This window comes from Hippopotamus amphibius, chromosome 6 (genome assembly GCF_030028045.1).
Source record: "Hippopotamus amphibius kiboko isolate mHipAmp2 chromosome 6, mHipAmp2.hap2, whole genome shotgun sequence".
Lineage (NCBI taxonomy): Eukaryota > Metazoa > Chordata > Mammalia > Artiodactyla > Hippopotamidae > Hippopotamus > Hippopotamus amphibius.
In genome coordinates this window covers 128354503-128476803 of record NC_080191.1, presented here as the reverse complement: position 1 = coordinate 128476803, position 122301 = coordinate 128354503, and the positions used below count along the sequence as shown (strand labels likewise).

Sequence of the window (122301 nt, the reverse complement as noted above, 5' to 3'; positions counted from 1 at the left end):
CAGATAATTCATAGAAGATGAAATACAAAGGACTATTGAACCTATAAAGATATGCTTATAACTAAATCACTTAAAATTGCATTTAAACAGTAAGATACTTTTTGAATGAGAAAACCATCAATTTGGCAAAGTTTTTTTTTTTTTCTTTTCAGTGACAGTATCAATAACAGTGTGGTGAGAGGGTGCATTGCACATACTTTGGTGGAAGTATATACTGTTTCCACAACTCTGGAAAGAAACTAAATAACAATTCTAATAATTTTATTTTCACATTCAGGGGACATTTTATTTCCTCTAATTCCCATCTCCCCTCTCTCCAATACATTTTGTTAGCAACTTCAGTGTGAAAATAGTCTTTGTTACTGAGATTTTCATCAGTTCCTTAGTTATTTAGACTATTCAAAAGACTTTGGTCTTTTGACAGAATGATTCTAATATCTTGACTCAGTAATTTTACCTGACAGTTGATCTCAGAAAATTATCAGCAATGCTGAAAAATATTTGTCACTATGTTATTTTGTGTTGGTGGAAAACTGAAAACAAGGAAATGATCTACTACAAGTCTTGCTACGTTTATCATCTATTATCCCACTTTAAAAATCATGCCTTAAAATTTTAATGGGAAAATGCTTATAATACAATGCTACGTGATCAAAAAAGCAGTCAACAAAATAGTATTTGAAATATAATCCAAATTACTTATATATATATAAATTAAATATATATAGTGTATATATATATATATATATATAATTAGAGAGAGGAGAGAGAGACTAAACAGAAATTTACTGAAATGTTAATTGTGACTCTAGGTGGTGAAATTATAAGTGAGGTTTATTGTCTACTTGTATGTTACTGTTTCTGCTGAGGTTACTGTAAAGTTTAAATTACTTTTAAAATCAGGAAAACTATTGAACATAACATGTCATACACTATTTAAAATATGCTGTGCCACTCTCAAATTCTGTGGATATTTTTTTTGTGGGGTCCTCTCTGAATTAAGCACCACATTTTTCGCAAAACCAAAAACATATTAGCCCCCAAATATAATTTCTACCTGCAATATCATACTAATACCAAGAATAATATTATTAACACAGTAATGGTAAGTATTACTCTTATTCTTATAATCATTCATATTCATTCTTTTTTTAAAATTGAAGTATAGTTGATTTACAATGTTGTGCTAGTTTCAGGTGACACAGCAAAGTGATTCAGAGATGTGTATATATATATATATATATATACACACACACACACATACACACATACACATATTTTTTTTCAGATTCTTTCCCTTATAGGTTACTACAGAATATTGTGTATAGTTCTCAGTGCTATACACTAGGTTCTTGTTGGTTATCTACTTTCTTTATTTTATTTCATTTTTTTTTTTTTGGTTGCACTGTGAGGCTTGTGGGATCTTAGTTCCCCAACTAGGGATCAAACCTGTGCCACCTGCAGTGAACGTGCAGAATCTTAACCACCGGACTGCCAGGGAAGTCCTGGTTATCTATTCTACGTATAATAATGTATACATGTTAATCCCAAACTCCTAACACATTCATTCTTAATGAAAGAGATTTTGGTGCGCTGTCCAAGAAATAAATCCCCACCTTATAACATGGTTTCTCTGGGAAACTAGATTTTTGTGTTACACTCTAAAGCAAAACTTGGCTGGGTCTTCAGGTCTTCTGTCCACATGGCAAAGTTAAAGTGATGTTGCTATCAATTTAGTAAGTAAAATTTTCTTGCAAAAGCACTGGTAGTCATTTTAACTATGTTCTTATATAAACTTTATATTTTTTCCTTAAAGGTATGTAACCATTTTAATTTAATATTCCAACCTTGAACTTCATGAAACTTTCTTTCCTACAGCATAAATATCTGCCTGCTATGAATGTTGACAAGTCCAGGAGCAGAGCTAAAGTTGTTGAAGAAGAAAATCTTCGAGGATGAAGGAGCATAGGAGGGGCTATCTAAGGATTTTCATGGTAATGTCCCAAGAAAACTAGCTTGAAATAAAAGTTTTGGTAAATTTCATCTGTGAACTGCTTCTTCTTTCTGTAAAGTGTGTCCGTGGAGTAGAGTCTATGGGGTATAACAAGGCTTTTAACAAATGGCAGAGGGGGTGGGCAAGAAGGACAAAAAGAGCAGGTGCAAACAGATGGCTAGCTTGGTAAAAAAAAAAAAATACACCATCCAAGATTTTACCCTAAACTAGCACATTTGCATACATTTGAAAAATGAAATTCTCATATCATGGGTGAGTATTTCAATCAGTCTTTAAAATGTAAATCCATATACTGTATTGTGCCTAAGGCTTGGAAGGTTTCAGTTTTCAGAATCTATAATCTCCCGTTTTCCAGGACCAAAATAAGGACGCATGCTCTGTCCTTGTATCTAGCAATATTAACAGTTGAGATGTCTTCTGCTAACAGAAAATCCAGCTAAGAGGGGATTATCAATGGTGTTTGCCTTAAATTTTTTTAAAAAGTTAGGAGATAGGTGCCTGCCAGGGTTGGTTCAACAACTTGGTGATATGAGGGCCAGTGTCCCTAATGCCCTTGGCATTTTCCTTCTGACTGTCACCTCATGGTTGCAAGATGGTTGCTGCAGCTCCCAATATTACTTCCAGGTTGAAGGCAGAGAAGAAGAAAAAAAGAGTAGCACCAACCATATCTTTTCATTTTATCGAGAAAGCAGAAAGTCTTCCAAGGAGACACAGCCAACTTCTGCTTATGTCTCATTGGTCATAAATATTATCTGGCTACTCCTAACTGCAAAGAAGGCTGGAAACAAGCTTTTGTATCCTCTACAGTAGAAATAACAGGGAGAAGGAATTAGAAATGTCTTGTTGGTTGGTTAACAAGCCTCTGCCTTAGACAATAAGTAAGAATATTCGAAAGCAGGAATTGGTTAAGCAAAAGTGTTCAACGTGAGAATTGAAACCAAAATCAGTCTTTTCATTCTTTTCACTTTTTTACCTCTGAGTTTCATAAGGAATGCATGAATACCTGGAGTGTTATCAAGCAAACACCTGACATCATATTATTTCACCCTAACTACTCCAATATGTGCCTCCAGAAGAGGACTTTTAAAAATTAATATGCTAATGATGTTATTGTAACATGGGACAAAATTAACAGTACTATTTCACTCTTTGATATTGAAACTAGTAAGAACCTATAAAATATAGATGCAACTAGCGCCGCCACCCACCCCAAGAAACATCCAAGTCTGAGAGTTCTTAAAAGTAGAATACTCTTTAAGAAACTGCAAAAGATGTTGCCCAAATCTCACCAAGAATGATGCCTAATTCATCCACTCATTCATTTATTTAAGAACACAATCTTAGGCTTTGGGATTTAGAGATGGACAGGAATCATAGTCTATTAAAATAAAACCTGATTTAATGGATATGTGAAGTGTGATTTAGTGAACGGAGCTGAGTGGAAGGGTAGCCATCTGCATGCATTCTTAACAGGGAAGCGTCAAAGACGAAGAATGCATCAGTGGGATGTGTCTCCTGCACAACTATTGGCAGGTGCTCTTATTCTAACAACGAGTACCCACTATCTAAACAGAAATACTCTTAGTACAAAAAAATTAAAAATAAAAAAAAACTAAAGGGATATTCTTTAAGAAAATACACTCGGGGATTCCCTGGCGTTCCAGTGGTTAAGATTCGGTATTTTCACTGCCATGGGCCCAGGTAAGATCACTGGTGGGGGAACTAAGATCCCACAAGCTGCAAGGTGAGCCCCCCCCCCCCAAAAAAGGAAAAGAAAATATACTCTTTTGCTCAAATTCTATATTTACCAAGACAATATTTTTCCAAAATATTTTCTGAGTAGGTCTATAAACAAAGTATTTAAGAGGCTGATAACATATGCCCATCCTCCTTTACTTTCAATGAATAAAGTATTATATTGATTTATTCTCCAAATTTGTTTAAAATCAATTAGCCCTCTACACCTGGTCATTTTTTTGTAAACTGACAAAAAGAAGGTTCTGAATCTGTCAACTGCCAACCAAACCCTGGACAGAATTCTTCCAAAGGGCAAAGAGACTTGGAGGCCCAGCCTAACATGGTCCAGAGTCATGCTCTGATGCCCTCAGGCCCACAGTGCATCTCTGCGAGGCAGGCCTGTAACTGAATTCCAGCTGCTCCACTCACTAGCTGTGGAGTCTTGGACAAGATATAAAATGTCTCTCATCCATAGCGTCTTATCTGTAAAATGAAGTTATCCACGGTGTTTAAAAAAAGAGAGAGACAATAGTCCCCCAAATGACTTACATATGCTAAGCCCCATGTCACCAAACTGGGATTTAATCCTTAAAGTTACAGTTTTAGCTTTTCGCAGGAGTGGAACTTTAAACCAGTCAATCCGGAATTACCTGGTCAGTACCAGTGAGGTCGTCTGCCTGATAGACCCCTGCCATGACCTTGCCACAACAATCCTCTCTTTGCTAGTATAACCTCATTGTAGCACTCCGTTCGGCCTGTAACAGACTTCCATTTTGCACGGCTTCTTGGAGCTCCTTTCTGTTCGCTAGATGGGAGGTTGCCCTATTCATGAATCATTGAATAAAGCCGATAAGATCTTCAAAATTTACTCAACCGAATTTTTTTTTTTTAGTAATGGTATTCTGTAGGCAAAATAATGTCTCCCACAAAGCTGTCCACATCCTAATCCCTGGAACCTGTGAGTATGTTATCTTATATGGCAATGGTGAATTAAGGTTGCAGATGGAATTAAAGTTAACTGATCAACTACCCCTGAGATAAGGAGATTATGCAGGATTATCATGGTGGGTCCTTAATGGTAGAAGAGGAGGCAAAAGAGGTCAGAGTGATGCAATATAAGAAAGACTCAACCTGCCTTTGCTGGCTTTGGAAATGGGAGCGAGCCATTAACCAAGGACTGTGGGCAGACTGTAGAAACTGGAACAGGCAGAAAATAATTTCTCCCCTAGAACTTCCAAAAAGAAACACAGCCCCACTGACACCTTGGTTTTAGCCCAGTGACACACGTCAGATTTCTGGCACACAGAACTGTAAGATAATAAATTTATGTTGTTTTAAGCCACTAAGTTTGTGGCCATTTGTGACAGCAGCAATCAAAAACTAATACATCTATCTAATCGGTTGCCGTGTGAATTAAAGGAGATAAAATTTATAAGGCTTTCACACTGTGCTGGCATATAGTAACCACCTAATAATTATGAATGACTTATTATAATTAGCATTCATTCGTTCTCTCAATATTTATTAAGCTATGTGTCAAGCACTATGCTAAGTGCTTGGGAGTCAGTAGAAAACAAGGCATAGTTATTTGTCCCAAGGAAGCCCAGACTAACTGAAGAGACAGTCGCATAAACAGAAAATTCTGATTTGAAACATGTATTAATTATGTTTTAAATTTTCGATATTTTATGCTGCTTTGACATCTTTGTGGGACCTTACTAGCTGGGGAGGGACTGCTGCTTCCAGAGCTAGTTAATTCCGAGAGATTGTAAACAACTTGTTGGTGAGCCAGACTTTTATACACAAACCAAGCAATCCCAAGTCCATATCCCCAACAGCCTCCTTTATCTAACTTTCACTCACCAAGCCAATACCTCCCTTGCCCTAAATCAACCTGAACCAAGTACCAGACAAATACCGTCCCTGTGCCCCTAAAGCCTTCTGGAATTGTTCAAAGTAGCCAATCCTAAACTCTTTATTGTACCGTCTTGCCTTTTTCACAGAAACCCCAATAAACACTGTGGCCACCTATGCTTTCCCCTGGTTCCTGCTTCTGAACAATTTTGGTGCCTCCCCACGTGGCCATGTGACACGTGTGCCTCTCGTTTCTAGGGGAACTGTGAGTCACAATGAACTTTTCTTTCAGTGGCATTGGCCTCTTCATGTTATCGCTCAGTCACCTTTTATAAATCAAGACCGGGCACAAATCCAAGTGCTCTGCGCTGAGTATATTAGCCCAGCACGGGATAGAAGTAGGAGGGAATGCGGTCAGGCAAGGCAAGGGAGGAAGACATTTCAAGAAAGTCACCCAGCGATGTTCCATGCAATCAAACCTTGTGCATGTTCTTCTCTAATGTTTTGTAAAAATAATTCTAGTATTGTGGTTCTCGTTCACTGTTAATGAACCACATGCTTTGATTTCTATATCATTCAAGAGAGGAAGAGAACAAGAATGAAGGAGTAATTGAAATCCTTATGCCATTAAAAAAAAATCCCCTCTCCCGTAATGCTGTAGACATCAATACCATCGAGGCTTTTGCTACATTAGAGTTTTGGCTTTCTCTCTTCCACTGCCTATGATCCCTTTACCAGGCAGAAGGTGATGAGCAGGACCTTGACCCACTAATGGGCAGCCAAAGGGGATGGGACAATCAAAGATCTATCTGTGTAATCATTCCCTACACAGTCCGGAACTGATCAATAGTGGAGAAGAGGCTCAGCCATGCTCGCACTGTGCCAGGTCAAGGCAGGGACTCACTCTCAGACCACACTCACTGATGAAATTCCCGAGTTACACAACATCCTGTGAAAAAGCTCCATGGTGCTCTGACTGGTCATGGCCAGAATAACCTGCTATTTTATATTCAGTGTCTCCTGCGGTCACAACGTGGAGCACTGTCCTTTGTGGCTGCTTTGTTAAAAATTCTGATGTCATGGAGTCGAGGTTTAGAGCAGTTCTCATGGGTCAGCAAGAAGCAAATTAGAGCGTATAAGCAGCAATAGTGGAGATGACAAGAGACTGTATCTTGCCAGAGAGAAATAAGGCTGGATCTATGTTCTGGAAAGAAGACTGTTTCCCTGATTTTACCAATCATCGGCCATTTAGAATCTCAATTGCTAAATGCAGAGATGACCCACCCAATCCAGAAATCTTTAAGTCGACAAGAAAAGAAACTGTGGGAAATGATTAAAATTTGTGATATGTAGGAGTTCCTGGTGGTCCGGGGATTAGGACTCCACGATTTCACTGTTGTGACCTGGGCTCAAACCCTGGTCGGGGAACTGAAATCCTGCAAGCCGTGTGGCACAGTCAGGGTGGAAAAAAAAACCCCACAAGTTGTGATATGTAACTCTACTTGGGTTACTAAACAGTTAACTCAGGCATACAGTAATTATTTATAACAAGCTACAAAGTTATACCCTGGGGTTCTGAGGTAAAAACCTACTGACAGACACAAGTAAGAGGACCGGCCGGCTGTTTGGTCCAGTCTAGATTCCTCTCTTCTCTTTCTCAAAATGCTCTAAGTCGGTTGAGCCTCTCCTGGTTGTCCCTCTGTCTTTTGGCCTCACCTCAGCCTATGCTGAGTGCAGATATTCTCAATTGCAACATTATCCAAAGTTCACTTTTAAGTATCAATTCTGAGATCGCTATAAAGGTTTGCAAACTTAACGACTGGTCACTTATTAGCCTCCCATGACCTTTCCCGTCTTATTTAGACAGTTCTGAGGCTCACAGCCCTCTCCCCACTTCCTGCCACACAGCAGCTATTGAAATACATGCCTTTTAACGGGAAGGTCAACTGTCTTAAAACAGGACAGAAATATAAATTCATGACCCTTCCTGTATTACACCATAAAATGTTTACTTGCAGTGGTCAGGGTGTTTACCATTTAACCATTTCGTTTCATCATAAATATGAGTGCTATAAGTATATATTCTGGAGCCCTCAGCTCAGTAACTATCTGAGCAGTGGCCCGGGGGGGTGAGAATTTTCTGGAAGATGTGACTTCGGGGGTGGTTGCTGTGCTCTGATTACTATCCTTACATCTCACGGGGCTGAGTTTGAACATGGATAGAAAGTGAATAAGAAGAAAATGCCTGGGAACTTGCTGGCTGTTGGATGACAGAGGGAATGAAAAGTGCCCACGTCACTCAGAAGGTACCTTGAGACCGAAAAACGAGGCAGGCAGCTCCAATCAGTGGATCTGTTAGTACAGAATAATTTACTCACCGGGTAAGCTTAGGCGGACAAGGATCCAGAAGCATTTGCAGCTGCTCTCAGCACTGCCGAGGGGCCATTGGGACAATTTTGTAGTTAACCTAGGCTATGGCGGTAGGTGCTCGGAAACAGGACGTACATTCCTAAGTCAAGATTTATGAATCAGAAACCAGTCTCATGGCTCGCCAGGGATATGTCAGCCAAGGTCTTCATTACTGGAGGCTAAGAGAGCGCAGAGGCCACCTGAACCTAACAGTCATTAAATGATATCTATTCACTACAAAACCCTTGATGACAGAGAAGTGATTTCCCACATACTACAGTCCCGGGTAGGGTCAGTGGAAGAACAGGAGGAATTATATGAGCCCAAGATGGCGTCAGTTATGCCAATAGCCATACACTCCACCCCTGACATCTTGATGGCCCCACAACCTTATCCGTCATTCCTCCCCGTAGAGCCTAGGGCCAGACATCCAGAGATGGCTGGAACTCCGAACCCACAGCAACAATATAAGCAGCAGTGAGGACAAAGGATTCCTACTAAACATAAAAGAATACTAAGAACTACGCTTCCCCGTTTATCTAGGAGAGAAGTAAGCCAGCATTAAAAGCATTAGCAAAGGAAACTATTGGATTACTGACTGTTTTCATACAGGAGAGTAAATCAGTTAAGTTGGATTCCTATAAGGTATATCTGTACAGTATTCCTGTCCCATTAAGGCACAAGTTCCTCCCTGTGCAGCTGTCCACATATCTAAAGCCATAGGCTTTGCAGCACCACCTTTCTCATTCAAGTGATTCCCTGGTTGAATAGAAAGATGCTCTGGTGGGAGTCATTCAAAGCTGACCTGATAAAGTGTGATAATGCCTGGATTTCTAGTTTAGCACTTATAACTATGTATTGGAGAAGGAACATAGATGTCAGCCATTCTCACCGTGACATACTATGATGGGCTCGCCACCTGGACTTAATAGTGGGATGGTTGTGGGGCATTACCATCAAGGAGGAATATATTTAAATATATATATATATATTCCTCTTTCCCTCCCAGGCCATGTATTTATATATATGTATATGTAGCTGCATTGGCTATCCTTCCATAGGGCAGATCAGGTCATAAACAGGTTCCACATAACCAGATTCCTTGTTTGGGAGCCACAAATGCACCTACTATGTAGAAAGCTGCTTCTTTTCCTATCCATGCAGTATATACTATCTTGTGAGTTACTCAGCAGACTTCAGCGGGAAGCCACCCCATGTGTCTAAGATTTGTTTGGATATGGTTGGTCCTTTCTGTGTAAATGGGGGCAATTGACCTCAAGATTCTGTGTTCAGCTCCAAACCACTCTAAGCCATCGCAAATATGATAAGCCCTGAGAACCCAGGAATGATTTGACCAATTTCACTAGGAGAAAAAATATGTTATTTAGATCACTATAATCAAACATAGAACTTTCATCAATAGGATTCAGGTCACCAGGGGGATTTTTGTCACCAATCCAAGGCATTATTCCCATTCTGTGTGGTTGAACAGGTGACCTGTCCACGACATCCCCTTTGGCACTGGAGATAGGCAACAGGCCTCAGAACCAGCAGTCAGAAGGATTGTGGATCTCGTGGATGTTGAGGCCAGAAGAAAGACAGGAGCAGGGTGTCCATGAGGCAAACACTATGGGTGATAAGACAAATGTTTTAGGGATAAAAGATCAGGTAAATCCTCATTCATAGGTAGCATTGTAGCCATATGATCACCACCAGCCCAAACCACCTCCCAGCCCCATTTTGGCATTTATCCCAGTGGGTGATATCATACATTCTGTCCCTTAATATCTTCAGTAGATAAAGTTACACACGGGGGCCTCAGTGGGAACCCACAAATGCAAACCCATTTCAGCTCCTTGTCCTAATGCTTCAGGAAAGGTGATTTGGCAGGAGAGGTGATTTGGGTCTGTGTGGGGCCCATTCTCATATAGAAGACTGGATTGAAAGTGATCCCCGAGGGATTAGGATGCCAAGCCACCTGGGAGGGAGAGGCTAATTTAAATGCCAATAAATTACAGTAACACCAGGTGGGAGGTTCTGTGGCAGCCAGAAAAATGAGACCTTCACCGCCCATAAACCTAAAACCTCCCTTTTGTCCTTAATTCATCCGCCCACACGCAGGGCAGCCTGTGTACTGATGCTGATGGGTAAGTCAGTGGTCAGCCCCTCAATTTGTTGTAAGGCTAGGTAAACTGATAACCATTGTTTCTCTGTAAGACCACGAGGCAGGAGACAGATGCGCTCCCAGGGCAAACAGTCTGAGCTCATTCCCTGTGGACAGATACTCTGAGACAGGAGTAACAGGACAATTGGGAGAGGAGGCTGGGCCCTGCCCAGACAGAAAATGAGACCACATATTCCTCATTCTCCAAGTCAGCAGAGCCCCCCCCACCCGCCCCCGACCACACATGTGCAGAAAGCCTCCTTGGAGGTCAAAAGGGGAGTGATGCCAAGTGGCCAAACCTACCCATAGACCTCTTCGGTGGAATCCATCTTGGCTACGAGATGTGCACGCACACGTGGAAAAATCGTGATACACCAAAGTCCAAATATGGACTTTGAACCAGGCAAGTCAAAATGATTGGTCAAAGGAAACACGGAAGAAATGCCCCATATAAGTGATTTAAACAGCCACGAGGGCGCAACTCTCCCTGAGCTCGCCCGTGTGTCTATCCACACATATTCTGCTCCTTTTTTTTCCCTAATAAGTACTTTACTTGTTTCACTACTTTCCATCTTTGTGGAAATTCTTTTCTGCAAAGCCGTAGGGCCAGGGCCTTGTCACTGACAACTGGTCTGGTGACTGGTGCTCTCACCACCACCACCCAACCTCAGTCACTGACCGGGAGCTGAAACCCCGCTTCAAGCCACCTGAGATCAACCATATCGCTTACCTGCCCCTTTTCATAATTGAGACCAAAATCCTAGTGAAACTCATTTCCCATTTTGCTGCTGCCACAGTCAGCACCCAAACCCTTCCGGGTATATATTTACTTCCAATTCACAACCTGCATCTGACATCAACACTCCCAGTCCTGGAACTTGTTTGACAACCAACTTGACCTTTTCAAAGTTTTCTTGTTGTGGGATATTCCAGTCCCAGACTGTTCCCTTTTCCACAGAAGCATATAGGGGTCTTAATATCTGGGCAAGGTGGGGAATAAAAGGCCACCAGTACCCTAGCAGACCTATAAAGGCTTGTAGTTCTTTTACACTGCAGGGCACGCGACAGGCCTGTACCGTAAGTCCCCGACATACAAATGAGTTCTGTTCTGAGAGCGTGTTCATAAGACCAATTTTGTTTGTAAGTCCAACGAAGTTAGCCTAGGTACCCAGCTAACACAATCTGCTATATAGTACTGTACTGTCATAGGTTTATAATACTTTTCACACAAACAATAAATAAAAAACAAACACAAAAAACATAAAGAAAACATTTTAAATCTTACAGTACGGTACCTTGAAAAGTACAGTAGTACAGTAGAACAGCTGACATGCGGGGGCTGGCACTGAGTAAACAGGCAAGAAGAGTTCCTGACTGGAGGAGGGGGAGGAGGTGGGAGATGGCAGAGCTGAAGGCTCGTCAGCAATAGGAGACGGAGGACAAGCTGCAGTGTCACTCACGCCTGACGTGGATGGCACAGGTTCTGGTTCCTTGCGGAAACCAGGTGCATGTTCGCATCTTTGAAAGTTTGCATCTTGAGGGTTCGTATGTAAGGAACTTACTTACTATATTTTATCAATAACAGCCTCAAGTATCACTTTAGTCTTACCAGATCACATAAGTCTGCAGAACTTCTACTGACTGTCCTGGTTCTTGCACCTTGTCGGCATTTACCTCCGATCCCCTTGCTTTTAAATATCCCTGAAGCGACTCAGTGGCTTGGGAAAGAGAAAGCAAGTCTTCACAGGTTAACATGACATCATCAATGTAATGACAGAGAGAAAAAGAGGGAAAGAGAGCACGTTTCTCCAAGTTCTGGGCCACCATCCCATGACATATAGTGGATCTGTGCAGATAACCTTAGGGTAAGACAGTAAAAGTCCAATGCGTCCCTTTCCACGTGAAGGCTAACTGGTCCTGTACCACTTATCTAAGGGTATGCTGGGAAAGGCATTAGACAAACATAAGACTCAGTGATTTGTCTTGAGAGAAAAGGAGATTGTATCCAACAGTTGGGCTATGTTTGGAACTGCTGCATAGATATGAGATGTTACCTTGTCTCATACTGTCATGAGCCAGGTGGCGTTTGTTTTTTTTCCACCGGCAACATAGAGCTATAGAACAGGCTTTGTGCCAGTCTTATAACTCCTACCTTCTCTAATCCCCTGATGGTAACCCTTCTTCCTTCTTGTCACCCCTGGTAGGCAATATGGTTTTATTGCCACCACTGTCCCAGGGATGGGCAACTTTCCAAGGTCCCATTTAGCATCGCCCACCATTACAGGCTTGACCACTCAGATTCGTAAGCAGAGGTCACTGGTGGTGGTTGTGAGGTCCAGGTCATGTAGGACATCCACATTCAAAATAAATCCAGGTATGGGTGAAATATAAACCAGGAAGGGATGAGGAGGCAATCTTCCAATTTGTAAATACAAGCTCACGTGTTTCACCTGTACTGTTTGGCCTCCATATCCATCAATGGCTCATGTTTTCCCTTGGAACTTGGATGGATTCCCATAAATCAGGGTGCACTGGGCACTGGTATCTACTAAAGCCAGAGCAGTCTTTTTATTGGTGCAGGACCAATAAACAGTTCAACATGGGGCCTTCAGTCACCCCCTATGGCCCACACCAAGGAGCAACCTTCACCTCAGCCCCAATCCCTAGAACTGTGGGTATCCACCCCTGTTCTTCATCTTCCCACAGTGGTAGAGTGCAGGCTTGTGCCCCTTCCTCTAGCTGTCAGGGGAGTAAACTGTTTTTCTTTGGGTAATGCTTTCCATAAGGTTAAAAGGACCGAATTAGGTTGTTTATTTATATTCTCTTTAGGGATCCTGGTTAATACAAGGTCTTGCTTGTGGGAAATTTTAGTTGGGCCCCTTTAATTTCCTCACTATTTGTTTTGTTTGTTGTTTGTTTGTTTGTTTCCTTTCTCTCTCTTTGGCTTTATCTACTCATCTATTTCCCCTGTGTCAGATATTTTCAGTCTCACTTAAATCAGCTATCATGGCCACCATCGTCTGAATGGGTTGATTAACCACTGAGGTCAAGACTGAAACTAAGGTCCCTAACCAAGTTCCTGGAGCAGTCTGCAGGATATGATCCTTCAGACCTGCTGTAAATAACTTCTCATCAGGTCCTTGGAAATTAGGAGCAATGATCGCATGCTTTATTCCTAATTCCCTCATGATTTCTTGTAACTCTTTGATAGATGCCATCCTAGGGGTGGCAAAGGCATGTGTCACTCATTTGGCTCAGCCAGGATGTATACTAGCATCCAATCAACCAAGTTGGCTAGGTGCCCTCGGCCATATGCAAACGTTGCCAGAGGCCAGGCTGCACTATAACTGAGGCCGTTTTAGACATTTCTGACCCATTTAACATGATGCCATCTCCCCCAGTATTCCATAAATGGAGCATTTCAGGCTGCTACTCCTTCCCTACTCTTTTGGTTAAATCTGCCGGTTAATTCTATTAACTCAGTGGAGGAATATTCTGGGACGGTAGTTTTGGGGCTTGTAGAGAATCTCCTCTCAGTTATCTCCTGGTTCCCTAGTGGCCTGTGTTTTAGTTTGGTTCAGAGGCCGTGCTTCCTTTTCCTCCTCTATAATTATGTCCTCATCTTCTGACAAGTCTTTATCCCAAGGATCATACCTCTTGGTGTTCCAGTTATGCTGTGAAATAGCAGTCCTCACCTTTGAATGGGGCAGCCTATGTCCTGCATTTTAGCTATGTTACATGCCATCACTTCAGTATGCTCTTCCTGTTGTAATTTCTTTGACATGAGGTCAGAAGTGGCAGAACATGCCCTCTGGACATCATTCTCTAACAACAAAATCTCTTTAGTCTTCTTCAGTTTCCTGCTGAGCTATAATCCCTTTTCTGTGCTAATCCTTAGAGCACGTAACAAAGGCCATGCAACAGCTGAGGTAGCTTGCTCACTTTCTTTTTTTCTACTTTCAATTTCTCGCCACTTCAGTTAATATATCTAGAAAGCCCTTTGGCATTTTCCAGGCATCCTGTACCTGCACAGTGGCTCAAAAAGTCCCACAAACCTAGCCAGGTCACCCCACAGGGAAAAGGCTGGCCAGCCTGGGATTTCCCCCACCACAGCAGACTTTCCCCCAGCATGACCCCTTTACCCATTCCTGTGTCATTTTGTCTCCTGGCTGGCTCACCAGCTGTTGGAGGATGGAGGGGATGAAAAGTACCCACGAACTGAGAAGGTATCTTGAGACCAAAAAAAATGAGGAGGGCAACTCATATAATCAATGGATTCATTTATTATAGAATAACTTACTCACAGAGTAGCATTGGCTGACAAGGATACAGAGATCCAGAAGCATTCACAGCTGCTCTCCGCACCACCCAGGGGCCATTGGGATAATTTTATAGTTAACCTAGGGTATGGATGTAGGTACTTGGAAACAGGAGGCACATTCCTAAGAAGATTTATGAATGGGTACCTAGTCTCATGGGCACTGGAAATACATCAGTGGTCTTTATCATTGTTTGGAGACTAACAGAGCATAGAGGCCACCTGGACCTAAAGATCATTAAACAATATCTATTAACTACAAAGCCCTTGATGACCAATAAGTGATTTCCCATGTAGTACAGTCCTAGGTGAGGTCAGTGAAAGGACAGGAGGAACTGGAGAGTCCCAAGAGGGCATCATTTACACCATTAGCCATACACTGGCTCATACAGGGGCTTTGTGCCAATTAAAAAGTGCCCCCTTTAGAAGAATAACCTACTAAAACATGCTTCCTCTGTGTGGACCATTTGGAAAAAAGGAGGTTTTCTGGGCACCAATTTTTAAAAGGAACAACACCTTCCAAGGCACAGGGGTTGGCCAGTAGAGTCTAGGCAAGATTTTAGCTCCTCTCAGATCCTCTCAGTGGGCATGAGGACACAATTGTTTAAGGTGGCTCTAGAAGGAGGTCTTGGGACATCTGGGGCACTGTGACTCAATTTTCTGTATGAGGACAATTAATCAAGATTATTGCTAGCTAGTGAAAGGAACATCTCCTCTACATGACCCAATGTGGTCCATTTCAATTAATTTGGACAACAGCCCTCTGAGGCTGAGATTTTAAAGATAAGGAAAATGAGGCTCAGGTCAATTATATATCTTGCCTGGGGTCCCATGGTATCATCAGATTTTGATCTTCAATCTGCTGTTTTCCTTGGCACTCAGTCTCCTTCCCTGATTTATTTTTCTCTGTAGCACTTGCAGCTTATACTAGATATTTCACTCTTCATTTGTATATTATTGGTTTCTCCCCAGTAGAATATAAGTTAACAAGGTTGGGGTGTCGTGTCTGTTTTATTCACTGCTGTATCCCTACAGTGCTTAGAACAGTGTCTGGCACACAGGGGGCTCATTCAGTAATACTTATTAAATGAATAAATTGTTCAAACATTGGTATGCTTTCTCTTATACCAATCCATTTCTATAAACACCTTTTGGTAAATACATAATGACTGAGATATTCTAGAGAAAAAAAACTACATCAGCACAAAATGTGTGCTGTTATCATCAGGATTTTCTTCAAATAAAAACTAAAAAGTCTTTTACCCCCAAATTCATGTCCACATCAAAGAGAGAATTCCCAAGTTAATAAACTAGGGCTCTTTCTTCTTACTAAAATCAACTTTTGCCTTTGAAGACAGGTTTATTTATGTGTGATTTCTTTGATAATTAAAACAGGATCATCAACCCCTGTTATCCTCTGCTAGTTATTTGCATATAGCAATGCACAATAACCTGATAAACTTTCTATGCAGATGTGTTTGGAGCGTACAAAATAAATTCTTTTTTGAGGGTACTTCAATCTGGCATGCTAAATATCACGTTTTGTAGCTTAAAGTTGTAATTAGGTATCATTAGGCTTTTCGAAAGTAAAGAGCTACGTATTTTGATTCATTTTGCATAATTTTCACCCTGATTTATTAAAAGTTCACTGTGTGCAGGGCATTGTACTGTAGCATATTGTTGGAAGAACAAAAGAAGCATTTAGACAGGATCTCTGCCCTGCTGGAATTCACACAATGAATGGTAGAAGCACTGAGTCGTGCACTCTCCAATGCCTCCAACAATAACTGTTGACTTTTTATTTGTAATCAGAGAATCCTGGCAATGGACAACTAAGTTTTTCCTGGGTTTACGAGAAATGAACCAAAGTGGAAAATGTTATTTGCTTTAACGAAATAATTTCGTCTTGTGCAATTTAAAATTCTGTCAATCAAGCAAATAAAGGAAGAAAGCCTTATTTATAAAGTTGCCTGCTTCTGATTTCATTCCATTGCTCCTCCGCCTCCAAGAGGGAAAAACAATGAAGATTTCCTTGCTCTGTATTTTTCTAATTTTATGTAGTACCTCAGCCTGGGCAAAAGATAAGCATTATTACATTGGAATTATTGAAACAACTTGGAACTATGCCTCTGACCATGGGGAAAAGAAACTTATTTCAGTTGACACGTAAGTCGCTATTTTTTCTTGCTTATAAACCAAACATAAATTATCAATTAAAAAAATAAGGTCAATAAGGTGAAATATTTCCTTAATTTGTTATATACAAAAAGTACAAAATATGGACTTGAAACCCTAAACACTTTAATAAACCTCTAATTCCTGGGATTTTGTTTGTTTGTTTTTTGAGAGGCTGCCTTACTCCTTTCCACTTGGTCCTGAGGAATGTGTGGGCTTCCTATTACCCCCTCTGGTTGTCATATGTCCCATCAGGGTTGTCTTTTTGTTCCGTCTTTAGATGCAGAAGGTCTTTCATCTAAATAATGTGTATAAAATTTTATGTTTACTATACCATTTACTGATGACTAGTGGTAAAAATAAAAAGTTTTGAATCCTTCAAAGAATCGTTTATAGAAATCAAATACAATTTTATATGACTCTGCCTAATACTTGTTGGCTTACACTGGACAGTTAATTACATTTATCTTTCTGAGACTCAGCATCCTAATCTGTAAAATGAAGATAATTAGGATACATCATAGGGTTGTTTAAAGAGTTGGTACATATGAAGCTCTTCGTGCAGTGTTTGGCACATCATACACGTGCAAAAAAATGTGAGATGCCTATGATAATGGCCCCTCAAAAAGCGCTATGTAACTTAAAGGTTTTCTTGTTTCAGCTGAAAGTCCTTTATCTCAAGCAATATTCACCACATGAAAAAACAAGGGTAGTGTTCTCCTTTTGCAATTGAAGTTTGTCTATACAGAGGTCACCACTTTTAATAATGTTAATTAAACATTTAACACCAAATTGAAATTTGTTACTCAAAACCAGTGTTCACTACATTTAAAGATGTATTTTAATGGTGAAAATGTATTTTAAAGGTGATAAATGTATTTTAATAGTGATACTTAAAAATGTATGTTAATGGTGACAAATGAACCCAATGACCGTTAACAACTAAGACTGTATCTTTAAAAATTCACTAAAAAAGTGTGCCAAATTTCATAATGTTGACTCTATTGATGGGTATACACTAATCTCATTAGTTTTATGTACGTTTAAAATTTTTCAAATTAAAAAAATAAATGTATGGCTGATAATAACACCTAATTAAGTTATTAATTTAGTAATATGCAGCAAGGAAAGTTTCTGACCTAAAGATAACTAGTTGTAAATAAAACTAGTATATCTTACAATTATTTTTTTAAGGCTGGTTTTGGGCTGGTGTTCTCTTCTTAGGGATATAACATTTTTTTGGCTTCATATAGACCATTATTTTGTATGCATTCAGCATTTTCCCTAACTAAACATAAGTTATATACACTTTTTAATAGGAAAACTAGACACAATTTTCAAAAGGTCAGACACATTAGGGAAGAAAAGTACTCTCCTACTCCACACCCTCACCCACCATCCTTCTGCCATTATTCATGGTCAAAAATCAACTCAGTTTTATTGGGCATCAACTAAGCACAAGACATTGCCCTGAGAATTCTTTAGTAAAGTCTTCTCTAATTCTAGAAATTTAGAAGAGAAAAGGGCTTGGGCTTCCTAGGTGGTGCAGTGGTTGAGAATCCACCTGCCAATGCAGGAGACACAGGTTCTATCCCTGCTCCAGGAAGATCCCACATGTTGCAGAGCAACTAAGCCTGTGCACCACAACTATTAAGCCTGCATTTTAGAGCCCATGAGCCACAACTATTGAGCCCATGTGCTGCAACTACTGAAGCCCACGTGCCTAGAGCCTGTGCCCCGCAACAAGAGAAACCACGGCCATGAGGAGCCCACGCACCACAATGAAGAGTAGCCCCCACTCACCACAACTAAAAAGAAAGCCTGCGCAGAGCAAAAAAGACCCAACACAGCCAATAAAATCAATCAGTAAATAAATTTATGTATATATAAAAAAGAAATATACATTTAAGAAGAGAAAAGGGCTTTGTCAAGAAATTTTTTGCAGGAAGGGAAGAGAATTCCTTTATTTTTAAATACTCTAAGGATTTCCCTGGTGGTCCAGTGGTTACAACTCGGCACCAAAGCAGAGGGGTGGGTTCCATCCCTGGTAGGAGAAATGAGATCCCACATGCCACGCAGTGCAGTAAAAAAAAAAAAAAATTAAAGTGTTCAAGGGTTCTGTGTGTTCTGGGGAGGTTATACAAAATTGGCTTGATCATCTCCTTTTGCTCAACAACAGCCTAGAGTTGTGCAAACTCTAGATAGCAGTGCTCACTCTGTGAAATTTTTAATACATTTGAACAGCAAATATTGAATAGACTTTCAGCAATTTTGCCAATACTATGTTAACCTTTTTGTATAGATGAGTTTAGGTAGCAAATTTTTGCTTCCTCTTTGTCTCAGATCTGCAGAATGTCCAGCTGCTTAATCCATTCAGCCTTCTATAACAAAATACTCCAGACTGGGTAGCTTATCTACAATAGAAATTCATTTCTCACAGTTCGAGAGGCTGGGAAGTCCAAGGTGCCATGTTCTAGTAAGATCTCTCTTCTGAGTTCATGGCCTTTTCACTGTGTCCTCCCTTGGTGGAAGGGACTAAGGATCTCTTTGGAACTTCTTTTATAAGGCACTCACCCCATTCCTGAGAGCTCCACCCTCATGACCTAAGCAACCTCCCAAAGGCCTCACCTCAAAATACAATCACATTAGGGACTGGGATTTCAACATGTGAATTGGTGGGGGGTGGGGCATAATTATGGCAAAGGATGATGTGATATCACCAGACGTGATTACTGACACTCCTTGTGCGAAGGCTCAAAAGGAGTGGAGACAGGCTGAGAAATAGGTTTAAAGAGTGCAAGATTATTGTTAGGCAGTGAATTAGGTTTAAGCTGATGTTGACCTTGAAGATCTGGAACAATGAAGATGAAAGTACATATTGAGATGGCAGAAACTCCATCTGTTTCATTCACTGGTGATCACTAGTACATAGAACACAGGAGACACTAAATAAATATTTTTGAATAAAAGAAAGTGAATGAATAAAAGGTATATAGGAAGCTAGACAAAATTATAGGCTGTGTTGTAAAAATTTTCCCTTGCTCCTAGTGTGGACTGATTCACACTGCAAAATAAATCAGAAGATACAACGAAATAGGAAAAGTCAGTTTATGGAGTTATATGTGGGTTAGTGGAACTGAAAACATTGGCAGATATAAAAGAGAAAGTGTATGGATTTCTTTGTTTTTTTTAAGCTCTTTACTGGAATATAATTGCTTTACACTGTGTGCCACTTTTTGCTGTACAACAAAGTGAATCATCTGTATTTATACATATATCTCCATATTCCCTCCCTCCCGCGACTCCTTCCCACCTTCCCTATCCCAGCCCTCTAAGTCATCACCCTTCATCGAGTTGATCTCCCTGTGAGATCAGCTCAGTTCCCTGTGAGATCAACTCAGCTCCTTGTGAGATCAACAGCAGCTTCCCCCTAGCTATCTATTTTACATTTGGTAGTGTATATATGTCAATGCTACTCTCTCACTTCGTCCCACCTTCCCATTCACCCCCCGACCCAGTGTCCTCAAGGTCGTTCTCTACATCTGCATCTCCACTCTTGCCCTGTCACTGGGTTCATCAGTACCACTTTTTTAGATTCCATATATATGAGTTAACATACGGTATTTGTTTTTCTCTTTCTGGCTTACTTGGCTCTGTATGACAGTCTCTAAGTCCATCCACCTCACTAGAAATAACTCAATTTCATTCCTTTTTATGGCTGAGTAATATTCCATTGTATATATATGCCACATCTTCTTTATCCATTCATCTGTTGATGGGCATTTAGGTTGCTTCCATGTCCTGGCTACTGTAAATAGTACTGCAATGAACGTTATGGTACATGTTTCTTTTGGGATTATGGTTTTCTTTGGGTATATGCCCAGGAGTGGGATTACTGGATCATATGGTAGTTCTATTTGTAGTTTTTTAAGGAACCTCCAAACTGTTTTCTATACTGGCTGTACCAACTTACATTCCCAACAACAGTGCAGGAGAGTTCCCTTTTCTCCACACCCTCTCCAACATTGATTGTTTCTAGATGTTTTGATGATGGCCATTCTGACAGGTGTGAGGTGATACTTCATTGTGGCTTTGACTTGTATTTCTCTAATGATTAGTGATGTTGAGCATCTTTTCATGTGTTTGTTGATCATCTGTATGTCTTCTTTGGAGAAATGTCTATTTAGTGCTTCCGCCCATTTGTGGACTGGGTTATTTGCTTTTTTGGTATTAAGCTGCATGAGCTGCTTGTATATTTTGGAGATTAATCCTTTGTCAGTTGTTTCACTGGCAAGCATTTTCTCCCATTCTAAGGGTTGTCTTCTAGTCTTGTTTATGGTTTCTTTTGCTGTGCAAAAGCTTTTAAGTTTCATTAGGTCCCCTTTGTTTATTCTTGATTTTATTTCCATTACTCTAGGAGGTGGGTCAAAAAGGATCTTGCTTTGATGTATGTCATAGAGTGTTCTGCCTGTGTTTTCCTCTAGGAGTTTTATAGTGTCTGGTCTTACATTTAGGTCTTGAATCCATTTTGAGTTTATTTTTGTGTATGGTGTTAGGATGTGTTCTAATTTCATTTTCTTACATGTAGCTGTCCAATTTTCCCAGCACCACTTATTGAAGAGGCTGTCTTTTTTCCATTGTATATTCTTGCCTCCTTTGTCAAAGATAAGGTGCCCATATGTGCGTGGGTTGATCTCTGGGCTCTGTTCTGTTCCATTGATCTATATTTCTATTTTTGTGCCAGTACCATACTGTCTTAGTCACTGTAGACTTGTAGTATAGTTTGAAGTCAGGGAGCCTGATTCCACCAACTGGATTTCTTTTAAATAGAAAAATAGAGTTTACTTCTTTTTTATAATATCAGTAATATTTATTTCTAATGGGGTGAGGTTGAAAGTAACTTCCTTATGCTCAGCACTGCCATTTACTTAGGTCAGTGCCTTGTCTGTCATTTCAACAAATCAATAACTAAAGATCTATAAAATATAGCTCCTGCTTCTAAGTTATTTGTACTTAAATAAGAATAAAAGACATACATGTAAAAACAATTAGCAAATGCAATACTGTGTTCAGAGCCCACAGTAGACACTAATTAAATATGTATTGATTTTGTTGGCTACATAGTAGCAATAAGTAACAATACTCCTGTTTTCTTCAGGTTACTTTTTTCCTGGTGACCTATAGGAAGCTAGAAGTAAGTGAAAAAATTCTTAAACACAACAAGAGCCATCCCAAAACCCTTTTACACTAACTTCATAGACTCTCACCCAGGCTTGGTGACTCTTAATTAACATAAAGTTCTTACAAACATTGTAACCTAGTTTTCCAGCCCATTGTAGGTTTGAGAAATAAATCAGAAGTACTATAATGAAGATGTCATCATAAGCAGACCCAATGACCAAGGAGAAATAACAGCTCAAATTTTGGCCAAAGACATAGAGAACAAACCAAGGATATTCCACCCTATAATACAATAAGTATTATAATTATAATATTGAGAGATCAGGATACCATAAATATTCAATAAATGTTAATATTTACTATTAATTCCTTGTGATTCCTTTGTGTAGTAGGCATAATTTTTTAATGGCTTCCAAAGATATCCTACCTTAAAACTCCAGAATATGATGAAATATCACTCCCACAATTTATTTTACATTCAATGATACAGTTGACTTTAAAATAGGGACATGATCTGGATGGGTCTACTCTAGAGCAGAGAAATCTCTAGTGGAAGAAAAGGAAGTCAGAGAGATTCAAAGAGGTTTGAGGGGGATTCAACAAACTGTTGCTAACTTGAAGATGGAAGGAGCCACTTGGGAAGGAATATAGGTGGCCTTAAAGAACTGGGAGAGGTCCTCAGCTAACAGGAAAGCAGGAATTTCAGTCCTACAACCACAATGAACTGATCTTGTGGTAACCTGGGTGATCTTGGCAGTGGATTTCTCCTCAGATCCTCCAGACAAGTACTCAGCCCAGGCAAAACCTTAATGCCAGCTGTGATAACCTGAGCAGAGAACCCAGTAATGCCATGCCAGACTTCTGATCCATGGAACTGTGAAATAACAAATGGGTGCTGTTTTAAGTTGCTTTGTGATCATTTGTTACACAGCAATAGGAAACTAATATACTATGTCTTAATTAATGAATCCAAGAATCCAGAAACTTTTCACATATATTACCCACATTTTAGTAACCATAAACCAAGACCCCCCAAGTGCATTCTGAATTTATGGGAGGGAGATAGCATTATTATTATCTTACTAAGGCAGCACAAAAAAATATTTTAATTCCCCTACAGTTAAAAACTCACTTCTGGGGACTTCCCTGGTGGCACAATGGTTAAGAATCCACCCACCAATGCAGGGGACATGGGTTCGAGCCCTGGTCCAGGAAGATCCCACATGCCTTGGAGCAATCAAGCCCGTGCACCACAGCTACTGAGCCCGTGCTCTAAAGCCCACAAGCCTGAGCCCATGTGCTGCAACTACTTGGCTCATGTGCTCTAGCACCCATGCTCTGCAACAAGAGAAGCCACCTCAATGAGAAGCCCACACACTGCAACAAAGAGTAGCACCCACTCGCCACAACCAGAGAAAGCCTGCGTGCAGCAAGAAGGACCCAACACAGCTAAAAATAAATAAATAAATATAAAAACAAACAAACAAACAAAAAACACTTCACTTCTGGGTCTGACTCTACCCTAAATTAGAGGAATTGCTATAGGATTATAGGAATTGGGGACAGAGGACTAAAAAGGAGCAATGTGATTACTGATAGAGGGACATAACTATTGTAATGAGTAGAAAAGGGCATGTTACAATTGCCAACAGGAAGAACGATGATTAATGTGAATTTTTGTTTGGGTAAAAGAACAGCCATAATAGATTTTTTTTGACTAGATATCTGCCTGGCAAACTTCCTGCAAGCTTCCAGTAACTGACCTTTTGTCCCCAAAGCTGTGCTCTTAAAGTTAAATAGACATTCCCTAATGACACTTTAATGTTCCTTTGGAGACAGAACATAAGCCAACAGACCTCCCCCAAGATATCACATCATGTGAAATATTTCCCAATTTGGTTAATTTTGTTTCAGAAAAAAAGACTAGATGGGAAACACATTTTGCATATTGCTATGTGTATAAAAGGAATTCCAAATGTTAAAAATCCTGGCTAGATTATAACCTCAGATCAATTATTTTTTAAGTAATTGTCAAACTCCTACCCAAAAAATCTTTGTATACAAATAAATGAATCCCAAAGCTAAGGCAATGCTCCTCCTATTTCAGGAAATGATTAATACAGGAAGATTTCCATGCAATAAAAGCATTTTGACAAAGTCCTCTGCAGTTTATTGAAATGGGATGTGACATATTCCTTAATACTTTGGAGGCACATTTAGGAAATATAAATACACATTATATCTAAATGAAGCCTTAAGAATTTGAGGGCTATTTTTAAATTTTGGTTTTATTTAAGATGTGAATCAACAGGGCATGGTAGAACACAGATTAGAATCTCTATTTAAATATCAGGGGGCCAATCTCCTAGCAATAAGAGTGTGTACAGACACTGAAGAGGCTTAAATGGGCCTGTGTGGGACTGAGTGGCACAGGTTCTCCTGGAATGACCCGAGAGGAATTCCATCTTTGCACTGTGAGCTTTGCAGCTGCTGCTGCATGCCTGACTGAACCGCTTTCCTCCTGACCTCCTCTCAGCAGTGTGGATGGGATGAATCTGCCTTTAATCTCAGTGGCCTTCGGTGCCTCAGAATTTTGCTGTTATGAAAATATCTATTTGTTAAGATTACTCCTATCCATACTAATGCTGCAGTTTCTGGGGAAGAATGTTTTTTCATATATTTTGATGTCCTCTAAGCCTCTCAGAGCCTTTCTCCACTTTTTTTCTGTTTTGTTCTAACAAAATGGAAACTGCAACAAACAATTAGAAAATGAAACCAAATACAAGAAATAAAGGCCTAAGCATGGATTTGCCATACTAGATACAAAAGATGTCACTTCTTAATTTTTCTAACTTCCAGGTTGGCCCTTCTCCCACCACAATAGGGGAAGGGAACCCCATGTCATTCATCTATCAGTGAACAAGTTGAGAATCCTGGGCTTTAAACAATCCAGGATTTTAAAAATTGGGGTCCCCAGTATGACAACTATGAGATGCTCATTGTTGAAGCCCTCTGGTCAATTTAGAACACGGGGGCTCTGTGTTTTCCAAAGCCTGTTCCCACTGTCCAAACACAGCCCCCAAGACGACTGCCAAGTGGCCCTGCTCCCTGGTATTTGTTAGTAATTGCAGATGCCTGAACCCACCTCAGCAGAGAAGCAGAGTCAGTGGGGCTGGGTCCCAGGAACTTGCATTTTATCAAGGTCCTCAGTAGATTCCTATGCACATGAAAACTTAAGAAACATTAGGCCAGAGCCCTAGATTTTAAAACACTCAAAGCTTTAAACTTGGGCCTTGCAACAGAGAAAGTCCAGAGCTCCCAGACAAGCCCTGTTCTCATCTTGAAGAAAGAAAACTATCCCTCATTCTTTCCAATGAGCTCACCAGTGAGGAAACAAGACAAAATTTTTTCCTCCTCAGTCAGGTCATCCGGCCTCATGTGGGTTGAGTGTAAAATGGTAAGGCGGCAAAAGTCACCGGCATCAAAGTAGGCAAAACACACACACACACACACACACACACACACACACACACACACACACACACGAAAAAAAACAAACCCCAGACCATCAGCCAGACTGTTAGCAGTTTTTATTCTAGTGGAGGAGACCTCGGGTGTGGCGGGGCTTGCCAAAGTCCAGGTTTTAAGTGGGTTCCCCTGAATGGCTAGATAGCATTGCCCACAAAGAGATCCCACTGAGCTATCCGGGCTTCCATTAAGGACAATAACTTAAGAATCAGTTCAAAAGTTTGAATATCAAACTTGCTTTTTTCTTTTCTTTTCTTTTCTTCTTTCTTTTTTCCTTTCCTTTCCTTTTCTCTTTTCTTTTTTTTTCGTGGCTACTATTCACTTTGCTGATTTTTTAGGAAAGTTTTAAGCAGCTATTAATCAGCCATTAACCAGAATATAAACATTCAACGTTCAAGCACTTTTGGTAGCAAGGGATTAAGAAAACCACAGGGGTAATTGGAATGCAAAGGTAATTTAAAAACCCACACACATTGCAGGCATCAATTCCAACTCTGATTTAGTTTTGCTAAAATAAATTAAAATGACAGAATTATTTTAGAATTATTAGTTATACTTTAGAAAAAATATATATACACACTTTGATATCTCACATATCCAGATCGATTGCTTATAAACTCAGATTTTTCCAGTGGCTGAAGGAGGTACATCATAAATGAGAAATATCTTAATTAACTGCTTTATTTTAATATTTCACTTTAATTTTATATTCTATTCTATAATGCCTCTGTGTTTTAACATGAAACTCTTGCAGGAAATACTCCGGTAAGATGCATTATATTTTCATGTCAGGTTCACACATGGTCGTCTGCCATATAGCTGATGTGGGGCACCTCACATAATTAAGATAACGGGGCTAAGTGCCAGCTCTCCTTTTCATTTTTTGGAGGCATTCCTACAACAGCAGGCAAACATTTAACGTGATATGGTCATTCATTTCTCTTTCATTATAATGTTATCCCCAGAAATTATGGCTTCCAATAGAGTTGTCTTCTTTTCTTTTTCAGGGAACATTCCAATATCTATCTTCAAAATGGCCCTGATAGAATTGGAAGAGTCTACAAGAAGGCCCTGTATCTTCAGTATACAGATGAAAACTTTAGTACAATTATAGAAAAACCTGTCTGGCTGGGGGTTTTAGGCCCTATTATCAAAGCTGAAACTGGAGATAGAGTTTATGTACATTTAAAAAACTTTGCTTCTAGGCCTTATACTTTTCATGCACATGGAATGACTTACTATAAGGAGCATGAGGGTAAGTTCAGCTCATATGCTAGCTGGAATTTCCTCTTCCTTTTCAGTAGGAGCACTTTTTAACTTCTGAGATCATGGAGTTTCCTCCTGGATAAGACCCGCGACTATGTTGTTTAGCTCTAAACTGTTTTATGAATAAGTCTTTTGGTTCAACCTAATAATGCTGTGTTTCTCTGGATTGGGCTTATTTGTCTGAAGTGTGAATGCGATAGGATTTCTGTGTGGACTCACGTAGTGAGAGTGGGTGAGAGTTGGGACTTCCTTCCCAGGGCCCAATGCCTTTCCAGACAAATAGTTGAAATAAGAGAAATAGGCAGTGTGCATTAAAGCCTGGAAAAGACACAAATCCAGAAGGAAGAAACAGGGCTCAAGGTGGGGATTATCTTATCTCTGAAGTCCCTACATGTGAACATACGCTGGCCATTGTCATCTTCCATCCTAACTTTGGATAAACTCTGCCCCAACTAAGCAGCATGAGCAGTCTCATACAGTAGCCAAATAGCACACGTGGCTGGATGGCCCCAGAGTCACATCTGAGACACAATTAACCAAAAGGTCATTTGAATGTAGGACCTGGAATCCTTAAAGATGGTACAGGAAGAACAAAGATTAGGTTTGGTGCTTGTGATCGCATTCTTAGTACATGATGATGGTGATGATGAGGGAAGATGGTGCTTTGTTCTGGTTAAGAGAAAGGGCTTCAAAATTAATAGACTGATGTTTGAGTGCAGTGTTGCCTTTTATTGGCTGAATGACATTGGACAAGTTACTTAAATTCTCTCTGTTTCAGTTTTCTCATCTATAAAATAGGGACAATGAGAGTACATAATAATAGCTCAATAAATGTCAGCTATTATCATAAGCAGAAATGCTGAGGCCATGCTATAGTTCATTGAAATTATAAGGATCAAGTTTGAAAATTGATTAAAATTAGTTTTAATTAATTATTGGCTTTCTGCTTAAAGGAAGTATTGCTTTACAAGACGAATATTTTGATCTTCTATATTTTTTTGTTCTTCTAAACCAAATAATTACATTCAAAGCATAAAAGACTACTATCTTATTTATTTTTTACAATTTCCTGGTATATTAGGGTCTTAATCATTTTTAAGGTATGATCACTGTATTGTGGCAATATTAGAAGAAAAAAGAGTTCTTTTAGAGACACATACTCAATTATTTATGAGTGCAATGATATGATGTCTGAGATTTGCTTTAGAATGATTCACTGATGATAAGAGTGGGTAAGGATATAGATGAAACAGGATTGACCTTGAGTTGATCATTGTTAAAGCTGGGTTGTTGGGCACAAGGAAGTTCATCATATTAGTCTCTCAACTTTTGCATATGTTTGGAAATTCACAAAATTAAAGTAAAACAATTCCATGGTTACTTCATAGGCAAAAGTCTGATGTCATACAATAAGCTTGAAGTGATAAGAGAGGGTAACCATTTTGCTCTTACTTCCATACCATCACCCCAGGGCAAAAGCGATTCTTTAAATTGCAAACCAAAAGTCACTATGCTGTTGACATATCTATTACTGCTCCTTGAAGACTCAGTCAAGTATAAAAATTGACAACATTTTCTGTGAAACTTCCAGACCCTGTAGGCATTTGCTTCGTATTCTTCTGTGTTCAAATAGAACATCACTGCATTCCCAAGGGGATACATACTAGATGTTGAATGACTGTTGAAAGAATTAACAAACCATCTATTTTCTCATTTAAGTTCAAACACATTCAATTTGTAATTTCAATGTATGTCATTTCCTAGGGGCCATCTACCCTGATAACACCACAGATTTTCAAAAAGCAGATGACAAAGTGCAGCCAGGTGAACGGTGTACATACATATTGCATGCCAACCCAGAACAAGGTCCTGGCGAGGAGGACAGCAATTGTGTGACCAGGATTTACCATTCCCACATTGATGCTCCAAGAGATATTGCCTCAGGACTCATTGGACCTTTAATACACTGTAAAAAAGGTAGATTTTCTCATTATTACTCACAACAGAAGACCAAAGACAACAGATAGGGAGGTTTGTTTTTTAAATATACTTTAAGTCTTCTGTGTTATGATTGAGTAAGTAAGGTAGAGAGGTGGTGAGTCTAGGAAAAAAGGAAAGGAAGAGCAGGGAAGGGTAAGGAGAAAAAGGGATACGTGGAGCAACATTCAGGTTACTGAACGTAAGTTCCCTAAATGTTTCCAAGTCTGTGAAACAGGAGTGACTGGTCTAGATTTCTGGTTTATTAGGAAAATAAATACTAAAATTTTTTAAAACTATAAATCACATGCTAAAAATTAAGTTCTGCTGAAATAGTAATTTTCACTTCAGATTCTCTGCATAAAGAAAAAGAAAAAAATGTTGACAAAGAATTTGTGGTGATGTTTTCTGTGGTGGATGAAAATCTCAGCTGGTACCTAGAAGACAACATTAAAACCTACTGCTCTGAACCAGAGAAGGTTGACAAAGACAACGAAGACTTCCAGGAGAGTAACAGAATGTATTGTAAGATTACACAAGATCTGTTAACTTTATCTTGTTTTTCTCCATCCATTAATTCTGCTAAGCTTATTCCCTCACATGAATAAGTAGTGTGTTTCTAATCTATGCCCTTGGTAACAAAGCATATTGGACGTGCAACTTGATATTCAGCTAAAGAGGGCCAGTCAAAACTCTGAGCCAGGTAAAGCCGGATACATCAAATTGTTTTCAAACCGGTAAGGATAAAACGTTATCAGTTATGGTTAAATGTATATGCGCGTTATATTTGTGTATTTTTATTCTCCCAACTAACTCTAAAAATTATTTGAGGCAGCCTAAAATTATGAAATTATATTGTAAAGCATTGCACTATAGTTAAGAAAATAGTTCAAACCATTAGTTCTAAAAGGTATTTCTTTTACATACATATTGTCCTTCACCCCCCCCCCCAACTTTGCATCATTTTTTCCTATATTGTAGTTTATTTCTTCTAGAAATATTTTCTTTACTACCTGGGCTTCTCCTTGATGTTCAGACACAAAACAATGGGTTTACTAAGAGAGTCTATCACTCAGAATTTGCATAAAAAATCAAATTCCTTAATACCAACTAGACCAATAAGTATAGATTTTTGTTAGTCTGTGTTTAGCTTCTTAAAAATAACCCTTACTCAGAAACTGAGAACACACAAATAACTGTACTATCAAAGCAGAAAAATAATTAACAAGGTACAGATTTCTATGTCCAACGTTTGCTTATTTCTGGCTGAAAGATCCTCTTTCCACATTTTAATCCAGCCTCTGTTATGTGCTAACCAAAATAGGTGTTAGAGACTCAAACTTCTCATCTGGCTAAGCCTGATTTGGTATTCCTGTTGCATATGGTTACCTCAGAGGACTTCCCAGAACTGATTTCTACCTTAACTCTAGGACCTCTCAGTTTGAGCAATGATACTTAGTTTCTTTGAAGACTCTCAAGCCATCCTGCTTTTGACCTTTTAGGTCTTTGTGTCTCTGGTCACTGGTTCCTACCGTCCTTCTCCTGCATTTCTTCTTTCCTCCTTCACATTTCTTCCAATTTTGCCTTTTAATCTTAAAAAAAAAAAAAAAAAGATTCTCTTGTGTTCTTATTACAAAAGCCATTCACATTCACTACAGAAAACTGGAAAAGTTCTGACAAATACAAAAAAAAAGAAAAAAGAAAACATTATCATCCATACCACCACCACCATGATACATGATTGTTTCCTAAACAACCTCAGTCTTTTTTCTATTTACTATATGTGTGTACATTTATATATCTGTATGTATATATGTACACATTTGTATTTACAAATAAACACATGAACCTACCAAGATGTATAGTTTGTAACACAGAGAACAAATGTTTCACCTTCAATGTTGTATTCATGTGCTAATATTGTGTTGACAAAAATTCTGAGGCTGAATTCAGGTCCAAAATGAAAGAATGCCGTGATTGATGAACAATGTCTGATGTGGGTATAGGAGGGAAGAAGAGCATGTGTGCCAGGTGTTTTCAATCCCAAGCTGATTTTATTTAGAGGTAACTATTAATAACCCCGGCACCAACGTCTGTTAGTCACAATCTCTGCTCTTGACTTACAGCTGTGAATGGATATGCTTTTGGAAGTCTCCCAGGACTCTCCATGTGTGCTGAGGACAAAGTAAAATGGTATCTTTTTGGTATGGGTAATGAAATTGACGTGCATGCAGCTTTCTTCCACGGGCAAGTGTTGACTAGTAAGAACTACCGTGTTGATACAATCAATCTCTTCCCTGCTACCCTCTTTGATGCTTTTATGGTGGCCCAGAACCCTGGAGAATGGATGCTTAGCTGTCAGAATCTAAACCATCTGAAAGGTAAGGCATCTTTATCTGAAATTAGCTGTCAGTTGAGAAAAGAGTCATGTCTCAGTTGCACTAATAATGGGGTGATTATTGGAAATCAGAATCTAAAAGCTGGATATTTTTGGAATGATCTGAGCTTTGAACTGGTAACAAATTTATTCCTCTGACAGTATGCATCATAATGTAATTTTTAAAAAAGACTAAAAGACTGGAACATTTATAAAGTAATTAAAACTGAAAATATGTTAATTTTTGGAAAAGAAAAAATTGGCCCTGATGTATAGTCCTACCCTAAAAATATGATACTGTATACAGCTTCTCAGATTTGTAAAATGCACAATATTTTAAACACCAGAAGATTTGTATATTGTGCTGAAAAGCAGCCTTTTTTTTGAGTTGATTCTATTAAATATAACCAACTCTGTTCTTTGTTTGAGCCCAGCTATTCCTTTGTTTAACATGCTAAATCTCTTCTTCCTTGAAGGCAATAAAATGTCCCCAGTTCTTGAAAAATATTAGTTTGTAATATTGCTCTCCTGAAGAAATTAAGGTTTAGTCTGGGTCTTTGAGTATGTTGCGTTGACTTTCAAACATCATCTAATTCATCAAATGTGTCCTTGGCTGCAGAAGGCCCAGCTCAGCAGCTGTACAGCCATTTTATCTAAGAGAACAATAATAACACGTGCTCATTCTAGTCCTCCTCCTGCACCCAACCCTATCCCTTAAAATATGGCAAAGCCTTTTTTCACTTATGTATTTTTTTCTTATTAAAGCATTACTTATTTCAACTGCTGACTCACTAATAAACTAAACCAGTCAGGGAATTCTCTGCTGTCCAGTGGTTAGGACTCTGTGTTTTCACTGCCAAGAGTGTGGGTTCAATCCCTATCAGGGAACTAAGATCCCACGTGGTGTGGCCAAAAAAAAAAAAAAGTGAAATTAAATAGTGAAAGTTCATTTCTCCCCAGATCACTTATCTATTAATGTGTCCCTTTTTTTCCCCTCATCAAAAGACCTCCCAAGCAAAACCCCACAGAAACTGGTTCCACATTTTTGAAAGCACTAGTAATATCACTTCTCTGTGCCATATAGAGAATTTTTTTCACTGCTGGAATTTTCCATGAGTGATTTATATACAACTGTTCAGTTTATAGTATTGTTTCTAGCTGTCTATGTCTTCGGTTTTCGTCTGCTTCACCAGCAGTGTTTACAGGGCAGTAGGAAGGACAAACATTGGTTTCATTAACTGGTGCCTCCTTTGGTGTGATTTTCAGCTGGTTTGCAGGCCTTTTTCTCGGTACAAGACTGTAAGAAGGCTTCATCTGAGGACAACATCCGTGGCAAACACGTTAGACACTACTACATTGCTGCTGAGGAAATCATCTGGAACTACGCACCCTCCGGCATAGACAGCTTCACCGGAGAAAGCTTAACAGCACCTGGAAGGTAATTCAGGAAAGAAAGATATTATTTCAAAATATGTCTTCCCTGCCAAAAACAAAACCAGGCTGATTCAGCTACTAAAATTTTAATTGGTACCTGAAATTGAGTAACTAGACTGCTACATATTTATTAAGGTGTTTGATAGTGAGTTTGAGAAATAGGACTACTGAGTCCATGAAAAAGAACAGATTTAAAAGTTTTCAAATGCTCAACAAAATTCTCAGAAAACATTGAATACAATTAGATCAATTCATCTGCTTTCCTTTTCTGAAAACATAGCATTGTAAAAACCCAGTAGCATTGAGTACATTCACAAGGTTGTATAATCATCTGCACTGTCCATTCCCAGAATTTTTCATCATTCCAAGCAGGAATTCTGTATCCACTCAACAAAAACCCCCATCCCCTGGTAACTTCTGTCCTACTTTCTGTCTCTATGAATTTGCCTATTCTAGGAAGCTTATGAAAGTAGAATCATGTAACATTGTCCTTTTTTGTCTGGCTTATTTTATTTAGTATAATGTTTTCAAGGTTCATCCATGCTGTAGCATATATCAGAATTTCATTCCTCTTTTAGGCTGAATAATATTCCATTGTATTTATATACCATGTTTTATTTATCCATCTGTCTGTTGATGGACATTTGGGTTGTTTCTACCTTTTGGCTATTGTGAATAATACCACTATGAACACTGGAGTACGAGTATGTGTTTAGGTCTCTGCTTTCAGTTCTTTTGGGCATACATCTAGGAGTGGAATTGCTTGATCATATAATAATTCTATTTTTAATTCTTTGAGGAACTACCACATGATTTTCCACAGTGGCTTCACCATTTTACATTTTCACCAGCAATGTTCAAGCGTTCCAATTTCTTCTTGCCAACATTTATTTTCCATTTTTTTTATAATAGCCATCTCAACAGGTGCCAAGAGGTATCTCATTGTGGTTTTGACTTGCATTTCCCTGATATGATACTGAGCATATTTTCATGTGCTTGTTGGCAATTTGGAGAAATGTCTGTACAAGTCCTTGGCCCATTTTCTAAATGGGTTGTTTGGGGTTTTTTGCTGTTGTTACGTTAAGAGTTCTTTTTATATTCTGGATATTAATCTCTTATCAGATAGATAGGCTTTGCAAATACTTCCACTTATTCTGTAGGTTTTCTTTTCACTCTCTTGATAGTGTCCTTTGATGCATACAAGCTACGTTTTATACACGTCTGATGACTTCCATGGCCCCCAGCTGTTCTTCCTGCCTCAGTTTTCCTTTCCTACTGTCCATTCTTCATAAAACAGCCAAAGTGATCTTTCAAAAATGTCAGTGAGATTATGCCATGCCCCTGCTCCAAGTCTCTGCTCAAACATCATCTCTTTAGAGAAGCTTTGTTTGCCACACATCTACTGATACTTGGAAAGGTTAAGTACTTTACTCAATGACAAACAAGTCAATAGCTGGGCCTGAAGCAGAGATTTAAGTCCCCGCTACACAGACATCCAGATGCAATGACTCCCAAAGCTGTATCTCCAGCCCAGAAGGCTCTTATAAATTGCAGATGTGCATTTTGAACTGCTTAGTGGATATCCCACTTGGATGAGGATTCTCCAAATCAGTATGTCTAAGTCTGAACCCATTGTCTTCCCCACAAATCTGATTCCCCTCTCTGCACGAATGGCAGCACCACCCATCCACCCCTCAAGCCCAAAGGCTGAGCACCACCCTTGACTCCCTCCCTCCTGCACCAGTCCCTCCTTCTCACCTCATTAAATCCTGCCTCATTTTGTCCTAAATATCTCGGAAAGTTGTTTGCTTCTCTCCAACCTCTTTGTTAATTCCTCTGAAGTCATCACTACCTCACACTGAGATTTTAAAAGCAGGCTACTGACCTCTCTCCCTACCACGATCTTGCAGCCGCCTGAGGAATCCTCCTAAAACATGAATCCTTAGCGCTTAAATATTTCAAAACTTTCTCACTGCCCTGAGAAGTACCGAAACCTCAACTAAGTCCTCCTGCCCATCCCCCATCTCTCCAAGCCTCACTCTAGACTCCTCTGCCCTACTCTGCATGCTACACTCCTGCCTTATTTTATAAGACATGTCATGCTTGCTGTCTTCTCTGAGCCTTCCCACAGGCTGTTTCCTCTTTGCAAATACCCGCCCCATTCTCCCAACCACACATACTCCATCTTTTAAACTCCACTTCTCCTCTAGATGGTTTTAGAGAATCTCTTCCTCTGGAAAGCCTTTGGGACCTCTCCCCACCACTTTCCCCAACCCCAGGAGAAATGTTTCATAACACTCTGTGCTTATGACATGTTATTACATTGATTGGTTTGTAGTTTGTCTTCTGGGACAGATGTAAAATCCATGTGGGCAGAGACGGGTCCAGCTTGCTTATAGGTATATATCATCAGCATATAACAGGGTTCCTGGCAAAGAGTAGTGTTCAGTACACTTGTCAAATGGGAGAAGAGATGAGTAGGGTGGCTTTCACAAGACAAATGCCTTTCTGAGATTTAATTTCTTCATTTGCAAAATGGGGAGAATGGGGAGTGATCAGGATGGCAGAGGAGTAAGACGTGGAGCGCACCTCCTCTCACAAATACAGTAAGAATACATCTATAGGAACTTCCCTTGTGGTCCAGTGAGTAAGACTCTGTGCTCCCAATGCAGGGGACCCAGGTTCGATCCCTGGTCAGGAAACTAGATCCCTCATACCGCAACTAAGACCCAGTGCAGTTAAATATATATATATATATATGTGTGTGTGTGTATATATATATATATATATATATATATATATGTATCTACATGTGGAACGATTCTCACAGAACATCTACTGAACGCTGGCAGAAGACCTCAGACTTCTGAAAGGGCAAGAAAATCTCCAAATAACTGGGTAGGACAAAAGAAGAAATTAAAAGAGAGAGAGAGAGAAAGGAATGAGGATGAGACCTGTGCCCCAGGGTGGGAGCTGTGAAAGAAGAAAAGGTCCTGCACCCTGGGAAGCCCCCTCACTGGCGGCAAGATCAGCTGGGACAGAGGGGAAGATCTGGAGCCTAGGAGGAGAGCACAGAAACCAGTTTGCAGGAGGCAAAATGGAGAGAAACCTGCACAGACAGTCGGTACCACTGCCCTAAGCTCCCCAGCCTGACAGGCTCATCTGCTGATGAGGGTGGGGTCTGGATGCTAAAGCTTGGGCTTTGAAGGTCAGACCCAGGGAGAGGACTAGGGTGGGCTCCAAGGAAACAGCCTGAAGGGGCTGGAGTGTGGTGTGGCTGAGGGTATACTTGCGGGAGACCTGGGCCCACCAGGGAAGCAGGCTGCCATTCTTGGGGGCTGCGCGAGGGGAGGTTGGGACCGCCATAGCATCTTCTTTCCCCGAGTGTGCTCTCAGGCAACAGGACACCCCCTACATGAGCTCCAGGGGCAGGCCTGAGCCGCTGCTACTGAGGGACCCACCAGCAAACACCAGTTGCTGCCCACCCTCCCCTCGCCATTGCAGGGCCCCAGGAGTGCACGCGCGCCTGGGCCACTGCATCTGCACACTTCCCATCAAGGGGATAACAGCCAGCACACACTGAGGAAAGAGGTGGAAGGCATCCAAACTAAAAGCAGCCCTCGCACCAAAAATATTAAACCCACACAAGCCACGCAGGGATGCTCCCGCATATAAATGACCTTCCAAGACTACAGTAGATGACTGTTTCTCCTAAACTCACAGAGTAAGAGAAACATAAGTAAAATAAAGAAGCAGAGGAACCACTCCCAGTGAAAAGACCAAGAGAATTCCCCTGAAGGAACAAACTGAAACAGACCTCTTCAGGCTAATAGACACCTAGTTCAAAAAGGAGGTCATGAAAATTCTGAAGGAATTAAGAAAGGCTATTGACAGAAATGCAGATTACTGTAAAATGGGGAGAATAATACCAACTTTGTTGCATTGTCATGTGAGTTTCAGACAATAAGTGAAAGCTTCTGAGTGCTAACATGCAATAAACAATAGTTACTGTATCTTTAGACATTTCACAATTTATTAAAAAGATTTTATTGCAGGACAATTTACTAACTGTCAGGGGTTGACATGGACCCTCTTGAAATTTTTTTCACTTCACTTTAAAAAATAAAATCTCTATGCCATGAGTCCCCACCCCTAAACTGAACATCCTTCTATAACGGGCCTAGTACTATCTGTTTCTGTTTGAGTACTTAGTAAATCATGGGTAATAATTCTAACCACTGGTCAAAATTCTTCTCTTCAATTAGTATCCTATGCGGCTACCTGGCTCTGTTCTGCTTTCAACTCCAGAATTAAACGCTTTTTCTTTTGGCAGTGATTCAGCAGTATTTTTTGAACATGGTTCTACAAGAATTGGAGGCTCATATAAAAAGCTGGTTTATCGTGAGTACACAGATGCCTCCTTTGCAAATCGAAAGGAGAGACGCCCTCAAGAGGAACATCTTGGCATTCTGGGTGAGTCTGTGCAGAATACATGTGACTAATGTGCTCTTCCCCTGAGCTACAACCAACCTCAGAAAGAACAGAAGCTTCAGAACCTGCAGCATGATTTCTATTTATATATAAACTATGGACACAGAAGACCAATCATCAATAAAATGTAGCAGCTAATCACTTTTCCAAATGTAAATTACCCATAGTAAATCTTCATCATTAAAAGCCAGGCTGACTTCAAATGATGACTTTTTTTTTCTTCAAAAAGGTAAGGGGTTTGTGTGACTTTGTTTAAATGGACAGTGAAGCTATTAGCTTCTGCTTTTAGCTAAAGGTACATTCCCTTAGAAATAAAATCCAGCTACTAATGAGACAGGTTGGGTTTGTTTTAGAGCCTCCTGCAGGCTGCCCTCAGGCAGAGCCCAGAGATCTGTTCTTGCTCAGGCACTTGGACAGAATAGCAAGTGAGTGGATTCAGACTGTCCTCACTCTTCCTCTATTAGCTGTGTCATCTTTGAAAGTACTCAACTTTCTGTGCTTGTTCCCTTCCTGTAAAATGGGAACAATAACAATAGCCCCTACTTCATAAAGCTGTTGTAAGGATTAAAGGAGTTAATTCACATAAACACTCAGAAAAGCACATAGAAAGCTCTCAATAAATGTCATTTCGTATATCACATAAAATATTTTTGTACTATATATCTGGTTTTTATTATACATTTGGTAATAATATTAATTTTGGTGATGGGATATCCACAACAGTGGTGTTACTTTTCACATTCAAGACAATTTAACTTACTCCCTTTGGGTGGTCAAGGTTTATGGCATTCTCTTGACTCTTGGGACAAATAACACACATCTGGTCAACAGAAAAATAGGGTTAGCAGAGTGTAGATACACTGAATAGTTTTTTTTTCTTTTAATAGATATATGAATCTTGTGAACTAACTTTGATAAAAATGGTAAAAAATTTCATTACCTGAAGTTAACTCAAAGAGCCCTTCTCATCTCTTTGCAGCCTTCCCATGTCAAATTGATAATGGAATTTTTAAAAACCAAGCTTTCCATTTGCCACAATAAGCTTGTTGCTTCCAGTGGTTCTTGCCATAGGACAAGGCAAAGAAAACAACTGTCTTTTGTATTCTGTATGTTGTATATCAGGGAGGACAATAATTCTCTCTTTGTCCCTAGGTCCTGTCATTGCGGCAGAGGTGGGAGACACCATCAGGGTCACCTTCCATAACAAAGGAGACTATCCCCTCAGTATTGAGCCGACTGGGGTGAGAGTCGATAAGAGCAACGAGGGCACATACTACAACCCAAGCAGGAGTGAGTACAACATACATTTAGAATACATTTTAGAATATTTTAAAAATATAGGGACTTCCCTGGTGGCGCAGTGGTTGGGAATCTGCCTGCCAATTCAGGGGACACGGGTTTGGTCCCTGCTTCAGGAGGATCCCACATGCCGCGGAGCAACTAAGCCCGTGTGCCACAACTATTGAGCCGGTGCTCTAGAGCCCATGAGCCACAGCTATTGAGGCCATGGGCCGCAATTACCGAAGCCCACGTGCCTGGAGCCTGTGCTCTGCAACAAGAGAAGCCACCGAAATACTCGCCGCAGCTAGAGAAAGCCCATGTGCAGCAATGAAGACCCAACGCAGCCAATAATAAATAAAATAAATTTATTAAATATATATATATAAAAACGTGTAGCCAAAAATATTATCCATAGTTCTATAGACAACCACTATTATATTTTTGTATAAGCCCTCCACTCTTTCATCTGTGTACATAGTAATATATACTTTACATGTGTTTGAGATAATATAAATATACTTGTCACTATAGCTTTGTACCCAGAGTTTGCTTTCTTAGCATTACGAACATTTTATAAATATAATTTTAATATACAAAATATTCCATTATAAGACAGTATTTAGGTATTTTTGTATGTCAAGGCTGATCAATGAAGACCCTCTTCTGGGTCTCAGACTTCTTGTATCCTCACATGGAGGAAAGGGCTAGGGAACTCTGGTGGGATCTCCCATCCAGAAGGGCTCCACTATCATGACGGTTACCTCCCAAACACCACCTCAAATGCTATCACATTGGGCATTAGGATTCCAGTATGTGAATTTTGGGGAGACATAAACATTCAAACCATAGCAGGTACCAATCTCAAATAGAGGTTTAGAGGAGACTTCCTGGAGGACATCATTCCCATTTGTGACCTGATACTGGTGCACAAGTAGGATTCCACCCTAATTCATAAAAGGAGCACGGAAGTGGGTTATCCTAGACTAAACCCTATCTACTCTGTGCCTCAAATGATGACATTATAAAGCATAGTTAACCTCTCCGATGTGACCTTTCTTACAGATGTGCCTCCTCCTTCAGCCTCCCATGTGGCACCCAAAGGAACATTCACCTATGAATGGACTGTCCCCAAAGAAGTGGGACCCACTTACAAAGATCCTGTCTGTCTAACTAAGATGTATTATTCTGCTGTGGATCCCACCAAAGATATATTTACTGGGCTTATCGGGCCAATGAAAATATGCAAGAAAGGAAGTTTACTTGCAAATGGGAAACTGGTGAGTCCAATGAGGGAAAATGAAAATAATTTTCCAATCCCTTTGAATTATCATTATTATAAGGAAATTATTATATTATATGGAAATTATCATTATTCTTAGGAAAATTCTGGGGTGTGAGGCAGTGAGGATTCCACACATAATGTTTATTATAATTTTTTCTTAGGCTTATACCTATATTGTGCAGTGATTCTCTGGCTAACATGATTGTTCCAAGATGAGTTGGAAACAAGATTTTCCTTGGAATCCAAAGTCTTTTATGATACCATTAGACTTCAACACACACATTTTTAAAAAATCACCTATGAATGATCATAAGTCACTCCATATTCACTGAGGAAATATTGCTTAAAATATTTTTTATGTGACAGCAAGGAAGGGAGAGGAGTTTGGGGGAGAATGGATACATGTGTATGTATGGCTGAGTTACTTTGCTGTGCACCTGAAACTATCACAACATTGTTAATTGGCTATACTCCAATATAAAACAAAAAGTTAAAAAAAAAAAGGAATGGGAAAATGACCTTTTGATCTAGAAATAGAAATCCCTAATCCCACCATTGTTTTTAGCTCTAAAATATATATTTTAATGTAAATTTTTAAAAGAGAAAGAGTCCTTTAAAAATGCATTCTATACAATTATCATATCTTAAAGCATCATCATAATAATTCCTTAATATCATCAAATTTTCAGAGCTCACATTCCCCAATTGTCTTTTTTTTTAAGCTCTGTATTGGAATATAATTGCTTTACACGCTTGTACCAGTTTTTGAGGTACACCAAAGTCAATCTGCTGTATTTATACGTTTATCCCCATATCCCCTCCCTCCCGTGACTCTCTCCCACCCTCCCTGTCCTGGCCCTCTAAGGCATCACCCATCATCAGTCCCCAATTGTGTTTTAATTGTTTCAAGTTTGTTGTGCAAATAGGCACTCAAATAATTACACACATTACAATCAGTTGATATGTTTCTCAAGATTATTTTCTTGCATTTTTTTCTGTTGCAAAAGTCTTTTATCCTGTAGAAGTTTTCATGTCTAGATTTTACTGATTGCATTCCTGTGGTGTCATTTAACATGTTTTTTCTCTTTTTCTCTATTTCCTATAAATCAGTGGCTAGATCTACAAGCTTGATCAGATTCAGGTTAGATTTTTTTTTTAATTTTTGCAATACTACTTTATGTGTGGTACTGGGTACCTAGATCAAGGAATATATAATACATAATTGTCTTTCAATTGGAGGTGTTATCAGCTACTGATAACCATTTCCTAGATTCATAAACTAATCAGGTGTTGCACGACAGTAATATTTTGATTCCATCATTCCTTCTGTGTTTATTAGCTACTATACTTGTATAAACAGAAACTTCTCTTAATGGACTATTTGGTTGCCTTGAGGTACATGTTATATAAGAAAGGAATGACAAGTGCTTGATTCTTTCCCTTTATTTACAAGTTTTTGAATGAATAGTTCTCCTCTAGCATACTTCAACTGTTTTTTTAATTAATTAATTAATTAATTTATTTATTTATTTATTTTCAAATGTTTTTAATAGTTTATTTTTAAGTACGATTGTGAACTTGTGGATTTCAGCATGTTTAGTATGCTTCAATTCATTGCTATTATACTTATTGATGCTCAGTATTTTTTGCCACTGGGGAACTTGCTCAGGTTGACTTCATTTTTACGTGAACTTAGTAGTCTTTGAAGCTTCTTTGATTTCTAGTATAAAAAGCTATTTCAGGTTCATATCGCACATTTTCTGAGCCAGACCTGAAATCAGTCATTTCTCCCCAAAAGCCCTGGTTCTTTTTAGTAAGAAATTATTTTTAGAACTACTACAATCAGGGCATTAGGGGTGCTCAGTGCTATTGGATTCAGTGCTACTGCATTGTTCCTAGGCCTTTTCAGTGGGCAGAACTGGAAAAAAATTTTTAATAAAATTCATCATGAGTTCATACTGATACTTTCTATTCAAATTCAAGTCTATGGATTTTGTTTGTTTGTTTACTTAACCTCATTGATCTTACATCTGTATCTCCCTTCAACTGCACTGAAAAGGCTGAGTTCTCAACAATCCCAGCATAAATATGCACTTATTGCATTCCACAATATACACACAGCAATCTCAGGATCACAATTACAACACTACAGCCAACAATACAATTACTAAAAAGTCTTGCAGCCCCTTTTTGTCTTTAGAGTGGATCCCACTAGGGATGTTCAGTCAAATTACAGACTTAAAGTCACTTGGAATAGTTCCTCCCTGTGGAGTTTTGCCACGCACCGGATACACGGGTTTGTTCGTTTATTTATTTATTTATTTGGGATTGCTTTTTAAACTGTAACATTATTTTATAATCATTTACCTGTCTCCAACATCATATCTACAAAAAGAAGTATGTCCAAAGAAGTCTAGCTTCTATCTTTTCTTCCCTCTCACCTATTCCCTCACTGTGGATAACTTTTTAAAACTTTATGCTTTTATTTATTTTTCATTGTTACTTTTATTAACTTTATCTTTTAGAGCACTTTAATGTTCACAGAAAAATTGAGGATAAAGTTCAAAGATTTCCCATATACCTCTCATGCACCCCCCCCCCACACACACACAGCCTCCCCCAATATCAATATTCCCAACAGAGTAGATCCATGTATCCATCATTATGGTATCATACAGAGTATTTTCACTGCCCTAAAAGTCCTCTGTGCTCCATCTATTTATCCCTTCCTCCCAGCCCCCAACTCCGGGCAATCCTGGTCTTTTTACGGTCGTCATACTTTTGCCTTTTCCAGAATGTCACATAGTTGGAATCACACAGTGTGTAGCCTTTCCAGATTGGCTTCTTTCACTTAGCAATATGCATTTAAGTTCCATCTAAGTCTTTTTATGACTCAATAGCTAATTTCTTTTTAACAATGAATAATACTCCATTGTTTGGATATATTATAGTTTATCTGTTCACCTACTGAAGAACATCTTGATTACTCCCAAGTTTTGGCAGTTATGAATAAAGATGCTTTATGAATAAGTATCCATGTGAAAGTTTTCATGTAGACATGAATTTTCAGTTCCTTTGGGGAAATACCAAGGAACCCCATTGTTGGATTATGTGGTAAGAGTATGTTTAGTTTTGTAAAAAAGAAAAAACAAAAACAAAAACAAAAATCTGCCAACTGTCTTCCAAAGTGGCTGTACCATTTTGCATTCCCGCCAGCAATGAATGTTACAGTTCCTGTTGCTCCACATTCTTGACAGAGTTTGGTGGTGTCATGTTCCAGATTGTGGCCATTCTAATAGGTGTGTAGTGGTACCTCGTTGTTTTAATGACATGAGATGTAGAGCATCTTTTCAAATGCTTGTTTGCCATCTGTACATTTGCTTTGATGAGGTGTCTGTTAAGGTCTTTTGCCCATTTGTTAACTGAGTTGTTTATTTTCTTAATGTTGAGTTTTAAGGGTTCTTTGTATGTTTTGATGAACAGTCCTTTATCAGATATGTCTTTTGCAAATATTTTTCTCCCAGTCTGTGGCTTGTCTTATTCTCTTGACATTATTTTTTTCAGAGCATAAAATTTAATTATAATAAATTCCAGTTTATCAATTCTTTCTTTCATAGGTTGTGCCCTTGGTGTTGTATCTAAAATGCTATTGCCATATCCAAAGTCATCCAGATTTTCTCGTATGTTATCTTTGAGGAGTTTTATAGTTTTGCACTTTACATTTAGGTCTGTGATCCATTGTGATTTAATTTTTGTGAGGAGTGTAAGGCTTATATCTAGATTCATTTTTTTGAATGTGGATATCCATTTGTTACAACACCATTTATTGAAAAAACTACCTTTGCTCCATCATGTTGTCTTAGCTCCTTTGTCAGAGATCAGTGGACTAAGTTTATGTGGCTGTTTCTTAGCTCTCTATTCTTTCTGTTGTTTTACTGATCTATTCTTTCACCAATAGCACACTGTCTTGATTACTGGGGTGTTATAGTAAGTTTTGAAGTTAGGGAGTGTCAGTCTTCCAACTTCATTCTTCTTCAATATTGTGTTGGCTATTTTGGGTCTTTTGCCTCTCCATATAAACTTTAGAACCAGTTTGTAGATGTCCACAAATAACTTGCCAGAATTTTGATTGGGACTGCATTAAATCTATAAATCAAGTTGGAAAGAACTGACACTTGGCAGTATTGAGTCTTCCTATCCACGAACATTTATTTAGTTCTTTAATTTCATTCACCAGAGTTTTTAGTTTTCCTCATAGAAGATCTTATGCATATTCTTTTAGATTTATAACTATGTCATTTAGGAGGATGCTAATGTAAATTGTATTGTTTTTACTTTCAAATTCTACTGGTTTATTGCTAGTATATATGAGCTTGATTGACTTTTGTATATTAACCATACATCCTATAACCTCGCTATAAATGCTAATTAGTTACAGAAGTTACTTTGTCAGACCTTTTGGATTTTCTGCATAGATGATCATGTGATCTGTGAACAAAGACAGTAACGTTCTTTCTTCCCAAGCTGCATATCTTTTATTTCCTTTTCTTGTTATATTGCACTAGCTAGAACTTCCAGTATGATATTGAAAAGGAGTAATAAGAAGGGACATCCTTGTTTTGTACCTGGTTTTAGTAGGAAAGCTTCTAGTTTCTCACCATTAAGTATAATGTTAGCAGTAATTTTTTGGTAGATATTCTTTATCAGGTTGAGATAGTTCCCTCTATTCCTAATTTTACTAACAGGTTTGTTTGTTTGTTTGTTTTAATCATGAATGGGTGTTGGATTTTGTCAAATGCTTTTTCTGTATCTGTTGATATGACCATGTGACTTATCTTCTTTAGCCTATTGATGTGATGGATCACATTAACTGATTTTTGAACGTTAAACCAGGCTTAAATACCTGGGATAAATCCCATGTGGTCATGGTATAACTCTTTGCATACATTTTTGGATTCTATTTGCTAATTTTTTTAGGTATTTTACATCTATGGTTGTTAGAGATATTGGTCTCTAGTTTTCTTGTAATGTCTTTGTCTGGTCTTAGTATTAGAGTAATGCTGGCCTGCTAGAATGAGATAAGAAGTCTTTTCTCTATTTTTGTCCTCTGATGGATTTAAAGAGAGTCGGTATAATTTCTTCCTTAAATGTTTGGTAGAATTCACCAATGAACACTTCTGAGCTGTTTTGGAAGGTTATTAACTATTGATTCAATTTCTTTAGTAGATATAGGCCTACTCAGAGTGTCTATTTCTTCTTGTGTGTTTTAGCAAATTGTATCTTTCAAGGAATTGATCCATTTCATGTAGGTTATCAAATTATGGGCATATAGTTGTTTATAGTATTCCTTTATTCTTCTTTTAATGTCTAAAGGATTTGTAGTGATGTCCTGTCTTTCATTTCTGATATCACTAACTTGTGTTCTCTTTTTCTTAGTTAACCTGACTAAAGACATTGATTTTATTCATCTTTTCAAATAATCAGCTTTTAGTTGCACTGATTTCTTCCTATTGATTTCCTGTTTTCAATGTCATTGATTTCTTCTCTAATTCTTAATCTCTTATTTTTAAAATAAATGTATGTGGGTATGTATTCATATTCTCACTTTCTTTTTTCACTTAACAATATGTCTTTATACTGTGATATATGGAAATATTCCTCATTCTTTTTTACAGTAGATATTACTCCCTGGTGTAGACATGCCACAGTTTGTACAATCAGTCCACTATTTGGCAGGGGTTTGGGTTCTTTCCAGTCTTTACTCTTACAAATACATTGTAACGGGTAGCCTTGTTCATATGTCTCTTTGTATTTTGACAACATATCTTTGGGATAAATTTGGTTTTGCTGGGACAAAGGATAAGTACATGTTCACTTTTGCTAGATATTGCCAAATTCCCTTCCATAGGAACTGTGCCATTTTATATTCTCACCAGGTATGAGACTAGAGTATCTGTTTTCCACAGCCCCACTACAAAGTGTATTGTTCAATTTGGGGATTTTTACCAGTCTGATAGGACATAAACAGTACCTCTGTTATTGTAATTTGTGTTTCTCTCATTATTAGTTGTTCAACATTTTTTCAAATAGTTAAGAACCATTTTCACTTCTTTTCCGTGAATTGTTCATATCTTTAGCCCATTTTTCTATAAGGGTATTTTTCTTCACTGATTTAGATGCTCTCTATATATTAGGGATAGAAAGCCTTTGTCTGAGACATTAGCTGTAAATATTTTTTATCTTAGTTTATTGTTTGCCTTTAGACTTTGCTTGTGGATGTTGTTGTTTGCCACGTAAAATTTTTAGTTCTATCATCTTTTCCTTTATTGTTAATGGATTCCAAGTCATAGTTAAGAAAGTTTTTGCAACTCTCAGGTTATAAAGCAATTCACCCATTCTGCCTTCAAGTACTTGTAGGATTTCATTCTTCACTTTTAAACCTCTTTTCCATTTAGAATTTATTCTGGTGTACAGTTAAGGAATGGATCAAATTTATCTTTTTCTAAATGGCTATCCAGTTATCTCGACATCATTTATTAAAAAGTCACACTTTAGCCCATTGATTTAAATTCTCCCTTAATCAGGTACTAAATTTTCATACACAATTGAGTCCATTTCTTGATTTTCTATTCTATTCCACTGGTCTCTATTCATGCACCAATATCATACTATTGTAATTATAGAGCCTTTATAATGTGTTTAAATGACTTGTAGCTATAACTCATCATAATTTTTTCAGTATTTTAATAGCCATTTTTGCTTACTTATTCTTTTTAATGAACCTTGTAAAAACATATCTGGCTCCAGAAAAAAAAATCCTGATAGTGTTTTATTGAGATTGTCTCAAATATACAAATTAAATTAGGAAAAACAGACATTATTATAAAGTTGAGTACCCCTACACAAGAACATATGTCTTTCAACTTGTTCAAGTGTACTTTTGTGTTTTTCAAGAGTATTTTATAGTTCCCCTTATATAGGTTTTGAATGTTTTTTAAATTTATGCCTAGATATTTTATTTTCATTTGGCTATTTTTTTTTCATTTTTAAATTTTATTTATTTATTTTTAAATTTTATTTTTGGCTGTGTTGGGTCTTCATTGCTGCCCGCAGGCTTTCTCTAGTTCTGGAGAGTGGGGGCTAGTCTCTGTTGCTGTGTGTGGGCCTCTCATTATGGTGGCTTCTCTTGTCGTGGAGCACAGGCTTTAGGTGAGCAGGCTTCAGTAGTTGTGGCACATGGGCTCAACAGTTGTGGCTCACGGGCTCCAGAGTGCAGGCTCAGTAGTTGTGGTGCACGGGCTTAGTTGCTCTGCAGCATGTGGGATCTTCCTGGACCAAAGCTCAAACCTGTGTCCCCTGCATTGGCATGTGGATTTTTAACCACTGCGCCACCAAGGAAGTCCTATTTGGCTATTTTAAATGGTAATGCGATCATTTAAAATTTTTAAATATGTTACTAAGTGAAAAAAAAAGGTTTTCTACCTTTAGATTCCATTCTTTTATTCTGTGCTTACCTTGGAAAGAAATAAAAGGAGACTAATTTTTATTGAACTCCGTTTAGGCACTTTTGCACATTTTACTTCATTTAACCTTCACAGGAACCCAAGAGGCTAAGTATTGTTATCCCCATTTTTACATAAGAGGAACTGATACTCAGTGAGTTGAGATTTAAAATGTGAGTTCTTTTTTCTCTACATGTTTTGTTATCTTCACTTGGCAAATGAAAGAGTCACAACACAGGAAGTTCTACAGGAACCATTAAAAGTCCTCATCCTATTTTTTTCACATATTAGCCATGTAGCTTTGGATTGGACAAAATATTCATAGTAATGTTAAATAGTACCTTGTTTAGTGTCTGAGCTTAATGAAAATATCTTTACTATTTTACCACTAAGTATGACATTGGCTATTAGTTGTTACATTTTATTCTATTTCTGGTTTACTGACACTGTTTTTGTTTTGTTTTTTCTGTTTAAAATCACTTGAGCTGCTCAAAAAAAAAAAAAAAGCACCATGCTAGGCATAGAATTCGTTGGTAAATAAGACCTGCTCTAATAGAGTTTATATTCTAGTGTGTGATGTAGCAGAGAGGAAGGGGCAAAGGGAGTGATGGCGTGGAAAGGACAGGAGATAAGCAGATAAAAAATAAAAATAGAAAACTTCAGAAAGTGTAAGTGCTTTATAAAAACAAAATAGAGTAATGTAATACTGAACAGAAATTATAGTTTAGATAAGGTGGAAGTATTATTTGAGGTGAGATCTAAATTTTAAAGAGGCAGCCTTGAAGAGATCTGAGGGAAAAGCAAAAGGAACAACTACTGCCAGAATGTCAAATTTTATAAAAACTTATTTTTAGATTTCCTTGAAATTATTACTATCTTTTCTCCTTTAACCAATAAGTGTGACCAAGTACATAAAAAATTTCCTATTGAATCATCCTTGTGCTTCTGGGGAAAATTACTTTGAGCATGGTGTTTTTTTCAATATATTTTTCCATTGAATTTGATAGTGTATTATTTAGAATTTCTCATCTAAGCTATAAATGATATTAGTTTAGATTCTGTGTGCTTTTTTTTCCCCCATTTTCTATTGTGTTTATATTATTTTAATAACTTTAAATTACCAATAATACATGGATTTCTTGTCCTTGCAAAATTTAAAATACTCCAGATAAGATGCAGTCTCCTTGAACAACCCAACCCATCCCCTTGCCTCTCCAAAAATGTGTTTTCTTTCAGTCTTCTCTAAGTATTTGCCTGAATGCAAATATTTTGTTACATGACTGCATATGAATTAGTTGACTTTTCCCCTATCAATGCATACTTTGCCTCTTCCCAATTTTTCCGTATAACAAGCATGTTGAAATGACATCGCAGACGAGAGGTCTTTTCAGGTTCTGTAGTAAAGTGGAAGTGCTGGGAGTGGTCCTTTCTGTCTATATCTATGGATATAGACAGACTCAGACTCCAAACCACCCAGGCCATGAGATTCTTGAGAGCAGAGACAACGTCTATTCCCTACTTACGCACTCTGCCTAACTCTGTCCCTAACTCCTCAGCTAGGCTAGGTGCCTCTGCTTTTAAGCAATTGTGGTGGCTATGTCTCCAAGATGGACTCCACCAGGAGTCCATCTGTGGTAGCTTCTGTGTGCTTTTTTAGTGATATATCATAGTTGTACTATCTTCATTAAATAAATTGGAAAGATTTTTAATATTTAAAAATTTTTTAAATTTCTGCTTTTGCTTTTAACTCCATTTTATTTTTCTAAAATATTCAGATATTTACAATATTTATTTTTATTTGACTTTGCCTAAAATAAACATTTCAGACTCTCAGTTTATATATTTAATTATATTCCACACATTATGACTTGTAGTATTCTCATGGACATTACTTACTAAATTCTTAGAAATTCATTTTTGTTTCTTCTTTGATCTAAGAATTATTTGGACCATGTATGATCTTTTAATTTTTTAACTTTTTGTCCTTTTATGAGTAATTATCAGTTTCGTTGCAATATAATTAGGAAATGTGACTTGTAAACTTTTCACTGAAGTTTTCTCTGCAGGTCAGTATGTAAGTGATTGTAGCAGTTTCCTGCTGGAATTCTGACACATCTGAAAATGTCACTTTGCTGTGCTTTGCCTGGTATAGAATTTTTCTATCGTAATCTTTTCCTCAAAATACATAATTGCTAACGTATCTTCCTCTGACATTTATTGTACTAGAGAAGTCCAATGCTCATGATAACTTTTAAAATGGATTATTGTAGAAATTTGTTTCTCTGAAATCCAAAATTTTTACCAGGACATTTTTAGGTATAGGTCTATATTACCAATTTTGTCTTGTTTTTAGTGAGCTTTTTGAATCTGAATACTCTAGTCTTCCCGCTTTATAGTGGTGAACATTTCCACTATTATTTATTATTATTGTGTCTCACCCTTTTGTAAATTCTCTCTAAAATCTTTACTATGTGTATATTTTTCATCTTTGAATCTTTTCTTCTGACTTATGGGAGATTTCTTAAGGCCATCTGCATCATTGATTCAGTTTTCTGCACGATCTAACCTTCAGGTCAGCTGGATTTTTAAAATTTGATAATCGTGTTTTTTATCTGAAAAAATGATCTCACAAAAAAGATATGCAACAATCGCTCAAGTTTTCTCTTCTTTAAGGGAGCAATTTGTTCTCAGGGACACATATGCTTTGATTCCTTAGACGAATTGCCTTCTTGTCAACTACTGAATCATGCCATAGACCAGACAGCATTTCTGCTTCCTTATTTTTCACCAGGGATGGGGGAGGGGAAGTGAGAATGTCCAGATGGATGGAGATTGTGTGAATTCTTCTTCCAACTCACTTGCAGGCTACTTCTTCACATAAGATGTATTTGCTTTCATCTGCTCTCCTTTACAGGAATTCTTTGAGCTTTCATGACTATGGATAGCACCTTCCTTAACTTCTAGCACAAGCACATATCCACCGCACCCCCCATTTTAACAATTTTGGGGTGGGTTCAAGTGGAATGGGAAGAGCTGACAGAAAGGTAGGGAGAGGAGAGTAAGAACTTTTAGGTACAGAGAGAGGCTTAGACTATTGTGTTGAGCCAAAAATCTACTACACAGATACCAATCAAAACTCTGGTGGTCGATGAGTATTTTGTGAGCTCCATTTACAAAGAGGAATGGAAACTTCAGTTCTTGTCCTTCCTTTAGCATGTCTGTGCATAAATAGTACAGTATATATGGAAGAATTTCTGCTTTACTTATTCTGTCTTCACCTCATTGTTCTTGTTTTGATTTACAGAAAGATGTACACAAGGAATTCTACTTGTTTCCTACAGTGTTTGATGAGAATGAGAGTTTACTCCTGGATGAAAATATTAGAATGTTTACAACAGCACCTGATCAGGTAGATAAGGAAAATGAAGACTTTCAGGAATCCAATAAGATGCACTGTAAGTACTGCATCATCCACCAATATCAAGTTATTTCAGTGCTGCATGTGTAATGCTTTTAATTAAACCAAAATACTAATAGTTTTGCCTATTGATTAATTTTCAATAAGTGATTAAATACCACAGTGCTCTAAGGGTAATATTGTTGATTATTTAATATATCAGTCAATTGAATCTTCATTTCACTTAATTCAGAATATTAAAGATATAATAATATATGTCCATTAGATGCATGGTCCTCAAAATGTGGTCCCTGGGTCAGCCACTTCAGCATCACCCGAGAACTTGTTAGAAATGCAATTTTTGGGCTCCAACCCTGACCTACTGAATCAGAAACTTTGGGTGTGGGGCTAGACGTCTGTGTTTAACAAATCCTCCAGGTTATTCTGATATATGCTTAAATTTGAGAGCTACTGGATTAGATGCTTTTCTCATCTGTGGCTTCATTAATGACAGGCTCCTATTGTGGTCTCTGCTCTAAATGACGTCAATGATTCTCAACCTTGACTACACATAAGAATCCCCTGAGAGTTTTTTTAAAAAAATTATTACAACTATTTTTTAAATGCTCAGGACAATCTCCAGAGATTTTTACTGAATTGAAACAGCTTCAGGTTTACTTTTCAGCTTCTAGTGTAATTCTAAAATATAGTTAGAGGGACTTCCCTAATGGTCCAGTGGTTAAGACGTCATGTTTCCACTGCAGGGGGCGCAAGTTTGATCGCTGGTAGGGGAATTAAGATTCCGTATGCTGGGGGCGTGGCCAAAAATACATAAATAAATAAATGGTTGACTTATATGGTATGTGAATTGTATTTCAATAAGGCTGTTAAAACTAAAATAAAAAAAAATACAGAGTTTAGAGATAGTGAGCTGATTGTTCATAATGTCCATGCCACTGATGACATGTGAAAATCACTGTAACTAGAATTAAAAAAAGTAAAGTTGTATTACAAACTGATGTTGTTGTTTTAAATTGGTTGATAATTGTCACACTACCCACAATCTTTAAAATGCTTCTTTTGATTTTGCATTTCTGCATTTTGGAGGAGTCAAGAATATTATCTATTAAAAATAGTGGTGAGAGGACACTTCCTGCATATACTCTTCCCTATTATTCAAGGTGAATCAGAGAATTTTCCATCTAGAGCAATGAGCATATTCCCAGCCTACAGCGCCCAGGAAGAACTGTTATTATTCATCCATTTGGGTGCTCACAAATATGGCCCTTGAGAGAACTGAGAGTCACTCACTGAGAAGAACAGTGAGATTCCCAGGGCCCAGAACTTCAAGAACATTGCATTCAGCTCTATACCTTTCAGGCAGAGCCTGCCTGGAAATGCTGGGTACAGCAAGGAGTTGCAGAGACACTCCTGACACAGAAAGGGGTGGACAGGCCTGAATGGGTCTTTTAAAAATTAAATAAACCCAGTTGACTCTGGAAAGTTTGGGAGGTTGTCATGAAGTAGGACATAAGATTAAACTACTTTCAAATATCATTTCCCAATTTTTACAGCCATGAATGGATTCATGTACGGGAATCAGCCTGGTCTCAATATGTGCCAAGGAGATTCGGTCGTGTGGTACTTATTCAGTGCTGGAAATGAGGTCGATGTACACGGGATATACTTTTCAGGAAACACTTATCTGTCAAGAGGAGAAAGAAGAGACACAGCAAACCTCTTCCCTCAAACAAGTCTGAGGCTCCTCATGCAGCCTGACACTGAAGGTATGGCTATATTCCTTTTTAAAGTCAAGACAAGTTTCTGTTGGATTGATTTGTGTGGATTTGGCTTAAAATTCCGTGTTGGAATAATAAGCTCATTCCTTCCCCAAGCCTCCCAACTACCCTTCCTTCCCTTGGAAGATGTCAGTCTGGGCTACTGTCAGCTAAGTATGTGCCGGAGAGGTCCATTTCCTGTTTGCTGGGGGGAGGGAAGGGAGTGACAAAAGTGGACTGAGGTACCTCCCATTTCCACCTAGTCAAATCCTCAAGATGGTCTCCTTTTCAGTTATGGTTCTTTAAAGATAGCTGGCAAATCAGACTAGAAAGGGAATGATTCCCGTAAAGGCTTCGCATCTAAATTTTTTGTCGTGTCTCTGTACCCTAGATGTAGTGTTGGCTTCTTAGTTGTCTACACTTGAATATCCTATACTAGAACTATAGCCATGCAAATTCAGAGACATTGACACCACTGGCTCTGAATATAAAACAAACTAAAACAAACAAGAATTTTAACCAAAAGATGAAAATATACCAACTTGCCTCAGGCTTTGTTTGGTTCATTAAATGCCACTAAAACACAAGAAAGACCCAACGCAGCCAAAAATAAATAAATAAATAAATATTTTTAAAAAATTTCTTAAAAAAAAAAATGGGTAGAAGATCGAAATAGACATTTCTCCAAAGAAGACATACAGATGACCAAAAAGCCCACGAGAAGATGCTCAACATCGCTAAGTATTAGAGAAATGCAAATCAAAACTACAATGTGGTGTCACCTCACACCAGCCAGAATGGTCATCATCAAAATCTACAAACAATAAATGCTGGAGAGGGTGTGGGAAAAAGGGAACCCTCCTACAGTGTTAGTGGGAATGTAAATTGGTACAGCCGCTATGGAGAACAGTATGGAGGTTCATTAAAAAACTAAAAATAGACCCACTGTATGATCCAGAAATCCCACTCCTGGGGATAAATCCAGAGAGAACCATACTTCAAAAAGACACATGCACCCCTATGTTCATTGCTGCACTATTTATGATAGCCAAGACATGGAAGCAACCTAAATGTCCATCAACAGATCCATGAATAAAGAAGATAAGGTACATGTGTACAATGGAATATTACTCAGCCATAAAAAAGGAATGAAATAATGCCATTTGCAGCAACATGGATGGACCTCGAGATTATCCTGCTAAGTGATGTCAGACAGAAAAAGACAAATATCATATGATACCACTTATATGTGGAATCTAAAAAAGTGATGCAAATGAACTTATTTACAAAACAGAAGCCAACTCACAGACTTAGACGATAAACTTATGGTTACCGTAGGGGAAACGTTGGGGGGAGGGATAAATTAGGAGATTGAGATTAACATATACACACTACTAGATATAAAATAGATAATCAACAAGGACCCACTGTATAGCACAAGGAACTCTATACTCTCTAATAACCTATGTGGGAAAAAAATCTGAAAAAAAATAGATATATATGTATGTATAATTAAGTCACTTTGCTGTACACCTGAAACTAACACAACATATACTCCAATATAAAAAAGTGAAAAATAAAACATACGATATGAGATTAAAAAAAAAAAAAGACACGTCCAGTGTCACCTTTTCCTTTATTAGGCAAACGTAAATACAACAGTAAACAAAAGAGATAAAGTGTCTGCTTTCACGGAGCTGAAATTCTAATGCAGAGAGAGAGACAGCAAGCAAGTGTATTAACATATGTAAATCAAGTGGTTATAAGTACCATGAAGGAAAATAGGGCAGGGGAAGGGGCTGATGGGGAAAGGTGGTTAAAAATACTCTGAGAAGGTGACCTGCCTTTTGTTTTACCATTCCAGGGACTTTTGATGTTGAGTGCCTCACAACTGATCATTACACAGGTGGCATGAAACAAAAATACACTGTGAACCAGTGCAGGCGTCCATCTAAGAGTTCATACCTCTACCTGGGAGAAAGGACCTACTACATCGCAGCGGTGGAGGTGGAATGGGATTATTCCCCAAGTAGGAAATGGGAAAAGGAGCTGCATCGTTTACAAGAACTAAAGTAATTCTCCAGACTCTGATTCCTATTTTTTTTAGCTTTCTCTTCCAGAGAAGTAAACCAATGAGCAATTGCATTAAACAATAACGAGAACAAAATGCTTCCTAGGGGAAATGAAGAGGTTCATTCATTCCTGCTTCTCTCAATTTTCTCACAGGAAAATTTTCATTGATCTCATTTGATTCTTTGCAGTTACTCATCTTACTTTCTTTTCTACTAGATTGTCTTCTCATATTTGAGTGCCCTTGTCACTGATTTTCAAACTTAAACCAAGATTAATGCCTACATTCAGAGCTAAAATAATTTTCTTTACCATTTGTTGCTTATCTTTGCTGCAAAGATTTCATTATGAGACTAGTAATCAGTTATTTCACACTCTTAAAACCATTTATTATATATGGAAGAGTACTTTAAATTCTTGAGGGCACTAGAGCAGATATAGTGTCTGCTCTCTAAGAACTTACAGGGAAGTATGCTTCAAAAACTACCAATAACACGTACGCTATGGAGATGTAAAAGTGAGTTCAGTGAACAAATGTAAGTAAAGGATGGTTATTGGAGCTTCAGAAACAATACATTTAGAGCAGCATCACCTGACACTTCCAGGTGTAGCTCTTTTTTACTATGCCAAGCACTCTCCTCTCTAGCATCTCACATTATGCATTAACCCTTCGGGGATATGATTTGAGAGCTCGGGGTGGGCTTGTGTTCAGATCTGGAGTGCAAGCATGACTGGTAATCTACAGCAAGGCAGATGGTTAGCTGGTTAGTTTGACAGCCATGGTGAGTATGATTTGTGGTGTAAGGGAGTAAAAGGTTATTTTAGGGGTCAGGCTATGAACTGTCAAAAGTATACAGAGCCATTAGGAGTCAATGAAAGCTTTAGGTAAAGGGAATTGGCTGGATCAAAGGGTCATTTCAGTTCCTACAGACCAGAAATACTGCACTAACCAGAGAACACTGCATTGATGAAATCTAAACTCATCACATTTTAGAGCCATAGAGAAACCTTAGAGAGGATCTCATCAATTACCTCATTTTTTGAGGGGGGGGGCGCACTGTGTGGCTTCCCCAACCAGGGATTGAACTGAGGCCCTCACAGTGAAAGCAGGGAGTCCTAACCACTGGACTGCCGGGGAATTCCCTTGAATACCTCATTTTAGGGGTGAAGAAACTGAGGCTCTGACAGGCAGTGATTAGCTAGAGGTCATTTTAGCTGGTGGCAGAGTGGGGCCAGAACTCCGATGGCTTCCCTCCTAGCTCAGTGCACGTTCTTCCACTCCTGTCTATTGTTAAAGTCTTATTCTTTCTTGCTCAAAGGGGACAGTGATATTAAAAACTAGCATAATTAAATAAAAACTATATTTTTATTCAAAATTTGAAACTCAGCTTCCACTTTCCTTAAGACAAATACTAATCTTAATTGTGTGTGTGCGTGTGTGTGTGTTTAGTCTTCCAAATGCATTTTTAGATAAGGAAGAATTTTACATAGGCTCAAAGTACAAGAAAGTTGTGTATCGGCAATTCACTGATAGCACGTTCCAAGTTCCTGTGGAGAGAAAAGCTGAAGAAGAACACCTGGGAATTCTAGGTACTGTCCCAGTTCCGATTCATCAGGTGTGGGGTGGTGATGTGGTACTTCATGCAGTGAGAGTCAGTACATATTTATGGGCTTCATTTTCTTGGTTCACTTATTAACGTTGTTCAAATAAAAATAAAAAACAAGTTATTTAATGAAATGAGAAGCCTATATTTACTAAAAATATAGCATAAGAGAACATTACTTATTTCTATCAGAAACAATGTATAATATCACATATACTAACAAAATTGTATATATTTGGTGTTTATCAAATTGATGCCTTTAGTTTTGATGAAATTGCTAGAAATTACTTTCTACTGAAATTCTTAACCAAATTCTCCCTGTTATTCTACTCCTCCAAAAAAAAAATCACAGCTATTACTTAAATTAAGATGTAATTGATTAACTCTAAGAAGAAATGTACATATAAACAAGGAAACAAGGAAAAGGAAAAAAGTGTTATGGTGCACAAGGCTAGGGAAAAGTTGACTTCAAGTTTTTGGGAATGACTTTAAGACAGAAAGTCCAAGAACTCCAACACTGGTCTTGGGAATTTTCTTGAAGATCATCCAGGGCAGGGCAAGCCACTCCCAAGCCCACTGTTCCTACACTAACAGAATTCCCTGGGGCTTGCTTATCCTCAGTCCCTGAAGTAAGACACCCAAGGGAGAGTGGCATTGTCACAGAAATTCTCTCAGGCAGGAGACAAGCAAAATTGGTTAGTGGGCAGGAATGGGAGGGGTAGCCCCAACCACCCTTTCAAATCTGATACTGTACTAGAAGGTCTAGAAGTCCAGATGTCGAGAAATGACTCCTGGCCAGGGTAGGGTCACAGCTGATGCACTATGATTAGGCCACTATCCTGCAGGGAACTTTGAGGCCAAAACCTCTGCTAGGACTCCTGATGAGAGATGCGCCCATAGTCTCCATCTCTAGAGACAGCCATAACGAGTGTTTTCATCCTGAATCCTCTGGGACCGGGAATCCATCCAAGAGCAACACAGCAGGAAGCTGGGCGGGGTGGGGGTGGGCTGACAAAGACAACGTCCTTACCAGTAAAGAAGTTACCTGATCTTTGCTTTTAGGAGTGAGCTAGAGCTTCCAATCTGACAGATATATAAGCCAGTCTTCCTTTTCACCCTTGCCAGGTCCACAACTTCATGCAGATGTTGGAGACAAGGTTAACATTGTCTTTAAAAACATGGCCACAAGGTCCTACTCCATACATGCCCATGGGGTGAAAACGGAGAGTTCTACAGTGACTCCAACCACACCAGGTATTCATGGTGTGGGGAGGGGTAGGTTTTAATAGACTTTACAGCCTTTCCACGAACAACCGTTATCCACATGAGTGTATCCTGAAGGAGTGAAGAAGGAGGTGGTTACGAGGACACACATGGAGGTATGTCTGTGTGGTGTATGCCTATATCCACATACCAATAATAATAATAATAATCCACAGAACTAAGGGAAAAAATCTGATGGTACTGGACACCTATGCATACTCAAGGTTGAGTCAGCGGAGATGATCTCCCCAGGCTCAGCTAGAACACATCCCAGACAGCACCTACCATGTGGCTGAATGTTTCCATGCCTGTATCCTCTGCCCTACGGGCAGAGGCTGCCACTTGGAATTTTAAATCCCTCGAATCTAGTCCAATATCTGGCATGTACTAGGAGCTCAATAAATGTCTCTTTAATTAATACAGAGTAAAAACTGCAATTAACACATAGATGTGTATTTTCTATAATAAAAACTGTATTTTTCTCCTATTTGTTGGAAAGTTGGCTTCCAGGAAAGGGCCATTTCTCAGTAATTTAGCAGTTCCCAAATATATCAAGTGAGATAAATTACTCTACAGAGTTTGTCTTGTCAATTTAGGGGAATAGAAATAAAAAGCCCTGTCCATGTGACCCTCACATTCTTCCATCATAAATGATAAAATAAATGTAGACATAATATCAAGTTACAGAAAGTGCTATGAAAAAGATGAAGGCGGATGAGAGAGAAAGTAATATGCTATTTTAGGTAGGGGGGTTGGGCAGGAGGGCTTCTTTGAGGAGATGCCACTGGTGAAGACACCTAAATGATGAGAAGTAAGGAGCCACAGGGAGTTGTAGAGGGAGAGCATTCCAAGTCCTGAGATGGAAGAGGACGTGATGTGTCTGAGGAATGGCATGGAGGCCGGAGGCCAGAGCAGAGCAAACAGGGGCAGAATGTGAGGAGATAAGACCCAGGCAGGGCAGGGAGCCGGATGTGGTAGGAGGGAGGGGGACCACAGAGGCCGTGGTTACAACCTTACATTTCATTCTGAAATGCCATGTGAGGGTTTGAGCTGGAGAGTGATGATCTGATGCACACTTCCTAAGGGACTGTTCTGGCTGGTGTGTGAATGACCACAGGGGACAAGGGCAGAAATCAAGGATCAGTTAGGAGACTATCGCAATAATCTGGGTAAAAAATGTCAGACCATGGACCAGGGTAGAAACAGCTGAAGTGGTGAATAGTATTCTGGTCCTATTTTAAAGGTGGTGCTAAAGGGACCCACTGAAGGGCTGGCTGTTCGGGAATGCTAGGGAAGGAGGAGTTAAGGACAAGCCCAAGGTTTGGGCATCAAACGCGGGTGGCAGAGTAGGCTGGGGTGGGGACTGGAGAAGAGAAGGAAATGTTGTTCTTTGGTTTATGAGAATAGGAGTTTAGATGAACAGACAAAAAGTTCAGGTGATGAATCTACTCTTTAAAGTTTCAGTAAAACATTCTGCTTACAAAAAGGGTGAGGACACAGGGGCAGGTAAGAGGGAGGACTTGAGGAAAAAGTCTACCACGTCCCCTGAGACCATCCCTCACGTCCTGCTTGATTCCCTAGTAAAGGTTTGTCAGATTCTAGCTAATTAAACTCTGACAGCAGGAATATATAATGGTGAGGTCTGCATAAATAGACAGTGAGTGGCCATGGCTGAAAGTCAAGGTCTTGTGAGCAGTTGTACAGGAAGCCATGAGGTGACTGGCAGCAAAGATCAGAATTGGAGAGGAGCCCAGAGCAAATGGAAGACAGTAAAGACCTTGGCAAGACAGGAGGGTGGAGCAACTGGCCATCTTCAAAGCGTGAAGGTCCAGGGTGTGGTTGTGTCCTGTGTGTGACAGAGTCGTGACAAAATGGTGTATGGCATGACAGATTGGGGCGGACAAGAGAGGTCACTGACCTGAGATCAAGAGGTTTAATGGTTCCTTGCCAGAAACTGTGAAATCACTGAGGATAATGGTGAAAAAGGAGAAAAGGCAGGCAGCGGTGAAGCTGTACAAATTACACAGGGTAGTCCAGATACACAGACAAGAGAAAAGATGGTGGGGAGGCAGCTAGCACTGGGGGGAAAATCGCTTGAGAGTTGAAATGAAAAAAGTGTATTAGAGTAGCAGACTTCAAACTAAGAAAAGATCCATTGCGAAGTATCTGCAAATTGTGATACTGAATTGCCATCTCCTGGCTGTGTGGTGTGGCCTGTGTGTCATGGCTAGTTAATTCAAAACGGACAAAGAATACTTAAAAGGGTGTCTCACAGTTGGTCTTAAAACTAAATTCTTTTTTTTTTTCAAATTCAGATAAAATTTACTTAGAGAAAAAAATTTTTTGAAGTTTTTCAATCGTTAGCTTTATCATCCTTTAGGTCAGAGGTATAACAAATTTCCTTTTTAATATTCCTCTCATCATTGGGGACAATGAAACTTCTGCCTGTTTTCTGAGAAGCAACAAATGTTAATGATCACAGGTCAGAGCATTGGGATGCCTGTGCTCTAAGCTGTACTTTTGCTATTTATTAGTTTTATAACTTAGAACATCTTGTGTACTCCTGACTTTCATCATCATCAAATAATGGAAGTTATTATGTTTCCTTCTAGTAAATATAATTCTAGTAAATAATTCTTGAAAACAACTTTGGGTACTGCTGCTTTTTAAAACTAATTACTGTGACATTTCCAGTTTCTGGGTCATTGGTTATCAAGGCTTTGATAACAATTTGACATACATATATCAAATACATACCAAATATAACCAGACACATTAACACTTGATTGATTTAGGTGAAACTCGCACTTACATATGGAAAATCCCAGAAAGATCTGGAGCTGGAAGAAATGATTCTCCTTGTATTCCATGGACTTACTATTCAACTGTGGATCGGGTGAAGGTAAACTTTAAATCATTTGTGTTTTGTGCAAATTCCCAAAATAGACACACAATTGAAGGAAGATGAGGTTAGAGTTTTCCTGTGGTCCAATTCTACGTTAAAATCACAGGAAAGTAAGCTGCTCTGCAATTCACTTTGGTTTCTTTTTGTTTTCTTTTTTCCCTTTTTCTGGTTTTTTTTTTTTTTTTTTTTTGGTTTGTTTAAGGATATAGTTATAAATGTATCAACTCTATAACCGCTGATTATGGGTACTACAGAATTAAATATTAATACAGTATTTGATTTCCCTTTTGATATGAAAATACCTTAAACTCAAAGAACTGAGGTACATGATTTCAGAGCTCTATTATTACATGATAATAAAAATGCTGATCTCAGCAGTCAATTACAGCACAGCTAAAGCTGCTGTTTGATTAAATATTTCAAAGCCAAAAAAGCACTCAACAACTATAAATCAGAACACATACCAAGACTCTTTTGTAGAATTAAACCTCTAGTCCAAATCTCTCTCCTGAGTTCCAGACCTATCTTTATACCTGCCTATTGAATATCTCTACCAGCATGTCCCACAGGCACAGAAACTCAACAACTCTGTGGTGGAAACTGAGATCTTCCTCCACCTCCTTCTGTATTCCCAGTTGTGATAAATAGCACAAATACTAAACCTAGTCATTTGTTCAAGCTAGAACCCTGGAGATAGAGTATCTAATTCTCACCCAGGCAATTCACCCACCTACACAGAGCTCAGTCCATTCCTTCTATCACCACAGAGCAGGTGCTAGTAATTTGCCTCAACTACTGCAGTGGCCTCCTAGTCTCCAGTCTCTTTCCCATCCAAGCCTTCCTTCACTCTCCCACCAGGATCATTGGTCTAAAATGCAAACATGCTGCCATTCCATGTTCAATTTTTCAATGGCTACTTATAACCCACAAGACAAAATCTAAAATTCCAGAACATAATACAGCTCAAAGGCCCTTCAAGATCTAATCTGCAATTACTGACACCCAGCCAAACCAAATATCTTATAGATTTAAGTCCATTGCAGTCTTCCCCATGTTCATTAGCACTTTATGTACCTCCATTGCAGCAAGTGGTTCATTTCTTCTATTCCTCTATTTTCCCTACTAGATTGAGTTCCTGGAGGCAAGGGCTTTGTTTGATTCATCTCTGGATTTTTAGTGACTGGCAGAGTGCGTGGCTTATGGACTAGGCAAACCAGCATTGTTCATTTGGGGTTCTTTTCAATTGCTTCATTAGCTGAGCCAGTATTTGGCCTCTGCAACACATTTCTGTTACTTAAACATCACCTACACAAACTCACCATTGTTCTAATTTAACTACTGCAAGTGGAAAGTTACTGACTTGACAGAACCACATTGGGCAAAGTCTACTATCTAAATCAGTCCCTCCAAAATTCCTGAGGTCATGGGGGATATGGTCCCAGTTCTCTGAAATCCCAACCTATATCACAAGGATGACTAAGTTTTTGCTTGTTTTCAGGATCTCTATAGTGGATTAATTGGCTCACTGATTGTTTGTCGGAAACATTACTTGAAAGTACTCAATCCCATAAAGAAAGTGGAATTTTCCCTTCTGTTTCTCGTTTTTGATGAGAATGAATCTTGGTACTTAGATGACAACATCAAAACATACTCTGATCACCCTGAGAAAGTAAACAAAACCAATGATGAATTCATAGAAAGCAATAAAATGCATGGTATGATACATTATTCTAAAGCCTATTTTTTTCCCTTTTCTTCTTTCAAATAAAATTACTTTGGAAACTATTCGTTTCATTTTATAATAAACCACTTCTGCCACACTTTGCATGTGAGGCAGAATTCTGTTCAAAGCAAAAAGGGGACTAAATTCGAAATCATCCATTAACTTCTCTCCCAATTCCAAAGTCTCATTCCCTTTTAAATTCAAAATTAGGAATAAGGCTTCTGGTGCTAAGTGACTAGAAAAGCAGTGTGATATTATTGACCTTAAAGTACCCATTTCCCCTATCTGTGGTGAAGTAAGTTCTATTAACTCAAAAGATTCATATTAACCTAATAACCCTATTTGCTGTGAAATAGCTGTTGGTTTAAAACATGCTGGATGGTAATAAAAACTCATGCGTTTTCCCCAGCTATTAATGGAAGAATGTTTGGAAACTTACAAGGCCTCACAATGCATGTGGGAGATGAAGTCAACTGGTATCTGATGGGAATGGGCAATGAAATAGACTTGCACACAGTGCATTTCCATGGCCACAGCTTCCAATACCAGGTAAGGGCCAACCATGGTCATTATTCCTGCTCTATGTGGAAATGTTTTAATGCAAATGAAGAAAATACTTCCTCAGAGAGATTTATGAAAAGTGAAAGGTTTCAAGAGACAACTAAATTAGTTTTAAAGAGTATGACAAACAGCAATTTCAATCACTATTACCAACCTTCTTACACCTTGGGCTCTCCCTTGGATTTTGTTATTACTGGATTTTCTTGGAGTTCTGCTCACATATTCCTGGGCAGGGCCTTTGAATGGAATTGTCGGCAGAGAGGGCAGGAATGTTCACACAATGATGGATTAGAGAGTAGGGACAAGACTTTACTATAACCTTTGCTTGCTCTAAGTTCTGGCCTGACGTGAACAAGATGAGCAGTTTGGTGTCAAGCAACTGATTGGTCCCTAGATCTCAATCCTACTTCGACTTCTCACCCAGGGCTGATTTCAACAGGAATCAGTTAACATAGAAAATTCAGAAGCTACCACAAAACGCATTGCAGAACCATTTTATTATCACTTTTTGGTTTACTTATTAGCAGACTTTCAATTCTATCCCTGCCAAAATACCCCCCAAGTACTCTGTCTAGTCAAGACTCTCCCTGAACCGCCCCTGGTTTTGGCTTCTCCATTGGCCTCTTTTCCTACTCCCTTCATTACGTACCAGCCTTAAAGTTGCACAGACAAGCTCATCTAGGATAGGTTTGGCAAGAATGAGATTATGACTGAAATGAGGCCACAGCTGAATTCCCTTGTGAAAGTCAAATGCTCTGATAAAAAGGCAAACCTGAGCCGGGTGTTCCTGACCGATGAAATCATTTTCATCACATCATTCCTTCATGCCCATTTAATGACGTGTCATGCCAAGGGTTTAGTAAAGACCAAACATCCCATTGTTTGTATTAGACATAGAAATGTGCAGGGTCTCTTTGTTTTTTTAATGGATTTATCCATTTTCTAATATCCCTGAGCTGGCCAATGAAAGATTATTTGAATGAACTCTCACATATAATAAACATCACATAACATTTTGTCATTTTTCTAATTAAGCACAGGGGCATTTATAGTTCCGATGTCTTTGACATTTTCCCTGGGACATACCAAACCTTAGAAATGTCTCCCAAAACACCTGGAATCTGGTTACTCCACTGCCATGTGACTGACCACATTCATGCTGGAATGGAAACTACTTACACCGTTCTACCAAATGGAGGTGAATATCCACTTAGTCATTCTAGAAGGCATATATGACGAGTAAAATTAAGATGTACTTTGCCTGCATATTAATACTTTCCCCCAAATGAAGCATTTGTGAATTTGCTGCTCTGATTTCTTCCTTCTCTACCTCTAAATAGGAATTTGTTTTACTGCTAAATGGTGTGGGTTAGTGCTTATCTTTTTGATAGCCGGTACTGAAAACAGCATCAGTAGTCTCTAAACTAATACAAATTGACACCAATTTGATGCAGTGTAATTAATATTTCTAAAACTGATAATGTGTAAGAGAGTAGTTGTGACTTAACAAAAGACATTTAAAATTTAATTTTTCTTAATATAAAACATTTTTTTCCTAGGTAGTACCTTGTACAGGAAAAAGCACTGCCCCCCACCCCCCACAAGCCCCATATAACCAATATGATTTCAAATAGCCAATCAGGCATAACAGTGTTTTTCTGTGCTTGAGGGGGGCATTATTAATTACTATTTGTCAATGACTGTCTTAGTCCATTTGGGCTGCTGTAACAAAATACCATAGTGGGTAGCTTATAAATAACATAATTTATTTTCATAGTTCTGGAGGCTGTTAACCTGAAGTCAGGGTGCCAACATGGTTGGGTTAGGGTCCTTTTCCACCTTGCAGACTTATTATATCTTCACATGGCAGAAGGGACAAATTAGCTCTCCAGGGACCTCTTTTATAAGGGCACTAATCCCATTCACCAGGGCTCCACCCTCATGACCTAATCACTTCCCAAAGGCCCCACCACATAACACTATCACCTTGGGCATTAGGCTTTTGACATAGGAAATTTTGAGCATACACAAACATTTAGACCATAGCAAAGATCCAGGAAAAAAAAACAGAATCTAAATTCCCTGCTCTGCCCACCCCAGCAAGAACATTCCCTCCTATGTAGGTGCATGCACATACACACACATAATAAAAACACAGGAAAACAAACAGCCCTTTTATAGATAAACACTAAACACTAAAGAAATGTGTTATACAAAGAGTAAAATTCCTGCTATCAACAAGGGATTAATTTCCAAAATATACAACAACTCATACAGCTTAAGATCAAAAAACAACAACTCAATCAAAAAATGGGCAGAAGACCTTCCAAAGAAGACCTACAGATGGCCAACAGGCACACGAAAAGATGCTCAATATCGCTAATTATTAGAGAAACGCAAATAAAAACTATAAGGAGGTATCACCTCACACCAGTCAAAATGGCCATCATTAAAAAGTCTACAAATAATAAATGCTGGAGAGGGTGTGGATAAAAAGGAAACATCCTACATTGTTGATGGGAATGTAAATTGGTGCAACAACTGTGGAGAACAGTATGGAAGTTCCTTAAAAAAACTAAAAATACAGTTATATAATCCTGCAATCCTACCCCTGGGCATATATGCAGAAAAAACTCTAACTTGAAAAGATACACGCACCCCAATGTTCACAGCAGCATTATTTACAATAGTCAAGACATGAAGCAACCTAAATGTCCATCGACAAATGAATGGATAAAGAGTGTGAGATTGTGTGTGTGTGTGTGTGTTTTGGGTGTGTGTATATACATATACACACATATACCATGGAATATTAGCCATAAAAAAAGAATGAAATAATGTCATTTGCAGCAACATGGATGGACCTAGAGATTATCATATTAAGTGAAGCAAGTCAGACAAAGATAAATATCATATGTTACTTATATGTGGAATATTAAAAAATGATACAAATGAACTTACAAAATAGAAATAAACTCACAGACATAGAAAACAAACGTATGGTTACCAAATGAAATACTGGGTGGGGGGGGGGAAGGAGATAAATTAGGAATTTGGGATTAATATATACATACTACTATATATAAAATATGTAGGTCCTTGTTATTACATCTTGTAATAACCTATAATGGAAAAGAATCTGGAAAAGAACATAAATATATACATATATATATGAATCACTTTGCTGTACACCTGAAACTAACACAACACTGTAAATTAACTATACTTCAATTTTAAAAATTGAGGTTAAAAAAAAAAAGTAAAATTCCTGCTCTATGGTTGCAGGCTTTGGTGTTTCCTGAGTCTTCTGAATTCAGAACTGCTGGAATTGGCAATGGCAAATCCAATAAGGGAGAATGATGTAGAGAAAGCAACTCCTTGTGTTTCCTCCCCAAACTGGCATAAAAGGGAACATATAAATGGAAGAAAATATAGAAGTAAATATATTTCAAAAACTAAAAATCACTGAAAGATTACTCATTGGTACAAACGAAAAATTTTAATTTCTGTTCCTGGGTCCTTACACACAAAGACCTCATAACATGAAAAACTATTTACATTAAAACCCTTTATTACAACGTGTAGTACTGAGAGACCAGAACACCAAAGACTCAAATAGATAAACCACTGGGTCTAATGCCAGTAATGGCTGAACAAGCTGAAAAGTCAAACATGAGAAAGAAAACTTTAAGCAGACTTTAAAGAACAGCAGCACACATGAAAACTACACAAAAGGATGGTCCTGCTCAGAGAAATAATCCAGAGTAAAGGAATACCAAGGCAGGCATTCTGGAAATTCATGTGTGCAAATGCCTGATGTGCAGAGGATGCTGCTACAGGCTAAGCCAACACACAGAGACGATGAAAAGATTCCTCCGGTGGGATAAGCCTGGGAGGAGAAGAGGGAGATAACTGCTTGCTTGGTTAAGAAGGGGGAGACTGTTTTAAATGTCCTACTAAAAACTGTAGAACAAATAGCAAATGTGAAGGTAAAACACATGTTGGAAAAAAAGATTAAAGAGAAATTTGACTTTTGCAAAGAGAAAAGGTATTGCATGGAACTGAAAGAAGCAGTAATGAACAAAAAAGTCTGAACTATTCACAGAAAAATGGGAAGCCACATTTACAAGTCTGAAATATCTTTAAATGAAAGTTTGATAAAGCTTTGGCCAAGTCTATCTTAATTCTAAATCTTAGAAGAATTTCAGCCTACCATGACACAGACGAGGGAGAAAATCAAGTTATAGAGAAGTCTTTCAATATTATGCACAGGGAGACAGACACAAAGAAAAAAAATCACTAGAAAAGAACTGTGGATATCCTGTCATGCTTAATGTAATGTGTCATTTCCTCTACCAGAGGAAGCTTAATAAAAACCTCCTCGGACAAATATAAAGGGTACTTTTTTTAGAATGACACTTCCACGACAGTTAGATAACCTCTTGGAACTGTCTGAAGGGAAAAGCTTGCTTAGCTCCAAGTTCCTTATAGGCAGGGAGCATATATTCTGTACTTCTAGTAGGTGCCCAAATCCAATCCAATACTCTACTTGGTAAATATCTTACCAAGTATTAACTCAATAAAAAAGGAATTTTAAAAACTTTTTTGGACACAATGTCAGACTTATAGAAAAGTTGCAACAGCAGTACCAAAAAAATTCCTGTATACCCTTAATCCAGATTTCCCAAATGCTAACATTTTGCACAGCATCATGTACTTTCTCATCCTTTCTCCTATCTCCCTCTCTCTCTACACACACAGACTACAGATATGGCAAATACATATACTCCTATTTCCTAAAAACAAGAATATTCTTATACATAAACACAGTGCACCTATCAAAATCTGGACATGGAAAATGATTCAATACTCCAGACCTGTCTCACATTTCATCAATTACTCTAATCATGTTCTTCACAGAAAAAGAAAACCCAACTCGTGTGCTGTGTTCAGCCGCCATGTCTTCTTGTCTCCTTAGTCTGGAGCAGCTCCTTGGTCTTTGTCTTTCACAACCTTGTAGTCACTTTGTAGAATGTCCTTCAATTTGGGTTTGTCTAATGTTTTCTCATGATCAGATTCGGATTATGCATTCTGGGGGCAAGATTCTCACAGAAGGGATACTGTGCTTTTCTCAGCATACATGTCAAGAGACTCACGATGTTGATTTGTTCCCTGACTGGCTGTGTTCATTTTGAGCATTTGGGATTAAGGTGGTGTCTGCCAGGTTTCTCCACTATAAAGTGACTATTTTCCCCTTGATAATAAATAAGCATCTTGCAGGGAAGAAAGTTGATTTCTCTTTAAGTAAAGCAGCACTAGAGTGAGAGATGTGTTTTAAATATATAAAGAGCAGAAAAATTTAAATGAATCAAGAATAATTAAACAAAATAACTTAAAAAAATTAGAATACATTTAAAGCACCATGGGCTCATTTTTTTTCACTATATGATATATACTATTTTTAAATAATGGTCTTAAAATTTCTTTTTCTATAGAGACCAAGTCTGGATGAAAGAAATAAATTGGTGATAAGTGCAAAAAAACAAACAAACAAAAAAAACAATGATTCATAACAATGTATATGAAAGTGTTGAATAGAAGGCTTACTTGGAATGGCTATAAGCATTAAAGAAAAAGACTGAAAACATACACTTTTGTGCATCTGCGGGGAAAACTGTGTTACACTGTTTCATACGAAAAGATCAACAGACTGTATTATGACAGGACTGACTCTGATACACTTGGTAATATAATTGATTAAAACACGTCATTCATATTACCACCATTAGGGCTTTACAAAACTGTATTAAAAAAAAAAAATCTATGAGCAGATGTTGTCCTGGACAGTCCTCAAAGGATCACTATTAAGATTCAATGACTTCAATAATTAATAAATAAATAAATAAATAAATAAATAAATAAATAAATAAAGATTCAATGAAATGTTTCCAAACTTTGGCTTCCCGTCAATCCCTCTAACATACTGTTGACATCAGTCCTAATGGATCAGTGGACAAAGGGGCACAGGTATAGAGGAAGTAAAAGAAAAAATTAAAGATAAAATAAAATGTTAATAATAAAATTTCAAAATGGTGAGACCAATGTTGAACTTCTAATCTACAGAACTGTAAGATAATTTTGTGTTGTTTTAAGCCACTAAGCCTGTGATAATTTGTTACAGCAGCAATAGAAAATCAATAGGGTACCCTTTTAAGATGTCAATTATACCTAAATAAAGCTGTTAAAAATTTTGTTTTAATTTTAAATTAAAAAATGTTTAAATAAAATAAAACAAATTTTTAAAATAACATAAAATGTTGCCAATCTGAGTTTTGTGAACCCTTGAAGAGATGGTCAAAAGGAAGTTAATCTGGAACTGGAGAAAGGCAGAGTTGAGAAACAATCTATAAATTAAATCCTGATAAAGACATATGTTGCCACCAGGAGAAAAGTTTTTAAAATATGGTTGTGGAAACACCAGGTGAGTAACATTTTTGCCCAGCCTTAACTAAAGTCAAAGCACACTATCCATAAGCTGAACTCGGACTCAAAATTATTTAATAAGAGGCTAAAAAAAAAAAAGACACAGTCCTTCATATTTCTTTATTTTCACATACACTCTAGCTAAAAGAGCAAGAGTACACATCGACAAAAGATGGAAACAAGGCTTTGGCTGAAAAAGATGCACTAAACAAATCATGTTAATATCCAGACAAGAAGAAAGTCAGCTTTGTAAACTTCTCATTTCATTTGACTCAGAGAGAAACTCTGTGAGAGTTTTAAAAGTAACAAGAAAATAAAATTTGAAATCTTTGACTGTGGGAAAACATGAACATCTTTCTCAAAGAAAATAACTATTTTTAAAAGTGACCCAGTAGTAAAATCTGGAAAAATCAAGAAGGTTAAATTGTGGCCCATGTGAAATGACATTCCTTTGAGCATACTTACAAATTGTCTGTGTTCCCGGGATGAGAAAGACCATCATGTCTCTAACAACAGTAATTGATGTTCCTTGCAATAAAAGTCAGTCTCCATCTTTAAAAATATATGCATTCTTTGAGGAAACTCCTATGTCTTGTAGCTTTTTTACATTCTGGACAATTAAATGGACTCAGGTCATAAATTATGAAACTTATAATACCACTGAGGTAAGCAGCCTGAAAGCATTTGCAATATATGTACATATTCAATATAAAAATCCTTTATATATATATACTTTTTTATCTGGCATTCAGTTTTGAAAAATTCAGTCTCATGTGCCATTGTGGTATATTCCAAACGATACGTTCAAGTCAATGATTTCTTTCGACTGCAGTAAAGAAGATATGGCAAGAAAAAGGCTGCAGTGCCATCTTCTGGGAGGACATTTATGAAATCCCTTAGTTCTAGTTCCACAGCAACAATTGACAGTGTTTCTGTTTGTAGGAAAGAATATCTTGAGTTAGAAGTGAAATTCTGTCTTTCATCCTTTTCTCTTATCACTCAACCAATTAGAAGCTAATTCAGGTGACAAAATGTTATAACTACAAGAGAGAAAGGAAAAAAAAAAAACAAACCCACCACCAAAAATCCAGTCTTTTAAATCTACAGACTGCTTTATGGTTCTAACAACTTTTTATTCATTCTTTCTAGAATCATTTATAGGAAAACACAGTCAATTGAACATTTTTTAATGTTAGGACTATTTTGCAGCTGATTTATAAAGACTGTTTGCTAGGACAGGAAACACTATTAATTGTTGGATGACATTTTCCTAAATCAGTTCCTCTCTATTATAAGATTTTCATAATCTGTTATGTTATAAACACAAATCTGTTTTCAAGGCCATTTGCTTTTATCTCAAACTGCAAAATAACGTGTTCTAATGAATATTTTAAATATTAAGGAATTTAGTAAACATTTTTATAAAAGTAACTATGTACTTTTATGATTCTATTGCTCCTTGATGTATACACGCTGCCCTCTGCTGGGAAGAGAAGGCAGTGACATTTAAGAACAATGTTCCCAAACTTTCTTCAGTGCCATTCCCCCTGTGATTCTTGCATGCCCACCCCTTATTCTATTTGCAGAGTAACTGAAATATAAAATCTCCTGCTCAGGTGTGTGTGCATCCACCCAAAGTCATCTGTCCAACAGCTAGCAACCTAAATCATCCCTTACACAAAGGAAGGACATGCTCTTGTTGCTAGAAAGTTAATGAATGGTGAGTGTGATGTATGGGAAAGATCCCTAGCTCTGAAATGGTACAGACTTGGGCAGGGATCACACTCTTCTACGTATGCTCTGGGTAACTTTAGGAAAGTCAACCTCCTAAGTCTTAGGTTCCTCATCTATAATGTAGTGGTACCATCTGCTAGCCTCCAGAGTCCTTTGTGAATTAATTTAAAATACAATGATGCACATCTGACATAAAGTAGAACCTTAATAAACAATAACTATTAATTTGCAAAACCCATGAATCACCAATGCTTTCCTATCAAACTAGTTTATTTTGCCTAAATGTGGAACCTATAAGTAGTATCCTAGATACAAAAAACTGATTTGGCGGCCGGTGTAAAGTAGTTACAGAGCCAACAAAAATCTTGCCACTGCTCTATTCTCTTTTGCCAACCAGTGAGAGGCTAATACAGGTTATAACTCCAAGAACAAGGTCAACATCTTAAACCCATAGAGTACTTTAAATCCTCCAGCATTTCTAGAAAATATGTGTCAAATGTTCAAAATAGTTATTTTTGGCTGGTGGAATTTAAAATTTTTAATTTTTAAACTTTATGTTTATAATTTACTGTAGTACTAGAATTTTTATTAATAACACAGTTCATTGTCACAAAACCAGTAATAAGTATTTCCTTGAAACAAAGAAGTCAACCGCTAACCCCAGTTTCAATGGCTCTGCGTTAGCGCAACAGTTCTCAACTAGTACAATTTTGTCCCCCAGGGGACATGTGGTGATAGCTGGAGACACTTCTGTTTTAACTTGGCAAGTGCTACTGGTATTTAGTGAGTAGAGGCCAGGGATGCTGGTAACATCTTAAAATGCACAGGGGACATCTACATACAAATTATCTGGTCCAAGATGTCAGTAGTGACAAGGCTGAGAAGTACTGCACTAGAGAGTAGGAAATCCAAGCTCCTAAGCATATTAGGTAAGTCTCTGACCTCCGTTTCCAACCTTACCATCTTGCCATTTTTGCCTAACATTTTACTCTAGAGTCAATCCTGAACTTCCCATTAGTCCCAAGCAATTAAAAATTTGGCCTGCTTCAGGTTACTCAGTAAATAGCAAACTTGGAACTCAGTTCCAGTTCTCTTAACTCCAATCCTGGTCTCTTCTCAGTATACCCCAGCTGCCAACAGAGAGACTCCCCATGAAAATGGACCTGAGGTCATTCAGGTGTCTCCCTTTCAATTCAATAAACAGATATAGAATACCTCCTATGGGAGAAGCACATTGCTGGCAAGGAAAGTGCAACATGAAAAATAAATAAAACACTATTCCAGCTCTGGAGGTATTACGATAAAGGTAAATCACACACAGCACTTAGTCCCACGAGCCACACTCATACAAACACGTACTTGTGTGTGAACACACACATACTAAAGACAAAAATGGAACATTCAGAGAAGTGATTATGGGGTAAATTATGGGTAGAGAGTTTGTGGGTGTGGATCAGAAAAGGATGAAGAAAGAGTCTTTTGACTAAGATAATGACATTACTGGGGTGTGAAGATGTGGGATATCTGCACTGGAAAGTGATCCACCAACGAGAATAATCACTTCAAATTATGTGATAGATTTGATGCAAATGGAGCTGGGCAATCAAACACTTCCGCCTTCTGACAACCAAAAACTCACGCAGAGAGATGGGTAGGACAAGTAGTATAAAGGCCCCCCCTTCTCTTCTCAATCGCAAACATACGATTTTACTTAAATAGGGATTTCCAGAAAAACACCATCCAATGGCCCCTGGCTTTGCCTAATACTTTGAAAGTCAATTACCTCAGCTGGAAAATACAATTCCAACAATGTCAACTTCTAATATTTTATGCACACTGGTATCAATATAACCATACCTTTGTCATCCGGCCAACCGTTAACTAGTGATATTAACACACAAGCGCAGAGAAACTCATAACTGTATGGCTATCAAGATGTATAAATGACTATGAATTATAAAAATTCAAACAATAACTACCTATGCTGTAAAATACTGTGTAATTTAGACACACGACACTTTTAAATCTTTGAGAAATTTACCATTCCTCAGTACTTGCTTTACAGTTATGATTAATAACGATTAATAATCTTAATTTCCTACATGAAGTAAATTAAGCACCCAGACCATTAATATAAAATGGACTTGTCTTAATGACCATTCCAATTTTTAAAATACTGAGGCTGTGAGTTTCTCTGACTGTGATAATTTGTTAAGTGTTTGAAAAGATTAAATCATCAGCTCTATAGCTAAAAGAGATAAATGAATATCAAATGTGGTGGGGGAGAAGCATATGAATGTTAAAAATAAGCTCTTCAGATGATTCTGCCAAGACCCTCTTCACCACACTTGAGAATCACATGAAAAATGAAAGCAAGGCTTCAGCAAATTATGGAAATGAAGACTCTCAATTAAATTTATAATCAAGCAAAAAAGATTATTTTACCTTTTAGTGATGATAAGTAAAGTTGGTGTTTCTCTCCACCACATTTTATTCTGTGACAAAGTTCAGGCAGCAATTTTTTCCACCATAAAGTCTATCTTAGGAAAAAATGAATACTTTTTAAGTTTGATGCATTTTACATTCAGATTTCCAACAAGAAGAAAAAGAGTGTGCAGGGGAGCACAGGGCAAAAATACATCATCTTGGTTAAGGAAAAGACTTTGTTAGAACAGTCTTCTGCTTAAACTATAAAAGTTAGACCTGTAACTTGAAAATCTAATAATATGTATATTGTACATATGTACCTTGCTATTTTCAAGAAGAAACATAGACGTGTCTTGTTTTCATCTCTCAGGTAGCAAGAAAGAAGGAAGGAAGGAACAAAAGAAAAAGTTCTAAACTCAAAAACTGTTCTAATGTCTAAACTAAAGACCAGATAGCCCGCAAAGAATTTTCCCATCATTTATTATGTTTTCCAAATCTTCAGGTAATAGCCTACTTCATCTCCAAACAAGAGATTTTTAACAAAGATACCAGCACCATACATTTTAATAGCCTGTAGTGGTACTGAAAATATACATTAAACATATATGCTCTTGACCCACATATGCCAGTGAGGTTGGACTGGCATAATTTGTCTCCATTTTGCAGATAAGACAAGAAGATTATCATTTGATTATCACTAATAAACCCTAAAAAACATAATCTGAAAAGCATACCCGATTCTCTTCTTTCAGTTCGTGATTAGCGTATGGGATGACTGCCTCCGGGCATCTCTCTAACAGCCTGTCTAAGCACTGTTCATACTCTTTCAAACGCGTACGACACAGAACATGGACACTGAGGCCAGCAACAGTGTCTTCTGAGAGTGGCTCCAAGAATGGAATAATGGAAGCTATGTCAAATGAAGGACCACATATAAGAGACTATGAACAGAAAAGTGAAATGTTATGGAATGAGATACCCGAAAAACTAAAGCACAACATACAGAATACAATTTTTAAAAATAAATCTCACTTGCCCAAAAAAAAGAAAAAAAAAAAAAAAAAGAATGCAATTTCAGAGCACACGCATATGATATTTACTTAGTAAGTCTAATCAGACCAAAGTATTAAATCATCTAGAAACCACCTCTGGTTTAAAGCAAAAAAATCTGTTTAATACAAAGCAATCATTTTTTAAAATAACATGATTGTATTTGCTTTGAATAGACTGTAAATTAAAACCAATGGGAATTCTTTAAGACTCTATGCTAAGGACATAATCAACATGGTGGTCAAGATTTATGTCCAATGGTGTTCACCTCAAGAATATTTGTAATACGGAAAAACTAGAAGAAAGCCAAACATTAAACAAGAAGGGATGAGTAAATAAATTATGGTATATTCAAATGATGGTAAATTTTATAGCTATCAAGATTGTTTTCAAAGACCAAAGGACGAAATGCTCGTGATAAAATTAGTAAAAAAAATCTCAATTCAAAATTATATTCAGAGTATGACCAGTTTCATAAAATCTACATAGGTACATGCACATCTAGAAATGCCTTTGGAAGAGCACTGAAATTTGAAACAGACACCAGTTCACCAGATGGGAGGATAAAGCCAACTTTTTGTTTTCTTTTTCACACTTCCCTGTATTTTCCAAGGTTTCTATAATAAGCATGCACTACATATAGAACGAAAAATAAAACTTAACATTTAAGAAAACTAAAGCAATTGTTAAGAACTTAATAATTTGTATCAATACCATTTGCTACAAGCTGAATGATATAGAACAGCTATTATTTCAGTATTCAGAACTAGACCGATATTTTACTTTTAAGTACTTAAACTATAAATACTACTTTTGATTCTGCCATCAAAATAATCTCTGATTTCCCTTTCTTCTGGAAAAAAATGAAATGATCACATCCTGATTTTCTTCTTCTTGTATGCTTTTTACTACAGCATCTTCTCAGACTCACAGGAGGATATGGAACATGAACTATCCATTTACAGTCAGCATCGTTATTTTATTCCAAATATCTACCAAGGAATGGCTAGGAGAATAAGGTTGGTGCCTTTCCTTCCTGCAAGTTTAATATTTACCTTCATCTGAATGATTTCCTGACAATAAGATAGCAAATATGAAATAAGGTGGTTAAAGTGAAATAAGTCAAAGCTTGGTACCAAATGGGTTACCCATGAACTTTTAAGTAGTTATATTTTTTTCTTAATGACTAAGACTGACCCCAGATAATTTAGAAAGAGTTATAATTAGGAAAAAGATTTAGAAACGTTTAGGTTGACTAAACTTTCTATCCTTTAACAGTAAAAATTCCCAGAAAGAAGTTATTACCCTTTTCAAATACTTTAAAATGGATTCTAAAGATCACTGAATTATACTTTTTCAAGCAGAGATTATAAATATGCTTTGAAGCTTTATCAGGGGACATCTAATAGCACTTATTACCATTATGATTTTAAATATGTAACGAGTACATATGTTCTAAGAGGGCAAGGTCTTGCCTGCTTCATCCAATGCTGTACATCAATCACATTTACAATACATGATCGAGGAATATTTGTGGAATGAACAAATCTGAGACTAAGCTCTCAACAGCCTCTGTATCATAAGTAAGAACCAACAAGAATCTTCTTTGGCAATTAAAAAAAAAAATGTAAGTAACTCCATTCTGGAGACATCACAGGCTATCCAGAGGCTAAGACTAAGCAATACGGTCTTCTGAGTTTTGCATCCTGACCCCAACTCCCAACTTGACGTTTTGGTTTCTACAAGCAATAACCACAATGACACCCAGTTCCCAGCATAAATCAGGGGTTGCAAACTCAAAAGCCTAATGAGGCCAACCAGATGATGGAAATGCACGAAGGGGGCTAGGTATAAGGAAAGTGGGACACTGCCCAAGGAGGGGAAGCCACTAGGTAGCTCCAACCTGCAGGTCTCAGGCAGTGAAGGCCCAGGGTGACTGCTGAATGAAAGTTCTGCTGAGTTTTTCAAAGAGGAACTTGAAACTCAAAATTCTTAATTTGAAATCTTAATCTTCATATGTTGGCAGCTACACTGGGCAGAACAAACACAACAGATGTGGGGATTATATTCATCTCGTGGGCCACTGCCTACATTAAACAAAATCACATCCACATCTAGCCCAGCCCAATCCACCAAGTCAAATGTGGACTTAATCTCTCATTCTCAGTCAAAAACACTCACGTTCAGAATTCTTGCAGGATGGCCTACATTCTCTTGATCATATTTCTTATTTAAAAAAATTTTTTTTTCAGGAGCCAGATAAGCTAGCTACCTACTTCCTATAAGACAGATAGTAGTGCTTGGCTTGGGTTAAAGGCCTAAACTGTGTGAGTGAACACAAATAAAAGTGAATCGCATCAATGAAAACACCAAGAAACATTTGCCATACTTTCATTTCACAAAGTGTTTTCAAGCACATCCTGAAAATGAGGCAAGACAGTCACAGGACTTGGTGAAGCTCACTCACCCACCAGTAACAAAACCAGCCTTCCCGTCAGCAGTTTCCGGCAGAGGCAGGAATTCACTCCAGAGCTCCTGAGTATAGATTCTGTCCCCAAAATTATACACTCTAACAAGACACCCAGGGTCTTACCAAATTTAAGTCCTATGCTATATTGTAATATACATATTCATAAGAAAAGGAAGCATTTTTATTTACCTGTAATTTTGAAAGGTCTTCCATATAATTTTTATCAGCTAAGGATTCAGATGACATTAAGACATTAACCCATGGATTGATTAAGCCATAATGACTACAGGTGTTTATCTAAAATGTAAAAGACATTTATCATAAACAAAATACAACAAAACAAGACTTTCTTCATCTATCCCACAAAGAGCAAGCAATTTCTAGCCTTCTTCCGTGTCCCAAAATTAGGTATTCATTTTCCTGATAACGTGAAGAAAGTCTTAGAATGTATGCCCCTGGAGAAGGTTTTAGTTTTGCTGCTTCTCACTGAATAAATCTTTACTACATATTTCCTAATATTTTAACTTTCAAAAGATTGCAAAGAGGCACTTTCTAACAAAAAGGGCAATACTTCTCTTAAGCTAATTACACTCAAAAGAAGTTAACAGTAATACTGAAAATAATTTCTATTTCTACTACTTTCCTTGGGAGGCAAAATCTCTTCCATACGTCCTCAAGACAATTCTCATAAGACTCCCTTATTCAAGAAAACCCACATTTGCCTTGGCATCCATGAGGGGCAAAGGGGCTGGGGGTGGGGGGTGGGGTGGGGAACAGGAAGGGTAAGAGCAGAGTTGTTAGGGCTGCTGCAGACTGCAGAATGAATAGCTCTTGTCTGTGCAGCCAACAGGAAATGAAAGTCTAGTAAGGAAGTCTCTCTCCCACAAGCCTTCTGCAGTTCCTCTCCCAGCAGGGAGGTCTGAAGATGTCTCTTCTCTCATGTTCCACTTCATGACTGTCGTCTAAGGGGACACAGATGGGTTTGGGGAAAAGCCCTTTCCACCACACTTTGGCTACTGAAGTACCACTGCAAGTAAGTAATATAGGAGCAGTAGGAGCTGCTCTTTAGAATATAAAAATATTTAAAATGTGGGCTTCACTCATAGACAAGTTTTAAATGTGTTTTTAACTCTTGCTTTCAAAAGGTATCTGGTAATATGAATTATGTTTGATTTTATGCCATTAAAAATAAGAAAGATCATTATCATAATGTGTAATGTACATAAAGTTTAATTCACTGTACTATTCCATTATCTTACCAGGTCCTCTGACGTTCTCAGTGGTGTGGTGTCAGGAGGCTGCCTCTTAGATAATCTCCAGATGTACTGTGATGTGAGCTTGAAAAAGAGTTCCTGAAGTACCACATCTGGGAGACATGCTACCAGTTGAGCTTCCCAAAAGTCTACTAAGAGCTGAGGAATCGTATCTTCATCTTTATCACAAAGCACCTTGAGAACAGTGAAACAAGCCCCCATAGCTCAGATAAATATAGTACTGATCAAGTTACAGCTGGTCTGAATAGCACTCCGTCACGTGGGCCACGCAGTCAATAATTTATCACTAGCATCAGTGCTGTGGCAAAAGCGAATTTAGACACGTTAACAGACTCCAGGCTGCATGAGTGGAATTTTTCTAGATATATTTTTTTAACCTGTACTTTTATAAATGGTTATGTGTAAGTCTGATTTTCCAATAAACAAATGAAAACTCACTTCTTTCATTCTGCTCCCCACCCCCCTCCAACTTCATCAGGCCAACCAGAACAATTTACATTTTCAAAGTGACAAACCTTAAAGAAGGAATCTGCTTCTTCAATTCCAATTTTGCTGTTCTTCTGTAAGCCCAGAACTGAAGCCACAAGCAATCCAGGCTGAGTCTCCTTCAAGTGAATTGCAAACTCAGTTGGAACAATCTGTCCTTTCCTCTGTCGAATCAATAGCCGAGGTTCCAGAATGAAGCCACATACCAACTTCATCTTCAGATAAAAAAGAAAAAAATTTAGGAACAGAGTATGGCACTCATCTTGGAAATCCATGCTAGTGCACTCAAGAATCACTGATAAGTCATTAATAATTTACTGTAATCTTAATTTTTTCTTTAACTACAAAGACAAGTTCCAAGGACATCATTGCTAAGTGTCTTTATAGAAGTTATTATTACTTAATGAAGCATCAAGATGTCCTATTTTGTAGAGAGCTTTAAATTTAGGTCTCTATAGGATTTTTTAAAATTATGAAAAGAAAATTCATCTTTCTAGAATTCTACTCTTCAAAGTAGAGGACGTCTCAATGTTGACTTGCTTTCCTCATCATAACAAAATGTGCTGTTCGTAGAGCGATAAAGTACTCCTGCTCTTCTTGGTTAGACCTGAGACACAATAAGTGCTCAATTAATGTCGCTTCTTAGTTCCGTCCTCTAGTGATTAACTTCTTTGGCTCATGTCCCTAAATGGCCTCTCTTCCAAGGGGAAGCTACCTTTTCTTCGATATAGCATTCAAATGCCCAATCTTCCACACTGTCATTTGTGAACTTCCCAAGTGCAGGCTATTTCTGTAACTACTGGACTCCTAAGGCTCAAGGTTAATATCCCACTTGCTGTACTTGAATATACATCACCGTTCTGTTTTCAGTGACACACCACACAACCCCTTCATGCCACGTCAGACTGTCAGTTCAGGACAAAGCCTGTATGCTCCTCATACCAAGCACTGTGCTCTGAACATACCTGACACTAAGTTGAGAAGTCTTTGGATACCCATTGCTGCCATTTTCCTTTCACTTTTCTTTTTCATTTGCCAAATCCAAAGCCCAAACGCTCCCACTTTGGGTCACTTCCTTTTTAATATGAGGTCTATTTTCCTTTACAACTAAGAACAAATGAGCTACACAGAAGCCAGAAGAAAGCTAAACACCTCCGGACCACCGGGTTCTATTTTAACTTCTGTTAATACCAGGCAGGGCACCATACCTCTGAGTGGCTTTTCATTTCATTTCTGTGCATGTCAAGATCTCCCATTTTCAAAGCCATTGCTGCCTTGGTCAATGTCACTAAGACTGATGAAAATCCAGAAGTATCCAGCTTCCTTAAATAGCTTATGGCAGTTAAAGGATCAATATTCTTCATAGAAGGACTACAGAGAATATGGGGCAGTTGCTTCGGCTCAGCCACATAAAACATCTGAACCACTTTTGCTGCCAATTCCTTTGGTGAGCACAAGCGAGAAACAAAAGGTCAGCCGACAGAAAGCAACAAAATCAGAAAAAAAAAAAACAAGGATAGAAAGCCAAGATACAAGTATTCTAATTAAGGTAAAATTACAGTACTGTGTTTTGATTTAAAAAGAGTTGATGGTGATAGAGTGGGAGATGTGAGATGACCTAAAGAGATCTCGTCACTGAGTTATAATGAAGGAAAAGCAGGGAAAGTGTGTACCCAGCTGTGATCAGCATTTCTAATTTTAACAAGAGTTCAGAAGAAGAAAACAAATACTGGATTAAATTACACTCAAAAGTCCATTATAAAAAATTACTACTTGGTACAAAATATACATATATTAACATAAGTATATTTACAAAATATACTTACTATTTATAAGAGAAAATTTCATTTCTCTTTAAACCTTAAAACATTTGGTATCACAATACCCAACTTTGCATATTTGCATTCAACTATTTAAAAATACATGAGGGGCTAAAAACGATCCTGAATAATGTCTGAAGGTTGCTGAGCCAGGACATCATAAGGGAAGCTTTGGACATCTGGAGAGTGGGGCAACCAGGGTTGTGAAAAGGGCTGCAGATGAGAAGAAGGTAGACAAGGCCCAGGTTTTGTGTCATTCTTCTAAAGACATGCCACTGTCACACTGGGCAGGTCACTCAACCACAATGGACCACATCCCTGGTCTATGTCATGAAAGAGTACAGGAAGATAAGTTCTTTTCCAAGATGTAATTCCATGAGTATTGCTAACGAAGAAAAGAGCACACTAGTTACCTTTTTCAGAAAAAAAAGAATACCAAAGAAAAATACTTGGAACTTGATTTCTCAACAGAATTACATAAAATAAACTGCTAAAAATGAAATGTTAAAAATATTAGATATAACTAAGTAGAAAACCGTATTCACTTCACTTAATTCTTCATCCAGGTTTTCACAAAGTGAGTGATTAATGTAAAAGACTAATCCTCTCTCGTATTTCTGCAATCCATCCTCTACCGCCCAGTCCACTCGGGCCAAAACTTCAGCCATAGACAAACCGGACATCTTATAGTACGGCAAGGCGAGGTGGGAATACTGGGTGTCAAGCCTAAAGGGAAGGAAGTAAAAAACAAAAAAACCCTCAAGTTTGTCATTTTTAAGTTTGGATGTCTAACACATTTGATAACAAAACAGATCATGCTTTCCAGAAAACATAAATCTCAAGATACATTTCTACAGCCATTAGGAGTTGGAACAAACTCCTGAGTTTTGTTCTGCAAAGTCATTCTAATTAATGTAGCTTATGTTTGCCTGCTCATAATGAAAACAGAAAACCAATTCATTAAGTGAACTTTAATATTCATAATGTGGCTCTAAAATAATGGTGTTTATAAGTAGGAAAAGTCTTTTATTAATTTATAATGACTTCCATGGGTGAAGTAATAAGCCTTTGAAACAATTATACATGAAAAAAACTGTAAAGATCATTCTCAAAAATAGAAATCACTATTCATCCTAGTGTCCTTTTCTGACATCATAAAAGCATTGACTACTAAGATTAAAATCACAGACTGTCCAATTAGTAATTCTCCCTTAAAGCTAACAGGCAATAAGTTAGCAATACAGTTGTCTCAGGGATTTTCACTGGTCATGCCCCACCTCCACCCAAAGGCCTGAAAAGAAACTTCAGATTCCTAAATTACTGATGGGAGACTCATGAACTGCTCATCTTATAAACTGTAAGTCCTTGAAGGCAGGGAACAGGTCATGTTCATCTCTCTAAGCTTAGCACAGTACCTGGGACACAGGATGTGCTCAACAAATGCTGTGGAATAAATGAATAAACAAACCACCTCCCCTCGTGCGCCCTCCCATTTGTCAGGTAACTGCCAGAGGTGGAAAAGTTAGTAGGTACACCTGAAGCTCAGGATGGCTTCTCTAACAAGTTTCCAAGCAGCATCACCAACCTGCTGTAGCAGTCTCCAAGGTGCCCACAGCTTTCTTTAAATGCTTCCAAAAGCTCTGCTTTTTCTCCAAGTTCCAGCTGACCGGCATCCATCAGGGCAGCTCTCACTAACAGATGAGCCTCGCTGAGAAGGTGGATGCAGCTCTGGGTTTTTGCAGTCTTGTACGTGTTACTGTAGTCTACCTGACACAAAAAAGGGCAAGCAGCTAATGTTGCTGAACACGTCTCCCCAAAGTTTCCCAGTGCTTAAGAATATCTATACAACTGTTTAATAAAGTTCATATCTGAACACATTAAATCCTAAAAAATAAAAAGTGGTTATTTATCATTCTAAGGCCTAGCTAAAGTGGTTTTCTTTTCCCCACAATCTATGAGCCAGTTTAACACACACATGATTGAAAATACTCTCTTGTTAAACAGCACTAATCATTAGAGAATGTACAATTAATACTGTAATGCTAATAATACTGTTAATTTAGCAATAATTTAATCATAATTTGATAAGGCTAATGAACATATCCGAAAAACAAATTTTTTAAGTTCTATGATTTAAATCTTTCTCAAATTCAGATTATCCTTCCTTTATCTTAGTTTCAATTGATGAATTTGGGTTCTGCTACATCTATTTCTATAACTCACAGTGGGCTTATAAAAATTATCACTAGCTAATCTGAGTCAATCAGTATTTTTAAACTCCAGTAGGCAAATCATCTAGATAAGTCTAAGACCTGTAACTAAGCAAGACTAAAAACACAGGACAAAGCTGATAAAATTATCAGCATTAAAACGCCAGGGACAAATCAGACAAAACCTTCACCTGATGACCAAAATTAACATTACCAGTGAAGGGCAAATGAACATCCTGCACCTCCTAGTATGAAATGCTGAGAAAGATATAACGTCACCTACACAATGTTCTGGCCAAGAAGAAGAATACATAACCAGAATCTAATCAAGAGAAATGATATGAAATGAGAAATAAAATGAAATGAAATAAAATGAAAAAGTAAATTTTTTAAAGATGGGGGGAATATTTTTCAAAACTGTCTTATAAAACAAATAGTGGAATCTAAAAATACAAGAAGATAGTGAATAAAACAAAAAAGAAACAGACTCACAGATACAGAGAACAAACTAGTGGTTACCAGTGGGGGAAGGGAAAGATAAGGGAGGGAGACTAAGAGGTACAAACTACTATGTATAAAATAAATAAGCTACAAGAATATATCGTACAACACACGGAATACAGTGATATTTTATAACTATAAATGGAGTATAACCTTTAAAAATTGTGAGTCACTATGTTTATACCTGCAAGTTATAATATTATACATCAACTATACTTCAACAACAAAAAAATTTTTTAAGTAAAACAAAGAAAGGCTGTGAACATATCCTGGATTAAAGGAGGCTAAAGAGACATGACAGCTAAATACATTACTTTATGCTAGACTGGATCCTGGACCAGAGTTGGGGGAAATGCTACTAGGCCATTATTGAGTTAATTGGCAAAACTGGAATATGAACCATAGACTAGATAAAGTATTGGGTCATTGTTACATTTACTGAAGCATATGTGTGTACTTTGGTTATACAAGCAAATATTTTAGTTCTTAGGAAATATGCACTGAAATATTTAGGGGCATTAGGCTATGACTCTGCAATATACCTTCCAATGGACCAGAAGAAAATATGCATGTTTGCGCATTTAAAAAGTACAAGAGTGCAAAAAAGAAAAAAAGAGAGAGAGAAGCAAAGGGAGTATAATGTTGACTATGGGTAAATCTGTGTGGGGAATATACAGGTCTTCTTTGTACTATTCTTTTGGCTGGGGTGGGCTGCTGTGTTGGGTCTGTTGCTGCATGTGGACTTTCTCTAGTTGCGGAGAGCGGGGACTGTTCTTTGTTGCAGTGCTCGGGCTTCTCAATGCAGTGGCTCTTCTTGTTGCGGAGCATGGGTTCTAGGCATGTGGGCTTCAGTAGTTGCAGTGCATGGGCTCAGTAGTTGTGGCGCACAGGCTTAGTTGCTCCGCAGCATGTGGGATCCTCCTGGACCAGGGATCGAACCCATGTCCCCTGCATTGGCTGGCAAGTTCCCGGCACCACCAGGGAAGTCCTATACTATCCTTGTTCTTGCAACTTTTCTGTAGGTTTGAAATTACTTCAAAATAAAGAATTTAGAAAATCATCTGGGATGAGTAGGCAGTTGTCACTCTTAGAAAAGGAATAAGGATGCTCACGGGACAGTGCTACAACTGCTGCAGTTCCCTGGGACCATCTGCTAATATTTCAAAGTAGTGTGAGACAGGGACATATGATCTAAGATTTCTTTCAGCTCCATTTCATGGTTCTCTCTGCTAGGGTTCAAAGCAAAGGTCAAAGGCTATTTATGTTTAGACTGGCTAATATATTCTCACAGGAGAGTGGCTATGAATAAGGAAGTCTTATTTTAGTGAAGGGAATTTCTCCTGGCTCCTCAAATATCAGGAGCTGTGAAAACAAGAAGGTGAAGACATACACTCCAATGTCAGACAGAGCCTGGAAGCTGGTTGGCTGTGGCATTCTAAATGTATGATAATTAGAATCAATTAGACTCTAAATTTCTACAAATAAGAATTAGAAGTCTGAAAGGAGTACCATTTCTTTGTACAGTTGCACTGGTGAGATCGTATTCACAATATATAAATTCCACCCAGCCTCAGCTACAGGAGGTGTTTTGAGATTACCAATGGTACCTTTTCTAGAACTAGAAGCAAAACAAAGGACAAGAATTGTAAGATAAGACATATTATTAATAAATGGCAACTTTAAGTGGCAAATATTAGATACCTAAAATATTATAATTACGATATCATTTTTATTTAGTATTTTCTTTGGTAATTTTTAGAGAACATTAGTGCACAATGCGACGTAGGCCTAACAGCATTTCACATACTACACCTTTGTGGACTGATAAACCAATCACTTCCAATTCATTCCACAAGTATTCTTAAATAGAAATAAGCTCACAGAACAGGTAAGACTCCTCAAAAGGAAGAGAGACTTGACTGTGAAAGTGTCTGTGCCCAGGCTCTCTCCAGCATGTGGGCCTTCACGAGGCCAGGGCTGCTGGGAAAACGTAAAAGATAGAACTGTACATCTGCTGAAAGCACTATCTTATCTCTTGCTTTCACTATGTGATGCATAGTGAAAAGTAATATGCAAATTTTTAAAAATTCAGACCTTAGACCAAATGAATTTTCAAATAAATTAGAATTTTTTAAAAAAATCTTTAAAAAAATACAATACTTTTAAGATGTCAAATGTGTGAGATTACAAATTATTTTTCCTCTCGCCAGAAAGCTTTTAGGATCAGTCAGTCTCAGACCACTTTGTGCACATTCTAAGTGACCAGTTACCCAAGGCAACCTGGTTATTCCTGTTGTTAGAACAAAGCACTGGCACAAATAATTCAAAAAAGCAGAAACATGTTAAAAATGGAAAACAAAGTTTGACTTGAAATACACTCTATGTTCCTCCCCTTTCCAAAACAGATTTCTTTCCTAGTTAAATTTTCCATAGAGGAATGTTCAAATTAGATTTCATTCCCTACCAATAAGTTCACAGTATAGAAAACATCGAATAGAAGCATAACTACTCTGGAATTAATAAGCATTCTATTCCAAACAATGTGAAAGCAGAAAACCGAAGTGTCAGCCTGAGATTAGAATAATGCATTTTAATTTTAAGGTAGATTAACACATAATCTATACATCATGAATGTGCTTTAAGGTAAGAAATTCATGGTTAATTTCTTTTGAGTTAAAATACCAGAAAATAATCTTTGGATAAAAATGTAGCCACTGAAAGGTCAAAGGAGAAAAATAATAAAGGGCCTTTTAGTTTGGATTAGAGGCTCTGTCTTTTAGTTTGGATTAGAGGCTCTGTCTTTTAGTTTGGATTAGCATAAGAGGCTCTGTCTTACTCGTTAATTATGCAGAAAGGCATGTCCTTTAACTTCTTATCTAAAATACCACAGATATTTACTGAAATAATTTTATACTTCATTTTCTTCTAAAAGTTCAAGATCAATTATAAAGGATATTATGGAAATCATTAGAACCTTTTCTTACTCTAGAAAAAAAACACCTAGAAAAGCCAAAGATCATTCAAAGTTTTGATTTTAAAAAACATCAGACTCGAGGGGGGGGCGTCAAGGAAGGGAGGGAATATGGGGATATGTGTATAAAAACAGTTGATTGAACCTGGTGTACCCCCCAAAAAAAAAATAATAATAATAAAATAATAATAAAAAACATCAATGAAGATGTACACAAAATATGCCAGTAATAATTCATTCCAGAAACTTTGGCAGGAATGTCTGGGGGTGAGGGGATGCTTACAGAACCCTCTTGGGTGACTCTCTTCTCTCTGGAATAGTTTCAGGGTCTGCCTTGGTCAGAAGTATGATGTGGTTTTTAAAGTGACAGATGGCTTTCAAGCCTATGAAAAGCTGTATTCTTAAAGCGCAGACATCCATACTGACAGGTGGGCAAGCCTAATAAGGAAAAAAATCACAAATTTAGCCAAGGAATAAAGTACAGGAACTTTAACCTTCAAAAATCAATCTATTTGATACACTCTCTCCTTCCCCACCCCCAATAATGCAAATCCCAATTCTTATCAGAGCAAGAGGTTATCCTATCTAAACTATGTAACCAACTGTCTTGTCCATGTGTCTGCCAAAGCGCTACTTAGTATCTGCTGGCTGATTCAATGAAAACAGAGAGCAGTGCACCTCAGGCCCTTTCACAGCTGTGGGAACTCTCTGCCTTACAGAGAACCTCCAGGAACCCAGCCCTGGGCTGGTTACCTGCCACCCAGGGAATTTCCCACCAACAGTGGGCTGGCTCAGAGTACATTCAAGAGGGTTCTTTAGGCAAAAATCAGACACTATAAAAGGACATCCTACTGCAGGTAGAGAACATAAAATGGTTTCTTAGAGGATGGGTGTGGCTGAAACACTTGCATGTTCCGACGGCCTCTGTTAGCTCTGTGAACACTGCCTGGAACAGCTAACAATGTCAGGCAAACTGGAGGAAACCCTGGACCAGGAGACAGGCTCCCGTCCCTATAAGGGACCATTCACCCAAGTAGAATGGATAAGACAGCTAATGGAAGAGCTCTTTCTGAGACTCACAAAATGATGCTGCCAGCCCTCCCCCTTTCCTCTATTAATGCTGTTTTGATTCTGAGGTCATCTTCATTGCCCCTTTTGTGCAAAGTGTGTGGAGGAAAACCTCCAATATGTTTTTGCCATTTCTAAGAATAGTTAAAGTGGCCTGGTGATGCTGAGCCAGAATCTCAGAGATTAAAATAAAGATCGCGTGCACTTTGGCCTTGACGCTAAGGTTGTGAAATCTTTCTCAGACACCATAGCTCCCAAAGCCTGAGTCAGCTAGAGAGCAAAATTATTGTATGCTTGTTCAGGGGCATCTAGGATTTCAGGATGGTGGGACTGCAGGAAAGAGGGAGCCAGGAGGTGTGATCGTCACCATCCTTTCCTCAGCCACCTTCAGGAGGACTGGCCTCAGTGGCAACGTCCCCCACCAGCTGCCCATCTCTCCTCTTCTCTCCCTTCCTCTCTTCTGTGTTCCTTCCCACTGGTTTCATGAGACTCTGAGAAGGCCTGGAATCATGACTTATTTTCAAATGCAGACTGATCCTACCTCAATCTGTTATGTACTCCTCACTCCACTATCATAACCTACACAAGCCTATGTGTCTCTGAGGCTTAAAACAAAAAATAAGGCAAGATGGGGTGGGACGAGAAGAAGCAAGAGACAAAGAATCTGTCACCTTGCCATTTTTACTAGGGACAAAACCTTTATTTTTAAAATAATCTCTTGAAAAGGCTATGTGTGTATCTTAAACACAGACATAAAGACAGGCAAAAGCTGTGATTCTGGTTTCCCAAGAGGCTGAAGGTAGGCAGTAAGCAAGCCTGGTCAGTAGGAGAAAGTGATAGGCATCCAATAGCAAAAAAAGAGGATTCGGATCGCAATTTCCAGGAAACGCCAGCACATATCATAATTTGGGTGACAGTGATAGTGGAAGGGTACCTCAGACACATTAAGCACTACACATCATCATCCATCATTACTGAACACTTATTTTTCCAGAAAAAGGCATCCCAGGTGCCAGATGGACATTACTGTGTGAAACAGAGGCCATCAAAATTTGAGGGTTCCCTGAAGCACAGATACACACAACGAACACTAATTCCAATAGCTTATGCTTCAGAGGCAAAGCTGCACAAAGTGACTGCGATGCAAATGACCAGTGTATTTCTGAGAACAGAAATCCAAGGTTAGAAAAGAGAGAACTTCATCATAAAACTGTGGTCAGGAGCTTTTCAGAGACTAAGCATATTACTTCTGACTAAAAACCAGGTTATTGACCTAGAATGCCCACTAACACTAGATCAAAACTACAGAAATACAGAAAAGTTGTTGAAGGCTTTGTAAAATGATGCAAGAATTAAAGGCATATTTGATATCAGTATAAATAAATCATTTGAATGCACTGTATTCACTTTTGTGCTCTTGAATACACTGATTTCTGCACTGTTTTAACAGTTCTATACAATTGCCACCAATACTTCTATTAAAAAAAGAATAAAATTCTAGTATACTATAGTTGTGAAGTGCTCTCTCTGAAGTTACACTATATATATATATTCTTGAACAAATCTTTAAAACTATGCATTATATCTAAATTCTGAGTAAAATGTTTTCAAAGGAATCTTAAAAATTACCATCTAACCATGAATCACAAAATGCTTATCATTTTATATCCAAACGTTCTAACTGAAAAAACAAGACTTTAATGTTTGCCAAGCTTAGATGCAAAGAGCAAATTTGCAAGCACTCATACGTGATCTTTAGGGTGCACTGTCATACACCAGCTCTAACCTTCAGGGTGGTGTCCACATACGGGTCCTCCTCCCGAGCGGCTGCCGCACTGCACCGCACTGTGTAACACTGCAGGTTGTTACTGAGGAAGAGGAGAGAGGCCGCTGAGCAAAGTGGAGGCCAGGAACCAACGCGCCCACTGTTGGGAGGATCTCACAGGAGCACAGAGCAACAGCAGGGGCCGGGGAAGACCCAAGCATGTGTCAAATGCTGACAAGTTAGGCTGCTTCCTATTAACGAGGAGAGTGCCTCAGAAACCCTATGGAGTATTTTTTAAATACATAACTGGTCCCCACCTCACTTCTACCTAAATCATAATCTCTAGGGGTTGAACATGCATATTCTGACAAAGCTCCTTGTGTGATGTACACTCCTAGTTAAGAACCATGGATCTGGGTCAATACCCTCATTTTATAGACAAAATGATGGCCCTGGGATCTGCCAAAAGTACAAAGAGTTGACTATTAAAGCCAAGGTTAAAACTCAAGTTTCCTGATTATTATCTCGGGATGAAATGGAGCTTGGATTATGCTGAGCAACACACTTACATTACACAAACCCAAATCCAATGGTAGAAGAGAAAATCAGAGACTGCCTGAAGGAATCTTCAGAATTACCTAGTCCAGCAGCTTGTTTTTAAAGATTAGGGCTTGCAAGGTACATGACTGGCCCAAGTCCTCTCTGGAGAATGGAGTCAAATTAGACCCCACCTCTCCTCACTCTTCACACACCTCTAGCTCTTTCCATAACCAACCTCAGGCTACGTCTGCACAGCAAAGCAACCTAGAGACTGCACAGTAAGTGCCTGGAGACTGGTGGATAAGTCAACGCTCCAACACTGACATTAAAAACCATCAACGGTTAACTTAGAAACCGCTACAAAACCCATCTTGTCATGGTTCCCAGGAACGATTTCTTAAAACAAATTAGAAAGTGAGAGAAGTAAAAATGAACTCTATTGAAATAAAAAAAAATGAAGTACTAAAGCAAATCTAACAATAACCTTAAAATAAAAGAAATTCTTCTTTAACAAGAGAGTCATTCTGACATTTTCACAGTTGTGAGACTTGGCACAATGTAGAGGCATCAGTCAGGACTCTCCTCTTTGCTGGGGCTTCTGCTTTGGTCTCAGCCCACTGTCAACTCTGTCCATGTCCACAGACCTCTAGATGTGGCCTCTGGAGTCATGACAATAGCTGCGACGGTAGCGCCACTGCTTAGAAATCTGGAGTAGAGAGCACCCTCATGAAGGAAACTGAATGGAAGGGACTCTGAGATACTGAGAACCAAAAGAAGCAGCTGCAGTGGGGCCAGAATGACAAGATGACCTTTAGGTTCTACAGATAAAAACGTTGCATCCTCTGACTCACCTCCAGCGACATCAATCCAGCTATTAGCTATCGCTGGAATACTAAGCAGCAGTATAAGAGAAGAATAAAGTGAACTGAAGCGTGCTGGCCTGGAAAGACACCCAGGATACGCTGCTAAGTAAAGCAGCAAGTTGCTGAAAAGTGGACATCATATGATCTACTTCTGTAAAAAACAAACCACAGTTGTATATGTATTCTTTAAAAAAAAACTTGGATGAACACATACCAAGTGTTGACATGGTTGACTCTGAGAAGGCAGATTATGGGAGGCTTTCCGATTTATGTATGTTTACAAGGATGACCCTTCACTACATGATTTTATATTGTTCTTTGAGTCTTTTAAAAAATTTTTTGTTCCTTTTTTTTGGGGGTACATAAACACACCATTCTTCAAGAAACTTTCCAGGACAAACTTATGGATCAAGATATTTCTAAAATGCACATCTATTGGGTAAAATTAAACATATGTAAAAATGAGTTCAACAATACAGGATTTTAAATATAGGGGTGGGGATCTTTATTAAGAACCTGAATTTACATATAACAACTGCTTTTCTAATGTATAATGTTTCCATTGTCAGGTTAATGATGTCAGAGTACCTTTTGGTGCTAATATTAAGAAAAGATTCAAGAATTTCCCACCGGGAAGCAGGCAAAACCCACAGATTTTAATTCTCTTCAAGTCCTCACAATATTATGTTTTGGAGACTCTACATTCCACACTAGTTCATGACTTCTACTCTGAGGGGCATTCAGAGGGTCCGCTCATTAAATCCCCAGTGTCCTGGATATTTATGCAATCAGATGGATAAAAGACAGTCTTTTGTATAAATATTTTGGGACAGAAATTAATATTTTCTTCTTTCTCCCTCTAATTTTTCCTTGGTTTCTGAGAAACTTTAGTTTCCTAGGTTCTTCAGTTTCTTTACAGACCCTTCTCTTCTTCCCCTCGCTGTCTAAACATGACTTTCACCAGTTTAGCTCTCCAACTACTTTTGAGGTCATGATCATTACTCTGATAACGAACTGTTTTTTGTTGGTAATAAAAATATCTAAGCTTTCCTCTTTTCCCTAATCTTCAGTTCTATGTGCCCAAAAACTTATCAACATTTCCTCTTGATATTCCCTAAGCACCTGAAACTCCAGTGTCTAAACCAAACTATTCTTTCACCCCACACCACTGCAGCCTCCATTCTTTCATAAAAGCAGGCTTAAAACTGGTGGGTTTTCTGATGTCTCCTCCATTCCCCGTATCCCACCAGACATCAAGTCTTGTAATGCTCTCCCATTCATGCTTCCTTCTCTTCTCACTGCTACAACCCTGCCCTGATACACCCCCTCATTATCTTTACTGTTCATTATCCTTATCCATTACCCAATAGCTCACTGTCTCTGTTCAAGTCATCCTCCACAGCGGCTACCATTCATTCTTCTAAAGCAATGCTCTATTCAAATCACTTTCTTAGGTCAAAAATCTCAAATTCCTTAGTCTCTCTCAAGCATTATTTTCCGCACTTCTCTATGTTTCAGCTCCATTACACATAAAGGACATCACTACACAACACTCTGGAAATTGAAAAGACTAGCTACGTCCACACTGTTCATTTAAGGAACACACAATAGCATTTCCCCCTACACCAGGGAGTGGGAAGAGAGGGGAGCACCCCCGCTAGGAGTGGGTGTCAGAATCTCCAGGTGGGTCCTGTGCTGTGTGAAATATACTCCAGCACCTGCTGAAGATTCTGATACTACCACTCAGTTGGAAAAAAAAAATCACTGTCCTATGCAATTAATTATTGGAAGCTCTTGGACATAGCTTTGTTAGCTTTGTTTATAGCTTTCCCTCTATAATGTCCTTCTCTTCCAATCTCTAGCTGCCAAATTCTTACTAGCTTTCGGGCCTCACTTCAAACACAAAAACCTTGCCTGTGGGGCTTCCTAGGTGGCGCAGTGGTTAAGAATCCGCCTGCTAATGCAGGGGACACGGGTTCGATCCCTGCTCCAGGAAGATCCCACATGCCGAGGAGCAACTAAGCCCATGCACCATAACTATTGAGCCCATGTGCTGCAACTACTGAAGCCCACGCGCCTAGAGCCCGTGCTCCACAACAAGCCATGGCAATGAGGAGCCCGCATACCACAATGAAGAGTAGCCCCCATTCACCTCAACTAAAGAAAGCCTGTGCACAGCAAAAAAGACCCAACACAGCCAATTAAATAAATAAATAAACAAATAAATAAATACCTTGCCCATGTGACTCAGCCAGAAGTAATTTCCCTCCTCCCACAGCCTACACCACTTTCACAAAGTCGTAAGACATTTTTCACTAATCTCCTAGTGTTTGTGTCCCTTGCATGTCTCTGGCCCTCTCTTATGTTGTTGCTTCAGAAAGCAGATGGTGTGCCTTACTCACGGTTGGCTGGCCAGAGGGCTGAATGCAGTGCTTTGCCTATAACCTAAACTCAAAAAAAACAGGAAATAAAACCACAAGTATCACTTACTGCTGAGATAAAAGGAAATGAGATTATAGTTCTGCTCAGGAACCCAGTTTACATTCCAGCTTACTAGGGTAAGGCAACTCAGAAGATATGTGCCACCAGTTAGCCACATGACTTTGACCACCCCCAACCTCTGGACTCTTTCCCCATCTACACTACTCAGAGGGTAGAATCAGGTAGTCTTTCTGGCCTCTTTACAGTCCTAAACCACTATCAATTAACTCAACCCATACAGAAAATATATGACAGCAGTGAAAAAAAAAATTAGGAAATCTAAAACAAAACTAAAGAGAGGCCCTGACTAGTCCCACTGATTTTTCATTAGAATTCCTTATGAAAATCTTCCCTCATGAAGAACCTTATACTTCCTTAGAATGATCCCCATGCAGTCTAAGAAAACAAAACAAAGGCAAAACCAGAACCTACATCTATGATGCTGAAAAGGCAGGTATGGGCCATTAAAAAAAGAATAACCCCCCTCCAACTGTTATATATCATTAATTTACAGTGCTATACACTGGTTCACATAACTTTCATTTTCAGATTTAGAAAGCACCTCAAGAATTTACAGAAAAATAAGTGACACAAAAACCAGCAAGTGACTGGAACATACCTTGTGATGACATGCAAAAATTGTGGTGTGAGCACCGCCTGCTGAGACTTCTCGGGATATTGGTAGACTGACATTAATTCAACAGATTTGACAACCATGTACAGATAGCCCACGTGAGGTAGTGAGAAAAAACAAAAGAGACTCAGCAACTGTTTATCCTGAGATGAATTTTTTCTATCAGAAGTAAGAGACCCTGTGAGAAAAACAAACAAAAAACCCCATGAAACCAGTAAATAAAGGGAACCAATATTTTGACTTATCCATGTAAAAAAGTCTATAAATGAATAACCAGCGTTGCTTATAAGTTGCTCTTTATATAAGAATGCCAGTAAAAACTGAAAAAGGAGTGATATAATTAGAATATCATCATTTTGAAACCCTTAATAAATTAACAGATCTAGGTCATCATCAACAATGGTTGTTAACATCACAAAAAGAACCAACCTGATACTATGTACCTTCCAAGAGAACTCAACGCTACTTGTGCTGCCGAAACAAACAAAAAAAATCATGATGGCTACCATCATCTGATCAAGCCTGTCTAGACCAGCACTGTCAACAGAAGTACAATGGGAGCCATATATGCAATTTAAAGTTTTCTAGTAATCACTTTTTAGAAAATAAAAACCAACAGAATTTAAAAAATATATTGCATTACCTCAATGTATCTAAAATAGTATCATTTTAATAAGTAATCAATAAAAAATTAATGAGATATTTTATATTCTTTTCTGTTGTACTAGGTCTTTAAGACCTAGTGTGACTTTTACACATAGCATATCTTAATTTAGACTAGTCACATTTCAAAGTGCTTAACTGCAACATGCGACTAATGGCTACCAGATTGAACAATGTAGCTATAGATCTCAGGGAAATACAAGGGATACAGAAACATCTTAAATGACACTGTGCAGAGTCAATCAGCAAAATTCAGATTGTGGGAAATTCTGCAGTAATAGTCTAGTTTCTTGCTAACTAAATTGCAAAGAAAACAGAAAGAGGGGAAGGCAGAGCCTACATATTAAAAGAGATGTAGAAGATATTGGAACCAACTGAAATGTATGAACCTTACTTGGAATCTGATTCAAACAAACTGTAGAAAAAATTTTTTAGACAATCAGAGAAATTTGAACAACTGATGGGTATTTGATGATATCAAGCCTTTGTTTTTTTTAAATGTGAAATGACATTTGGGGTTTGTTTAAATAAAAATCTTTTTCTTTTAGAAATACATGCTGAAATATTTATAGATGAAATGGTATAAGCTCTTGGGTTTGCATCCAAATCTGGCATGGGGAGGGGATGGGTATGGGGTAACACTGTTGAAGCTGTGTTATGGGTCCATGGGGGTCTTTGTACTATTTTCTCTACATCTGCGTGCTTGAAATTTTTCATAATCAAAGTAGTTTTGGTTTGCTGCTTCTCCCACCGGCCTGATGAGCTGCAGTGGCTCCTGTGCTGACCCTGAGGTGGCGCCGGCCACTACCGCTTCAGGCGCGGGGCCGGGCCCGCGGTCTCGGCCCTGCCATGCTGCCCGCAGCACCGCTGAGAACAAGGCCAGCCCCTCGAGGACAGCTTGGGGGTCTCGGGCTGGAGCCGCGGCAGGGGGCACAGGAGCCGACTGAGCAGCTCCGGGTGGCTCCGGAGACAGCAGGTGGCGCAGCGCCCCCGGAAGGTTTACGCACTGCCAAGCACCGCCAACAGAGATGTGAAGCCAGTGGTGTCCAACGCGGCTCTGGCGGACTTCCTGATGCAGCTGGAGGATTACATGCCCACGATCCCCGATGCTGTGACTGGTGACTACCTGACCCATGCTGGCTTTGAGGGCTTGGACCCATGCATAATTCGGCTCATCTCCCTAGCTGCCCAGAAATTCGTCCTCAGATATTGCCAACCATGCCCTACACCACAGCAAAATGAAGGGCACAGCCTCTGGCAGCTCCCGATGCAAAAGCAAGGACCACAAGCACACGCTAACCATGCAGGACTTGAGCCCTGCCCTTAGTGAGTACGGCATCAATGTGAAGAAGCCGCACCACTTCACCTGAGCCACCCGATCTAAATGTACTTGTCTGTCCCTTGGCCCCACACCATCCTGTTTTCATAATAAACTGTATTGTGACAGGCAAAAAAAAAGTGTTTTTAAAAAACATACAGCTCTGTATTTCCCTGGTGGTGCAGTGGTTAAGAATCTGCCTGCTGATGCAGGGGACACAGGTTCGATCCCTGGTCTGGGAATATCCCACATGCCACGGAGCAAGTAAGCCCCTGCTCCACAACTACTGAGCCTGCGCTCTTGAGCCTGGGAGCCACAACTACTGAGTCCACATGCTACAACTACTGAAGCCCACGTGCCTAGAGCCCCCTGCAACACGAGAAGCCACTGCAATGAGAAGCCTGCGAACCACAAGGAGCAGCCTCCTATCACCCCAACTAGAGAAAGCCCATGCAGCAACAAAGATGCAGACAATAAATAAATAAATACATACATAAATTTATTTTTAAAAAATAAAAGAAAAATAAAACATATAGCTCTGATTGATACCCTTCAAGGACACCCATTAATAACAGAATAAAGTTCAATTACTGTACTTTCCACAATTGGCCAGTTTCTACTTCCTCTTCTTTCCTACACACATCTGTGCTCTGGTTAGAGAGAGCTGCTCGCTAATTTCCAAACACACATGATGGTTTTACACCTTGCACATGTTGGTTCCCTTTACGCAATATCTTACCAAAATATCCATCTTCTAAAAATTATACTCATCCATCAGGGCCTCACTCATATGTGCACTACCCATCGCCTCATTTGTCCATTAAGTAAACATCCATCAGACACCTACTACGTGCCACTGTTCCAGGTTCTGGGGATACCACAGTGCACAAGACAAAGTAACTGCATTCATTCTAGTAAGGGGGATTGGGGTGGCGAATAAACAAACTTTGCAGTATGTGGAGAGGGGACAGTTGAAATTGGGAAGTCAGGGCAGTTCTCTGTGGCGAAGTGATACTTGAGCTGTGACTTAAAGAACTGGAAGACACCAAGTCACGCACGCTCTGAGAGGTACGTTCTAAGCACTGGAAGAGTAAATAACAGGTCTTAGACAAGAGTGAACTTGGTGTATCTGAGGAACAGAGAAAAGCCACATGGATGGAGAATTGTAAGAGTGTGAGTGGGACAAGAAGAGCTCAGAGTCAGGGTCACGGAGGCCATGGAAAGGATTTGGGCTTTTGTTCCAGGTGCTGCGGGAAACCCCTGGATAAAGAGCTAACCCTCTAAAACGGCTGTAGGCCCTCTGGTCTCCTGCCTTGTGTTAAACCTCCCTTTCCCTTGCTTCTCTCAGTTCCTCAAGCAAAGATCCTCCCTCGGCCACAATGCCTTCGCTGCTTCCTCTGTACCAACCCTATCCCCAGAGCAGCCCCCTTTCACTCTGCAGATCCTCTTTCTCAGGAAGCCTTCCCTGACCCCAGGATGAGGTCAGGCGCTTTTGTTATACACTCTCAAGGCAGGATTCCTCTCTCACAGAGCACTCCGGTCAGTGTAATTGTACACTCCTTGTGATCATTCCATTCATGTCTGTCTCCCCCCACGAACAACAGGCTCCCTGAGTACAAGTACTTTGCCTACTTTTGCTCATTACTGGTTCCCTAGTATTCAGCACAACATCCAACATAGTAGGTATTCAGTAAATGTTTACTAGAGGAAAGAAAAAAATAAATGAAGGTTATAAACACATTTAATCAGAATAATATTTATCTTTCCCTAGGCAACACCTAAAGACGTTAAGCAGGCCAGGACTAAGTACAGAACTTAATAGTGATTCTTAATCTCAATTGCCCATTATGTTCTGGGGAGGTTTTAAAAATTACTGATGCCCTGGGACTTCCCTAGCGGTCCAGTGGTTAAGACTCTGCACTTCCACTTCAGGAGGTGCGGGTTTAATCTCTGGTTGGGAAACTAAGATCCCATATGCCGCGCAGTGCGGTCAAAAATTTAAAAAAAAACAAAACAAAACAAAACCGATGCCCAGGCATCAGTTGACCAGTTAAGTCAGAATCTTCAGCATATTGAGACTGGGGCATCAGTATTTTTAAAAGCATCCAAGTAAGGCCAATGTGCAGCAAGGTTGAAAACCACTGCTCTAAGTGGATTTCCATTCAGTCCACATCTTCCCACCTGGCTCACAAGGCCATCATAAGCAGCTCTGCCAAATGACCCAGCTGGAACCCAGATGAACCTCAGCTATAACAGGGCTCCAATTTCCCTCTCGGGGCCTACTGACCACTTCAAAAAGGAAAATGGGCTTTGTCAGTCACGTCCTCTCCACGGCTTCTCCCAGCAGTCACGACTTACCTTTCGAGTGCTTATTGTTATTTGCTAAGGAATCTGCCCAAGGCCACAGCGAGACTCAGTAGAAAAACCTAACCTGTTACTCACATCGTGCTCCACTCCGGGTCCAGAGCATTTTCATCTCATTGCACTGTAGCACTGTCGTACTTACCTGTTTGGTAAATGGGTAGCAGCTGAAGTGAATGCAACTTGACGTCATCAGACAAGACATAGAATGAAATATCAGGAGCAAAACGTCTGTGAGTTTAAAGGAGAGAGAGAGGGGGAGAGATCTAATTTCCATGTACTATAAGCAGGTAAATATATATTAAATGTTGGTCCATAAAAAGCTTTCTAATACCTATAGAGCAGGTGCTGAACATGGAAATATTTTATTTTTTCATCAGCTAATCCCGTGGACTCCAGTGTAACACATATTCCAGACTGTTGGCTTTTTTCACCAAGAAGTTCCATGGGCTTTTGGCAGATAACAAAATCATCTGACTCAAGCTGCAAAGTTTCATTACTGATGCCTTAAAAAATAAAATTGAAGAAAATCATTTAATAACTCCAAGTACACCTCCAGTGCAAATTAGATTTCACAATATCCCCCCACTAGCTAAACACACATCTCACGTATTTATAAAGCACTATGGTGTTATATAGTAATCTATGCACACATATCTCACACATTTATAAAGCACTATGGTTTTAAAAAGTCTTAGCACTTGCTCATTTATTCCTCACAACTGATAAGGTACAACGGGATATTATCAACATTCCCCATTTTATACATAAGGAAATTGAAACTCAGAGATGGTAATCCTAATCCAAGGTCATTCAGCTAGTGAGGACTGGGACTAGAAACTCCTCATCAAGCAGCAGCTGTTTCATTATTTCTCATGATAAATATATGTTGAAATACATCTACAAGCTACGGAATAAGATATGGGCAGCCAGATCATAAATCCAAATCGTGTGTATTAGGAACTAAATCTATAAATAATGTGGCTTGCAATATACATACTAGAGCTTTTCAGAGATTGCCAGAAATAAGGGTTTTCTCTACACCCAAAACAAGAAAGAAAGCTAAATTCATAATTTACCTTTGGCCCGTTTCCCTAGATTGTTGGTCTTAGGTGGATGGTGGTTAAGACTCTCTCCATTTTTGGGGCCTGACTCCAGTTTTAGGATTAAGACTTCTAAGTCTGACATGACAGCGACATATCCAATACAAAAAGAAATTTCAACAGGGGTGATATTATCTATGTGGATGATTAAAGAACGTTCAAAGTCCAATATTGAAAATTCTTCATTAATGATCTGATACTTCAAACTAAATAAGACTAACTTATTTGTGCAGCCAACAAGAAGGTCTCCTTTCACAGGGCAACAGGAAATGCACAGGGGGGCCTCAGAAAGCGGCATTTCCACAATAGACATCTGGTCTCTGAAGGTTTCGCTCAAGGGTGCTTCCACGTCATGTCCAACCATTCGGATACACACTCGGGAGTTTTCAGTCCTTTTACTTCTCCAGTTCACATAAGCACGTAGAAACGTAGCTTTGTTTTTCTCTTCAATTGTTACCAAATAGTCTCCTGAGAAGAAAATAAGATTATACTTAGAATTTGTAATTGGAAAAAACCACTTACCTTGCACCATGAAAGGGAACTATAACTGAATCCTAATGTGAATAGTTGAATTAAAGATTGATTAGAACAAAACTCTAAGTAATAGGATCTTAAGTGCATTTTTAACTGACAATAGGCATTTAGGTTCTGAAATACAATCTTGGCCCATTTTAATGTCTTAAGATAACCTACTAATTATTCATGTAGCTTACAGAGAAATTCTACAATTTATCCCTATAATAGTTTTAAGTGTTGTTGTAGCTCTGAATCTACAGGTCTAACAAAATTTTCCTGACAGAAAGAGTTTGATGTTGGGGTGATGTTAAAATGAGGTATAAATTAAGGAACTCTTAAGAGGTTAGCAGAACTTATACTACAACCCCGCCCTTTACCACAAAAGTCATATCTTCATGTCAACTCTGAGAAATAGGATAAAGCTGTACATATTAAATAAAATTTCAATCCAAGTTAATTTTCCCTTGATTGTTGACTTTCTTAGATTTTTTTTAATTACAAAGTAATTCTGGAATTTCTCTTGGTTGTGAGAAGTCAAAGTGATAAAGGGGTGCAAAATGAAAAACATAACGGTCTCTCCTCGGCAGTGCGATCCGTGAGCAGACGACGTTAATGCGCACAGCCTAAACCTGTGTCCTTCTAAACCTTTCTTTCGCATGCATGTGGATCAGAGTGGTAGTTTGTCATTTTGGTTTTTACCAAAATGGAATCACACGAAATACATTTAACAATCTGCAACCTTAAAAAAGTACCAACGTATCACCAAAAAATTACCCATATATCTTCCCCTCCAGGTTAGATACATGGATATCTAATACCCTTTTCAATATTTGCAAAATATCCTGTGCCAAAATATTATGTGCCAGAATTTATTCACCAATTCCCCTACTGATCTACTACATTCAAGTATTTCCAGGTTCTTTTTTTTTGCCACTATACTTTATGCTGTAATAAATAGGCCTATACTTATATATTTATTTAGTGGGGGTAAGTTTCAATGGCATACATTCTCAAAAGTAAGACTATCAGGTCAAAGCGCAGGTACATTTTTTATTTTAATAGATACTGCCAGATTACAATCATAATTATGTAACAGAGATTCATGTTGCCACTAGGCCTGTTTCCCCACACCCTCACTAGTACTGACTTGATGTGATGGGGGAAAACATGGACTCTCATGGTTATTATAATTTATATTTTCAAGACCACTTATAAAGCTGGCCATCTTATCCCATGTTTATTCAGCCATGTATAATTATTCTTCTGCAAGTTATCCACTTTTTTATTAGGCTGATTTGTTTTTCTTATCAAGGAATAGCAGCTCTCTGGGTAAAAGTGACAGTAATCCTTTGTTGGCCATGAACAGCACATCATTCTTGGTAGTCTACAGTTTGACTTTTGACTTTGCTAATGTTTGACTTTGTATGGCATCTTTTACCATATGTAACCAGATATGTATCTTTTCCTTCTTGGCTTCTGTGTTTCCTAACTTACTTAAACAGTCTCTTGCATCCTCCAAATTTCTAAACACACTCTTACATATTCTATTTTAGTGGGCTTTTTAATTTAAATTTTTAATCTTTTGAACTTTGTGGGTTGGAGGAGATAAGTCAGGATTCTTCCAAATAGAGAACTTACTATATGCTAAACGTCATTAGGTAAACAAGCCCTTTTCCAATGAACTGAAATTGAAATGCTGCTGTTAGCACAGTAACTTCCCATTTACAGATGCAGCAAGCAAGCAGGGGCAGCCCCCTTCTGCAGACACTCCGGGGGCTAACCAGGCTCCCTCCTCCTCCAGAATGAGTCAGCCTTCCAGAGAGAGGTAAACCTCCTTATGCTGGCTCCTCAGACGCCACAGAGATGGAGCCTGCACCTGTTCTCTCTGCAGAGACCTTGGTGGAATGCCTAAACATACCCTGCAGGTTCCATACTTCTGCTCACTCTGTTCCAGGGAAGCAGTTTGATGGAGTTGAGGGAAAGATGCCTTGTGGCCTCCATCTTCCTTGAACTCCCTTAGTAAATAGATTTTAAAACATTTTTTATTGTGGTAAAATAAATATAAAATTTATCATTTTTACCATTCTGAAGTGTACAATTCAATGGCATTAAGTATATTCACACTGTTATGCAGCCATTACCACCATCTCCAAAAGACTTTTTCATCTGCCCCAAAACTCTGACTCCATTAAATGATAACTCCCCATCCTTACCCTCTGTATGGCTTTTATTATTTATATAATATAGCATCAATGCTGAACAGCATGATTACGTGCAATACATAAATACAAACTATGTGTACACATCTGCAGATCTAAACTCAAAACTCGGGTACATAAAATTGAAAGCAAAAGTAAATGCGTTAAGAACAAAAGTGAAAACTAGACTGAACACTGCAATAAATCAGAAGTAGTGCCTTGAGTACACAGACTCTGGCAACCACCGTATCACTTTGTCTCTGAACTTGACTAAGGTACCTAATAAACTGAATCATACAATATTTGTCCTTTTGTGTCAGGCTTATTACACTTAGCATAATGTTTTCAAGGTTCATGTGTGTTGTGGCATGTGTCAGAATTTCATCCCTTAAGGCTGGATGGATATACTATATTCTGTTTATCTCTCAATGAACATTTGGGCTGCTTCCACCTCTTGGCTCTAATGAAAAATGCTATGAACACTGGTATACAAATATTTGCACAAGTCCCTGCTTTCAATTATTCTGTGCATGTACCGAAGTGAAACTGCTGGATCATATAGCAGTTCTATGAATTTTTTGAAGAACCATCATACTGTTTTCTACAGCAGCTCTATCATTTTACACTCCCACAACCAAGGTACAAGGCTTCCAATTTCTCCACATCCTCATCAACACTTACTATGAGGGTGAGTTAAAAATTATCTGTACTCTGGCTGTAGAATTTAACTTTTAGAAAAGATAAATACATCATTTTTTCAACACAATCTCCTTGCTTTTCAATACACTTTGTCCATCTGTCAACAAGCTTTCGTATTCCCTCATTAAAAAATGTTTTAGGCTGCGCTGCAAGCCACAAATGCACCGCTGTCTTCACCTCTTCATCAGAAGTGAATCTTTGTCCTCACAGGGCTGCTTTCAGGGGACCAAACAGGTGAAACTCCGATGGAGCAAGATCAGGACTAGAGGTAGGTTGCTTTAACACCTCAAAATGAAGTTTCTGCAGAGTGTCAACTCTGTGGGCAGAAGTGTGTAGACATGCATTGTCATGCAAGATCACAACGCCCTTGGATAGCAGTCCTCTGCATTTAATCCGAAGTTTAGGCTTCAGCTCTTCAATAAGCATCTCACTGTAACGAGCACTGTTGATTGTTGAACCTCTTTGCTGATAATGTTCCAACAATGGCCCTTGAGAATCCCAGAAAACTGTAAGCATCAATTTTCCAGCTGATGGTTGACTTTTGAACTTTTTCTTGGTCAGCAATTCAGGATGTTTCCATTCCATACTCTGCCATTTACTCTCAGGCTCGTGGTGATGAATCCATGTCTCGTCACCAGTAATGATTCTCTTCAAGAAACTTTCACCTTCCTTAGAGTATCGGTCCAAATTTTGTTTGCAGATATGCAAACGCTTCTGTTTATACTCTTCTGAGTTGTTTTGGTACCTATCTCGCACAAACTTTTTGAAACCTAAGTCCGTCGTGGATTACTTCCTTTTGAAGTGTTAAAGTATCCTCCCTATAGTCCTGATCTTGCTCCATCAGACTTTTACCTGTTTGGTCCCCTGAAAGCAGCCCTAGGAGGACAAAGATTCACTTCTGATGAAGAAGTGAAGACAGCGGTGCATTCGTGGCTCGCAGCTCACCCTGAAACATTTTTTAATGAGGGAATACGAAAGCTTGTTGACAGATGGACAAAGTGTATTGAAAAGCAAGATTATGTTGAAAAATGATATATTTGTCTTTTCTAAAAGTTAATTAAAATAAATTCTACAGCCAGAGTGCAGATAATTTTTGACTTACCAGTGTATTTTCCGTTCGTTTTGATAACGGCCATCCTAATGGGTATGACGTGGTATCTCGTGGTTTTGATTTGCATTTCCATGATGATTAGTGATGCTGAGCATCTTTTCATGTGCTGTTGGCCACTTGGAGAAATGTCTATTCAAATCCTTGGCCCATTTTTGAATTGCGTTGTTTTGTTGTTGAGTTATAGGGGTTCTTTATATATTCTGAATATTAATCCCTTATCATGTATATGCTTTGCAAATATGTTCTCCCATTCTATGGCTTGCCTTTTCAATCTGTTGATAATGTCCTTCAATGCACAAAACTTTTTAATTTTGATGACATCCAATTTTTCTATTTTTCTGTGTTGTCAGTGCTTTGGTATTATATTCAAGTTACTAAATGAATTTTAAAACTAAGAATATTTGGTTATAATAAAAGCTTTTTATTCATACACTATTCGTACATCTAAAATATTTCATTGGTAAAGTCTATCAACTGTTTATATATAATTTGCAAACTATTGATAGTACCTATGCTGTCTTGTATGTTTTCAAATTAATAACTTGTTTTATAACCTAAGTATCATGCCTAAGGCAACACAGCCAACAAATGATGGCACTGGGGCTTAAACCTGGATCTGGCTAGCTGAAAAGCCCTGGTCATTCCCCAATAACCCAATAACACTGTCTTTCAAAATGTTAGAAAGGAGACATAAGTCTAGAGGATTCTGTGGAGGTTATAGCCCTTTAAAAGAGAAAGAAATTAAACTTTTGACAGTTTTATGTGCCCAGGACTTTATTTTACTTATTTTACAACAGCTTCTGCCTACATTAAGTAATTAAAAAATCATTCTTACATTTATCCTTAAGCTGAGAGTCATTGCTTTTTTTTTTTAAATATGTAAACTTTTCCTTTTATGCAGCAAGGTCATAAATCTGGTTAACACTAATACCAGATTAAGGAAAAGGCTGCACTCCTATGACAAAATGGATATCAGAAGGCCAAAATAATATAAACTAACTCAAAATATTTATGACTTTAAAAAAGTTGAGGGAGGGTAGAGCTTGGGGGGAGATAATAGACATTCTAGGGCTCTTTAATGCACTTGTACTAAAGGACAGGCAATGAGGACCATGTGATCTTGTCCTCTCTGCCCCACCATCTCCAGACACCCCATAAACAAGTGTCCAGTACCAGAGCTCCCCACACAGCACTCAACACTGGCCACCTGGTCTTTCTCCCTCAAAAGCAATGAGTCCTCACATCTCCTCTTTCTCCCTTCGCCCACAAAACCTAAATTAAATTTCCATTACTGATGATGATATTAGGGGCCCATCCTTCAAAATTTTGACCTACATTCTAACACCCCCAAACTTTATGAAAGGAGATGGGCATCCTGCTAATTAGAGATGAAAAAAAAAGCAAACTGAAAATGTTTTCTGCTTGGGTAAGAGACCCTGCAAAGCATTTACAGTAAATATAAATCCCTGATTTGTTTTTGACAGGGTGGGGGTGGGGGAGACACTGGGCTTAGAGCAGGAATCCCTGTGTCCAAGTTACTGTGAGTGGGAGGAAAGAGACCAAAAAGAAAAAGCTGAGATGTGTAAGACGAGGCATCTGGATATTAGCATAGCTAGGAGTCTGCTACCTGTGGATTGATAGAAGCTGTATCCAGGCAATTAAATCCAAGCTGAAAGTTACTCTTGAGCTATCTGACTCATGCTAATGCCATACCACATGACTCCTGCACTTTTTTAAGACAGCCAACTGAATTACAAAAACATCTTTGTTTTTCAAGGCTTCAGTACCATGCTACTACAGCAGCCAATATAGCTCTAGGTCAGTGATTCTCGATCCTGACTAAACACGAGACTCACCCAATGCTGGGCCACACCCCAGGCAACTGACACTGTTTCTCTGAGGTAGTGGTCCAGTAATTGGGTTTTATTTATTTATCCATTTTTAAAGCTCCCCCAAGTGATTCTTATACACAAGTAATGCGAGCAAAGGATTCTCCAGAATTACCACTACTGATAGGCAAGAAAGCTAGAGGTTTACATAATGCCTGCCACTTCCAATTCTAGATTAAATGTCCATTTGGAAGAATGGGGCAAATCATGTAAACAGTGTCTGTCCATCTGCCTCTTCCCGACCAGCGCACACACACAGACCGATGTTGAAACTGGTGAGTTAGCCACTCAACAGATCTCTTAAAAGTGAGAACTTCTAGGTCTAAAAAGGAGGTGGAATGGGGAAAACTACTGGTATTGTGAAATGATTAGGAGAATGATACCATAAAAAAACAAAATCAGAATCTTCTGCTGAAAGAGAACTTACAGATCTAATAAGTGGTTTTCAAACTGGTCTGTGGACCTGCAGGCCCCTATTGATGTCTTCACTGATTAAAGAGAAAAATAATAACAGTATAAGTTGCTCATAAAGCAAAGACAGCCAATGTTTGGAGCTAAGTGTTTCTCTTATTATCAATATAAATAATGTTGACAGTAAAGAGTAGGACTTTTCATTTCTTTAAATATATATCTTTACTTGATAAAATGAACAGTCAGATACTGTGTATGCTAGCCCCACAGTCTTTTGCTAATTCACAAAATTTCAATGTCTGGAAATCACTGATCTAGTATTCAACTTTTTTTTTTTCCAAACAGAAACTGAGACCCAAAATTTCCTATAAACTCACACCTAATCAGTTGCAGACAGTAAGATTAGCCAGAGATCTTAATCCTCCAGGTTCATGCTCTCCACTTCATTAGTCAAGTACCTCAGCCACAGGTTTTTCCACCCTAAATACTGCAATTTACACCTTTACACCCTTCTTGAAAAGCAGGATTCAAATTTTAAGTGTATTATTAGGCACTTAAAAGAATTCTCTGGTTAATTCTTCTGTAATCTGAGTAAGTACCTAGTTTTAAATGTTGGATTTTTCTAAAATAGGGATACACCCGCGCAGTACCCCCTTGGCACTGCTTCACGTTTCTGGTGGGAAAAAGAGTAGTGGATGCTGTTACCCTGTTTTGGGGGAAAAGGGGTCTAAGACCTAAGTTCCATTTGCATAGATTTAAAAATCAGCATGTAACGTGAGCTTTCAAAAATCGACAAAGTAAAGGACTGGCCATGAGTTGGCATAATTATTGAAGATGGGAGTTCAGGATACTATTCTCCCTACTTTTGTATGTACTTGTTTTCTATAATAAAAAAGGTTTATTTGGGTTGGTTTGAAGTGTCTAGGTCAAGTGGAAAACAGCCACCCAACCCATGGCCTTTCCGGTGAAGACGCCAGAAGAGCAGGAACAATCAGCGTCCCTCGCCCACGAGAGGCGGGCTCTCACCTGTGGTTGCTAGGACAACCGCACAGCTCACCCTTTCCATCAGCCGCCTCACGCGGCAAGACCGTCCGGAAAGCGTGAAGTACTTCCCCACCGAGAGCTATCGGCGTCGGTCGGTTCTCTAGGAAGGAGGCCGCAATCGGAGGCCCAGGCGCCCCCTGACCCCGCCGCTACTCACCGGCCTCACTGTAGGCGAGGCGCAGCACCCTGCCCAGCGTGGAAAAGGCACACCTCGGCTGGCACAGCTCCTGGCCGGCGACGGCGAACGCCTCCACCTTGCAGCCGGCAGCCACGAACAGCGCATCGCGTCCCCCGCCGCAGAAGCGCTCGGGCTCCAGCTTGCAGGGCACCACCTGCTGCGACCCGAACGGGTGTAGGTTGTACAAATGCACCATCCTGGCAACCGGCTGAGGACCGCCCAGCGGTGCACGTTCCGGCCAGCCCGCCCCGCGGGGCACCGGGAGACCCCGCGCGGGCCGCGGAGGCTGGACCACTTCCGCGAGCGATTGCCGGGAGCCAAGTCACGTGAACACCAGCCGGGCCAGCCTGCGGCTCGGATTCTTAAAGAGGCCGCTACCCGGCGAGGGTGGAGTGGGAGGAGGGGTCGCGCCCGCCCCGCCCCGCCCCGCCCCGCCCCGCCCAAGGCCGCGCCCCGCGGGCCCATAGTCCCTTGGCCTTGGACCCAGCCGGTCAGTGCTGACCACGCCTCCGCGCCCAGGAGTTATAGGGCACAGGGATCGCCGTGTCCTTACCTTCGTCTTTTCACGTTACTGCTTTGGGTCAGGCAAGATGTTTAGGCCCTTGAGTACATTTAAACACTTGATCATCTTGTACCATTTTGTACTTGCTTCAGCCTGTGAGCTTCTGGAGAATTGGGCTGCAAAAAACTGAACTGGAATGCACACAGCTCAACTCCGGGCTAAACACATCGAAGAGCTGCTTAGAAGTACAGGAAATTTCTGAATTGTTTAGTTGGAAAGAGCAACGTCTAGAACGTGCTTGGCAAAAAAAAAAAAACATTTGCTGAAGAATCGCGGATGTCATCTAATGAGCTCCAAATATTTGACAAAAAATTAGTTTGAGCCCCAGAGGATAGAAGGACTAAGGGTGAAATCCACTGGTTCTCACTCCAATGCACCTATGACTATCCTCTAATCTGTATTCTGTATCCCTGACACCTCAACGTGGAGCTCGTGGTTGCAAATTCCAATTTAAAAAAACAAAACAAAACAAAAAAGCCCCAAAAAACAGATTTAGATGAAGCGGGTATTGGAGCTACTCTTTCCAATTCACCCAAAATGCAGGTACAGTATGGATTGAGGCATGCTGTCTTACTTTTGGCACGCAGGGAGAGAACTGAAAAGAAAAAGCAAAATTTCCTTTTGTCACCCTCATGAGCTCTTTCTTCTAAGAATTTACAAATTAGGTGCAATTGGTTTGAAGTTAATTAAAATCTACCTCTATCTCCAAAGCCCTCTAGATGAATAAAATTGCCCTAGATAATATCCTCTCCTTCATCCAACCAATAGGGACTCCCTGGGAGACAACAGTTCACCAAACTCAGTGAGGCCAAGAAGTGGAAAAGGAGGTTGTTCTGGTCAGCTCCAGCTAGGGCTGAAAACTCATAGAAAGCTCCTATAGAAAACAACCAGCCTAACACAGCCCACAACTCATTCTTTTAGATACAACACTCATGAATACCCCCTTCTCCACAAAAACCTGCCTTATTGTCCTCTTTTGATTAACTTTCTCCTTCAAGGCTGAAAATGATAATTTCGGTACTAAATTAAAATTTCAAGACTAAAATTACAATTTTATCATAATTTTACCTACTTTAAAAATGTCTGTTTTGGAGAAAGAAGTGAGATTTGCTCAAAGCCTGGAACTGCAATCCCTTCTAGAGATAGCCACTTCTCCCTTATACCTGCACCTCACTCATCTAAGATTCTTAGGGATTAGACATGCCAGCCAAGGGAAGGTGGGGGATGTGCCTGGCTTCCATGTTTGTCCATAGCTGTAAACAGGAGCTGTCTATTTGTATTCCTGTTACAAATACAGGGGCAGCAGTGAGCATGCCATCATTTCCTTATGGGAGGTTAGGTTGGTCTCCTAGGACAGTCATAACAGAATACCACAGAATGAGTGGCTTAAACAACACAATTTTTTTTTTTCACAGTTTAGGAGGCTTGAAGTCCAAGATCAAGGTGTCTACAGTTCTTTTTTCTCCTAAGGTCTCTCTCCTTAGCTTGCAGATGGCCACTGTCTTAATCCATTTGGGCTGAGATTAAAAAGTACCACTGATTGGACAGCTTATAACAACAGAAATTTTTCACAGTTCTGGAGGCTAGAATGTCCAAGATCAAGTCACATAGAGTAGCTGGGTGAGGATCCTTTTCAGGTTTGCAGACTGCTGACTTCTTGCTGTGTACTCACTTGCTGGAAAGGGCTAGGGACTCTGTGGGATCTTTTTTATAAAAGCACTAATCTCAGAAATTCCCTGGTAGCCTAGTGGTTAGGACTCTGTATTCTCACTGCCTGAGGGCCTGGGTTCAATCCCTGGTTGGGGAACTAAACTCCCACAAGCTATGGCAAAAAACAAAACAAACAAACAAAAACTCACTAATCTCATTCATGAGGGCTCCACCCTTATGACTTAATCACCTCCTAAGGCTCCACTTTTTAACACCATCACATTGGGTATTAGAATTCCAGTATGTGTGCAACAACATTAGTCATTAGAGAAATGCAAGTTAAAACCACCATTAGAGACCATGACATTTATTATAAAGACTAAAATTTAAAAGACCATCATAACATGTTTTGGTGAAGATATGGAGCAATGATGTGAATTTCGAATGGTACAGATTTTTTTTTTCTTTTTAAATGCAATTTTTTTTTCAGATCTTTATTGGAGTATAATTGCTTTACACTGTTGTGCCAGTTTCTGCTGTACAACAAAGTGAATCAGCTGTATTCATACATCTATCCCCATATTCCCTCCCTCTTGAGTCTCCCTCCCACCCTCCCTATCCCACCCCTCAAGGTCATCACCAATCATCAAGTACAACTTTTGAAAGAGAAACAGTTTGGCAGTCTCTTAAAAAGTTAGACATATAGCTACCATATGATCCAACCGTTCTACTCCTAGATGTTTACCCAAGAAAATTGAAGGTGTGTATCCTTTAAAAGACTTCCATACACATTTTCATAGCAGCTTTATGTGTAACAGTCAAAAACTGGGAAAAATAACAAATATCCATGAACAGATAAATGAATAAACAAATTTTGTTTTATCCATACAACGAAGATACTACTCGGCAATGAAAAGGAATGAACTCTTGATAAATACAGTACCATGGGTAGATCTCAAAATAATTATGCTGGAACTTTCCTGGTGGCGCAGTGGTTAAAAATCCACCTGCCAATGCAGAGGACACGGGTTCAATCCCTGGTCTGGGAAGATCCCACATGCTGTGGAGCAACTAAGCCCATGCACCACAACTACTGAGCCTGCACTCTAGAGCCCGGGAACCACAACTACTGAGCCCATGTGCCACAACTACTGAAGTCCACGCACCTAGAGCCCATGCTCCGCAGCAAGAGAAGTCACAGCAAGGAGAAGCCCACAAACCGCAATGAAGAGTAGCCCCCGCTCACCACAACTAGAGAAAGCCCGTGCGCAGCAACAAAGACCCAACACAGCCAATAAGGAAATAAATAAATTTATAAAAATAATTATTATGCTGAGTGAAAGAAGCCAAAAATAGCACTTACTGTTATTTATATAAATGATTCCAATTATAAAAAATTCTATAAAATACGAGCTAATCTATAGTAACAGACAGCAGTGGTTGCCTGAGTCTGAGTGTGGTGCAGGGATGTGAGGGAGGGATTACAAAGGAGCACAAATAAACTTTTGGAAATGATGGATATGCTCATTATCTTGATTTTGGTAATGGGTTTATGGCTGTGTACATATGTCATAACTTACCAGATTGTATAATTTGAACATGTGGAATTCTTTTAAAGACCACAAGATGTATAATGGCTAAGAGACTTACCCCAAATCATATTGCTAGTTAGAGGCAAAGTAAAGATCATTGTACGAAGCTCAAGTATATAGTAGGTACTTCATAAATATTTCTTCAAACATTTAAAATAAGAATGATGGGGCAATATAGGGGTAGGGTGTTAAGAGGTACAAACTATTAGGTATAAAATAAGCTACAAGGATATATTGAACAGCATGGGGAATATAGTCAATATGTTATAATAACTATAAGTGGATTATAACCTTTAAAAATTTTGAATCACTATGCTGTACACTTTTAACGTAATATTTCTAGCTCCTAAGCATGACCTTGATTTCTGCAAATGCCAAACACAGTCACATAAGTGATCTGAGCCAGAAGTGCCAGGAGAGGAGTGATGATCTCTCTCCTCTGTGCCCTAGAGGAGAGATTTGATTTCTCCTGTGGGGTAGAAGGCAAGGGTTGCACAGATGGCAAGGGAAGTCTGACCAACTGGCCCTTCTGGTTAAGGCTAACCCTTTTACAAATGAAGAGAACAAGGCTCAATGAAAGGTATTGCCTAGACCACCCATCTCAACACACCCCTTTCTCTCTGTCTTTGAGTCCAAGAGGCTTCATATCAAGTGGGGAAACTGAGGCCCAAGTACAGAATTGTCCTCTTCAGGCAGGCTTCTGAAAGCCCCTGGCTAATCTGCAGCCCCAGCACTAATGAGACACTAGTGCTGTGTGTGACATTCTCAATATGAGGTAATGATGAGTGATGCTGAAGTAAATACAAGTGCAAAATATGGGCCCATAGGGTCTGAAAGAAGAAGCTAGGATATCAGTAGAGGTTGAAGATTTAGGGACTGGAGGGTGGGGGTAGGGTGAATCCTTGCACACACACTGGCAGAGTTGAGTCCCTAAAGCAGAAATGGAATGGAATTTGTGACTGAAGATCAAGAGCAGCGAGAAGGGGAGTCTGGGGCCCCACTGAGTAGCTTCCTTGGAGACTGAGAACAGCCAGCAGCGCCACTGCCTCTACCTCTCCTTCTGCAACAGATGCCCAGTGGCCACCAAGGCATGATGCCCAGGGCACTGGGACCCTTGAGAACCAAAAAAACCTTCCAGGCTATCTTGAGTTGGAGAAAAACCCCAGGTCTTCTAGCCACCTGCCTCTGTTAGGCACTAGGCTACTTCAGGCGCAGCTGTGGCAATCCCCACCTCTCATACTCCCAATCTCCATTTCTCGGAACTTCTGATGCCCCTATGATCTAACCAACTTTCAACTCTGAGTGAAGCCCTGTGGGGATTTCTGGGAAATATAACTCTGGATGAAGCAGTTGCAATCTCAGAGGACTCTAAGAATAGTAGATTTAGGGCTCTGGATAGCCTGCTCAACTCCCTTGAGCACACTGTGCTTTGGAGCCTAGTGCTTGATCTCGAGGGAGGTAGGCACATGTGGTCGTCCCCTGAGGCTTGGATTGGTGCACCCTGATAGCAAGCCAGCAGGCACGCGTGGCTCCTTTCTCTGCCTCTTAATGGAGGTCCTATCTGACCTTCCTACAGGATCGGATTTATTCCTTCCAAAGCTCACAATCTGGAAAGAGCTAACATGCAAACTGCCAAAACAGTATAAGTAAAAGCACCAGTTTTAATTACTGCATTGGGCGGAAGCACGGGAGTGGGAAGGTTTCCTTGGGCAGCTGAGGTTCCAGCTGAAACCTGAAGGACCAATAGGCAGAGGCCTTACCTTCTCTGAATCTGATATTAGAAAAATTGGGCAATACTGTGAAGCCAATTGGAGGGGTTGAAATTGGAGTCAGGAATATGTGGGAAAAAATGATAGTGGTCTGGGTTAGAGTAAGAGCAATGGAGATAGAAAGGAGATGATATAATGGCAATGAGATAATGTAGGAAATGGGCTAGAAAAAGAATGGTTATTGATGTTTGGGAGATGATGGATTACTTTGGGCCGTTGTGGGGCATGAAGGTGCCAGTTTCATGATAGGGAAATTCACACACATGTACCTGAACATTCTTATACAATGATGTCCATATTTATAAGTTATCTGATTGTAAAAGTGAACTGAAGGAGATTCCTAGCCACTTGTACAACATGTGCATATGGACTCACAATTTTCCTGATAAACACACGTAACATTTACACAAATGCACATGTTGTGTTAAACTGGGAAGGACACAAAGAATCAAACTTAGGTCCCTTTCTGGGATCTAAGCTCCTTACACCTCCCCTTACACACAGCAGGGTCTGTTCCTCTTCACCACATGCCCTTTTTTCTTTGCCCCAGAAACTTGGCTTTAGCCTCTTGTGTTTCTCTCCCTCTCCCTCTCTCTCTCTCTTTTTTTTTTTTTTTCATTTATTTGGCTGAGTCCGGTCTTACTTGCAGCATTCAGGATCTTCACTGCAGCATGCGGGATCTTTCGTTGAGAATCGCGAGCTCCAAAGTGCGCAGGCTTAGTTGCCCCATGGCATGTGGAATCTTAGTTTCCCAACCAGGGGTCGAACCTGCATCTCCTGCATTGGAAGACAGAGTCTTAACCACTGGACCATCAGGGAAATCCCTCACTGTGTGCTCTTGAGCAAGTCATTTAACCTCCCTTGGTTTAGTTTCCAAAAGGCAACTGCTTCGGGAGTGTCTTTGTAAGGAAGATGTGACACTTTAAGCATGACTCTTAAATACTAAAGGATTTCTAGTGTGTCTGTCCATAGATGATGGCACCTGCAGATAAGAGACGCCTCCTTAGAAGAGAGGAGCCCAGCATGGCAGTTTAAGGAGTAGAAAGAAGGGTTGAGATAACACATCTTTCAAGCTTTGGAAATGCAAGTATGGAGGTGAAGCGGGGGCGTGGGAGGTCAGGATTCACGTGTGTTAATTTAACCAGATGGAGGTTATGGTGAAGAAGGTAACAAACACAGCTTCCATCTAACCACAGAATTGTCAGCATACGTATTTGGGGTGGGGGTAGGGGACAAACTGGGAAATAACAGGGAAACTAAAAATTTGTTTTCTTCTCAGGCTCTCCCAGAGGCAGGATGGGGCCACAGCCAATGCCAGACTGATCTGGGGCAAGTAAGGGCCTTCCCTGTTAGGCAGATTCTCATAGGCTCGGCTGAGGAGAGGCTCCACGGGGCTTGTACACGTCTTTGGCAGGAGGAAGTTAGAAGGGGCCTAGTTTACCCACAGGGACAGAGAAGTGAAAACTAGGCTAATGGTTTTATTTCCACCAGAGAAGAGTACAGAGGAGACCTCAAGTTGAGCAGAGAGAAGGGGACTTCTGTTTCAGAAGAAACCCTAAGTCTCCAGCTCCCTCTGGGCTGGTCCCCAAATGTGAGGTAACTGAAGGGGGCCTATAGCAGGGCAAATCTTGGCCTCTTGGCTTGGAAGAGAGGGTGGTAGAGGGATGGATTTTCTCTGGGGATTGTTTGAGGTTTTTAAGTTCCTGAGGGATTTCCACAGGTGGAGAAATCTTCCCAAATAGAGGCAGCCTTTGTTACTGTTAGTTTCTGAGACCTATCCAGGGGACCAAGCTGCTTCCTTATAAGTATCAGATAGAGGCTGCATTGGATAACGGAGGGAGAGGAAGTTGCCATTGAGCAGAACCCTATGTAGCTAATGCTTGGGAGGCTGTTATGGCCCCAGAACATTTATTCTTCTGAAGTATTCTTCTTCCCAATGACTGATCAATAGGGCAGCCGCCTATTTTCCTGTGACAAGCAGATGGAAATTGAATCAGTCTGACAGTACTGTGACCTCAACACATAAGGAGATTGTGAGCTACCTTAACACCCCCAGTGTCTAGTAGAATGCTGTCACATAGGAGGTAACCAATAAATATTTTTCAAATGACTAAATGAAACACTGAATACAAACAGTATTAAGTGCTATCTTAGCTAATGCAATAAAATAGAGAGGCCTGAGGGGGACACTAACATATGTTCTCACCTGGAGAGAAGAGACCTCTCTAATTTTGAAAAATCCTAGAAGAATCACACGTTAACCATCCATTACACCTCTGACTTAATATTTGTTTTTGACTTAATTTTTTTTTTTTTTTTTTGGCACACGGGCTTAGTTGCTCCGCGGCATGTGGGATCTTCCTGGAGCTGGGATCGAACCCGTGACCTCTGCATTGGCAGGCGGATTCTTAACCACTGCACCACCTAGGAAGCCCTTGACTTAATATTTTTTGAAGGCCAGGTCTAGCCTTTCTTTCTTTCTTTCTTTTTTTTAATAAGTTTTATTATTTATTTATTGGCTGCATTGGGTCTTTGATGCTGCACATGGGCTTTCTCTAGTTGCAGAGAACAGGGGCTACTCTTTACTGTAGTGTGTGGGCTCCTCATTGTGGTGGCTTCTCTTATTGCAGAGCATGGGCTCTTTGATGCTGCACATGGGCTTCAGTAGTTGTGGCACACAGGCTCAATAGTTGTGGCACACAGGCTTAGTTGCTCCGTGACATGTGGGATCTTCCTGGAGCAGGGATTGAACCCGTGTTCCCTGCACTGGCAGGTGGATTCTTAACCATTGCGCCATCTTGGAAGTCCCCACCCTTCTTTCTTATAGCATGTATTCTCAGATTTTCCTACCTCCTGCTTTAGTAGATAAAAATACAGTAGCATTCAATGCCTATTTTAAGAGTTGATAAATTTTCATTTGGAAGACAAGTGAATGAATTTTAGATCTAAATTCCAAAAACCACCTCACAGCTTCTTCTACCCAAAAGATAACATGAAACTTTTAAGCCTGAATACTTACTGCTAACTACATAGGGATCTTCTATTCAAAACTTCCACATTACATAAACAGTTTAATTTCAGGAACAGTTTGAGGAGGACAAAAAAGGCCCCCAAGAAACTTAAAAGCATAAGTAGCACCTGCCATAAAAACTACAGAATGAGCAGAAAGCTGATTGTAGCTGGTCTATGCAAGAAATGTACAAATTCTAAGTGCTAAAACCTAAGAAATGGTAGAAGGAGGACCAGGAAAGAAGGATATGAATTGGGAGACTAATTGGTTATGGGATGAGAAGGGGATGTAATTTATCTCAAAGGTTCTCTGTGAAGGAGACCTCCCTTGCTCTCCTCTAGACATGTAATTTTTGTCAAGGTTGTCAGATTTGTATGCCTTTATTTAAAAGTAAAAATACATGTATATTTTGTATAAAAGTATAGCAAAAGATCTGATTGGAAGCGGGAGTGATTTGGATAAATTATCTGAGATACCTAAAAAAAGTTTTGGATAAGTTTCTGAGAAGTTTTGGGGGGGGATTATCAATTGTTTTCTTTCAATTATATTAATGTAAGCATCTATAAGAGAAACCATCTTTTATGTATTACAGAATTTGGTTTTTAAGTGATGTCATAAATTATATCAAATGCAAGGAAAGTTGATTTACTTCATGGATTCAATCAACAAAATTTCTGAGCACCTAGGCTGTCTTCTAGGTACTGCAGGATATAAACTGTGAACAACATAAGGTCCTTTTTTTGGTGGAGCTTAACTAGGGAAAGGAGACAGGAAGTAATCAAGAAGACAAACAAGGTTTTTTGTAAATAAAGTTTTATTGGGACACAGCCACTCCCATTCATTTAAGTATTGTCTATGGTTGCTTTTCTGTTACTGCAGCAGAGCTGTGTAGACAAAACTGAATATATTTGTTCTCTAGCCTTTTGCAGAAAAAGCTTGCTAACCCCTGGGAGAGAGAGTAAATGAGTAATGAGTAATTTAGTTAAGTACTCATTTAGTCAAGGAAGACTTTTCTGAGGAGGTGGCTTTTGAGCTGAGACCTGAAACATGAGAAAGAGCCCAACATGGAAAAGTCTGGGAGTTCACACAAAGGAAATAGGAATTTCAGAAGCCTAGAGGCCTGAACAAGCTTGGAGGTACCTATGCCACAAACAGAAAGAGGGCAGGAGCCCAGGGAAATGTGGAATGAAATAAGATAAAAAGAGAGAGACAGGGCTAGATAATGTACTGTGGAAGAATTTGGATTTCATTTTAAGGCAAAGATAATTTATTGGAGCATTTTTAGCAGGCGGATGATACATAATTTACATTATAAAAAGATCTCTATGGATGCTGAATGAGAGAATGGAACTAGGAGTAGGGTTAGATGAGAAAAACAGAAGGTAGGAAGGAGTTCATTCAGAGCACTGCGATATTGCCGGTGAGAAAATGTAGTGGCTTGGAGAGGGTGATAATAGTAAAGATGGAGAAATTAGGTACATTTGTGTTATATTTTGGAGGTAGATCTAATAGGAGGGATAAAAATGTGTGGTGTGAGAACAAGAGAAGAATCAAGGGTGACTACAAGTTTTTTTGCATACTATTTACTGAAATGGGGGAAACCAGAAGAATAAGCACATTGAGGAAGGGGAGAGGTGGAATTAAGAGTCCTGTTTAAGGGAATTCCTGGTGGACTAGTGGTTAGGACTCTGTGCTCTCACTGCTGAAGGCCTGAGTTCAATCCCTGGTTGGGAAACTAACATCCCACAAGCTGCCTGTTGAGGCAAAAAAAAAAAAAAAAAAAAGAGAGTCCTGTTTCAGGTTTGTAAATTTAAGATGTCTATTACATATGAGTCTGGAGCTCATAGAAGAAGTTGGGGTTAGAGATACACATTTGGGAGTGATCAGCACACAGAGCGTATATAAAGGTATGTGTAGGTGGCAATGGTTCTTAACTGAGAATAATTTTGTCCCACTGGACCACCAGGGAAGTTCCTCATAAGACATTATTTTTAAGGACATGACATTTTGTAAGACTTTGCCAAAGTAAGACATGGTTTAATTTTCTACTCCCACCTGAAATTTTGAGCTTATTTTTATAAACTGTTTATTTCTCAGGTATTTCCTAAAATACCTGTAGTTTTAGAAAAACACGTCTTTAGCTAAGTGCCTGTAGTGTTGTGTGATGCTACCTATCGATTTTTTTGTTATTTTAAAAAACTTTTAATTTTTTGTGTGACTTTTAGTCTCTTTGTGTATATTTTCAATTATCAGCTTAAATTGTATGATCTGGGGGAAAACATTACACTAGTCTGGGAATCAGGAAGTGAGGATTTAGACTGTAGGCCTTTTGGGATGATTGTCAGCGATGATGAAATAAAATGTGTAATTTTGCTGTGTTTGGGGACTTCCAACCACCTCAAGGATAGAAATCTAAAACTGCAATATGCGTAATGCTTCCCCTTCTCTTTGAATGTGGATATTTTGTAAATAGGTAGCTATTTATATATTATATAATCCTACTAGGATAACATCCTAGTTATGCAGTTGTATTACAGTAGGGTTTTTAGTCTGATGTGGACTTTTATCGTTTTGTTTGCACGGTGTTTAATGTGCAGGGTGGAAGAAGGGTGAGGTGGCAAGGGAGCTAGTAGCAAAAGAAAGGATTATTTTTAGGCTAGGACATCTTCTTTTTCAGGGTGGGGTGGAGTGGATAGGGAACCCCAAGGGTTCTATCATGCAGATTGCCTTTTCTTCCTCTGGAGGGTTGGGAGGGCCCAAATTCCAGATGGGTCAATTAAGATTACATTTCTGGGAGATGTTGAAGCTGCAATTAGATCAGGTATTATAACTAGGTTTGGTATCATGGGCTTTTAGCATAAACCATTTTGGGACTATGGTTTTCTTTTTAACAGACCAGAGTGGTGCTTTCCTGAAGCTGAGACAAGGACCCTGGGTAGGAGGCAAAGGAGGGGACAGATCCCAGGCAGGCCTAATGCTTCAGCAACTCTCGCCAAGTAGGAGCACAAAGTGAGCCAAGGCCTAAAGGAGGAGGAAACAATTATCTCCTGGGAAAGGCCACTGTAATCTGGAACACCATAGATTTCTCAGAGAGGGAGTTGGGATCAGAGCCTCTCCTGGTTCTTGATGAAACATTTCAGTCTGTTTCAAGGACTTGCACCTGGGAAAAAGGACTGGCCTCTGGAAACAATGTTATTATGGTATTTAGCAACAACTTGCTTATGAGCACCAGGAAATCAGACCCAATCAACTATATTCCTTGTTAAGTGCTAGAAGACTCATTAGACAATAACTCTATTACAACAATAATAGGAACAATAAGAACATTTATTGAGTGTTTACTTCAAGACAGGCACTTGATATTCATTACATTGTTTAATTAATTAAGAATTTACTTGGTATGCATTTTACATTACTTCTTCTACCCTATCAGCTGTTGTTCTATCCACAAATCTGCCTCAAAATCTGTAGTGGTCCCAATTAAGTGTAAGAAAATTCAGTTGTAAATAAGTAAGTCACAAAAGATTTTATTTCCTCTGCCTTGTCTTTAAAAAAAAAATGGTTCAGAAATATTATTGTACCAATGTTAATTTCCTGATTTTGATAATGGTACTGTGATTATGTATGTTGTTAAGATAAATGGGGTAAGAGATATGAGGTAATTTTTGTACTAACTTTGCATCTTTTCTATAAGTGTAAAATGAATTAAAGCAGAAAGTTGAAAAACTTTATAATTTCTTTACAAGATTTGGTTTGTCTTTTATTATTTTCTTATAGCAAAAAGCAATACATGTTAAATATAGAGAATATTTTACATTCATATAAGCAAAAAGAAGAAAATGTAAATCCCCTAATTCAACCAACTAGAGGTATCTGCTATAAATACCTAGACCTAAATTAATTGAGATGTGTGTGTATATGGATGTATAGCATGTATTAATTTCAATTACTGACTGTTTGCAAAGACAAAACTTTATAATTTTTTATTGAACTTAATTGTCTGAAACCTTCAGTTTGCCTAATGGGAGGTAACTTAATTTAGTCACTTCCAGGTAGTTCAGTCATTTTAAGACTTAAAGTCAATTAAATTCAGGTTTCAAATTCAGTCCCCTTTCTCTAACTCTTTAGTGGACTTATGTTTGGACTTCATTCATCATCTGTGGCCACTCACTGGTGATATAACTCATCTGACCTCATCTTTAGGCACCAGTCTGCTGCTTCTGCTTGCTAGAACCGCAATCCTGGAGACTCACCAGAGACTCCTGTAGAATTTTCAGAATTGCCTTTGGGTCCCTCAACAGAACCACCTCATTAGCCTCTATTCCTTTTCTGCCCTGGCACACTGCTGATCTCTGAGGCTTTCTCTAAGATCTGCAGATTCCTGAGGCTACTCTCTGCAAAACAAGTCACAGTTTCCTTTTCTCATAGGATCTCCAGGAACTTTTCTAGGATGTTATCCCTCCTTCTGTGGCACTTGGCTCAGGCATTCCAGTCCCTTTCTCCATGATCCACTTAGAGATTTGCTCTGTGAACTCTCCTCCATCATTCCTGAAAATTCTCCTCTTCCATTGAACTTTGTCTCTATCTCCTTTTGGGTGAATGAAGTGAAAAAACAGCAAGTTCTTACAGCATCATATATTCTGCCAGAATCTATTAGTTATGATATAAACTTGGAAGTTTTTATATTGAAGCCAGACTTTTGGAAAGTCAGACAAGTTATTTTCTTTGCTAGGGCTTCAAAATTCTATTTTGTTAACTAACTATAAAAGAACATTTTTTTGAGACAATTGTGAAAATTGTATTATGAACGAGTTATTAGCAGACATCAAGGATTGATTATTAATTTTGTTGGCTGTGAGAATGGCCTTATGGTTATGTATGTGAGGGCCATTTTAGGTAGGGTGGGTTGGGAAGTGACAGCAGTGGGAAGTAGGGGACAGATTATATAAAAAGCCACACATGCTATTCTTTTGTGTTTTTTTTTAATTTTTAAATTTTACTTTATTATTTTTTATTTTTTTGGCTGCACCACGCAGCATGTGGGATCTTAGTTCTCCAACAGAGGATCGAACCTGTGTCCCCTGCAGTGGAAGCATGGAGCCTTAGCCATGGGACCGCCAAGGAAGTCCCCATGCCATTCTTTTGATTTCATGTTCACAGCATCAAACAGGGGAGTGATATGTTTAATTTGCATAAAGGGGGGGAGAGGATGAGAAAGCTTGTTTGTGACTAGGAGTTGGGTGGCTGGCTGGAGGAGTTTTTCATTCCTTCCCCTCAGCACCCATATCCAAATCCATCAGTAAACCCTTTTGGTCGTCTTAGCTTCATCACCTCCCAATTCCAGGCTATCATCATCTCTTACCTGGACAAATTGTTTCCTAATTTATTAACTAAATAGTTTCTCCGTTTCTATTCTTGTTGCCTATAATCCATTCTCCACAGAGCTGCCAGAGTTAATTTTTTAAAGCCTAATTTAGATTGTCATTCTCCTGCTTAAAACATTTAATGGATTTCTATCGCATTGAAAATAAAATACAAACTCTACTATAGATGATAAATTTCTATGTAATCTGGCCCTTATCTTCCTCACTGTCCTCTTCCTGACACTTTCCTCCTTACACATCGGTCCAACACACAAGCCACTGTACAGTTCCCATTCTCTTTTTTCCAATTACAAATGTTTATTTCTCAGAAAACATTTTCTCATGTGATAGTACTGAATTTGTAAGTGTTGTAACATTTTAATCAAACTAGTACAAATTGCAGCTCTTTTTTAAAACTAAAAATAATGAAGAATGATTAAATGAAAGTGTTCAAGCTCAGCTGCCAGATCTGAGATGTAAAATAGTGACAATATGGACAAAAAAGGTTGACTTTAGGTAACAAATTTTTACTTCATTCAATCCATATTCTTTAACCATGGGATAGTCATTATTCATAGGTTTCAAGTCTTGAAAGGGTCAGGTTTACCTGACAGGTATTGCCAGATTTGAAATTTATCTTTCAGTCTGACGAGCATAACTTCTTTATTAACTTTACACAGAAAATATTTTCAATTTGGGCACTTTCTGGCACATCCAAAATTGAAATATACTGCCATTTGCCTCATAATACTTCCAGAAGTAAAATATCGAAAATAATTTGAAATGCCACTCTCTTCATCTTCCTTCTGTTCAGTGAAATGAATAATCTGCTGCAAATTCCATTTCTCATTCTACTGCAGGTTCACATTTACAGATCGTGATAGTTTAAGATAATGAACAAATAACTCTTTAAAAACTGTTTCATTGACCACCTCTCATACTCTGCTGATGGAAGTGTAAAACGGAGCACTCTTTGAAGGGCAAGGGTCAATACTAATCACTTTCTCAAATACATTTCCATTTTGATCCTGCACTTCTCTTGACAGTTACACCTAGCCCCAAGCACACGTCAGGGCCACCACCAGCTTTATCCTGACGCTGCAGACCAGCCCTGCCAGCACCCGGGCTGCAAATGGCCCACCCACTCAAAGCTGAATTCTCCTGAGTCTCCCCAGACTCTCAAAAGCCGGCCACTGAGCACTCGGGGGCGCCCCCTACAGTTCCCCGAGGAAAACCAGCTTCTCCCCTCCTTACAGGGACTGCCACAAGTCCCCAAGGAAAGCTGGGCCACTTCCAGCAGTCACCAAGAAGGTTCTTGTGCTCTCATCGCATTTTATGGTTTTCCTCTAGTAGAAATGAAAAATGTTCCCTTAAAACCACCACAACAACAACAACAAAACGCAGGGGCGGGGGGGGGGGGGGAGGGAGACAGAGAGAGATGGAGAGGGAACGCCATAAATCTAAATTGCAACTAAGCTCTCTGAACCCGGTGTGGCTCACTGATTCGCCCGTGGGCTTAAAATGCATACTTTGAGGGCAACTACCCGGATTCACCACAGAAAACGAAGGAAAAGGATCTCGCTGGTAGCTCCAGGGCTCGTCAAGAAGAGCTTACGCAATTGAAGACACTACTTACTACATGTCACATAAGATGAAGAGACAATTAGAAGCAGGGTGTGGTACGACCTGAAGGATGGGGCTGAGGCTCAGGGCTTGAGGGAAACAGCGGAAAGAAGTGTCGTCGCCCTCTCTTTGAGATGGGGAATCAAACACAAAAGCGCACAACCTGAGCACCG

General features: G+C 39.0%; 2 protein-coding genes and 1 pseudogene across 10 annotated transcripts; 2 read left to right on the top strand and 1 right to left on the bottom strand.

The window, feature by feature from the left end:
• Positions 1-16400: 16400 nt before the first annotated feature.
• On the top strand, positions 16401-77906 carry CP (ceruloplasmin). Of its 4 annotated transcripts, XR_009054280.1 has the most exons (21): positions 16402-16662; positions 26388-26635; positions 28411-28623; positions 28975-29148; positions 30750-31004; positions 32267-32438; positions 36768-36907; positions 38078-38215; positions 39269-39483; positions 50295-50445; positions 51962-52174; positions 54030-54237; positions 55686-55825; positions 56965-57093; positions 59898-60004; positions 61506-61722; positions 62140-62279; positions 63327-63489; positions 74900-75004; positions 77299-77488; positions 77718-77792. XR_009054280.1 is itself a non-coding variant. In XM_057738605.1 (20 exons), the coding sequence occupies exons 1-19, from the start codon at positions 16517-16519 to the stop codon at positions 75001-75003; spliced, it is 3273 nt and encodes a 1090-aa protein (XP_057594588.1). In that variant the 5' UTR covers positions 16402-16516; the 3' UTR covers position 75004; positions 77718-77906. The 4 variants fall into 4 exon arrangements, 3 of the variants coding, with proteins under 3 accessions (XP_057594590.1, XP_057594588.1, XP_057594589.1); XM_057738605.1 differs by lacking the exon at positions 77299-77488 and having other exon boundaries at positions 77718-77906; XM_057738606.1 differs by lacking the exons at positions 74900-75004; positions 77299-77488; positions 77718-77792 and adding an exon at positions 67787-68171 and having other exon boundaries at positions 16407-16662.
• Positions 68861-106853, bottom strand: HPS3 (HPS3 biogenesis of lysosomal organelles complex 2 subunit 1). 6 transcript variants are annotated; one of them, XM_057738609.1, is made up of 17 exons: positions 106539-106853; positions 98490-98981; positions 97745-97916; positions 97556-97641; positions 93054-93246; positions 88572-88653; positions 86001-86155; positions 84256-84364; positions 81621-81802; positions 80581-80761; positions 79424-79657; positions 78245-78430; positions 77715-77903; positions 76645-76752; positions 73670-73876; positions 72954-73044; positions 68862-69706 (listed from the first exon to the last, which is right to left on the bottom strand). In XM_057738609.1, exons 1-17 carry the CDS (start codon positions 106753-106755, stop codon positions 69579-69581), a joined length of 3012 nt encoding a protein of 1003 aa, XP_057594592.1. In that variant the 5' UTR covers positions 106756-106853; the 3' UTR covers positions 68862-69578. The 6 variants fall into 6 exon arrangements, 2 of the variants coding, with proteins under 2 accessions (XP_057594593.1, XP_057594592.1); XR_009054281.1 differs by having other exon boundaries at positions 69577-69706; positions 72954-73048; XM_057738610.1 differs by lacking the exon at positions 73670-73876 and having other exon boundaries at positions 68861-69706.
• LOC130855271 (transcription initiation factor TFIID subunit 10-like) lies at positions 94490-95101 on the top strand (annotated as a pseudogene).
• Positions 106854-122301: the final 15448 nt, after the last annotated feature.

Excerpts from the sequence above, each read along its gene's own strand:
- CP (XM_057738605.1), top strand. The coding sequence starts at position 16,517 with ATGAAGATTTCCTTGCTCTGTATTTTTCTAATTTTATGTAGTACCTCA. Across the intron at positions 36,908-38,077 it reads GGAACATCTTGGCATTCTGG|GTCCTGTCATTGCGGCAGAG; the intron begins GTGAGTCTGTGC and ends CTTTGTCCCTAG. Across the intron at positions 62,280-63,326 it reads GCCACAGCTTCCAATACCAG|CACAGGGGCATTTATAGTTC; the intron begins GTAAGGGCCAAC and ends TTTCTAATTAAG.
- HPS3 (XM_057738609.1), bottom strand. The coding sequence starts at position 106,755 with ATGGTGCATTTGTACAACCTACACCCGTTCGGGTCGCAGCAGGTGGTG. Across the intron at positions 84,365-86,000 it reads GAGTCACCCAAGAGGGTTCT|TTCTAGAAAAGGTACCATTG; the intron begins GTAAGCATCCCC and ends TTTTGCTTCTAG. Across the intron at positions 77,904-78,244 it reads AAGCAGATTCCTTCTTTAAG|GTGCTTTGTGATAAAGATGA; the intron begins GTTTGTCACTTT and ends ACTGTTCTCAAG.